This window comes from Tachyglossus aculeatus, chromosome Y4 (assembly GCF_015852505.1).
Source record: "Tachyglossus aculeatus isolate mTacAcu1 chromosome Y4, mTacAcu1.pri, whole genome shotgun sequence".
NCBI lineage: Eukaryota > Metazoa > Chordata > Mammalia > Monotremata > Tachyglossidae > Tachyglossus > Tachyglossus aculeatus.
Genome location: NC_052096.1, coordinates 12581476 through 12725654, shown reverse-complemented (window position 1 = coordinate 12725654; position 144179 = coordinate 12581476). Strand labels below are relative to the sequence as shown.

General features: G+C 50.2%; 5 protein-coding genes across 9 annotated transcripts in view; 2 read left to right on the top strand and 3 right to left on the bottom strand.

Annotated features, from left to right (window-relative positions):
* PBXIP1 (PBX homeobox interacting protein 1) overlaps window positions 1–18328 on the bottom strand; it is a 19487-nt gene extending 1159 nt beyond the window's left edge. Inside the window, exons 1-10 of the mRNA XM_038768705.1 lie at window positions 18298–18328; window positions 15865–15937; window positions 15510–15582; window positions 14803–14873; window positions 14398–14536; window positions 10873–11112; window positions 9878–9910; window positions 5218–5294; window positions 3966–4073; window positions 3362–3879 (exon numbers count right to left, since the gene is read on the bottom strand). Coding sequence (XP_038624633.1) covers window positions 3362–3879; window positions 3966–4073; window positions 5218–5294; window positions 9878–9910; window positions 10873–11112; window positions 14398–14536; window positions 14803–14873; window positions 15510–15582; window positions 15865–15915 — 1310 coding nt within the window. The 5' untranslated portion in view covers window positions 15916–15937; window positions 18298–18328. The remainder of the gene's footprint in view (window positions 1–3361; window positions 3880–3965; window positions 4074–5217; window positions 5295–9877; window positions 9911–10872; window positions 11113–14397; window positions 14537–14802; window positions 14874–15509; window positions 15583–15864; window positions 15938–18297) is intronic.
* Window positions 18329–24688: 6360 nt separating this feature from the next.
* PYGO2 (pygopus family PHD finger 2) lies at window positions 24689–49957 on the bottom strand (the record flags this gene model as incomplete). The annotated part of the gene is given in 6 exon segments (XM_038768496.1): window positions 24689–25049; window positions 25112–25277; window positions 25279–25721; window positions 25723–25953; window positions 35734–35783; window positions 49840–49957. Coding segments are annotated over 6 exon segments (1266 nt in total), but the record flags the coding sequence as incomplete, so codon positions are not given.
* A 3476-nt stretch (window positions 49958–53433) lies between these two features.
* SHC1 (SHC adaptor protein 1) lies at window positions 53434–78013 on the bottom strand. The gene is made up of 12 exons (XM_038768936.1): window positions 77364–78013; window positions 72929–72999; window positions 70215–70278; window positions 69993–70112; window positions 69820–69873; window positions 69676–69727; window positions 69440–69566; window positions 66946–67168; window positions 66801–66861; window positions 61796–61915; window positions 56362–56600; window positions 53434–53952 (listed from the first exon to the last, which is right to left on the bottom strand). Exons 1-12 carry the CDS (start codon window positions 77793–77795, stop codon window positions 53824–53826), a joined length of 1692 nt encoding a protein of 563 aa, XP_038624864.1. The 5' UTR covers window positions 77796–78013; the 3' UTR covers window positions 53434–53823.
* A 14047-nt stretch (window positions 78014–92060) lies between these two features.
* On the top strand, window positions 92061–101048 carry CKS1B (CDC28 protein kinase regulatory subunit 1B). 2 transcript variants are annotated; one of them, XM_038768898.1, is made up of 3 exons: window positions 92061–92198; window positions 100577–100704; window positions 100831–101048. In XM_038768898.1, exons 1-3 carry the CDS (start codon window positions 92077–92079, stop codon window positions 100881–100883), a joined length of 303 nt encoding a protein of 100 aa, XP_038624826.1. In that variant the 5' UTR covers window positions 92061–92076; the 3' UTR covers window positions 100884–101048. The 2 variants fall into 2 exon arrangements, with proteins under 2 accessions (XP_038624826.1, XP_038624825.1); XM_038768897.1 differs by having other exon boundaries at window positions 92071–92225.
* An 8476-nt stretch (window positions 101049–109524) lies between these two features.
* On the top strand, window positions 109525–132693 carry FLAD1 (flavin adenine dinucleotide synthetase 1). Of its 4 annotated transcripts, XM_038768699.1 has the most exons (8): window positions 109525–109624; window positions 109781–109984; window positions 112138–112849; window positions 114800–114947; window positions 115034–115132; window positions 126511–126700; window positions 132304–132377; window positions 132480–132693. In XM_038768699.1, exons 2-8 carry the CDS (start codon window positions 109913–109915, stop codon window positions 132652–132654), a joined length of 1470 nt encoding a protein of 489 aa, XP_038624627.1. In that variant the 5' UTR covers window positions 109525–109624; window positions 109781–109912; the 3' UTR covers window positions 132655–132693. The 4 variants fall into 4 exon arrangements, with proteins under 4 accessions (XP_038624627.1, XP_038624628.1, XP_038624629.1 ...); XM_038768698.1 differs by lacking the exons at window positions 109525–109624; window positions 126511–126700 and having other exon boundaries at window positions 109827–109984; XM_038768700.1 differs by lacking the exons at window positions 109525–109624; window positions 126511–126700; window positions 132304–132377; window positions 132480–132693 and adding an exon at window positions 124103–124143 and having other exon boundaries at window positions 109825–109984.
* The last annotated feature ends 11486 nt before the right edge of the window (window positions 132694–144179 follow it).

Here is a 144179-nt window from a genome sequence, read left to right as displayed (position 1 = left end):
GACGTGTGGCGGAGCCGGGATTCGAACCCACGACCTCTGACCCCAAAGCCCGGGCTCTTTCCACTGAGCCACGCTGCTGCTAGTTAAGCGCTTACTAGGTGCCGGGCACTGTTCTAAGCGGCGGGGTAGATGTAGGAAAATTGGGTTGGCTACAGTCCCCGTCCCACGTGGGGCTCACGGTCTAACTCCCCATTTTACAGATGAGGGAACTGAGGCCCGGAGAAGTGAAGTGGCGTGTCCGGGGCCTCACAGCGGACACCAAGCTAGCTCTCTTCCTCCCTTCAAGGCCCTGCTGAGAGCTCACCTCCTCCAGGAGGCCTTCCCACACTGAGCCCCTTCCTTCCTCTCCCCCTCGTCCCCCTCTCCATCCCCCCCGCCTTACCTCCTTCCCTTCCCCACAGCACCTGGATATATGTATATATGTTTGTACATATTTATTACTCTATTTATTTATTTATTTATTTATTCATTCATTCATTCATTTATTTATTTATTTTACTTGTACATATCTATTCTATTTATTTTCTATTTTATTATTTTTATTTCTATTTTTATTTTATATTCTATTCTATTTATATATGTTTTGTTTTGTTCTCTGTCTCCCCCTTCTAGACTGAGAGCCCTCTGTTGGGTAGGTATTTATTTTACTATTTATTTATTTATTTATTTTGCTTATTTATTTATTCATTTTACTTACTTATTTATTTATTTATTTTGCTTATTTATTTATTTAGCTTATTTATTTATTTATTTTACTTGTACATACCTATTCTATTTATTTTATTTTGTTAGTATGTTTGGTTTTGTTCTCCGTCTCCCCCTTTTAGACTGTGAGCCCACTGTTGGGTAGGGACTGTCTCTATATGTTGCCAATTTGTACTTCCCAAGCGCTTAGTACAGTGCTCTGCACATAGTAAGCGCTCAATAAATACGATGGATGATGGGGCAGGATGACAGACCAGGAGAAGGGAGGAAGGAGAAGGAGAACCAGGGGTGGCCATACCACCTTGAGGGTTCCAAGTCCAGTCCAGGCCAGCAGGGGTGGGTGGGATGACTTGAATAATTAATAATAATAATAATAATAATAATATTTATTAAGCGCTTACTATGTGCAAAGCACTGTTCTAAGCGCTGGGGAGGTTACAAGGTGATCAGATTGCCCCACGGGGGGCTCACAGCCTTCATCCCCATTTTCCAGATGAGGGAACTGAGGCCCAGAGAAGCGAAGTGACTTGCCCAAAGTCACCCAGCTGACAGTCGGCGTAGCCGGGATTTGAACCCGTGACCTCTGACCCCAAAGCCCGGGCTCTTTCCACTGAGCCATGCTGATAGTATTTGCGCATAGCTTAGCGAGAAGCAGTGTGGCTTAGTGGAAAGAGCCTGGGCGTCAGGAGGACCTGGGTTCAAATCCCGGCTCCACTACGTGTCTGCTGTGCGACCTTGGGTGAGTCACTTCTCTGAGCCTCGGTTACCTCGCCTGTAAAATGGGGATGGCTCAGTGGGAAGAGCCCGGGCTTTGGGGTCAGAGGTCGTGGGTTCAAATCCCGGCTCCGCCGACTGTCCGCTGTGTGACCTTGGGCAAGTCACTTAACTTGTCTGGACCTCAGTGACCTCATCTGTAAAATGGGGATTAAGAGTGTGAGCTCCCTGTGGGACAACCTGATCACCTCGTAACCTCCAATGTTTAGAACAGTGCTTTGCACATAGTAAGCGCTTAATAAATGCCATTATCATTATTATTGTTATTATTATTATGAAGATTGTGAGCCCCACGTGGGACAGGGACTGTGTCCAACCTCATCAATTCGTTCTACCCCAGAGCTTAGAACAGCGCTTGGTACATAGTAAGTACTCAGTAATAATAATAATAATGATGATGGCATTTATTAAGCGCTTACTATGTGCAAAGCACTGTTCTAAGCGCTGGGGAGGTGACAAGGTGATCAGGTTGTCCCATGCGGGGCTCACAGTCTTCGTCCCCATTTTCCAGATGCGGGAACTGAGGCCCAGAGAAGTGAAGTGACTCGCCCAAAGTCACCCAGCTGACAGCTGGCGGAGCCGGGAGCGAAGCAGTCTGGCGTAGTGGACGGACCGTGGGGCCGGGAGTCAGAAGGTCACGGGTTCTAATCCCGGTCCTGCCTCGCCCGCTGGGTGACCTCGGGCGAGTCACTTCACTTCTGCGGACCTCAGTTCCCTCATCTGGAAAATGGGGATAAGAGACTGTGGGACAGGGACAGCCTCCAGCCCGATTATCTCGTCTTAGAACAGCGCCCGGCACATAGTAAGCGCTTAGCCTATATAATAATAATTATATCTGTAATAATAATAATAATCTGTAATAACAATAATAATAATTATTCTGTAATAATAATCTGTAATAATAATAATAATAATCTGTAATAATAATAATAATGATAAGAGAAGCAGCGTGGCTCGGTGGAAAGAGCTCGGGCTTTGGAGTCAGAGGTCATGGGTTCGAATCCCGGCTCCACCATGTGTCTGCTGTGTGACCTCAGGCAAGTCACTTAACTTCTCTGAGCCTCAGTTACCTCATCTGTAAAATGGGGATGAAGACCGTGAGCCCCACGTGGGACAACCTGATCACTTTGTATCCCCCCAGCGCTTAGAACAGTGCTTTGCACATAGTAAGCGCTCAACAAATGCCAACATTATTATTATTATTATTAATAATAATAATAATGGCATTTATTAAGCGCTTACTATGTGCAAGGCACTGTTCTAAGCGCTGGGGGGGTACAATCATCATCATCATCATCGATCGTATTTATGGAGCGCTTACGGTGTGCAGAGCACTGGACTAAGCGCTTGGGAAGTCCCAATTGGCAACATACAGAGACAGTCCCTACCCAACAGTGGGCTCACAGTCGAGAAGGGGGAGACAAAACCAAGGTGACAGGTTGTCCCACGGGGTGCTCCCAGTCTGGGAGCCCATTTTCCAGATGAGGGAACTGAGGCCCAGAGAATCAATCAATCAATCAATCAATTGTATTTATTGAGCGCTTACTATGTGCAGAGCACTGTACTAAGCGCTTGGGAAGTACAAATTGGCAACACATAGAGACAGTCCCTACCCAACAGTGGGCTCACAGTCGAGAAGGGGGAGACAAAACCAAGGTGACAGGTTGTCCCACGGGGTGCTCCCAGTCTAGGAGCCCATTTTCCAGATGAGGGAACTGAGGCCCAGAGAGGTGAAGTGACTGGCTCGAAGTCCCCCAGCTGACACGTGGCAGAGGCAGGATTCGAACCCATGACCTCGGACTCCAAAGGCTGGGCTCTTTCCACCGAGCCGCGCTGCTTCTCGATAGCACGGTTCCGGTTGTTATTATCATCGCCCCCCTACCTCTTCTGGGGCCGGGCCCGGCCCAGGAGGCGCCGGAAGACGAAGGCCTCGAAGTCCCCGGCGGCGTCCTCGTCGCCCGTCCGCTCCCGGGCCAGGTCCTCGAGGGCGTCGTCCAGCCCGTCCACGAAGTCCCGGAAGCGGCGCCGGTCGTGGCGGAAGAGGCCGTCGGGCCCGAAGGGGCCGTCGGCGTCGGGCCCGGGCAGCAGGCGGGCCAGCAGGCGGGCGGGCTCTCGCACCCAGACCAGCCCGCCCAGGTGTTCGGCCAGCAGGGCCCGGAAGGCCTCGGCCCTCACGGGCTCCAGGCCTTCGCGCCGGGCGCAGTCGGAGACGCCGGAGCAGCCGTCGGGCGGGCGGGCCGGGCCCCACGGGGGCGGCGGGGCGGGGGTCTCCGGGGGTCTCCGCAGGGCCCGCACCTCGGCCTCCAGCGCCCGCAGGGCCTCCCGCAGCCCGCGGACCTCCGCCTCCTCCCCCGGGCCCGTCTTCCTCAGCATCAGCCCCCGCAGCTCCTCCTTTTGGGCCTGCGGGAGGACCGGGAGCTGAGTTCGAGGAGTCAGGCCCGGGGAGAGGCGGAGGGGTGGGGGGGGGTGGGATGGGGGGCACAGACCTGTAGCTCGGCCTGCATCAGCCGAATGTCCTGGCTCTCGCGGGCCAGGCGGTCCAGCAGGGAGTCCAACGACCGGAGCCCCTCGGGCTCGCCCGGGGGGACGCGGGCCTGCAACCGGAGCCCCTTGTCAGTCATTCGTTCTTATTGAGCACTTCCCGCGTGCAGGGCGCTGTACTGAGCGCTCGGGAGCTCCCCGTTTTACAGGTGAGGGAACCGAGGCCCCGAGAAGTGAGGTGGCGCGTCCGGGGCCTCACAGCGGACGGGTGGCGGAGCCGGGATTGGAACCCACGACCTCTGACTCCCAAACCCGGGCTCTAGCCCGGCTCTACAACAATAAGCAGACACCTTCCCTGCCCACAATGGGCTTTCAGTCTGTGCCTCAGTTCCCTCATCTGCAAAAGGGGGATTAAGACTGTGAGCCCCCCGGGGGACAACCTGATCACCTTGTAACCTCCCCAGCGCTTAGAACAAGGTGCTTTGCACATAGTAAGCGCCTAATAAGACTGGAGGCCTTCCCAGACTGATGGAGACCTTCCCCCTTGTTCCTCTCCTCTTCCTTCCCCTCCCCATCCCCCCCGCCTTACCTCCTTCCCCTCCCCACAGCACCTGTATATATGTATATATGTTTGTATGTATTTATTACTCTATTTATTATTTATTTTACTTGTACGTATTTATTCTATTTATTTTATTTGGTTAATACGTTTTGTTTTGTTGTCTGTGTCCCCCTTCTAGACTGTGAGCCCGCTGTTGGGTAGGGACCGTCTCTCGATGTTGCCAACTTGGACTTCCCAAGCGCTTAGTCCAGTGCTCTGCACACAGTGAGCGCTCAATAAATATGATTGAATAAATGAATTTGGACTTCCCAAGCGCTTAGTCCAGTGCTCTGCACACAGTGAGCGCTCAATAAATATGATTGAATAAATGACATTATTAAATTCATTCATTTATTCAATCGTATTTATTGAGCGCTTACTATGTGCAGAGCACTGGACTAAGCACTTGGGAAGTCCAAGTTGGCAACACAGAGAGACGGTCCCTACCCAACAATGGGCTCACAGTCTAATTAAATCGAATTAAAGGGAGAGAGAGTCAGGGTGATGGAGAAGAGGAGGGGAGGGCGCAGTCAGGGACGGCCTCCTGGAGGAGATGGGACTTGGATAAGGCTTTGAAGGGCGGAAGAGTGAGGGCTCGGTTGGGGCCTGTCTTCCCCCACCCACCAAGGGCAGCCCCTTCCCTCTACCCCGCTCACCCTGGCATCCTCCACGGCCTGCTGGGCGTCGGGCACGGAGTCGCTCCACGGGGGCAGGTTCTCCACCAGGCCTGGGGCTGGAGAGTGAGATGACTGTATCAGCCTCCTCTCCAATCTCCCATCCTCCCGTCTCTCCCCACTTCAGTCCGTACTTCACGCCGCCGCCCGGATCGTCTTTGTGCAGAAAGGCTCTGGGCACGTTACCCCCCTCCTCAAAAATCTCCAGTGGCTACCGATCAACCTACGCATCAGGCAAAAACTCCTCACCCTGGGCTTCCAGGCTGTCCATCCCCTCGCCCCCTCCTACCTCACCTCCCTTCTCTCCTTCTCCAGCCCAGCCCGCACCCTCCGCTCCTCCGCTGCTAATCTCCTCACCGTACCTCGTTCTCGCCTGTCCCGCCATCGACCCCCGGCCCACGTCCTCCCCGGGGCCTGGAATGCCCCCAATCCCTCTGCCCACCCGCCAAGCTCGCTCTCTTCCTCCCTTCAAGGCCCTACTGAGAGCTCACCTCCTCCAGGAGGCCTTCCCACACTGAGCCCCCTCCTTCCTCTCCCCATCCCCCCGCATTACCTCCTTCCCCTCCTCACAGCACCTGGATATATGGATATATGCTTGTACATATTTATTACTCTATTTTATTTGTACATGTTTGTACATATTTATTACTCTATTTTATTTGTACATATTTATTCTATTTATTTTATTTTGTTAATATGTTCTGTTTTGTTCTCTGCCTCCCCCTTCTAGACTGTGAGCCCGCTGTTGGGTAGGGACCGTCTCTCTATGTTGCCAACTTGGACTTCCCAAGCGCTTAGTCCGGTGCTCTGCACACAGTAAGCGCTCAGTGTGGCTCGGTGGAAAAGAGCCTGGGCTTTGGAGTCAGAGGTCATGGGTTCAAATCCCGGCTCTGCCAATTGTCAGCTGGGTGACTTTGGGCAAGTCACTTCACTTCTCTGGGCCTCAGTGACCTCATCTGGAAAATGGGGATGAAGACTGTGAGCCCCCCGTGGGACAACCTGATCACCTTGTAACCTCCCCAGCGCTTAGAACAGTGCTGTGCACCTAGTAAGCGCTTAATAAATGCCATTAAATAAATAAATAAATAAATGTGATTGAATGAATGAGGGGCGAGGGGGGCAGGGGTTTAGGGGAGGGGGAGTTCTTTAGAGCTGGACACAGACTCCATCTCCGCAGAGCGCTCCGTCTGTCTGTCTGACTGTCTGTCTGTGCCTTCAGCTCTCTGCGGGGGTCTCTCTGTTTCTGGGGATCTCTCACTGTCTCTCTGGCAATTCTTCTGTCTCTGTCTGTTTCTGGGGATCTCTCGTTGTCTGCCGCTGGGGAGCTTTTTAATGCCTCTCTGGGTCTCTGTTTCTGACAATTCTTCTGTTTCTGGGGAATCTCTCACTGTTTGCCTCTGGGGAGCTTTTTTCTGTCTCCCTGGGTCTCTCTCTATCTCTGTTTCTGGGGATCTCTCATTGTCTGCTGCTGGGGAGCTTGTTAATGTCTCTCTGGGTCTCTGTTTCTGACAGTTCTTCTGTTTCCGGGGAATCTCTCAATATTTGTCTCAGGGGAGCTTTTTTCTGTCTCTCTGGGTCTCTCTCTATCTCTGTTTCTGGGGATCTCTCGTCTGCTGCTGGGGAGCCTTCGAATGTCTCTCTGGGTCTCTGTTTCTGACAATTCTTCTGTTTCTGGGGAATCTCTCACTGTTTGTCACTGGGGAGCTTTTTTTCTGTCTCCCTGGGTCTCTCTCTATCTCTGTTTCTGGGGATCTCTCATTGTCTGCTGCTGGGGAGCTTTTTAATGCCTCTCTGGGTCTCTGTTTCTGACAATTCTTCTGTTTCTGGGGAATCTCTCACTGTTTGCCTCTGGGGAGCTTTTTTCTGTCTCTCTGGGTCTCTCTTTATCTCTGTTTCTGGTGATCTCTCGTTTTCTGCCACTGGGGAGCTTGTTAATGTCTCTCTGGGTCTCTGTTTCTGACAATTCTTCTGTTTCCGGGGAATCTCTCAATATTTGTCTCAGGGGAGCTTTTTTCTGTCTCTCTGGGTCTCTCTCTATCTCTGTTTCTGGGGATCTCTCGTCTGCTGCTGGGGAGCCTTCGAATGTCTCTCTGGGTCTCTGTTTCTGACAATTCTTCTGTTTCTGGGGAATCTCTCACTGTTTGTCACTGGGGAGCTTTTTTTCTGTCTCCCTGGGTCTCTCTCTATCTCTGTTTCTGGGGATCTCTCATTGTCTGCCGCTGGGGAGCTTTCGAATGTCTCTCTGGGTCTCTGTTTCTGACAATTCTTCTGTTTCTGGGGAATCTCTCACTGTTTGTCACTGGGGAGCTTTTTTCCTGTCTCTCTGGGTCTCTATCTCTGTTTCTGGGGATCTCTCCTTGTCTGCAGCTGGGGAGCTTTCTAATGTCTCTCTGGTTCTCTGTTCCTGACAATTCTTCTGTTTCTGGAGATCTCGTTGTCTGCCGCTGGGGAGCTTTTTAATGTCTCTCTGGGTCTCTGTTTCTGACAATTCTTCTGTTTCTGGGGAATCTCTCACTGTTTGCCTCTGGGGAGCTTTTTTCTGTCTCTCTGGGTCTCTCTCTATCTCTGTTTCTGGGGATCTCTCGTTGTCTGCCGCTGCGGAGCTTTTGAATGTCTCTCTGGGTCTCTGTTTCTGACAATTCTTCTGTTTCTGGGGAATCTCTCACTGTTTGCCTCTGGGGAGCTTTTTAATGTCTCTCTGGGTCTCTGTTTCTGACAATTCTTCTGTTTCTGGGGAATCCCTCACTGGTTGCCTCTGGGGAGCTTTTTTCTGCCCCTCTGGGTCTCTCTCTATCTCTGTTTCTGGGGATCTCTTGTTGTCTGCCGCTGGGGAGCTTTTTAACGTCTCTCTGGGTCTCTGTTTCTGACAATTCTTCTGTTTCTGGGGAATCTCTCACTGTTTGCTTCTGGGGAGCTTTTTTTCTGTCTCTCTGGGTCTCTCTCTATCTCTGTTTCTGGGGATCTCTCGTTGTCTGCCTCTGGGGAGCTTTTTAATGTCTCTCTGGGTCTCTGTTTCTGACAATTCTTCTGTTTCTGGGGAATCTCTCACTGTTTGTCTCTGGGGAGCTTTTTTTCTGTCTCTCTGGGTCTCTCTCTATCTCTGTTTCTGGGGATCTCTCGTTGTCTGCCGCTGGGGAGCTTTCTAATGTTTCTCTGGGTCTCTGTTTCTGACAATTCTTCTGTTTCTGGGGAATCTCTCACTGGTTGCCTCTGGGGAGCTTTTTCTGTCCCTCTGGGTCTCTCTCTATCTCTGTTTCTGGGGATCTCTCGTCTTCCGCTGGGGAGCTTTTTAATAATAATAATAATAATAATAATAATGGCATTTATTAAGCACTTACTATGTGCAAAGCACTGTTCTAAGCACTGGGGAGGTTACAAGGTGATCAGGTTGTCCCACGTGGGGCTCACAGTCTTCATCCCCATTTTACAGATGAGGGAACTGAGGCCCGGAGAAGTTGAGTGACTTGCCCAAAGTCACACAGCTGATAAGTGGCGGAGCCGGGATTTGAACCCATGACCTCTGACTCCAAAGCCCGGGCTCTTTCCACTGAGCCACGCTGCTTCTCAATGTCTCTCTGGGTCTCTGTTTCTGACAATTCTTCTGTTTCTGGGGAATCTCTCACTGGTTGCCTCTGGGGAGCTTTTTTCTGTCTCTTTGGGTCTCTATCTCTCTGTTCCTGGGGATCTCTCGCTAGAACCCAGGTCCCTCTGGCTTCTAGGCCCATGCTCTATCCACTAAGCCACACGCTCAATAAATAATAATCATAGTAATAATGGTATTTGTTAAGCGCTTACTATGTGCCAAGCACCGTTCTAAGTGCTGGGGGGGATACAAGGTGATCAGGTGGGGCTCCCAGTCTTAATCCCAGCGTGGCTCAGTGGAAAGAGCCCGGGCTTTGGAGTCAGAGGTCATGGGTTCAAATCCCAGCTCCGCCACCTGTCAGCTGGGTGACTTTGGGCAAGTCAGTTAACTTCTCTGTGCCTCAGTGACCTCATCTGTAAATGGGGATTAAGCCTGTGAGCCCCACGTGGGACAACCTGATTACTTTGTATCTACTCCAGCGCTTAGAGCAGTGCTTTGCACATAATAAGCGCTTAATAAATGCCATTATTATTATTATTATTATCATCCTCATTTTACAGATGAGGTCACTGAGGCACAGAGAAGTTGTGACTTGCCCAAAGTCACCCAGCTGACAAGCGGCGGAGCCGGGATTAGAGCCCGTGATCGGGCTCTTTCCACTGAGCCACGCTGCTTCTCTATACCACCGAGTGATTTATTACTCCTTCCCCTCCCCACAGCAGCTGTATATATGTTTGTACGTATTTATTACTCTATTTACTTATTTTACTTGTACATATCTATTCTATTTATTTTATTTTGTTAATATGTTTGGTTTTGTTCTCTGTCCCCCCCTTCTAGACTGTGAGCCCACTGTTGGGTAGGGACTGTCTCTAGATGTTGCCAACTTGGACTTCCCAAGCGCTTAGTCCAGTGCTCTGCACACGGTAAGCGCTCAATAAATACAATTGATTGATCGATTGATTGATTTTCCCCACTCTTCACGCCCACCCTTTCTCTCTTCCCCCACCTTCTAGCCTTGGGCTAGAAACCCACCCGCTCACCGCTCAGCCCACTCACCCTCGCCGCCATCACTGTTTTCGGACAATCCTCCTGTTGGCAAGAAGAAGAGCCCGAAGCTGGAGTGGGGAGGGGGTTGGAAAAGAGGGTCCAGTACTAATAATGATAATAATGATTGTGGTATTTGTTAAGCACTTACTATGCGCCAGGGCTGGGATAGATAATAATAATTATAATGATGATGATGGCATCATCATATAATATCATATAATATCATATAATCACATACACATCATATAATATATAATATATAATATAATATAAGAAATATAATATATAATATAATATATTATATATCATATAATATCATATAATAACGATGGCATTTATTAAGCGCTTACTACGTGCAAAGCACTGTTCTATGCGCTGGGGAGGTTACAAAGTGATCAGGTTTTTACTCTATTTATTTATTTAATTTATTTCTACATATCTGTTCTATTTTATTTTGTTAGTATGTTTGGTTTTGTTCTCTGTCTCCCCCTTTTAGACTGGGAGCCCGCTGTCGGGTAGAGACTGTCTCTCTATGTTGCCAATTTGTACTTCCCAAGTGCTTAGTACAGTGCTCTGCACATAGTAAGCGCTCAATAAATACGATTGATGATGATGATGATGATCAGGTTGTCCCACGGGGGGCTCGCGGTCTTCACCCCAATTTCCCCGATGACGGAAGTGAGGCCCAGAGAAGCGAAGTGACTCGCCCGAAGTCCCACAGCTGACGATCGGCGGAGCCAGGATTTGAACCCACGCCCTCTGACTCCAAAGCCCGGGCTCTTTCCCGCCGAGCCACGCGGCTTCTCTATAAGCAACTTGGGTTGGACACAGTCCCCGTCCCCCGTGGGGCTCCCAGTCCCGGTCCCCATTTTCCAGATGAGGGAACTGAGGCCCAGAGAAGCGAAGCGACTCGCCCAGGGTCACCCAGCAGACAGTGGCGGAACCGGGATTAGAACCCAGGGCCTGCCGAGTCCCAGGCCCCCGCTCTACCTATTAGCACTCACCGGCAAATATCAGCAGGCCGAGGCCCAGCAGGGCCGCGACCCCCAGGGTCTCGGGGGTCAGCCAGGCCCCCGGCCCCCAGCCTCCGGCCTCTTCCCCCGGGGAGTCCTCCAGAGAGCCCCGGGCCTGGGGGGTCGGGAGAACCGACGGGGCGGGCGCTCGGCCCGGGCGTCTCCTCAGCCCTTCCACGTCCTCCTCGCTGCTCGAGTGACCCGGCGGCGACTCGACCTCCTTCGGCTGGCCTGTTCAATCGTATTTATTGGGCGCTTACCGTGTGCAGAGCATTTATTGGGGGCTTACCGTGTGCAGAGCACTGCGCTGAGCGCTTGGGAAGTCCAAGTCGGCAACATCTAGAGACGGGCCCTACCCGACAGCGGGCTCACAGTCTAGAAGGGGGAGACGGGCGACCAAACCGACCACGGGGATGGGCGTCAAGTCGTCAGAACAAATTGAATGAAATTTCTATCTATTTAATTTATTCTATTTATTTTATTTTGTTAGTATGTTTGGTTTTGTTCTCCGCCTCCCCCTTTTAGACCATGAGCCCGCTGTCGGGTAGGGACTGTCTCTAGATGTTGCCAATTTGGATTTCCCAAGAGCTTAGTACAGTGCTCTGCACATATTTATTTTATTTGTACATATCTATTCTATTTATTTTATCAATCAATCAATCATCAATCAATCGTATTTATTGAGCGCTTACTATGTGCAGAGCACTGTACTAAGCGCTTGGGAAGTACAAATTGGCAACACACAGAGACAGTCCCTACCCAACAGTGGGCTCACAGTCTAAAAGGGGGAGACAGAGAACAGAACCAAACATACCAACAAAATAAAATAAATAGGATAGAAATGTACAAGTAAAATAAAGAAAGAAAGAAATAAATAGAGTAATAAATACGTATTTTGTTAGTATGTTTGGTTTTGTTCTCCGTCTCCCCCTTTTAGACTGTGAGCCCGCTGTTGGGTAGGGACTGTCTCTCTATGTTGCCAATTTGGACTTCCCAAGAGCTTAGTACAGTGCTCTGCACATATTTATTTATTTTATTTGTACATATCTATTCTATTTATTTTATTTTGTTAGTATGTTTGGTTTTGTTCTCTATCTCCCCCTTTTAGACTGTGAGCCCGCTGTTGGGTTAGGGACTGTCTCTCTATGTTGCCAATTTGGACTTCCCAAGAGCTTAGTACAGTGCTCTGCACATATTTATTTATTTTATTTGTACATGTCTATTCTATTTATTTTATTTTGTTAGTATGTTTGGTTTTGTTCTCTGTCTCCCCCTTTTAGACTGTGAGCCCACTGTTGGGTAGGGGCTGTCTCTCTGTGTTGCCAATTTGGACTTCCCAAGAGCTTAGTACAGTGCTCTGCACATATTTATTTATTTTATTTGTACATATCTATTCTATTTATTTTATTTTGTTAGTATGTTTGGTTTTGTTCTCTGTCTCCCCCTTTTAGACTGTGAGCCCGCTGTTGGGTTAGGGACTGTCTCTCTATGTTGCCAATTTGGACTTCCCAAGAGCTTAGTACAGTGCTCTGCACATATTTATTTATTTTATTTGTACATATCTATTCTATTTATTTTATTTTGTTAGTATGTTTGGTTTTGTTCTCCGCCTCCCCCTTTTAGACCGTGAGCCCGCTGTCGGGTAGGGACTGTCTCTAGATGTTGCCAATTTGGATTTCCCAAGAGCTTAGTACAGTGCTCTGCACATATTTATTTATTTTCTTTGTACATATCTATTCTATTTATTTTATCAATCAATCAATCAATCAATCGTATTTATTGAGCGCTTACTATGTGCAGAGCACTGGACTAAGCGCTTGGGAAGTACAAATTGGCAACACATAGAGACGGTCCCTACCCAACAGTGGGCTCACAGTCTAAAAGGGGGAGACAGAGAACAGAACCAAACATACCAACAAAATAAAATAAATAGGATAGAAATGTACAAGTAAAATAAATAAATAAATAAATAAAAAGAGTAATAAATACGTATTTTGTTAGTATGTTTGGTTTTGTTCTCTGTCTCCCCCTTTTAGACTGTGAGCCCACTGTTGGGTAGGGGCTGTCTCTCTGTGTTGCCAATTTGGACTTCCCAAGAGCTTAGTACAGTGCTCTGCACATATTTATTTATTTTATTTGTACATATCTATTCTATTTATTTTATTTTGTTAGTATGTTTGGTTTTGTTCTCTGTCTCCCCCTTTTAGACTGTGAGCCCGCTGTCGGGTAGGGACTGTCTCTAGATGTTGCCAATTTGGATTTCCCAAGAGCTTAGTACAGTGCTCTGCACATATTTATTTATTTGATTTGTACATATCTATTCTATTTATTTTATCAATCAATCAATCAATCAATCGTATTTATTGAGCGCTTACTATGTGCAGAGCACTGTACTAAGCACTTGGGAAGTACAAATTGGCAACACATAGAGACAGTCCCTACCCAACAGTGGGCTCACAGTCTAAAAGGGGGAGACAGAGAACAGAACCAAACATACCAACAAAATAAAATAAATAGAATAGAAATGTACAAGTAAAATAAATAAATAAATAAAGAAATAGAGTAATAAATACGTATTTTGTTAGTATGTTTGGTTTTGTTCTCCGTCTCCCCCTTTTAGACTGTGAGCCCACTGCTGGGTAGGGACTGTCTCTCTATGTTGCCAATTTGGACTTCCCAAGAGCTTAGTACAGTGCTCTGCACATATTTATTTATTTTATTTGTACATATCTATTCTATTTATTTTATTTTGTTAGTATGTTTGGTTTTGTTCTCTGTCTCCCCCTTTTAGACTGTGAGCCCGCTGTTGGGTTAGGGACTGTCTCTCTATGTTGCCAATTTGGACTTCCCAAGAGCTTAGTACAGTGCTCTGCACATATTTATTTATTTTATTTGTACATATCTATTCTATTTATTTTATTTTGTTAGTATGTTTGGTTTTGTTCTCCGTCTCCCCCTTTTAGACTGTGAGCCCGCTGTTGGGTAGGGACTGTCTCTCTATGTTGCCAATTTGGACTTCCCAAGAGCTTAGTCCGGTGCTCTGCACATAGTAAGCGCTCAATAAATACGATTGATGATGATGATGGAATAAGAATAATGGCGTTTGTTAAGCGCTTACTATGTGCAAGGCACCGTTCTAAGCGCTGAAGCTGAAAGCACAGCATTAACAAAACAGAACAGTAAATATGTGCGAGTGAAATGGGAGCGGGGTCATCGCGGCCTCTGCATCTCCCCCTTTTAGACTGCGAGCCCACTGTTGGGTAGGGGCTGTCTCTATATGTTGCCAACTTGGACTTCCCAAGCGCTTAGTACAGTGCTCTGCACATGGTAAGTGCTCAATAAATACGATTGATGATTATGATGGGGCGAGGCCGAGCCCTCTACGGGGAAGGGGAGCGCGGGGGGACCCACGCCCAACGTCCAAGGGGGGCTCGGCGTGTGTCAGTCTCGGAGGGGCTCCGGGGGGAGGAGGACGGTGGACGGATATGGGGAGACCCGACACCCCCAGGCCCCTACCAGTTTTCCCAACATCAGGGAGTCTCTGTCCTTCGTCTTCCTCTTCTTCCTCCTTCGTCTCCTCCTCCTCGGCTTCTCCCTTCAGCCACTGGCTTTCCATGGCGGGGGTCTCGCCGCCGATGCCCCCACTCTCGGCCTCCTGCCAGAAACAGGATCGGAGGGGACGAGCGAGGGCGGAGGATGTCGGGGTCCGTGCCCCCCACCTGCCCCTCAATCCATCAATCTACTGAGCGCTGACTGTGTGCAGAGCACTGGACTAAGCGCTTGGGAAGTCCAAGTTGGCAACTTATAGAGGCGGTCCCTACCCAACAGTGGGCTCACAGTCGAGAAGGGGGAACTGAGGGGGAACCCTCGCACCCACGCCCGGCCCGGTGGAGGGGACGGCCTGACTCCGGAGCTCTGTACCTTGGACGTGGCGGCCTGCGGGGCCGGGGCAGCGGGAGGGCCCGGGTCTCCCATCTCGGAGGAGGTGGGCGCTGGAAGAGGGAGGGTAGGGCGGGGTGGAACTCAAGGTTGACCGTAGATCATCATCAATCGTATTTATTGAGCGCTTACTATGTGCAGAGCACTGTACTAAGCGCTTGACCTCACTGTACCTCGTTCTCGCCTGTCCCGCCGTCATCCCCCAGGCCTGGAATGCCCCAATTCCCTCTGCCCCTCCGCCCAGCTCGCTCTCTTCCTCCCTTCAAGGCCCTGCTGAGAGCTCACCTCCTCCAGGAGGCCTTCCCACACTCAGCCCCTTCCTTCCTCTCCCCCTCGTCCCCCTCTCCATCCCCCCATCTTACCTCCTTCCCTTCCCCACAGCACCTGTATATATGGATATATGGTTGTACATATTTATTACTCTATTTATTTATTTTACTTGTACATTTCTATCCTACCTATCTTATTTTGTTGGTATGTTTGGTTCTGTTCTCTGTCTCCCCCTTTTAGACTGTGAGCCCACTGTTGGGTAGGGACCGTCTCTATGTGTTGCCAATTTGGACTTCCCAAGCGCTTAGTCCAGTGCTCTGCACATAGTAAGCGCTCAGTAAATACGACTGATTGATTGATTGATTGACCGTTGATGGGGTGCGCGTCCGTTTGGCTGCGGAGGGACGGGGGGGACTTACCGGTTCCGGCCTGTCCCGGCTTGGATGGGGTCCCTGGGGCGTCCCCCGGCCCGAGCGTCTCCACGGGCAACCCCTGATGGGGGTCGTGGGAGGTCGTGGGGAGGCCCCTCCGGCCTTCCCCTGCACCCCACGACCCCCATGGACACCTCCTCCCGTCCTCCGCGGCCTCCACGGGAAAGTCTCCCCGGGGGCGTCCTCCACCTCCACCGGCACCCCAAATTTGCCACCCCACCACCCCGCTCTCCCCCGTCGGTGCAGCCGGGCATCCGGTCCTGCCCCGGGATGGGGGAAGATTGACCCCCCATGACTCTTGGGGGGGACCCCACCCCAAAAAACCCACCCGGCCCCCCTCTACCTCTGAGCCCGCCAGGACCCAGCTATTATCGGCGTCGGGATGGGCGGCCATCTCCTTGAGGAAGGGGTGCTGCCTGAGGAGACGGGAAATAAGATCAACACGGCGTAGGGGGTGGCAAGCTCGCGAGGTCAAGTCGGTTCACCCCCTGCCTCTGAGCTGCGGGACGATCGCCATTAGAGAAGCAGCGTGACTCAGTGGAAAGAGCCCGGGCTTTGGGGTCAGAGGTCGTGGGTTCGAATCCCGGCTCCGCCAACTGGCAGCTGGGTGACTTGGGGCAGGGCACTTCACTTCTCTGGGCCTCAGTTCCCTCATCTGTAAAAATGGGGATGAAGACTGCGAGCCCCCCAGGGGACAACCTGATCACCTTGTAACCGCCCCAGCGCTTAGAACGGTGCTTGGCACATAGTAGGTGCTTAACAAATGCCATCATCATTATTATTATTCTCTGAGCCTCAGTTCCCTCATCTGTAAAAATGGGGATAAGACTGGGAGCCCCCCGTGGGCCAACTTGATCACCTTGTAACCGCCCCAGCGCTTAGAACGGTGCTTGGCACATAGTAAGCGCTTTCATTATTATTATTCTCTGGGCCTCAGTTCCCTCATCTGTAAAATGGGGATGAAGACTGCGAGCCCCCCGGGGGACAACCTGATCACCTTGTAACCTCCCCAGCGCTTAGAACGGTGCTTGGCACATAGTAAGCGCTTAACAAATGCCATCATCATTATTATTATTCTCCGAGCCTCAGTTCCCTCATCTGTAAAAATGGGGATAAGACTGCGAGCCCCCCGTGGGCCAACCTGATCACCTTGTAACCTCCCTAGCGCTTAGAACAGTGCTTGGCACATAGTAAGCGTTTAACAAAAGCCATCATCATCATTATTATTATTATTCTCTGAGCCTCAGTTCCCTCATCTGTAAAAATGGGGATAAAGACTGTGAGCCCCCCGTGGGCCAACCTGATCACCTTGTAACCGCCCCAGCGCTTAGAACGGTGCTTGGCACATAGTAAGCGCTTTCATTATTATTATTCTCTGGGCCTCAGTTCCCTCATCTGTAAAATGGGGATGAAGACTGTGAGCCCCCGAGGGACAACCTGATCACCTCGTAGCCTCCCCAGTGCTTAGATCAGTGCTTGGCACATAGTAAGTGCTTAACAAATGCCCTCATTATTATTATTATTCCCTGAGACTCAGTTCCCTCATCTGTAAAAACGGGGATAAGACTGGGAGCCCCCCGTGGGCCAACCTGATCACCTTGTAACCTCCCTAGCGCTTAGAACAGTGCTTGGCACATAGTAAGCGTTTAACAAAAGCCATCATCATCATTATTATTATTATTCTCTGAGCCTCAGTTCCCTCATCTGTAAAAATGGGGATAAAGACTGTGAGCCCCCCGTGGGCCAACCTGATCACCTTGTAACCGCCCCAGCGCTTAGAACGGTGCTTGGCACATAGTAAGCGCTTTCATTATTATTATTCTCTGGGCCTCAGTTCCCTCATCTGTAAAATGGGGATGAAGACTGTGAGCCCCCGAGGGACAACCTGATCACCTCGTAGCCTCCCCAGTGCTTAGATCAGTGCTTGGCACATAGTAAGCGCTTAACAAATGCCCTCATTATTATTATTATTCCCTGAGACTCAGTTCCCTCATCTGTAAAAATGGGGATAAGACTGGGAGCCCCCCGTGGGCTAACCTGATCACCTTGTAACCTCCCCAGCGCTTAGAACGGTGCTTGGCACATAGTAAGCACTCAATCAATCAATCAATCAATCGCATTTATTGAGCGCTTACCCTGTGCAGAGCACTGGACTAAGTGCTTGGGAAGTACAAGCTGGCAACAAATCAATTAATTAATTAATTAACCAGCTTGACCTCACGAGGTTGCTGCCCCCTACACCGTGATAATAATGATGGCATTTATTAACAAATTAACAAATGCCATCATTATTATTGTTAATTGTTAATAAATTGTTAATTTTAGACTTTCAGACTGTGAGCCCACTGTTGGGTAGGGACTGCCTCTATGTGTTGCCAATTTGGACTTCCCAAGCGCTTAGTACAGTGCTCTGCACATAGTAAGCGCTCAATAAATACGACTGATCGATTGATTAATTAACAAATTAATACAGGCCATCATTATTATCACGGTGTAGGGGGCAGCCACCTCGAGAGGTCAAGTTGGTTCACCCTCTGTCTCCGAGCCCCTCCCCCCCCTGGACCGCCCCTCAGGTCGCCATGGCAACCCCCCCCCCCCCGGTCCAGTTCTCTCGCCGTTGCCATAGAGACGGGCATCGGTATCTGGGTCAGGCCGCTCCCGTCCCCTCTGGCCGCCCTTGCCCAGCCCGTGTCTAACCCCCATCCCTCCTGCTGCAGCCCGGGAGGGGGACCCTGGGGGGGGACCCCCTTTTGGGGGGGGAAAGGGGGGCTGTTACCTGGGCCGGCCCCCTCCCCCTGTCGCCTGCCCCGTCGCCGGTCCTCCTTCGCCTCCGGCCCGAATTGGGGGCCGGATTGCCCCCTCGGGGTGGCGTCCCCCACGCTCCCCGGGGTGGGAGGGGGGGCCCACGTGACGGGCCTTCAGCCAATCACCAGGCCGCACGGCCCACAGAGGGGAAACTTTGGACCAATGGGAGCGCAGATTGGAAATTGGGGGGCGGGTGGAGATGATGGAAGGGGGCAGCTGTCACCCCCAGGGACGGTCGTCTGAGCTCACAGAGTAATAATAATAACAACCACAGCCACGACGGTGACTATTAATAGTCATATTGGCATTTATGAAGCGCTTACTACGTGCACAACACTTTTTTATGGCATTTATTAAGCGCTTACTCTGTGCCCAGCACTTTTTTTTAAATGGCATTTATTAAGCGCTTACTATCAATCAATCAATCGTATTTATCGAGCGCTTACTACGTGCCAAGCACCGTTCCAAGCGCTGGGGAAGTTAACGAGGTGATCAGGTTGGCCCCCGGGGGGATCCCAGTCGTCATCCCCATTTTCCAGATGAGGGAACTGAGGCCCAGAGAAGCGAAGCGACTTGCCCAAAGTCACACAGCTTGACAAGTGGCGGAGTCTTCCTTAGTATTATTATCTCTCCCCCTTTTGGACTATAAGCCCACTGTTGGGTAGGGACCGTCTCTATATGTTGCCAACTTGGACTTCCCAAGCGCTTAGTACAGTGCTCTGCACACAGTAAGCGCTCAATAAATACAATTATCAGTATTATTATATATAATAATATATATTATATATTATTACGCTCCTGAGAGCATTATGATGCTCCTGAGAAGCAGCGTGGCTCAGTGGAAAGAGCCCGGGCTTTGGAGTCAGAGGTCATGGGTTCGAATCCCAGCTCCGCCACATGCCTGCTCTGTGACCTTGGGCAAGTCACTTCACTTCTCTGAGCCTCAGTGACCTCACCTGTCAAATGGGGATTTAGACTGTGAGCCCCACGTGGGACAACCTGATCACCTTGTATCCTCCCCAGCGCTTAGAACAGTCCTTTGCACATAGTAAGCGCTTAACGAATGCTATCATTATTATTACATATTAACATGTATTATTATATGTTGCCAACTTGTACTTCCCAAGTGCTTAGTACAGTGCTCTGCACACAGTAAGCACTCAATAAATACGATTGATTGATTGATTGATTACCCTCCCCATCCCCTCCCACCCTCTTCATTCATCCATTCAATCGTGTTTATTGAGCGCTTACCGTGTGCAGAGCACTGGACTAAGCGCTTGGGAAGTCCAAGTTGGCAAGTTGACAAGTTGTCTTCTAGACTGTGAGCCCGCTGTTGGGTAGGGACCGTCTCTAGATGTGGCCAACTTGGACTTCCCAAGCGCTTAGTACAGTGCTCTGCACACAGTAGGCGCTCAATAAATACGATTGAATGAATGAATGAATGAAAGGGACCCGGATTCTAATCCGGGCCGTGCCACTTGTCTGCTGTGTGACCCTGGGCAAGTCACTTCACTTCTCGGGGCCTCACTGACCTCACCTGTAGAAAGTAGGGATTAAGCCCGTGAGCCCTACATAATAATAATGATGATGATGGCATTCATTAAGCGCTTACTATGTGCCAAGCACTGTTCTAAGCGCCGGGGAGCTTACAAGGTGATCAGGTTGTCCCCCGTGGGGCTCACAATCTTCATCCCCATTTTCCAGATGAGGGAACCGAGGCCCAGAGAATAATAATGATGGCATCTGCCTCGGTTCCCTCATCTGGAAAATGGGGATGAAGACTGGGAGCCCCCCGTGGGACCACCCGATCACCTTGTAACCTCCCCGGCGCTTAGAACAGTGCTTGGCACATAGTAAGCGCTTAATAAATGCCATCATTAGATTAGATGAGGTGAGAGATTAATCAGGGAAGGCGAGGAGATAAACTCAAAGAGTAATAATAATAACCAAAACCATGGCAACGATTATTATTATTGTTATTTTTAAGGGCCTTCGAGTCGTTTCCGACTCACAGCGACTCCACGGGCGTCCTTTCTCCAGAACGTCCGGCCCTTCTTCTCCTTCTTCTTAATAATGGCATTTGTTAAGCGCTTACTATGTGCCAAGCACTGTTCTAAGCGCCGGGGAAGATACAGGGTAATCAGGTTGTCCCACATGGGGCTCACAGTTTTAATCCTTCTCCCTTCTGCATCACCCTTACACCTTTCATTCATAATAATAATAATAATAATGGCATTTATTAAGCGCTTACTATGTGCAAAGCACTGTTCTAAGCGCCGCAGAGGTTACAAGGTGATCAAGCTGTCCCACAGGGGGCTCACAGTCTTTATCCCCATTTTACAGATGAGGGAACTGAGGCACAGAGAAGTGACTTGCCCAGAGTCACACAGCTGACAACTGGCAGAGCTGGGATTTGAACCCAGCCCCACGCCACTTAATAATAATGATGATGGCGTTCATTAAGCGCTTACTATGTGCCAAGCACTGTTCTAAGCGCCGCGGAGGTTACAAGGTGATCAAGTTGTCCCACAGGGGGCTCACAGTCTTTATCCCCATTTTACAGATGAGGGAACTGAGGCACAGAGAAGTGACTTGCCCAGAGTCACACAGCTGACAACTGGCAGAGCTGGGATTTGAACCCAGCCCCACGCCACTTAATAATAATGATGATGGCGTTCATTAAGCGCTTACTATGTGCCAAGCACTGTTCTAAGCGCTGCGGAGGTTACAAGGTGATCAAGTTGTCCCACAGGGGGCTCACAGTCTTTATCCCCATTTTACAGATGAGGGAACTGAGGCACAGAGAAGTGACTTGCCCAGAGTCACACAGCTGACAACTGGCAGAGCTGGGATTTGAACCCAGCCCCACGCCACTTAATAATAATGATGATGGCGTTCATTAAGCGCTTACTATGTGCCAAGCACTGTTCTAAGCGCTGCGGAGGTTACAAGGTGATCAAGTTGTCCCACAGGGGGCTCACAGTCTTTATCCCCATTTTACAGATGAGGGAACTGAGGCACAGAGAAGTGACTTGCCCAGAGTCACACAGCTGACAACCGGCAGAGCTGGGATTTGAACCCAGCCCCACGCCACTTAATAATAATAATGATGGTGTTCATTAAGCGCTTACTATGTGCCAAGCACTGTTCTAAGCGCTGCGGAGGTTACAAGGTGATCAAGTTGTCCCACAGGGGGCTCACAGTCTTTATCCCCATTTTACAGATGAGGGAACTGAGGCACAGAGAAGTGACTTGCCCAGAGTCACACAGCTGACAACTGGCAGAGCTGGGATTTGAACCCAGCCCCACGCCACTTAATAATAATAATGATGGCGTTCATTAAGCGCTTACTATGTGCCAAGCACTGTTCTGAGCGCTGGGGAGGTTACAAGGCGACCAGGTTGTCCCACGGGGGGGCTCCCAGTCTTCATCCCCATTTTCCAGATGAGGTCACCGAGGCCCGGAGAAGTGAAGCGACTTGCCCCAAGTCACCCAGCTGACAGTTGGCGGAGCCGAGATTTGAACCCGTGACCTCCGACTCCAAAGGCCGGGCTCTTTTCCACTGAGCCACGCTGCTTCTCACTTTCGTCCATTTCGGTCATTTATTGATTTCTAATCACGTCCGTCTCTAGGCCGTCAGCTCGTTGCGGGCAGGGAATGTGTCTGTTCTATTGTCCCCTCCCAAGCGCTTAGTACAGTGCTCTGCACACAGTAAGCGCTCAATAAATACGGCCAAATGAGTGACAGTGAGTAGCCCGTGAGCCCCATGAGGGACAGACGGCGACCGGGTTTAATTCCGACCGACATTTTTTCTCCCAGCGATCGATAGCGATCGATCGATCCTATTTATTGAGCGCCGAGTGCGGAACACTCTGCTAATTGCACGTGAGTGAACAATCTGAGACTGTGAGCCCACTGTTGGGTAGGGACCATCTCTCTGTGTTGCCAACTTGGACTTCCCAAGCGCTTAGTACAGTGCTCTGCACACAGTAAGCGCTCAATAAATACGATTGATTGATTGAGTCGGTTGCCACATTCCCCGCACGCAACGAGCTGACGGTCTAGAGGGGGAAAGGGACTGAAATATAAATTTATGAAGCTTAACTGAATGGTAATAATAATAATAATAATGATGGCATTTGTTAAGCGCTTACTATGTGCACAGCACTGTTCTAGTAGAATGATCTAGTAGAGCGCTCTGCACACAGCAAGCGCCCAATAAATACCAGGAAGCAGCGCGGCTCGGTTGAAAGAGCCCGGGCTTTGGAGTCGGAGGTCATGGGTTCAAATCCCGGCTCCGCCGCTTAGCTGTGTGAGTCGTCACTTCACTTCTTTGTGCCTCAGTGACCTCATCTGTAAAATGGGGATTAAGACTGTGAGCTCCACGCGGGACAACCTGATCCCCTTGTAACCTTCCTAGCGCTTAGAACAGTGCTTTGCACATAGTAAGCGCTTAATAAGTGCCACTATTATTATTATTTTTATTATTATTATTACTACTGCCAGATTGGCTTGAGAGGAACGAAGAGCGTCCAACCTGATGAGCTTGCGCCTACTTCGTTGCTTAGTACGGTGCCTGGCACGTGGTAAGCAGCGCTTAGAACAGTGCTTTGCACATAGTAAGTGCATAATAAATGCCATTAAAAAAAAAAAAAGCGCTGCACAAATACCATTTAAAAAAGAAAAAAGGAAAGTGAGGGACGAGCTGGGAGGAAGGGACTGGACTGGGGGGTGATAAAAGCGGGAGAAGCCATGGAGGACGTAGCCAGGGATGGTTGAGAGGGCCTGGGGGTGGACGCTCGTTGTGGGCAGGGAATTCGTCTGTCCTGTTGTACTTTCCCAAGCGCTTAGTACAGTGCTCTGCACACGGTAAGTGCTCAATAAATACGATCGACCGGGGGGAGACGTGTTCGGTTTTGAGCGTGCCGAGCTGGGGTATCCCCCCGACCTCCTAACAGAGCCGCTGTCGGGTAGGGACCGGCTCTATATGTTGCCAACTTGGACTTCCCAAGCGCTTAGTACAGTGCTCTGCACACGGTAAGTGCTCAATAAATACGATCGACCGGGGGGAGACGTGTTCGGTTTTGAGCGTGACGAGCTGGGGTATCCCCCCGACCTCCTAACAGAGCCCGCTGTCGGGTAGGGACCGTCTCTCTGTTGCCAACTTGGACTTCCCAAGCGCTTAGTACAGTGCCCTGCACACAGTGAGCGCTCAATAAATGTGCAAAAATGAGTGTGAGCGTCACCCCTCCGTGCCAGCCTCGCTGCCCCCCCGGGGGGGAGGGTCCGTGGCCTCTCCCCTCCGGCCAGCCCCTCACACAGCACAGGACCCGCTTCGTTTCCAAACCGTTTTATAAACCGCACGTAAAAAAAAAAAATCGCCCGGACCGAGTCGGCGCCGGGGCGGGATGGGGTCTCGGGAAGAGGAATTTACAAAACAGGGAAAGGGGCGGGAATGTCGGGAGGAAGGACACGAACACAACCCGGTGAGGACCCCCCCACCCCGGGGCCCTCCCCGCCCCCAGACCCCCCGAGCGAGTTTCCAGGGCGTTAGAGAAGCAGCGCGGCTCCGCGGAAACAGCCCGGGCTTGGGAGCCTGAGGTGGTGGGTTCGAATCCCGGCTCCGCCGCTGGTCAGCCGGGTGCATATCTATCCTACTTATTTTGCGAGTATGTTTGGTTCTGTTCTCTGTCTCCCCCGTTTAGACTGTGAGCCCGCTGTTGGGTAGGGACTGTATATGTTGCCAATTTGGACTTCCCAAGCGCTTAGTCCAGTGCTCTGCACATAGTAAGCGCTCAATAAATACGATCGATGACGACGATGATGATGCTTCGCTTCTCTGGGCCTCAGTGGCCTCATCTGGAAAACGGGGGGGGTGACGACTGTGAGTCCCACGTGGGACAACCCGATCATCCTACATCCCCCCCGGGCGCTTAGAACGGTGCTCGGCACATAGTAAGCGCTTAACAAATGCCATCGTTATTCTCAGGGCTGGGGCCGGAGGGGCCCTGTGTCCTGCAGGGAGGGGTCAGAGGTCGCGGCCCCCCGCCCCCCGCTGCCCTGAGTCCAACCGGCCGAGTCCGGCGCCCCGCCGCCACGGGACGGACGGACGGACGGGACGGGGCCGGTGGGAGAGGTCTCGCTCCGGAGGGTGACGGGCCGGGGGCTTCGGTCGGGGACGGGTCTCGGTCCGGGGAGAGTAATGGCATTTATTAAGCGCTTACTACGTGCAAAGCACCGTTCTAAGCGGTGGGGAGGTTACAAGGAGATCAGGTTGCCCCACGGGGGGCTGACGGTCTTCATCCCCATTTTCCCGATGAGGGAACTGAGGCTCAGAGAAGTGAAGTGACTTGCCCGAGGTCACACGGCAGACAGGTGGCGGAGCCGGGATTCGAACCCCCGACCGCTGACTCCAAAGCCCGGGCTCTTCTCCACCGATCGAGCGGGGGCCGGCCCGCGGCCTCAGCCGTCGCTGGCGGCCACCAGCTGGCCCAGGCCCTCGCGGACGTAGACGGACTGGATGTCCTTGGTCTTCAGGCAGAAGTCGCAGGCCCAGACGGCCGAGGCCTCGGTGGTCAGCAGCCCGTAGGCGTTCTCCGTCATGCCCGTGCACTCGCGGTGGAACCACTTCTGGCAGGAGGCCTCGCACAGGATGGCGTCCTGGTCGTCGTGCACCTCGCTGCGGCACGCCCCGCACGGGTACACCAGGCCCGCCGGAGGCTGGTGCGGGCCCGGGGCGGCCGGCGCCGCCGCCGCCGGGGGGGGCCGCCGGGGGGGGCGGCCGCGGGGGCCGGGGGTGCCCCGGCGGGCGGGTTGTTGGCGTCCGGCGTGCCCGCCGCCCCCCGGGCCGCCGAGAAGCCGGCCGGGGCCCCGTTCACGGCCGCCGCGGTGACGGGGGAGCCGCCGTGCGGCTCGGGGGACGAAGCCGGGGCCGCCGCCGCCGCCGGGCAGGGCCTTGCCGACGCCGCCGTCCTCGCCGGCCGGGGGGAAGTCGGGGCCGGGGGAAGGGTCCGGCGGCGGGTGGCGGCGGCGGGGGGGCAGGCCGGGCCGCGGCAGGGGCCCGAAGGGGTTCGGGGGCTGCTGCGCGAACCGCTGGGGCGGCGGGGCCGGGGGCGGCGGGGGCTGGCCGGCCACGGCGGGGGACATCATGGGGCCGAAGGCGCCCACCGGCCCGGGCCCCAGCTGGCCGGACGGGGGGCTGAAGTTCTGGGCCAGCGCCGGCCCGAAGGGCTGAGCGGGGAAGTTCATGGCGGCCGCCGGGCCGGGGGGTCCGCCGGGCCCGTAGGCCGGGCCCTGGGGCGGGAGGGCGAAGGCCGGGCCCAGGGCGTTGGGGGGGAAGGGAGGGGGCTGGCGGCGTAAGGCCTGGGGGGGGCGGCGGCCCCCCGCCCCCCCCGCCGCCCCCCGCGCCCCCGCCGTAGCCCGGGGGCACCTGGCCGGCCAGCGCGGCCCCCGGCTGGACGCGGAAGCCCGCGTAGGGCCCCGGCCCGCCCAGGAACGGGGGGCCGCCCCCGGCCCCCAGCTTCGGGGCCCCGAAGTCATCCTCGAAGGGGTTGGAGGCCACCAGGTGGTCCACCATGGGCGTCGGGGGCGGGGCGAACTCCGTCAGGTGGGAATAAGCCGGGCCCTGCTTCCAGAGAAAAACGATCAATCAATCAATCAATCATATACACTGAGCCCTTACGGTGTGCGGAGCACTGGACTAATCATAAAAATAATAACGACGGCATCGGTTTAGCGCTTCCTATGTGCGAACCACTCTTCTAAGCGCTGGAACGACGACGGTATTCATTCATTCGTTCATTCAATCGCATTTACTGCGTGCACAGCACTGTGGTGAGCGCTTGGGAAGTACATGTTGGCAACATGTGCCCCACAACAGGCTCACAGTCTAGAGGTGATAATGATGAGGGCATTTATTAAGGGCTCACAGTCTAGAGGTGAAAATAATAATGATGAGGGCATTTATGAAGCGCTTACTATGTGAGAAGCACTCTTCTAAGCGCTGGAACGACGATGGTATTTCATTCATTCATTCATTCAACCGTATTTACTGTGTGCAGAGCACTGCAGTGAGCGCTTGGGAAGTACAAGTTGGCAACATGTGCCCCACAACTGGCTCACAGTCTAGAGGTGATAATGATGAGGGCATTTAGTAAGCGCTTACTATGTGCCAAGCACTCTTCTAACAATAAATACGATTGATTCTAAGCGCTGGAACGATGACGGTATTTCATTCATTCATTCAATCGTATTTACTGTGTGCCGAGCACTGCGGTGAGCGCTTGGGAAGTACAAGTTGGCGACAAGTGCCCCACAACGGGCTCACAGTCTGGAGGTGATAATGATGAGGGCATTTAGTAAGCGCTTACTATGTGCGAAGCACTCTTCTAAGCGCTGGAACGACGACGGTATTCATTCATTCATTCAATCGCATTTACTGCGTGCAGAGCACTGCGGTGAGCGCTTGGGAAGTACAAGTTGGCGACATGTGCCCCACAACGGGCTCACAGTCTGGAGGTGATAATGATGAGGGCATTTAGTAAGCGCTTACTATGTGCGAAGCACTCTTCTAAGCGCTGGAACGACGACGGTATTCATTCATTCATTCAATCGCATTTACTGCGTGCAGAGCACTGCGGTGAGCGCTTGGGAAGTACAAGTTGGCGACATGTGCCCCACAACGGGCTCACAGTCTGGAGGTGATAATGATGAGGGCATTTATTAAGCGCTATGTGCGAAGCACTCTTCTAACAATAAATACAATTGATTGATTGATTGATTCTAAGCGCTGGAATGACGATGGTATTTCATTCATTCATTCAATCGCATTTACTGCGTGCCGAGCACTGTGGTGAGCGCTTGGGAAGTACAAGTTGGCGACAAGTGCCCCACAGCTGGCTCACAGTCTAGAGGTGATAATGATGAGGGCATTTAGTAAGCGCTTACTATGTGCGAAGCACTCTTCTAAGCGCTGGAACGACGAGGGTATTTCATTCATTCATTCAATCGCATTTACTGCGTGCAGAGCACTGTGGTGAGCGCTTGGGAAGTACAAGTTGGCGACATGTGCCCCACAACGGGCTCACAGTCTGGAGGTGATAATGATGAGGGCATTTATTAAGCGCTATGTGCGAAGCACTCTTCTAACAATAAATACAATTGATTGATTGATTGATTCTAAGCGCTGGAATGACGATGGTATTTCATTCATTCATTCAATCGCATTTACTGCGTGCCGAGCACTGTGGTGAGCGCTTGGGAAGTACAAGTTGGCGACAAGTGCCCCACAGCTGGCTCACAGTCTAGAGGTGATAATGATGAGGGCATTTAGTAAGCGCTTACTATGTGCGAAGCACTCTTCTAAGCGCTGGAACGACGAGGGTATTTCATTCATTCATTCAATCGCATTTACTGCGTGCAGAGCACTGTGGTGAGCGCTTGGGAAGTACAAGTTGGCGACATGTGCCCCACAACGGGCTCACAGTCTGGAGGTGATAATGGTGAGGGCATTTATTAAGCGCTATGTGCGAAGCACTCTTCTAACAATAAATACGATTGATTGATTGATTGATTCTAAGCGCTGGAATGACGATGGTATTTCATTCATTCATTCAATCGTATTTACTGCGTGCAGAGCACTGCGGTGAGCGCTTGGGAAGTACAAGTTGGCGACAAGTGCCCCACAGCGGGCTCACAGTCTAGAGGTGATAATGATGAGGGCATTTATGAAGTGCTTACTATGTGCGAAGCACTCTTCTAAGCGCTGGAACGACGACGGTATTCATTCATTCATTCAATCGCATTTACTGCGTGCAGAGCACTGCGGTGAGCGCTTGGGAAGTACAAGTTGGCGACATGTGCCCCACAACGGGCTCACAGTCTGGAGGTGATAATGGTGAGGGCATTTATTAAGCGCTATGTGCGAAGCACTCTTCTAACAATAAATACAATTGATTGATTGATTGATTCTAAGCGCTGGAATGACGATGGTATTTCATTCATTCATTCAATCGCATTTACTGCGTGCAGAGCACTGTGGTGAGCGCTTGGGAAGTACAAGTTGGCGACAAGTGCCCCACAGCTGGCTCACAGTCTAGAGGTGATAATGATGAGGGCATTTAGTAAGCGCTTACTATGTGCGAAGCACTCTTCTAAGCGCTGGAACGACGAGGGTATTTCATTCATTCATTCAATCGCATTTACTGCGTGCAGAGCACTGTGGTGAGCGCTTGGGAAGTACAAGTTGGCGACATGTGCCCCACAACGGGCTCACAGTCTGGAGGTGATAATGATGAGGGCATTTATTAAGCGCTATGTGCGAAGCACTCTTCTAACAATAAATACAATTGATTGATTGATTGATTCTAAGCGCTGGAATGACGATGGTATTTCATTCATTCATTCAATCGCATTTACTGCGTGCCGAGCACTGTGGTGAGCGCTTGGGAAGTACAAGTTGGCGACAAGTGCCCCACAGCTGGCTCACAGTCTAGAGGTGATAATGATGAGGGCATTTAGTAAGCGCTTACTATGTGCGAAGCACTCTTCTAAGCGCTGGAACGACGAGGGTATTTCATTCATTCATTCAATCGCATTTACTGCGTGCAGAGCACTGTGGTGAGCGCTTGGGAAGTACAAGTTGGCGACATGTGCCCCACAACGGGCTCACAGTCTGGAGGTGATAATGGTGAGGGCATTTATTAAGCGCTATGTGCGAAGCACTCTTCTAACAATAAATACGATTGATTGATTGATTGATTCTAAGCGCTGGAATGACGATGGTATTTCATTCATTCATTCAATCGTATTTACTGCGTGCAGAGCACTGCGGTGAGCGCTTGGGAAGTACAAGTTGGCGACAAGTGCCCCACAGCGGGCTCACAGTCTAGAGGTGATAATGATGAGGGCATTTATGAAGTGCTTACTATGTGCGAAGCACTCTTCTAAGCGCTGGAACGACGACGGTATTCATTCATTCATTCAATCGCATTTACTGCGTGCAGAGCACTGCGGTGAGCGCTTGGGAAGTACAAGTTGGCGACATGTGCCCCACAACGGGCTCACAGTCTGGAGGTGATAATGATGAGGGCATTTATTAAGCGCTATGTGCGAAGCACTCTTCTAACAATAAATACAATTGATTGATTGATTGATTCTAAGCGCTGGAATGACGATGGTATTTCATTCATTCATTCAATCGCATTTACTGCGTGCCGAGCACTGCGGTGAGCGCTTGGGAAGTACAAGTTGGCGACAAGTGCCCCACAGCTGGCTCACAGTCTAGAGGTGATAATGATGAGGGCATTTAGTAAGCGCTTACTATGTGCGAAGCACTCTTCTAAGCGCTGGAACGACGAGGGTATTTCATTCATTCATTCAATCGCATTTACTGCGTGCAGAGCACTGTGGTGAGCGCTTGGGAAGTACAAGTTGGCGACATGTGCCCCACAACGGGCTCACAGTCTGGAGGTGATAATGATGAGGGCATTTATTAAGCGCTATGTGCGAAGCACTCTTCTAACAATAAATACAATTGATTGATTGATTGATTCTAAGCGCTGGAATGACGATGGTATTTCATTCATTCATTCAATCGCATTTACTGCGTGCCGAGCACTGTGGTGAGCGCTTGGGAAGTACAAGTTGGCGACAAGTGCCCCACAGCTGGCTCACAGTCTAGAGGTGATAATGATGAGGGCATTTAGTAAGCGCTTACTATGTGCGAAGCACTCTTCTAAGCGCTGGAACGACGAGGGTATTTCATTCATTCATTCAATCGCATTTACTGCGTGCAGAGCACTGTGGTGAGCGCTTGGGAAGTACAAGTTGGCGACATGTGCCCCACAACGGGCTCACAGTCTGGAGGTGATAATGGTGAGGGCATTTATTAAGCGCTATGTGCGAAGCACTCTTCTAACAATAAATACGATTGATTGATTGATTGATTCTAAGCGCTGGAATGACGATGGTATTTCATTCATTCATTCAATCGTATTTACTGCGTGCAGAGCACTGCGGTGAGCGCTTGGGAAGTACAAGTTGGCGACAAGTGCCCCACAGCGGGCTCACAGTCTGGAGGTGATAATGATGAGGGCATTTATGAAGTGCTTACTATGTGCGAAGCACTCTTCTAAGCGCTGGAACGACGACGGTATTCATTCATTCATTCAATCGCATTTACTGCGTGCAGAGCACTGCGGTGAGCGCTTGGGAAGTACAAGTTGGCGACATGTGCCCCACAACGGGCTCACAGTCTGGAGGTGATAATGATGAGGGCATTTATTAAGCGCTATGTGCGAAGCACTCTTCTAACAATAAATACGATTGATTGATTGATTGATTCTAAGCGCTGGAATGACGATGGTATTTCATTCATTCATTCAATCGTATTTACTGCGTGCAGAGCACTGCGGTGAGCGCTTGGGAAGTACAAGTTGGCGACAAGTGCCCCACAGCGGGCTCACAGTCTAGAGGTGATAATGATGAGGGCATTTAGTAAGCGCTTACTATGTGCGAAGCACTCTTCTAAGCGCTGGAACGACGACGGTATTCATTCATTCATTCAATCGCATTTACTGCGTGCAGAGCACTGCGGTGAGCGCTCGGGAAGTACAAGTTGGCAACATGTGCCCCACAACGGGCTCACAGTCTGGAGGTGATAATGATGAGGGCATTTAGTAAGCGCTTACTATGTGCGAAGCACTCTTCTAACAATAAATACGATTGATTGATTGATTGATTCTAAGCGCTGGAATGACGATGGTATTTCATTCATTCATTCAATCGTATTTACTGCGTGCAGAGCACTGCGGTGAGCGCTTGGGAAGTACAAGTTGGCGACAAGTGCCCCACAGCGGGCTCACAGTCTAGAGGTGATAATGATGAGGGCATTTAGTAAGCGCTTACTATGTGCGAAGCACTCTTCTAAGCGCTGGAACGACGACGGTATTCATTCATTCATTCAATCGCATTTACTGCGTGCAGAGCACTGCGGTGAGCGCTCGGGAAGTACAAGTTGGCGACATGTGCCCCACAACGGGCTCACAGTCTAGAGGTGGTAATAATAATGATGATGGCATTTATTAAGCGCTTACTATGTGCGAAGCACTGTTCTAAGCGCTGGAACGCTTAGAAATGGTAATGGTATTTGGTATTAGAAATGAATTAGAATGGTATTAGAAATGAAATGGTATTTCATTCATTCATTCAGCTGTATTTACTGAGCACTTACTGTGTGCAGAGCACTGTGGTGAGCGCTTGGGAAGTACAAGTTGGCAACATGTGCCCCACAACGGGCTCACAGTCTCGAGGTGATAATAATAATGATGATGGCATTTATTAAGCGCTTACTATGCGCGAAGCACTCTTCTAAGCGCTGGAACGACGAGGGTATTTCATTCATTCATTCAATCATATTTACCGTGTGCCGAGCACTGTGGTGAGCGCTTGGGAAGTACAAGTTGGCAACATGTGCCCCACAACGGGCTCAAAGTCTAGAGGTGATAATGATGAGGGCATTTAGTAAGCACTTACTATGTGCGAAGCACTCTTCTAAGCGCTGGAACGACTACGGTATTTCATTCATTCATTCAATCGTATTTACTGTGTGCAGAGCACTGTAGTGAGCGCTTGGGAAGTACAAGTTGGCAACATGTGCCCCACAACGGGCTCAAAGTCTAGAGGTGATAATGATGAGGGCATTTATTAAGCACTTACTATGTGCGAAGCACTCTTCTAAGCGCTGGAACAAGGAGGGTATTTCATTCACTCATTCATTCAATCGTATTTACTGTGTGCAGAGCACTGTGGTGAGCGCTTGGGAAATACAAGTTGGCAACACGTGCCCCACAACGGGCTCACAGTCTAGAGGTGGTAATAATAATGATGAGGGCATTTATTAAGCGCTTACTATGCGCGAAGCACTCTTCTAAGCGCTGGAACGACGACGGTATTTCTTTCATTCATTCATTCAATCGTATTTACTGTGTGCAGAGCACTGCGGTGAGCGCTTGGGAAGTACAAGTTGGCAACATGTGCCCCACAACGGGCTCACAGTCTAGAGGTGATAATAATAACGATGGTGGCATTTATTAAGCGCTTACTATGTGCGAAGCACTCTTCTAAGCGCTGGAACGACTACGGTATTTCATTCATTCATTCAATCGTATTTACTGTGTGCAGAGCACTGTAGTGAGCGCTTGGGAAGTACAAGTTGGCAACATGTGCCCCACAACGGGCTCAAAGTCTAGAGGTGATAATGATGAGGGCATTTATTAAGCACTTACTATGTGCGAAGCACTCTTCTAAGCGCTGGAACAAGGAGGGTATTTCATTCACTCATTCATTCAATCGTATTTACTGTGTGCAGAGCACTGTGGTGAGCGCTTGGGAAATACAAGTTGGCAACACGTGCCCCACAACGGGCTCACAGTCTAGAGGTGGTAATAATAATGATGGTGGCATTTATTAAGCGCTTACTATGCGCGAAGCACTCTTCTAAGCGCTGGAATGACGACGGTATTTCATTCATTCATTCATTCAATCAATCGTATTTACTGTGTGCAGAGCACTGTGGTGAGCGCTTGGGAAGTACAAGTTGGCAACATGTGCCCCACAACGGGCTCACAGTCTACAGTTGGTAATAATAATGATGATGGCATTTATTAAGCGCTTACTATGTGTGAAGTACTCTTCTAAGCGCTGGAACGACGACGGTATTTCATTCATTCATTCATTCAATCGTATTTACTGTGTGCAGAGCACTGTGGTGAGCGCTTGGGAAGTACAAGTTGGCAACATGTGCCCCACAACGGGCTCACAGTCTAGAGGTGATAACGATGAGGGCATTTAGTAAGTGCTTACTATGTGCCAAGCACTCTTCTAAGCGCTGGAACAACGAGGGTATTTCATTCATTCATTCAATCGTATTTACCGTGTGCCAAGCACTGTGGTGAGCGCTTGGGAAGTACAAGTTGGCAACATGTGCCCCACAACGGGCTCACAGTCCCGAGGTGGTAATAATAATGATGATGGCATTTATTAAGCGCTTACTATGCGCGAAGCACTCTTCTAAGCGCTGGAACGACAATGGTATTTCATTCATTCACTCATTCAATCGTATTTATTGAGCGCTTACTGTGTGCAGAGCACTGTGGTGAGCACTTGGGAAGTACAAGTTGGCAACATGTGCCCCACAACAGGCTCACAGTCTAGAGGTGATAATAATAATGACGATGGCATTTATTAAGCGCTTACTATGTGCAAAGCACATTGGGGGAGAGAAGCAGCGTGGCTCAGCGGAAAGAGCCCGGGCTTTGGAGCCAGAGGTCACGGGTTCGAATCCCGAGTCTGCCAATTGTCAGCTGTGTGACTGGGCGGGTCACTTAACTTCTCTGTGCCTCAGTTACCTCATCTGTCAAATGGGGATGAAGACTGTGAGCCTCCTGTGGGACAAGCTGATCACCTTGTAACCTCCCCAGCGTTTAGAACAGTGCTTTGCACATAGTAAGCGCTTAACAAATATCATTATTATTATTATTATTATTATTATTAAAGCACTGTTCTAAGTGCTGGGGAGGATACAAAGTGATGAAGGTGTCCCATGTGGGGCTCACGATCTTAATCCCCATTTTGCAGATGAGGTCACTGAGGCCCAGAGAAGTGAAGCGACTTGCCCCACGTCACCCAGCTGACAGTTGGCGGAGCAGGGATTTGAACCCCCGACCTCTGACTCCAAATAATAATTTTTTGGTATTTGTTAAGCGCTTACTATGTGCAAAGCACATTGGGGGAGAGAAGCAGCGTGGCTCAGCGGAAAGAGCCCGGGCTTTGGAGCCAGAGGTCACGGGTTCGAATCCCGAGTCTGCCAATTGTCAGCTGTGTGACTGGGCGGGTCACTTAACTTCTCTGTGCCTCAGTTACCTCATCTGTCAAATGGGGATGAAGACTGTGAGCCTCCTGTGGGACAAGCTGATCACCCTGTAACCTCCCCAGCGTTTAGAACAGTGCTTTGCACATAGTAAGCGCTTAACAAATATCATTATTATTATTAAAGCACTGTTCTAAGCGCTGGGGAGGATACAAAGTGATGAAGGTGTCCCATGTGGGGCTCACGATCTTAATCCCCATTTTGCAGATGAGGTCACTGAGGCCCAGAGAAGTGAAGCGACTTGCCCCAAGTCACCCAGCTGACAGTTGGCGGAGCAGGGATTTGAACCCCCGACCTCTGACTCCAAATAATAATTTTTTGGTATTTGTTAAGCACTTACTATGTGCAAAGCACATTGGGGGAGAGAAGCAGCGTGGCTCAGCGGAAAGAGCCCGGGCTTTGGAGCCAGAGGTCACGGGTTCGAATCCCGAGTCTGCCAATTGTCAGCTGTGTGACTGGGGGGGTCACTTGACTTCTCTGTGCCTCAGTTACCTCATCTGTCAAATGGGGATGAAGACTGTGAGCCTCCTGTGGGACAACCTGATCACCTTGTAACCTCCCCAGCGCTTAGAACAGTGCTTTTGCACATAGTAAGCGCTTAACAAATATCGTTATTATTATTATTATTATTAAAGCACTGTTCTAAGCGCTGGGGAGGCTACAAAGTGATGAAGGTGTCCCACGTGGGGCTCACGATCTTAATCCCCATTTTGCAGATGAGGTCACTGAGGCCCAGAGAAGTGAAGTGACTTGTCCAAAGCCCGGGCTCTTTCCACTGAGCCACGCTGCTTCTCTATTTTCATCCGTTCCTTCAGTCGTATTTATTGAGCGCTTACTGTGTGCGGAGCACTGTACTAAGCGCTTGGGAAGTCCAAGTTGGCAACACAGAGAGACGGTCCCTACCCAACAGCGGGCTCACAGGCTATGTCGCCAATTTGTACTTCCCAAGCGCTTAGTACAGTGCTCTGCACATAGTAAGCGCTCAATAAATACGATTGATGATGATGATGATGATGATAGAAGGGGGAGACGGACGACAAAAGAAAGCATATTATTTTTCGGGCGACGTCTATTTGGTGACGGGCAGGCCCCGGCCCACCGCCCCTCTCGCCTCGGGCCCACGTGTCCGGCGGGAAACCCAAGGTCGTGGTAATAAAGTATATATGTATATATGTTTGTACACATTTATTACTCTATTTATTATTTTACTTGTACATATCTATCCTATTTATTTTCTTTTGTTAGTATGTTTGGTTTTGTTGTCCGTCTCCCCCTTCTAGACCGTGAGCCCGCTGTTGGGTAGGGACTGTCTCTATGTGCTGCCAACTGGTACTTCCCAAGCGCTTAGTCCAGTGCTCTGCACATTGTAAGCGCTCAATAAATACGATTGATGATGATAAAGACGAGGGAGACGTGGCGATCGGGGGTTCAGGGATCGGTGGTCTCCCCCAGCCCCCCGTCCGTCCGCCCCCTCACCTGAGTGTTGGATTTCCGTCGCTTCTTTTCGGGGCTCTTCATTTGCAGACCTGGGGAAGGAAGACGGGAGACCCATCACATCCCTTCCCCTTCCCAGTGCAGAGCACTGTACTAAGCGCTTGGGAAGTCCAAGTTGGCAACATCTAGAGACGGTCCCTACCCAACAGTGGGTTCACAGTCTAAAAGAGGGAGACGGAGAACAAAACCTCACCAGCGCTTAGACCAGTGCTTGGCACATTCATTCATTCATTCATTCAATCGTATTTATTGAGCGCTTACTGTGTGCAGAGCACTGTACTAAGCACTTGGGAAGTCCAAGTTGGCAACATAGAGAGACGGTCCCTACCCAACAGTGGGCTCACAGTCTAAAAGGGGGAGACGGAGAACAAAACCTCCCCAGCGCTTAGACCAGTGCTTGGAACATAGTATTAATTAATTCATTCATTCAATCGTATTTATTGAGCGCTTACTGTGTGCGGAGCACTGGACTAAGCGCTTGGGAAGTCCAAGTTGGCAACATCTAGAGACAGTCCCTACCCAACAGTGGGTTCACAGTCTAAAAGGGGGAGACGGAGAACAAAACCTCCCCAGCGCTTAGACCAGTGCTTGGCACACAGTATTAACTAATTCATTCATTCAATCGTATTTATTGAGCGCTTACTGTGTGCGGAGCACTGGACTAAGTGCTCGGGAAGTCCAAGTTGGCAACACAGAGAGACGGTCCCTACCCAACAGTGGGTTCACAGTCTAAAAGGGGGAGACGGAGAACAAAACCTCCCCAGCGCTTAGACCAGTGCTTGGCACATAGTATTCATTCATTCATTCATTCATTCAATCATATTTATTGAGCGCTTACTGTGTGCGGAGCACTGTGCTGAGCGCCTGGGAAGTCCAAGTCGGCAACATCTAGAGACGGCCCCTACCCCGCGGCGGGCTCACGGTCTAGAAGGCCGGGTGCTCGTGCCAGCGCTTTGCACGTAGTAAGCGCTTAACAAATGCCACCATTATCATTATTATTGAGGGCAGTAATAATGACGGCGTTTGTTTATAATAATAATAATAATAATGATGGCATTTATTAAGCGCTTACTATGTGCAAAGCACTGTTCTAAGCGCTGGGGAGGTTACAAGGCAATCAGGTTGTCCCACGTGGGGCTCACAGTCTTCATCCCCATTTTACAGATGAGGTAACTGAGGTACAGAGAAGTGACTTGCCCAAAGTCACCCAGCTGACAATTGGTGGAGCCGGAATTCGAACCCATGACCTCCGACTCCAAAGCCCGGGCTCTTTCCACTGAGCCATGCTGCTTCTCTGTGAAGCAGAGGGAACTGAGGGAACTGAGGAAACTGAGGCCCAGGGAAGTGACTTGCCCAAAGCCACCCAGCTGACAAGTGGCGGAGCGGGGATTTCTAGACTGTGAGCCCACTGGTGGGTAGGGACCGTCTCTATATGTTGCCAACTTGGACTCTCCAAGCACTTAGTACAGTGCTCTGCACACAGTAAGCGCTCAATAAATACGATTGATTGATTGATTGATTAGTCCAGCGTGGCTCAGTGGAAAGAGCCCGGGCTTTGGAGTCGGAGGTCGTGGGTTCGAACCCCGGCTCTGCCAACTGTCAGCTGGGTGACTTTAGGCAAGTCACTTCACTTCTCTGGGCCTCAGTTGCCTCATCTGGAAAACGGGGATGAAGACTGGGAGCCCCCCAGGGGACCACCTGATCAATCAATCGTATTTATTGAGCGCTTCCTGTGTGCAGAGCACTGTACTAAGCGCTTGGGAAGTCCAAGTTGGCAACATCATCATCATCATCATCATCAATCGTTTTTATTGAGCGCTTACTATGTGCAGAGCACTGTACTAAGCGCTTGGGAAGTACAAATTGGGAACATATAGAGACAGTCCCTACCCAACAGTGGGCTCACAGTCTAAAAGGGGGAGACAGAGAACAAAACCTCCCCAGCGCTTAGACCAGTGCTTGGCACATAGTATTAATTCATTCATTCATTCAATCGTATTTATTGAGCGCTTACTGTGTGCAGAGCACTGTACTAAGCGCTTGGGAAGTCCAAGTTGGCAACATGTAGAGACAGTCCCTACCCAACAGTGGGTTCACAGTCTAAAAGGGGGAGACAGAGAACAAAACCTCCCCAGTGCTTAGACCAGTGCTTGGCACATAGTATTAATTAATTCATTCATTCAATCGTATTTATTGAGCGCTTACTGTGTGCGGAGCACTGGACTAAGTGCTTGGGAAGTCCAAGTTGGCAACAGCGAGAGACGGTCCCTACCCAACGGCGGGCTCACGGTCTACAAGGGGGAGACAGACAACGAGACAAAACGTATAAACCAAATAAAATAAATAAATCATCATCATCATCATCAATCGTATTTATTGAGCGCATACTATGTGCAGAGCACTGTACTAAGCGCTTGGGAAGTACAAATTGGCAACATCTAGAGACAGTCCCTACCCAACAGTGGGCTCACGGTCTAAAAGGGGGAAACGCAGAACAAAACCAAACATACTAACAAAATAAAATAAATAGGATAGATATGTACAAGTAAAATAAATAAATCAATAAATAGAGTAATAAATCTGTACAACCATATATCCATATATACAGGTGCTGTGGGGAAGGGAAGGAGGTAAGATGGGGGGATGGAGAGGGGGGCGAGGGGGAGAGGAAGGAAGGGGCTCAGTCTGGGAAGGCCTCCTGGAGGAGGTGAGCTCTCAGTAGGGCCTTGAAGGGATTATTGATTAATTAATTAATTAATTGCCCCCCAGCAAGCGCTTAATAAATGCCGTTATTGACTGATTAATTAATTAGTTGCCCCCCAGCACCTAGTAAGGGCTTACTAAATAACTGCATTTATTAAGCGCTTACTATGTGCCAAGCACTGTTCTAAGCGCTGGGGTAGATACAAGGTAATCAAGTTGTCCCACGTGGGGCTCACACACTTAATCCCCATTTTCCAGATGAGGTCACTGAGGCCCAGAGAAGTGAAGTGACTGGCCCAAAGTCACCCAGCTGACAAGTGGCGGAGCCGGCATTCGAACCCCTGACCTCTGACTCCGAAGCCCGGGCTCTTTCCACTGAGCCACGCCGCTTCTCCCAATAATAAATGTCATTATTGATTAATTAATTGCCCCCCCAGCACCTATTAAGTGCTAAGTGCCATTACTGATTAATTAGTGAATCAATTCCTCCCCAGCACCTATTAAGTGCTTACTAAGTGCCATTACTGATTAATTAGTGAATCAATTCCTCCCCAGCACCTATTAAGTGCTTACTAAGTGCCATTACTGATTAATTAGTGAATCAATTCCTCCCCAGCACCTATTCAGTGCTAAATAAATGCCGTTATTGATTAATTAATGAATTAATTGACCCCCCAGCACCTAGAAAGCGCCTAATAAATGCCATTATTGGCATTGGATTAATTAAGATTGTGAGCCCACTGTTGGGTAGGGACCATCTCTATATGTTGCCAATTTGTACTTCCCAAGCGCTTAGTCCAGTGCTCTGCACACAGTAAGTGCTCAATAAAGACGATTGAATGAATGAATGAATGAATAAATGCCATTACTGATTAATGAATTCCCCCCAGCACCTAGTAAGCACTTAATAAATGCCGTTATTGATTAATTAATGAATTAATTGCCCCCCCCCCAGAACCTAGTGAGCACCTAATAAACGCCATTATTGATTAATTAACACTGTGTACTGTGAGCCCACTGATGGTTAGGGATCATCTCTCTATGTTGCCAACTTGGACTTCCCAAGCGCTTAGTCCAGCGCTCTGCACACAGTAAGCGCTCACTAAATAAGATTGATTGAATGAATGAATGTTGGGTAGGGACCGTCTCTAGATGTTGCCGACTTGGGCTTCCCAAGCGCTTCGCCCAGTGCTCCGCGCACAGTAAGCGCTCAATAAATACGACTGAATGAATGAATGAATGAATGTTGGGTAGGGCCCGTCTCTAGATGTTGCCAACTTGGGCTTCCCAAGCGCTTAGTCCAGTGCTCCGCACATAGTAAGCGCCCAATAAATACAATTGAATGAATGAATGAATGTTGGGTAGGGACTATCTATGTTGCCGACTTGTCCTTCCCAAGCGCTTAGCCCAGTGCTCTGCACACAGTACGCGCTCAAAAAATAAGATTGATTGAATGAATGAATCTTGGGTAGAGACCGTCTCTCTATGTTGCCGACTTGGGCTTCCCAAGCGCTTAGCCCAGTGCTCCGCGCACAGTAAGCGCTCAATAAATACGACTGAATGAATGAATGAATGAATGTTGGGTAGGGCCCGTCTCTAGATGTTGCCAACTTGGGCTTCCCAAGCGCTTAGTCCAGTGCTCCGCACATAGTAAGCGCCCAATAAATACAATTGAATGAATGAATGAATGTTGGGTAGGGACTATCTATGTTGCCGACTTGTCCTTCCCGAGCGCTTAGCCCAGTGCTCTGCACACAGTACGCGCTCAATAAATAAGATTGATTGAATGAATGAATCTTGGGTAGAGACCGTCTCTCTATGTTGCCGACTTGGGCTTCCCAAGCGCTTAGCCCAGTGCTCCGTGCACAGTAAGCGCTCAATAAATACGACTGAATGAATGAATGAATGAATGTTGGGTAGGGCCCGTCTCTAGATGTTGCCAACTTGGGCTTCCCAAGCGCTTAGTCCAGTGCTCCGCACATAGTAAGCGCCCAATAAATACAATTGAATGAATGAATGAATGTTGGGTAGGGACTATCTATGTTGCCGACTTGTCCTTCCCGAGCGCTTAGCCCAGTGCTCTGCACACAGTACGCGCTCAATAAATAAGATTGATTGAATGAATGAATCTTGGGTAGAGACCGTCTCTCTATGTTGCCGACTTGGGCTTCCCAAGCGCTTCGCCCAGTGCTCCGCACACAGTAAGCGCTCAATAAATACGACTGAATGAATGAATGAATGAATGTTGGGTAGGGCCCGTCTCTAGATGTTGCAAACTTGGGCTTCCCAAGCGCTTAGTCCAGTGCTCCGCACACAGTAAGCGCTCAATAAATACGATTGATGATGATAGTAAGCGCTCAATCCAGACGATGGAATGAATGAATGAATAATGGTGTGCGTGCCAACTTGGACTTCCCAAGCGCTTAGCCCAGCGCTCCGCACACAGTAAGCGCTCAATCCACACAATGGAATGAATGAATGAATAACAGTGTGCGTGCCAACTTGTCCTTCCCAAGCGCTTGGTCCAGTGCTCTGCACACAGTAAGCGCTCAATAAATACGACTGATTGACTGATTAGTCCAGTGCTCTGCACACAGTAAGCTCTCAATAAATACGACTGATTGAAAGAATGAATGAATGAATGTTGGGTAGGGACCGTCTCTCTATGTTGCCAACTTGTCCTTCCCAAGCACTTAGCACAGTGCTCTGCACACAGTACGCGCTCAATAAATACGACTGAATGAATGAATGAGTGCCAGTACTGATTAATGAATTCCCCCAGCACCTAATAAGCGCTTAATAAACGCCGTTATTGATTAATTAATGAATCAATTGCCCCCCCAGCACCTAGTAAGCGCCTAATAAACGCCATTATTGATTAATCAATTAATAGTGAGCCCACTGTTGGGTAGGGACCGTCTATGTTGCCAACTTGTCCTTCCCAAGCGTTTAGTCCAGCGCTCTGTACACAGTAAGCGCTCCATAAATACGATTAAATGAATGAATGAATGTTGGGTAGGGACCGTCTATGTTGCCGACTTTTCCTTCCCAAGCGCTCAGCCCAGTGCTCTGCACACAGTAAGCGCTCAATACGACTGAATGAATGAATGTTGGGTAGGGCCCGTCTCTCTAAGTTGCCCACTTGTCCTTCCCAAGCGCTTAGTACAGTGCTCTGCACACAGTAAGCGCTCAATAAAGACGATTGAAGGAATGAATGAATAGGGACCATCTCTCTATGTTGCCAACTTGTCCTTCTCAAGCGCTTAGTCCAGCGCTCTGCACACAGTAAGCGCTCAATAAATACGACTGAATGAATGAATGTTGGGTAGGGCCCGTCTCTAGATGTTGCCAACCTGGGCTTCCCAAGCGCTTAGTCCAGTGCTCTGCACACAGTAAGCGCTCAATAAGTACGATTGATGATGATAGTAAGCGCTCAATCCAGACGATGGAATGAATGAATGAATAACAGTGTGAGTGCCACCTTGGACTTCCCAAGCGCTTTGCCCAGCGCTCCGCACACAGTAAGCGCTCAATAAATACGACTGAATGAATGAATGAATGTTGGGTAGGGCCCGTCTCTCGATGTGGCCCACTTGTCCTTCCCAAGCGCTTCGCCCAGTGCTCCGCACACAGTAAGCGCTCCATCCAGACGATGGAATGAATGAATGAATAACAGTGTGCATGCCAACTTGTCCTCCCCAAGCGCTTAGCCCAGTGCTCCGCACACAGTAAGCCCTCAATAAAGACGATTGATTGATTAGTCCAGTGCTCCGCACACAGTAAGCGCTCAATAAATACGACTGAATGAATGAATGAATGTTGGGTAGGGACCGTATCTCTATGTTGCCCACTTGTCCTTCCCAAGCGCTTCGCCCAATGCTCCGCACACAGTAAGCGCTCAATCCAGACGATGGAATGAATGAATGAATAACAGTGTGCGTGCCAACTTGTCCTCCCCAAGCGCTTCGCCCAGTGCTCCGCACACAGTAAGCGCTCAATCCACACGATGGAATGAATGAATGAATAACAGTGTGCCTGCCAACTTGTCCTTCCCAAGCGCTTCGCCCAGTGCTCCACACACAGTAAGCGCTCAATAAATACGACTGAATGAATGAATGAGTGAATGAATGTTGGGTAGGGCCTGTCTCTCGATGTGGCCCACTTGTCCTCCCCAAGCGCTTCGCCCAGTGCTCCGCACACAGTAAGCGCTCCATCCACACGATGGAATGAATGAATGAACAACAGTGTGCGTGCCCACTTGTCCTCCCCAAGCGCTTCGCCCAGTGCTCCGCACACAGTAAGCGCTCAATCCACGCGATGGAATGAATGAATGAATAACAGTGTGAGTGCCACCTTGGACTTCCCAAGTGCTTCGCCCAGTGCTCCGCACACAGTAAGCGCTCAATCCAGACGATGGAATGAATGAATGAATAACAGTGTGAGTGCCACCTTGTCCTTCCCAAGCGCTTCGCCCAGTGCTCCGCACACGGTAAGCGCTCAATAAATATGACTGATTGAATGAATGAATGAATGAATGTTGGGTAGGGCCCGTCTCTCGATGTGGCCCACTTGTCCTTCCCAAGCACTTCGCCCAGTGCTCCGCACACAGTAAGCGCTCAATAAACACGACTGAATGAATGAATGAATGAATGTTGGGTAGGGCCCGTCTCTAGATGTTGCCAACTTGGGCTTCCCAAGCGCTTAGTCCAGTGCTCCGCACACAGTAAGCGCTCAATAAATACGATTGATGATGATAGTAAGCGCTCAATCCACACGATGGAATTAATGAATGAATGACAGTGTGCGTGCCAACTTGTCCTCCCCAAGCGCTTCGCCCAGTGCTCCGCACACAGTAAGCGCTCAATAAATACGACTGATTGAATGAATGAATGAATGAATGAATGTTGGGTAGGGCCCGTCTCTCTACGTGGCCCACTTGTCCTTCCCAAGCGCTTCGCCCAGCGCTCCGCACACGGTAAGCGCTCAATAAATATGACTGATTGAATGAATGAATGAATGAATGTTGGGTAGGGCCCGTCTCTCGATGTGGCCCACTTGTCCTTCCCAAGCACTTCGCCCAGTGCTCCGCACACAGTAAGCGCTCAATAAACACGACTGAATGAATGAATGAATGAATGTTGGGTGTGGACCGTCTCTATCTGTTGCCAACTTGTACTTCCCAAGCGCTTAGTCCAGTGCTCCGCACACAGTAAGCGCTCAATAAACACGACTGAATGAATGAATGAATGAATGCTGGGTAGGGCCCGTCTCTAGATGTTGCCAACTTGGGCTTCCCAAGCGCTTAGTCCAGTGCTCCGCACACAGTAAGCGCTCAATAAATACGATTGATGATGATAGTAAGCGCTCAATCCACATGATGGAATGAATGAATGAATAACAGTGTGAGTGCCACCTTGGACTTCCCAAGCGCTTCGCCCAGCGCTCAGCACACAGTAAGCGCTCAATAAATACGACTGACTGAATGAATGAATGTTGGGTAGGGCCCGTCTCTCGATGTGGCCCACTTGTCCTTCCCAAGCGCTTCGCCCAGCGCTCCGCACACAGTAAGCGCTCAATCCACACGATGGAATGAATGAATGAATAACAGTGTGCATGCCAACTTGTCCTTCCCAAGCACTTCGCCCAGTGCTCCGCACACAGTAAGCGCTCAATAAACACGACTGAATGAATGAATGAATGAATGTTGGGTAGGGCCCGTCTCTAGATGTTGCCAACTTGGGCTTCCCAAGCGCTTAGTCCAGTGCTCTGCACACAGTAAGCGCTCAATAAATACGATTGATGATGATAGTAAGCGCTCAATCCACACGATGGAATGAATGAATGAATGACAGTGTGTGTGCCAACTTGTCCTCCCCAAGCGCTTCGCCCAGTGCTCCACACACAGTAAGCGCTCAATAAATACGACTGAATGAATGAACGAGTGAATGAATGTTGGGTAGGGCCCGTCTCTCGATGTGGCCCACTTGTCCTTCCCAAGCGCTTCGCCCAGCGCTCCGCAAACAGTAAGCGCTCAATCCACACGATGGAATGAATGAATGAATGACAGTGTGCGTGCCCACTTGTCCTCCCCAAGCGCTTTGCCCAGTGCTCCGCACACAGTAAGCGCTCAATCCACACGATGGAATGAATGAATAACAGTGTGCCTGCCAACTTGTCCTCCCCAAGCGCTTCGCCCAGTGCTCCGCAAACAGTAAGCGCTCAATCCACACGATGGAATGAATGAATGAATAACAGTGTGCGTGCCAACTTGTCCTCCCCAAGCGCTTCGCCCAGTGCTCCGCACACAGTAAGCGCTCAATAAATACGACTGATTGAGTGAATGAATGAATGAATGTTGGGTAGGGCCTGTCTCTCGATGTGGCCCACTTGTCCTCCCCAAGCGCTTCGCCCAGTGCTCCGCACACAATAAGCGCTCCATCCACACGATGGAATGAATGAATGAATAACAGTGTGCGTGCCAACTTGTCCTTCCCAAGCGCTTCGCCCAGTGCTCCGCACACAGTAAGCGCTCAATAAATACGATTGAATGAATGAATGAATGTTGGGTAGGGCCCGTCTCTCTATGTGGCCCACTTGTCCTTCCCAAGCGCTTAGCCCAGTGCTCCACACACAGTAAGCGCTCAATAAACACGACTGAATGAATGAATGAATGAATGTTGGGTAGGGACCGTCTCTATCTGTTGCCAACTTGTACTTCCCAAGCGCTTAGTCCAGTGCTCCGCACACAGTCAGCCCTCAATAAAGACGATTGATGATGATAGTAAGCGCTCAATCCAGACGATAGAATGAATGAATGAATAACGGTGTGCGTGCCAACTTGGACTTCCCAAGCGCTTCGCCCAGTGCTCCGCACACAGTAAGCGCTCAATAAATACGACTGAATGAATGAATGAATGAATGTTGGGTAGGGCCCGTCTATGTGGCCCACTTGTCCTTCGCAAGCGCTTCGCCCAGCGCTCCGCACACAGTAAGCGCTCAATAAACACGACTGAATGAATGAATGAATGAATGAATGTTGGGTAGGGCCCGTCTCTCTATGTGGCCCACTTGTCCTTCCCAAGCGCTTCGCCCAGTGCTCCGCACACAGTCAGCGCTCAATCCAGACGATGGAATGAATGAATGAATAACAGTGTGCGTGCCAACTTGTCCTTCCCAAGCGCTTCGCCCAGTGCTCCGCACACAGTAAGCGCTCAATCCACACGATGGAATGAATGAATGAATAACAGTGTGCGTGCCAACTTGTCCTTCCCAAGCGCTTCGCCCAGCGCTCCGCACACAGTAAGCGCTCAATCCAGACGATGGAATGAATGAATGAATAACAGTGTGCCTGCCCACTTGTCCTTCCCAAGCGCTTCGCCCAGCGCTCCGCACACAGTAAGCGCTCAATAAACACGACTGAATGAATGAATGAATGAATGAATGTTGGGTAGGGCCCGTCTCTCTATGTGGCCCACTTGTCCTTCCCAAGCGCTTCGCCCAGTGCTCCGCACACAGTCAGCGCTCAATCCAGACGATGGAATGAATGAATGAATAACAGTGTGCGTGCCAACTTGTCCTTCCCAAGCGCTTCGCCCAGTGCTCCGCACACAGTAAGTGCTCAATCCACACGATGGAATGAATGAATGAATAACAGTGTGCGTGCCAACTTGTCCTTCCCAAGCGCTTCGCCCAGCGCTCCGCACACAGTAAGCGCTCAATCCACACGATGGAATGAATGAATGACTAACAGTGTGCCTGCCCACTTGTCCTTCCCAAGCGCTTCGCCCAGTGCTCCGCACACAGGAAACGCTCAATAAACACGACTGAATGAATGAATGAATGAATGAATGAATGAATGTTGGGTAGGGCCCGTCTCTCGATGCGGCCCACTTGTCCTTCCCAAGCGCTTAGCCCAGTGCTCCGCACACAGTAAGCGCTCCATCCACACGATGGAATGAATGAATGAACAACAGTGTGCGTGCCCACTTGTCCTCCCCAAGCGCTTCGCCCAGTGCTCCCCACACAGTAAGCGCTCAATCCACGCGATGGAATGAATGAATGAATGTTGGGTATGGACCGTCTCTATCTGTTGCCAACTTGTACTTCCCAAGCGCTTCGCCCAGCGCTCCACACACAGTAAGCGCTCAATAAATACGACTGAATGAATGAATGAATGAATGTTGGGTAGGGCCCGTCTCTAGATGTTGCCAACTTGGGCTTCCCAAGCGCTTAGTCCAGTGCTCCGCACATAGTAAGCGCCCAATAAATACAATTGAATGAATGAATGTTGGGTAGGGACTATCTATGTTGCCGCCTTGTCCTTCCCGAGCGCTTAGCCCAGTGCTCTGCACACAGTACGCGCTCAATAAATAAGACTGATTGAATGAATGAATCTTGGGTAGAGACCGTCTCTCTATGTTGCCGACTTGGGCTTCCCAAGCGCTTAGCCCAGTGCTCCGCACACAGTAAGCGCTCAATAAATACGACTGAATTAATGAATGAATGAATGTTGGGTAGGGCCCGTCTCTAGATGTTGCCAACTTGGGCTTCCCAAGCGCTTAGTCCAGTGCTCCGCACATAGTAAGCGCCCAATAAATACAATTGAATGAATGAATGAATGTTGGGTAGGGACTATCTATGTTGCCGCCTTGTCCTTCCCGAGCGCTTAGCCCAGTGCTCTGCACACAGTACGCGCTCAATAAAGACGATTGAATAAATGAATGAATGTTGGGTAGGGCCTGTCTCTAGATGTTGCCAACTTGGGCTTCCCAGGCGCTTAGCCCAGTGCTCCGCACACAGTAAGCGCTCAATAAATACGACTGAATGAATGAATGAATGAATGAATGTTGGGTAGGGCCCGTCTCTCGATGTGGCCCACTTGTCCTTCCCAAGCGCTTCGCCCAGCGCTCCGCACACAGTAAGCGCTCCATCCACACGATGGAATGAATGAATGAACAACAGTGTGCGTGCCCACTTGTCCTCCCCAAGCGCTTCGCCCAGTGCTCCGCACACAGTAAGCGCTCAATCCACGCGATGGAATGAATGAATGAATGTTGGGTATGGACCGTCTCTATCTGTTGCCAACTTGTACTTCCCAAGCGCTTCGCCCAGTGCTCCGCACACAGGAAGCGCTCAATAAATGCAATTGAATGAATGAATGAATGTTGGGTAGGGACTATCTATGTTGCCGCCTTGTCCTTCCCGAGCGCTTAGCCCAGTGCTCTGCACACAGTACGCGCTCAATAAATAAGACTGAATGAATGAATCTTGGGTAGAGACCCTCTCTCTATGTTGCCGACTTGGGCTTCCCAAGCGCTTAGCCCAGTGCTCCGCACACAGTAAGCGCTCAATAAATACGACTGAATGAATGAATGAATGAATGAATCTTGGGTAGGGCCCGTCTCTCTATGTGGCCCACTTGTCCTTCCCAAGCGCTTCGCCCAGTGCTCCGCACACAGTCAGCGCTCAATCCAGACGATGGAATGAATGAATGAATAACAGTGTGCGTGCCAACTTGTCCTTCCCAAGCGCTTCGCCCAGTGCTCCGCACACAGTAAGCGCTCAATCCACACGATGGAATGAATGAATGAATAACAGTGTGCGTGCCAACTTGTCCTTCCCAAGCGCTTCGCCCAGCGCTCCGCACACAGTAAGCGCTCAATCCAGACGATGGAATGAATGAATGAATAACAGTGTGCCTGCCCACTTGTCCTTCCCAAGCGCTTCGCCCAGCGCTCCGCACACAGTAAGCGCTCAATAAACACGACTGAATGAATGAATGAATGAATGAATGTTGGGTAGGGCCCGTCTCTCTATGTGGCCCACTTGTCCTTCCCAAGCGCTTCGCCCAGTGCTCCGCACACAGTCAGCGCTCAATCCAGACGATGGAATGAATGAATGAATAACAGTGTGCGTGCCAACTTGTCCTTCCCAAGCGCTTCGCCCAGTGCTCCGCACACAGTAAGTGCTCAATCCACACGATGGAATGAATGAATGAATAACAGTGTGCGTGCCAACTTGTCCTTCCCAAGCGCTTCGCCCAGCGCTCCGCACACAGTAAGCGCTCAATCCACACGATGGAATGAATGAATGACTAACAGTGTGCCTGCCCACTTGTCCTTCCCAAGCGCTTCGCCCAGTGCTCCGCACACAGGAAACGCTCAATAAACACGACTGAATGAATGAATGAATGAATGAATGTTGGGTAGGGCCCGTCTCTCGATGCGGCCCACTTGTCCTTCCCAAGCGCTTAGCCCAGTGCTCCGCACACAGTAAGCGCTCCATCCACACGATGGAATGAATGAATGAACAACAGTGTGCGTGCCCACTTGTCCTCCCCAAGCGCTTCGCCCAGTGCTCCCCACACAGTAAGCGCTCAATCCACGCGATGGAATGAATGAATGAATGTTGGGTATGGACCGTCTCTATCTGTTGCCAACTTGTACTTCCCAAGCGCTTCGCCCAGCGCTCCACACACAGTAAGCGCTCAATAAATACGACTGAATGAATGAATGAATGAATGTTGGGTAGGGCCCGTCTCTAGATGTTGCCAACTTGGGCTTCCCAAGCGCTTAGTCCAGTGCTCCGCACATAGTAAGCGCCCAATAAATACAATTGAATGAATGAATGAATGTTGGGTAGGGACTATCTATGTTGCCGCCTTGTCCTTCCCGAGCGCTTAGCCCAGTGCTCTGCACACAGTACGCGCTCAATAAATAAGATTGAATAAATGAATGAATGTTGGGTAGGGCCTGTCTCTAGATGTTGCCAACTTGTCCTTCCCAAGCGCTTAGCCCAGTGCTCCGCACACAGTAAGCGCTCAATAAATACGACTGATTGAATGAATGAATGAATGTTGGGTAGGGCCCGTCTCTAGACGTTGCCAACTTGGGCTTCCCAAGCGCTTAGTCCAGTGCTCCGCACATAGTAAGCGCCCAATAAATACAATTGAATGAATGAATGTTGGGTAGGGACTATCTATGTTGCCGCCTTGTCCTTCCCGAGCGCTTAGCCCAGTGCTCTGCACACAGTACGCGCTCAATAAATAAGACTGATTGAATGAATGAATGTTGGGTAGGGCCTGTCTCTAGATGTTGCCAACTTGGGCTTCCCAGGCGCTTAGCCCAGTGCTCCGCACACAGTAAGCGCTCAATAAATACGACTGAATGAATGAATGAATGAATGTTGGGTAGGGACCGTCTCTAGATGTTGCCAACTTGGGCTTCCCAAGCGCTTCGCCCAGTGCTCCGCACACAGTAAGCGCTCCATCCACACGATGGAATGAATGAATGAGCGAATGAATGAATGAATAACAGCGCGCGCGCGCTTGTCGGCGCTCGCTGAGGAGAGCCGCGGTGCATGTCGGGAGTGCGCGCTGTGGCTCACCGGCTTTGGCCTGCTGCTTCCGGCCGGGTCCGGCCTGCGCGGGCGGGGGCCCGGGGCCCGACACCTCCAGCTTGTCCGGGGCCGCCGGGGCCGCGCCGGAGGCGGAGGAGGAGGAGGAGGCGGAGGAGGAGGAGGCGGCGGCGGCGGCGGCCATCGGGGGGCGGGGGTCACCGCGGGGTCACCGCCCCCCGGCCGGCACCATCGCCTCAGCCCGCGCGGGGGGGGCCCGTCGCGCGCCCGCCGAAACCGGAAGTCACCCGGGCCCAACCACTCCGCGCCGCGGGGGTGGGGAAGAGCGCTTGCGACACTCCCCTGGCGGGGCGAGCCACTCTGCGCGCGTCACGGGGGAGTCCCCCGCGGGCTGTACCATCTCCCGCGACGGGGGGGCGGGAGGAGAATCGATTCCCCCCCACACACACACACACACAACGGCCCCCGGAGGAGCGAACCATTCAGCGAGCGTCACGGGGGGGAAGCGAGGGCTGTACCATCTTCCGCTACGGGGGGGGCGGGAGGAAAATCGATCCCCACAACGGCCCCGGGAGGGGCGAACCATTCCGCGCGCGTCACGGGGGGGGAGCGCGGGCTGTGCCATCTCCCGCGACGGGGGGGCGGGAGGAGAATCGACCCCCCCACACACACAACGGCCCCGGGAGGGGCGAACCATTTCGCTCATATCACGGGAAAGGGGGGGGGGGAGCGCGGGCTGTACCACCTCCCACGACGGGGGGGGGCGGGAGGAGAATCGATTCCCCCCCCACACACACAACGGCCCCCGGAGGAGCGAACCATTCAGCGAGCGTCACGGGGGGGAAGCGAGGGCTGTACCATCTTCCGCTACGGGGGGGCGGGAGGAAAATCGATCCCCACAACGGCCCCGGGAGGGGCGAACCATTCTGCGCTTGTCACGGGAAAGGGGGGGGGGAGCGCGGGCTGTACCATCTCCCGCGACGGGGGGGCGGGAGGAGAATCGACCCCCCACACACACACAACGGCCCCGGGAGGGGCGAACCATTTCGCTCATATCACGGGAAAGGGGGGGGGGGAGCGCGGGCTGTACCACCTCCCACGACGGGGGGGGCGGGAGGAGAATCGATTCCCCCCCCCACACACACACACAACGGCCCCCGGAGGAGCGAACCATTCAGCGCGCGTCACGGGGGGGAAGCGAGGGCTGTACCATCTTCCATTACGGGGGGGCGGGAGGAAAATCCATCCCCACAACGGCCCCGGGAGGGGCGAACCATTCCGCGCGTGTCACTGGGGGGGGGGAGCGGGCTGTACCATCTCCCGCGACGGGGGGGCGGGAGGAGAATCGACCCCCCACACACACACAACGGCCCCGGGAGGGGCGAACCATTTCGCTCATATCACGGGAAAGGGGGGGGGGGGAGCGCGGGCTGTACCACCTCCCACGACGGGGGGGGCGGGAGGAGAATCGATTCCCCCCCCCCACACACACACACACAACGGCCCCCGGAGGAGCGAACCATTCAGCGCGCGTCACGGGGGGGAAGCGAGGGCTGTACCATCTTCCATTACGGGGGGGCGGGAGGAAAATCCATCCCCACAACGGCCCCGGGAGGGGCGAACCATTCCGCGCGTGTCACTGGGGGGGGGGAGCGCGGGCTGTACCATCTCCTACGACGGGGGGGCGGGAGGAGAACGAAACCCCCCACAACACGCCCCGGGAGGGGCGAACCATTTCGCTCATATCACGGGAAAGGGGGGGGGGGGAGCGCGGGCTGTACCATCTCCCACGACGGGGGGGAGGGAGGAGAATAGACCCCACCGCCACAACGGCCCCGGGAGGGGCGAACCATTTCGCTCATATCACGGGAAAGTGGGGTAGCGCGGGCTGTACCATCTCCCGCGATGGGGGGGCGGGAGGAGAATCGATCCCCCACAACGGCCCCCGGAGGAGCGAACCATTCAGCGCACGTCACGGGGAAGGGCGGGGGAGCGCGGGCTGTACCATCTCCCGCGACAGGGGGGCGGGAGGAGAATCGACCCCCCCACACACAACTCGCCCCGGAAGGAGCGAACCATTCCGCGCGCGTCACGGGGGGGGGAGCGAGGACTGTACCATCTTCCATTACGGGGGGGGCGAGAGGAAAATCGATCCCCACAACGGCCCCGGGAGGGGCGAACCATTCCGCACGTGTCACTGGGTGGGGGGGGGGGGAGCGCGGGCTGTACCATCTCCCACGACGGGGTGGACCGGGGAGGAGGGCAACAGACACCCCCCCCACAACAATGAGGGTCGAACCATTCCGCGCATGTTCTGGGGGGCCCCCGCGGGCTATACTATCTCCCACGACGGGGGGGCGGGGAGGAAAATCGACCCCCCACACACACACAACACGCCCCGGGAGGGGCGAACCATTCCGCGCGCTTTAGGGGCAGGCCCCCGCGGGCTGTACCATCTCCCACAACGGGGGGGGGGAGGAGGAGAATCGATTCCCCACAACGGCCCCGGGAGGGGCGAACCATTCCGCGAGCATCAGGGGGAGGCCCATGTGGGCTGTACCATCTCCCACAACGGGGGGGGCGGGAGGAGAATGGACCCCCACAACACTGCCCGGGAGGGGCGAACCATTCCGCGCGCGTCACGGGGGGGGGGAGCGAGGGCTGTACCATCTCCCACGACGGGGGGGGGCAGTTCCCCCTCATCTGATCCGCGTTATTCATTCATTCAGTCGTGTTTATTCATTCTTTCATTCAATCGTATTTATTGAGCGCTTACTGTGTGCAGAGCACTGTACTAAGCGCTTGGGAAGCACAAGTCGGCAACATCTAGAGACGGTCCCTACCCAACAGCGGCCTATTGCCAACTTGGACTTCCCAAGCGCTTAGTCCAGTGCTCTGCACACAGTAAGCGCTCAATAAATACGATTGATTGATTAATAATAATAATGATGGCATTTGTTAAGCGCTTACTGTGTGCAAAGCACTGTTCTAAGCGCTGGGGAGGTTACAAGGTGATCAGGTTGTCCCACGGTGGGCACAGATGAGGGAACTGAGGCCCAGAGAAGGCCCAGAGAAGTGAAGGGACTTGCCCAAAGTCACCCAGCTGACAACTGGCCGAGCCGGGATTTGAACTCATGACCTCGGACTCCCAAGCCCGGGCTCTTTCCATTGAGCCACACTGTACTAAGCGCTTGGGAAGTCCAAGTTGGCAACATGGAGAGACGGTCCCTACCCGACAGCGGGCTCACCGTCTAGAAGGCACGCAGACCCCCACACACAAACGCACCGTGTCTCACAGGGTCCGCATCAGGCCATTCATTCATTCATTCATTCATTCACTCGTATTTATTGAGCGCTTACTGTACCAAGCGCTCGGGAAGTCCAAGTTGGCAACATCGAGAGACGGCCCCTACCCGACAGCGGGCTCACAGACTGTGAGCCCGCTGTCGGGTAGGGACCGTCTCTACGTGTTGCCGACGTCCTTCCCAAGCGCTCAGTCCAGTGCTCTGCACACAGTAAGCGCTCAATAAATACGATTGATTGATTGATAGAAGGCACGCAGACACACACAATCACACACACCGTCTCTCTGTCTCTCTCACAGGGTCCGCATCAGGCCGGGGCTTCGTAGAAGAAATACATTTAATGAGTTCCATTCCCTTTGGTATAAGTGAGACCCGTGACTCGGTGGCGGGGTTTTTCGGGGGGGACGCGAGGGCAGGGGGGGATCCCCGAAGCCCACGGGGCTGGGGGAGACGACGGAGACGGAGGGAAACACTTTGGTTTCGGTTATAACGCGCATGCAACGGGCCAACGGGCCGGAGGGGAGGATGGGGGGGACCCGCGTGTGGAGGGGAAACTCTTTGCATCAAATCCGGTTGAAGGCACGAGGTTGCAACAGCGAAGGAGGGGCGGCGGCGGGGGGCGAGGGGAGATGTCTGTACACTGATGCCAACAACAGTCCCCGGGACCCCCGACCTTCTCCCGCTCCCCCGGCCCGGGGGGCTCGGCGGGTCAGTGCCTCCGCTCCACGGCCTGCTGCAGGCACAGCTCGCTGCCGGCCGAGATGATGGGCAGCCGATTGTCCATGTGGTAGCTGATGAGGTGGCCCACGCTCTCGAAGCGGTGGTCCTTCGTCCGCACCTGGGGGAGGGCCACACCGTTCGCTCGGTTCGGTCGAGAAATACGACGGAGGGATTGACGTTCATTCATTCATTCCATCGTCGGTTCAGTCAGGAAATACGACGGAGGGATTGACATTCATTCATTCAGTCCATCGTCGGTTCAGTCAAGAAATACGACGGAGGGATTGACATTCATTCATTCATTCCATCGTCGGTTCAGTCAAGAAATACGACGGAGGGATTGACATTCATTCATTCAGTCCATCGTCGGTTCAGTCAAGAAATACGATGGAGGGATTGACGTTCATTCATTCAGTCCATCGTCGGTTCAGTCAAGAAATACGACGGAGGGATTGACATTCATTCATTCCTTCCATCGTCGGTTCAGTCCAGAAATACGATGGAGGGATTGACATTCATTCATTCATTCCATTGTCGGTTCAGTCAAGAAATACGACGGAGGGATTGACATTCATTCATTCATTCCATCGTCGGTTCAGTCAAGAAATACGATGGAGGGATTGACGTTCATTCATTCAGTCCATCGTCGGTTCAGTCAAGAAATACGACGGAGGGATTGACATTCATTCATTCCTTCCATCGTCGGTTCAGTCAAGAAATACGACGGAGGGATTGACGTTCATTCATTCCTTCCATCGTCGGTTCAGTCAGGAAATACGACGGAGGGATTGACATTCATTCATTCATTCCATCGTCGGTTCAGTCAAGAAATACGACGGAGGGATTGACATTCATTCATTCATTCCATCGTCGGTTCAGTCCAGAAATACGATGGAGGGATTGACATTCATTCATTCCTTCCATCGTCGGTTCAGTCCAGAAATACGATGGAGGGATTGACATTCATTCATTCCATCGTCGGTTCAGTCAAGAAATACGATGGAGGGATTGACATTCATTCATTCCTTCCATCGTCGGTTCAGTCAAGAAATACGATGGAGGGATTGACATTCATTCATTCATTCCATCGTCGGTTCAGTCAAGAAATACGACGGAGGGATTGACATTCATTCATTCATTCCACCGTCGGTTCAGTCAAGAAATACGACGGAGGGATTGACATTCATTCATTCATTCCATCGTCGGTTCAGTCAAGAAATACGACGGAGGGATTGACATTCATTCATTCATTCCATCGTCGGTTCAGTCAAGAAATACGACGGAGGGATTGACATTCATTCATTCCTTCCATCGTCGGTTCAGTCAAGAAATACGATGGAGGGATTGACATTCATTCATTCATTCCTTCCATCGTCGGTTCAGTCAAGAAATACGATGGAGGGATTGACATTCATTCATTCCTTCCATCGTCGGTTCAGTCAAGAAATACGACGGAGGGATTGACATTCATTCATTCATTCCATCGTCGGTTCAGTCAAGAAATACGACGGAGGGATTGACATTCATTCATTCATCCCATCGTCGGTTCAGTCAAGAAATACGATGTAGGGATTCACATTCATTCATTCATTCCATCATCGGTTCAGTCAAGAAATACGATGGACGGATTGACATTCATTCATTCATTCCATCGTTGGTTCAGTCAAGAAATACGATGGACGGATTGACATTCATTCATTCATTCCATCGTCGGTTCAGTCAAGAAATACGATGGATGGATTGACATTCATTCATTCAGTCCATCGTCGGTTCAGTCAAGAAATACGATGTAGGGATTCACATTCATTCATTCATTCCATCATCGGTTCAGTCAAGAAATACGATGGAGGGATTGACATTCATTCATTCATTCCATCGTCGGTTCAGTCAAGAAATACGATGGACGGATTGACATTCATTCATTCATTCCATCGTCGGTTCAGTCAAGAAATACGATGGATGGATTGACATTCATTCATTCAGTCCATCGTCTTTATCCCCTTCCTTCCTCTCCTCCTCGTCCATCCCCCCTTCTTACCTCCTTCCCTTCCCCACAGCACCTGTATATATGTTTCTACAGATTTATTACTCTTTATTTATTTTACTTGTACATATCTATTCTATTTCTTTTATTTTGTTAATACGTGTGGTTTTGTTCTCCGTCTCCCCCTTTTAGACTGTGAGCCCGCCGTCGGGTAGGGACTGTCTCTATATAATAATGATAATAAAAATGATGGCATTCATTAAGCGCTTACTATGTGCCAAGCCCTGTTCTAAGCACCGGGGAGGCTACAAGGTGATCAGGTTGTCCCACGGGGGGCTCCCGGTCTTCATCCCCATTTTACAGAGGAGGTCACTGAGGCCCAGGGAAGTACTAAGTACTAAGCGCTTAGTCCAGTGCTCTGCACACAGTAAGCGCTCAATAAAGACGACTGATTGATTGATTGATGATAATGATGATAATATAGTGATGATGAGGGCCTCCGCGTGCGGTCCGGTCCCCCCCGCCCGCCGGTCCCGCACTCACCACCCCCTCGGGGTCGATGAGGAGCAGGTGTCGGGGCTGTCCACCCTGCAGGCCGGTGAGCACGTACTGGCCGGCGGTGGTGATGCTCTCGCGCACCAGGAAGTCCCCGTTGAGGCGCAGCTGCTGCTCGGCGTCGCGGCGGCTCATCTTGCCGTGGAACCAGGCCTCCTGGCGCAGCTGCTCCTCCATGGACGCCCCCGGCCCGGGCGCCGGGGTCCGCAGGGCGTCCTCGAAGGGCTCTGGGGAGAGGGGCGACGCCGTCGTATTACGCCATCGTATTATGATTATCCCCTGGGCCTCAGTTCCCTCATATTATTTAATATAGAATCCCTAGATCAGTTCACTCGTATTATTTAATATATAATATGTTATATATAATTATAATGACATAATAATATCACTTCTCTAATAAATGCCATCGTATTATGATTATTCTCTGCGCCTCAGTTCCCTCCTATTATTCAATATACTATATACAATTATAGTGATACAATAATATCACTTCTGTAATAAATGCCATCGTATTATGATTATCCCCTGGGCCTCAGTTCCCTCACATTATTTAATATAGAATTAATACATCAGTTCACTCATATTATTTAATATCTAATATGTTCTATATAATTATACTGATATAATAATATCACTTCTCTAATAAATGCCATCGTATTATGATTAGTCTCTGGGTTCCAATCCCGGCCCTGCCCCTTGCCTGCTGGGTGACCCCGGGCAAGTCACTTCGCTTCTCTAATAAATGAAATCATTAATATACTCTATATCATTATAGTGATTGATATAATAGGGCCTCAGTTCCATCATATTATTTAATATATAATTAATATATCAGTTCCCTCGTATTATTTAATATATAATATGTTCTATATAATTATAATGATAAAATAATATCACTTCTCTAATAAATGCAATCGTATTATGATTATTCTCTGGGATCCAATCCCGGCCCTGCCCCTTGCCTGCTGGGTGACCCTGGGCAAGTCACTTTGCTTCTCTAATAAATATCATTAATATATTCTATGTCATTATAGTGATTGATATAATAGGGCCTCAGTTCCCTCATATTATTTAATATATAATTCATATATCTGTTCCTTCGTATTATTTAATATATAATATAGTCTATATAATTATACTGATATAATAATATCACTTCTCTAATAAATGCCATCGTATTATGATTATTCTCTGGGTTCCAATCCCGGCCCTGCCCCTTGCCTGCTGGGTGACCCCGGGCAAGTCACTTCGCTTCTCTAATAAATGATATCATTAATGTATTCTATATCCTTATAGTGATTGATATAATAATATCACTTCTCTAATAAATGCCATCGTATTATGATTATCCCCTGGGCCTCAGCTCCCTCACATTATTTAATATATAATTAATATATCAGTTCCCTCATATTATTTAATATATAATATGTTCTATATAATTATAATGATAAAATCATATCACTTCTCTAATAAATGCAATCGTATTATGATTATTCTCTGGGATCCAATCCCGGCCCTGCCCCTTGCCTGCTGGGTGACCCTGGGCAAGTCACTTTGCTTCTCTAATAAATATCATTAATATATTCTATGTCATTATAGTGATTGATATAATAGGGCCTCAGTTCCCTCATATTATTTAATATATAATTCATATATCTGTTCCTTCGTATTATTTAATATATAATATAGTCTATATAATTATACTGATATAATAATATCACTTCTCTAATAAATGCCATCGTATTATGATTATTCTCTGGGTTCCAATCCCGGCCCTGCCCCTTGCCTGCTGGGTGACCCCGGGCAAGTCACTTCGCTTCTCTAATAAATGATATCATTAATGTATTCTATATCCTTATAGTGATTGATATAATAATATCACTTCTGTAATAAATGCCATCGTATTATGATTATCCCCTGGGCCTCAGTTCCCTCACATTATTTAATATAGAATTAATACATCAGTTCACTCATATTATTTAATATCTAATATGTTCTATATAATTATACTGATATAATAATATCACTTCTCTAATAAATGCCATCGTATTATGATTAGTCTCTGGGTTCCAATCCCGGCCCTGCCCCTTGCCTGCTGGGTGACCCCGGGCAAGTCACTTCGCTTCTCTAATAAATATCATTAATATATTCTATGTCATTATAGTGATTGATATAATAGGGCCTCAGTTCCCTCATATTATTTAATATATAATTCATATATCTGTTCCTTCGTATTATTTAATATATAATATAGTCTATATAATTATACTGATATAATAATATCACTTCTCTAATAAATGCCATCATATTATGATTATTCTCTGGGTTCCAATCCCGGTCCTGCCCCTTGCCTGCTGGGTGACCCCGGGCAAGTCACTTCGCTTCTCTAATAAATGATATCATTAATGTATTCTATATCCTTATAGTGATTGATATAATAATATCACTTCTGTAATAAATGCCATCGTATTATGATTATCCCCTGGGCCTCAGTTCCCTCACATTATTTAATATATAATTAATATATCAGTCCCCTCATATTATTTAATATATAATATGTTCTATATAAGTATAATGATATAATAATATCACTTCTCTAATAAATGCCATCGTATTATGATTATTCTCTGGGTTCCAATCCCGGTCCTGCCCCTTGCCTGCTGGGTGACCCCGGGCACTTCGCTTCTCTAATAAATGAAATCATTAATATACTCTATATCATTATAGTGATTGATAAAATAGGGCCTCAGTTCCATCATATTATTTAATATATAATTCATATATCAGTTCCCTCATATTGTTTAATATATAATATATTCTATATAATTATAGTGATATAATAATATCACTTCTCTGATAAATGCCATCGTATTATGATTATTCTCTGGGTTCCAATCCCGGCCCTGCTCCTTGCCTGCTGGGTGACCCTGGTCAAGTCACTTTGCTTCTCTAATGAATGAAATCATTAATATACTCTATATCATTATAGTGATTGATAATAATAATATCACTTCACTAATAAATGCCACCATATTCTGATTATCCTCTGGGCCTCAGTTCCCTCCTATTATTCAATATATTATATACAATTATAGTGATATAATAATATCACTTCTCTAATAAATGCCATTGTATTATGATTATCCCCTGGGCCTCAGCTCCCTCACATTATTTAATATATAATTAATATATCAGTTCCCTCGTATTATTTAATATATAATATGTTCTATATAATTATAATGATATAATAATATCACTTCTCTAATAAATGCAATCGTATTATGATTATTCTCTGGGTTCCAATCCCGGTCCTGCCCCTTGCCTGCTGGGTGACCCTGGGCAAGTCACTTTGCTTCTCTAATAAATATCATTAATATATTCTATGTCATTATAGTGATTGATATAATAGGGCCTCAGTTCCCTCATATTATTTAATATATAATTCATATATCTGTTCCTTCGTATTATTTAATATATAATATATTCTATATAATTATACTGATATAATAATATCACTTCTCTAATAAATGCCATCGTATTATGATTATTCTCTGGGTTCCAATCCCGGCCCTGCCCCTTGCCTGCTGGGTGACCCTGGTCAAATCACTTTGCTTCTCTAATGAATGAAATCATTAATATACTCTATATCATTATAGTGATTGATATAATAATATCACTTCACTAATAAATGCCACATATTATGATTATCCTCTGGGCCTCAGTTCCCTCCTATTATTCAATATATTATATACAATTATAGTGATATAAATATCACTTCTCTAATAAATGCCATCATATTATGATTATCGCCTGGGCCTCAGTTCCCTCATATTATTTAATATATAATTCATATATCTGTTCCCTCGTATTATTTAATATATAATATATTCTATATAATTATACTGATATAATAATATCACTTCTCTAATAAATGCCATCGTATAATGATTATCCCCTGGGCCTCAGTTCCCTCACATTATTTAATATATAATTCATATATCCGTTCCCTCGTATTATTTAATATATAATATATTCTATATAATTATACTGATATAATAATATCACTTCTCTAATAAATACCATCGTATAATGATTATTCTCTGGGTCCTAATCCCAGCCCTGCCCCTTGTCTGCTGGGTGACCCTGGGCAAGTCACTTCGCTTTTCTAATAAATGATATCATTAATATACTCTACATCATTATAGTGATTGATATAATAATATCACTTCTCTAATAAATGCCATCGTGCTATGATTCTTCTCCGGGCCTCAGTTCCCTCCTATTATTCAATATATTATATATTATATACAATTATGGTGATATAATAATATCACTTCTCTAATAAATCATTAGCATCATCATCAATCGTATTTATTGAGCGCTTACTGTGTGCGGAGCACTGTACTAAGCGCTTGGGAAGTCCAAGTTGGCAACATCTAGAGACAGTCCCTACCCAACAGTGGGCTCACAGTCTAAAAGGGGGTGACGGAGAACAAAACCAAACATACTGACAAAATAAAAGAAATAGAATAGATATGTACAAGTAAAATAGAGTAATAAACATGTCCAAACAGTCGCTTCGCCTTAGTCCAGTGCTCTGCACACAGTAAGCGCTCAATAAATACGATTGATGATGATTGATTGGTTGATCATCATCATCAATCGTATTTATTGAGCGCTTACATAAATATGTACAGTTGCTTTGCCTTAGTCCAGTGCTCTGCACACAGTAAGCGCTCAATAAATACGATTGATGATGATGATGATGATTGATTGATTGATCATCATCAATCGTATTTATTGAGCGCTTACTGTGTGCGGAGCACTGGACTAAGCGCTTGGGAAGTACAAATCGGCAACATCTAGAGACAGGCCCTACCCAACAGTGGGCTCCCAGTCTAAAAGGGGGAGACGGAGAACAAAACCAAACATACTGACAAAATAAAAGAAATAGAATAGATATGTACAAGTAAAATAGAGTAATAAACATGTCCAAACAGTCGCTTCGCCTTAGTCCAGTGCTCTGCACACAGTAAGCACTCAATAAATACGATTGATGATGATGATTGACTGATTGATCATCATCATCATCAATCGTATTTATTGAGCGCTTACATAAATATGTACAAAGAGTCGCTTTGCCTTAGTCCAGTGCTCTGCACACAGTAAGCGCTCAATAAATACGATTGATGATGATGATTGATTGACTGATCATCCTCATCAATCGTATTTATTGAGCGCTCACTATGTGCAGAGCACTGTACTAAGCGCTTGGGAAGTACAAATCGGCAACATCTAGAGACAGGCCCTACCCAACAGTGGGCTCCCAGTCTGAAAGGGGGATCCGCCTCTCCGAGCCTCGGAAAACTGGGAGGGGAAATCCCGGGTGGGATGGGGGACGGGATTCGGGGGGGATCCTCACTCATGTCGAAGAGGTCCCGCGTGGCACCGCCGTCGGTGGGGGTGGGAGGGCCGCCCCCCGGCCGCGCTTTGTCCAGGTGCTGGACGTTGACGTAAGACGGGTCGTCGAACACGTCCCGGCCTAGTCGGGGAAGAGGGGACGGGGCAGAAAACCAAATCAACCCGCTGGGTGACCTTGGGCCAGTCGCTTCACTTCTCTGAGCCTCGGTTTACCCCTCTGCAAAATGGGGTTAAGACTGTGAGCCCCACGTGGCGCAGCCTGATTACTCCGTATTCCCCCCTCCCGCCCCCTGCATCATCATCATCACCATCAATCGTATTTATCGAGCGCTTACTGTGTGCAGAGCGCCGGACTAAGCGCTTGGGAAGTCCAAGTTGGCAACAAGCGCTTACCATGTGCCACTAAGTGCTTGGGGAGATACAACAGAGAAGCAGCGGGGCTCAGTGAAAGGAGCCCAGGCTTTGGAGTCAGAGGTCAAGGGTTCAAATCCTGGCGCTGCCAATTGTCAGCTGGGTGACTTTGGGCAAGTCGCTTCACTTCTCTGTGTCTCAGTTCCCTCATCTGGAAAATGGGGATGAAGACTGGGAGCCCCCCGGGGGACAACCTGATCACCTTGTATCCTCCCCAGCGCTTTGCACATAGTAAACGCTTAATAAATGCCATTATTATTATTATTATTATCTAGAGACGGTCCCTACCCAACAGTGGGCTCACAGTCTAAAAGGGGGAGACGGAGAACAAGACCAAACATACTCACAAAATAAAATGAATGGAATAGCGCTTAGAACAGTGCTTTGCACATAGTGAGCGCTTAACAAATGCCAGGGAACAAACGAACCCGCCGGGTTCGGCTGTCGGGGCTGTTCTGTTTGTTTGGACGGCTTGACACCCGTCCGCCTGGTTCGTCTCGTCATCATCATATCTATTCTATTCTATTCTATTATTATCTATTCTATTATCTATTGATGATGATGATGATGATCATCATCATCAATCGTATTTATTGAGCGCTTACTGTGTGCACAGCACTGTACTAAGCGCTTGGGAAGTCCAAGTTGGCAACATAGAGAGACAGTCCCTGCCCAACGGTGGGCTCACAGTCTAAAAGGGGGATTTGAACCCATTGAACCTATTGATTTTATTTGTACATATTTAGTCTATTGATTTTATTGTGTTAATAGCTTTTGTTTCGTCGTCCGTCTCTCCCTTCTAGACTGCGAGCCCGCCGGTGGGTAGGGACCGTCTCTCTATGTTGCCGACTTGTCTTTCCCAAGCGCTCAGTACAGCGCTCTGCACACAGCAAGTGCTCGATAAATATGACTGAATTCATTCATTCATTCCGTCGTATTTATCGAGCGCTTACTGTGTGCAGAGCGCTGGACTAAGCGCCGGGGAAGTCCACGTTGGCAACACGGAGGTCATGGGTTCAAGTCCCGGCTCCGCCACTTGTCAGCTGGGTGACTCTGGGCAAGTCACTTCACTTTACATATTTATTACTCTATTTATTTATTTATTTATTTATGTATTTATTCTACTTGTACATTTCTATCCTATTTATTTTATTTTGTTGGTATGTTTGGTTCTGTTCTCTGTCTCCCCCTTTTAGACTGTGAGCCCACTGTTGGGTAGGGACTGTCTCTATGTGTTGCCAATTTGTACTTCCCAAGCGCTTAGTACAGTGCTCTGCACATAGTAAGCGCTCAATAAATACGATTGATTGGAGAAGCAGCGTGGCTCAGTGGGAAAGAGCCCGGGTTTTGGAGTCAGAAGCCATGGGTTCAAATCCCGGCTCTGCCGACTGCCAGTTGTGCGACTTTGGGCCAGTCACTTCACTTCTCTGGGCCTCAGTTACCTCGTCTGTAAAATGGGGATGAAGACTGTGAGCCCCCCCGTGGGACAACCTGATCACGTTGTAACCTCCCCCAGCGCTTAGAACAGTGCTTTGCACGTAGTAAGCGCTTAATAAATGCCATTATTATCATTATTATTATTCTCTGGGCCTCAGTGACCTCATCTGTCAAATGGGGATGAAGACTGGGAGCCCCACGGGGGACAGCCTGATCACCTTGTCACCTCCCCGGCGCTTAGAACAGTGCTTGGCACGTAGTAGGCGCTTAACAAACACCATCATTATTGTAGAGAGACGGTCCCTACCCGACAGCGGGCTCACAGTCTAGAAGGGGGAGACGGGCAACAAAACAGAACGTACTAACACAATAAAATCAATAGAATAAATATGTACAAATAAAATAGAGTAATAAATACATATATACATATATATACACACATATATACATATATATGCATGTATATATATATGTATATATATGTATATATGTATACATATATATACATGCATATATATGTATATATGTGTGTATATATATGTGTATATATATGTATATATGTATATATATATGTGTATATATATATATATATATGTATATATATATATATATATATATATATATATATATATATATACAGGTGCTGTGGGGAGGGGAAGGAGGGGTCTGGGTTTGTTTGGACGACTTGACCCCCGTCCACATGTCTCGTTCCGTCGTCCGTCTCCCCCTTATGTTGCCGGCTCTTCCTTCCCGAGCGCTTAGTAATACGGCGGCGTTTATTAAGCCGTCAAAGCACTGTACTAAGCGCACACAGCAAGCGCCCGATAAATACGACTGAGCGAACGGCGGGTTGCGGGGGCGTTTGGGCTTGACCGCCCCCTTCCCCCTTCTAATCAATCAATCAGTCGTATTTATTGAGCGCTTACTGTGCGCACAGCACTGTACTAAGCGCTTGGGAAGTACAAGTTAGCAACATATAGACATGTTGGACACTCATTCATTCATTCAATCGTATTTATTGAGCGCTTACTGTGTGCAGAGCACTGGACTAAGCGCTTAGGAAGTACAAGCTGGCAACATATAAAGACGGTCCCTGACATAAGCAGATACAGACTATGTTCAGGGCGGGCACTGTACTAAGCGCTTGGGAGAGGACTTCTGGACGGGTGAGCCCGCTGTTGGGTAGGGACCGTCTCTCTATGTTGCCAACTTGGACTTCCCGAGCGCTTAGTCCAGTGCCCTGCACACAGTAAGCGCTCGATAAATAGCAGCGTGGCTCAGTGGATGAGTCAGAGGTCACGGGTTCAAATCCCGGCTCTGCCACTTGTCACCTGTGTGACTTTGGGCAATAAACTTCACTTCTCTGGGCCTCGGTGACCTCATCTGGAAAATGGGGATGAAGACTGGGAGCCCCACGTGGGACAACCCGATCACCTTGTATCCATCCCAGTGCTTAGAACAGTGCTTTGCACATAGTAAGCGCTTAATAAATGCCATTATTATTATTATTATTGTTACATTCAATCAATCAATCATATTTATTGAGCACTTACTGTGTGCACAGCACTGTACTAAGCGCTCGGGAAGTCCAAGTTGGCAACATATAGAGACGGTCCCTACCCAACAGTGGGCTCACAGTCTAAAAGGGGGAGACCTGCCACCTGTGTGACTTTGGGTAAGACACTTCACTTCTCTGGGCCTCAGTTCCCTCATCTGGAAAACGGGGATGAAGACTGGGAGCCCCACGTGGGACAACCTGATCACCCTGTACCTATCCCAGTGCTTACAACAGTGCTTGGCACATAGTAAGCGCTTCCTAAATGCCATTATTATATTAAATCAATCAATCAATCGTATTTATTGAGCGCTTACAGTGCGCGGAGCACTGGACTAAGCGCTTGGGAAGGACAAGTTGGCGACAGATAGAGACGGTCCCTACCCAACAGTGGGCTCCCAGTCTAAAAGGGGGAGACCTGCCACCTGTGTGACTTTGGGCAAGTCACTTCACTTCTCTGGGCCTTTTAGACTGTGAGCCCCCTTTTAGACTGTGAGCCCACTGTTGGGCAGGGACTGTCTCTCTATGTTGCCAATTTGTACTTCCCAAGCGCTTAGTACAGTGCTCTGCACACAGTAAGCGCTCAATAAATACGATTGATGATGATGATGGGCCTCAGTTCCCTCAACTGGAAAATGGGGATGACGACTGGGAGCCCCACGTGGGACAACCTGATCACCTTGTACCTATCCCAGTGCTTACAACAGTGCTTGGCACATAGTAAGCGCTTCCTAAATGCCATTATTATATTAAATCAATCAATCAATCGTATTTATTGAGCGCTTACAGTGCGCGGAGCACTGGACTAAGCGCTTGGGAAGTCCAAGTTGGCAACATATAGAGACATTCCCTACCCAACAGTGGGCTCCCAGTCTAAAAGGGGGAGACCTGCCACCTGTGTGACTTTGGGCAAGTCACTTCACTTCTCTGGGCCTCAGTTCCCTCATCTGGAAAACGGGGATGAGGACTGTGAGCCCCACCTGGGACAACCTGATCACCCTGTACCTATCCCAGTGCTTAGAACAGTGCTTGGCACATAGTAAGCGCTTACTAAATGCCATTATTATTATTATCATTATTACATTAAATCAATCAATCAATCGTATTTATTGAGTGCTTACTGTGTGCGGAGCACTGGACTAAGCGCTTGGGAAGGACAAGTTGGCAACATCTAGAGACGGTCCCTACCCAACAGTGGGCTCACGGTCTAGAAGGGGGAGACCTGTCAGCTGTGTGACTTTGGGCAAGTCACTTCACTTCTCTGGGCCTCAGTTCCCTCATCTGGCAAACGGCTGGGAGCCCCACGTGGGACAACCTGATCACCCTGTACCTATCCCAGTGCTTAGAACAGTGCTTGGCACATAGCAAGCGCTTCCTAAATGCCATTATTATATTAAATCAATCAATCAATCGTATTTATTGAGCGCTTACAGTGCGCAGAGCACTGGACTAAGCGCTTGGGAAGGACAAGTTGGCGACATCTAGAGACGGGCCCTACCCAGCAGTGGGCTCACGGTCTAAAAATTAAATACGATCGATCGATCGATGGATTGATCGATGGACGGCGCCGTCTTAGCCGACTCCCGAGCGGACGAGCCGTCACCTTGGCCGGGGGCCGGCTGTCTCCTCGGGTCGCCGTCCGCCCCGCTCGGCTGTCCGACGGGCTGTGGGGGAGACTCCGGTCAGTCGGGCCTTCCCCCCCGGGGCCGGTCCCCGCCGGCCGCCCTCCGCGCCCCCCGCCGCCGTACCAGGGTGGCCCCCGGGAGGTTGGGGCCGCCGGGGGGGGGTTGGCGCGGGGGTCCCGCGGCCCCGTCCCGCAGCCTCATGTCCACGACGCCGCCCAAGGGGGGCTCCTTCCCGGGGAAGTCGTTGTAATACTGGTGGCCCTGGGGTTCCTCCTCGTCTTCTTCCTCCTCTTCCTCCTCCTCCTCCTCTTCCTCATCCCAGGCGGAGCCCTCGAACCCGGCCATCCTGACGGGGCGGAGGTGGGGAGCTGGATTCCCTCGCTCTTCCTTCCCTTTCCCCGCCTTTCCCTCTTTTCCCTTCCTCTACCTCTCCCGCCCCCGGGCTCGGGAGTCAGAGGTCGTGGGTTCTAGTCCCGCCGCGGCCCCTTGGCGGGCTGGGTGACTTTGGACAAGTCACTGCGCTTCTCCGGGCCTCAGTTCCCCCATCTGGGAAATGGGGATTAAGAACCTTCTTGTATCTTGTATCCATTCGTTCATTCATTCATTCAATCGTATTTATTGAGCGCTTACTGTGTGCAGAGCACTGGACTAAGCGCTTGGGAAGTCCAAGTTGGCAACATCTAGAGACGGGCCCTATTCATTCAATCGTATCTACTGAGCGCTTACTGTGTGCAGAGCACTGGACTAAGCGCTTGGGAAGTCCAAGTTGGTAACATAGAGAGACGGTCCCTATTCATTCAATCGTATTTATTGAGGGCTTACTGTGTGCAGAGCACTGGACTAAGCGCTTGGGAAGGACAAGTTGGCAACATCTAGAGACGGTCCCTATTCATTCAATTGTATTTATTGAGCGCTTACTGAGTGCAGAGCACTGGACTAAGCGCTTGGGAAGGACAAGTTGGCAACATCGAGAGACGGTCCCTATTCATTCAATTGTATTTATTGAGCGCTTACTGTGTGCAGAGCACTGGACTAAGCGCTTGGGAAGGACAAGTTGGCAACATGTAGAGACAGTCCCTATTCATTCAATCGTATTTATTGAGCGCTTACTGTGTGCAGAGCACTGGACCAAGCGCTTGGGAAGGACAAGTTGGAAACATAGAGAGACGGTCCCTACCCAACAGTGGGTTCACGGTCTAATCAATCAATCAATCAATCGTATTTATTGAGCGCTTACTGTGTGCAGAGCACTGTACTAAGCTGTGAGCCCTCTGTTGGGTAGGGACCATCTCTATATGTTGCCAACTTGTCCTTCCCAAGCGTTTAGTCCAGTGCTCTGCACACAGTAAGTGCTCAACAAATACGATTGAATGAATGAATGAATAGGGACCGTCTCTATATGTTGCCAACTTGTCCTTCCCATGTGCTTAGTCCAGTGCTCTGCACACAGTAAGCGCTCAACAAATACGACTGAATGGACGAATGAATGAATAGGGACCTTCTCTATGTGTTGCCAACTTGTCCTTCCCAAGCGCTTAGTCCAGTGCTCTGCACACAGTAAGTGCTCAACAAATACGACTGAATGGACGAATGAATGAATAGGGACCATCTCTATGTGTTGCCAACTTGTCCTTCCCAAGCGCTTAGTCCATTGCTCTGCACACAGTAAGCGCTCAATAAATACGATTGACTGAACGAATGAATGAACAGGGACCGTCTCTATATGTTGCCAACTTGGACTTCCCAAGCGCTTAGTCCAGTGCTCGTGCTCTGCACACAGTAAGCGCTCAATAAATACGATTGAATGAATGAATAGGGACCATCTCTATATGTTGCCAACTTGTACTTTCCAAGCGCTTAGTCCAGTGCTCTGCACACAGTAAGCGCTCAACAAATACGATTGAATGAATGAATGAATAGGGACCGTCTCTAGATGTTGCCAACTTGGACTTCCCAAGCGCTTAGTCCAGTGCTCTGCACACAGTAAGCGCTCAATACGACTGAATGGACGAATGAATGAATAGGGACCGTCTCTATGTGTTGCCAACTAGTCCTTCCCAAGCGCTTAGTCCAGTGCTGTGCACACAGTAAGCGCTCAACAAATACGATTGAATGAATGAGTGAATAGGGACCGTCTCTAGATGTTGCCAACTTGTCCTTCCCAAGCACTTAGTCCAGTGCTCTGCACACAGTAAGCGCTCAATACGACTGAATGGACGAATGAATGAATAGGGACCGTCTCTATGTGTTGCCAACTAGTCCTTCCCAAGCGCTTAGTCCAGTGCTGTGCACACAGTAAGCGCTCAACAGATACGATTGAATGAATGAGTGAATAGGGACCGTCTCTAGATGTTGCCAACTTGTCCTTCCCAAGCACTTAGTCCAGTGCTCTGCACACAGTAAGTGCTCAATAAATATGATTGAATGAATGAATGGATGGGGATGCCAACACACGCAGGGAGCCCCCTTTTCCGGCCGCCCTCCTCCCCGTGGAGGGTCTCCTTCCCCCAGCTCTGTGGCGGAGGGGCGCCTCCTCCTCCTCCTCCTCCTCCTCCTCCTCCTCTTCCTCAGCCCGCGGCCCCCCCCCAGTCCCCAGCCCCCCGGGGCCGGTCCCCACCTGTCGTGGGGGGTGACGAGGGTGGGCGGGTGCCTCAGGTACTGCTTGAAGCGCAGCTCGAAGGCCTGGCCGATGGAGCTGATGACATCCTGCGCCAGGCCCTCCGGGCACTCCAGGATGTGGCAGGCTGCGGGCGAGGGGGCAGGTGGGACCCCCGGGGCGGCCCCCCGCCCCGCCGCCTCCCCCCCTCAGCCCCCCGCTCCGGGCGGCCCCCCGCCCCAACACCTCTCCCCTACCTCTCTGATTGACGGGATCTTTGGCAACGTAAGCCACGTACTCGGCCGTGTCCTGGGGTGACGGAACAGGCGGGGGGGGCGGCTCGGCGCGCGTGCGGTTCCCCAGCGCCGTCCCGCCCGCGGCCCCCCCGAAATCCCACTTACCGGGTCCCCACCGGAGGCAAAGGAGATGGACTGCATGTGGTGGTTGGCGATGATCTGGAGGCGGCGGGGGGGCGAGGCTGGGTCAGGAGAGGCTGCGGGCCTGCTCCCCCCCCTCCCACTTCGTGCCCGGACCCCCTGGCACCCCAATGGCCCCGCCGCCCGCCCGGGCTGACCTGCTTGCAGTCGGAGGCCATGAGGTTGAGGCTGTTGGTGGACACGGTCAGGGTGACGAGCATCCCCGCGAATCGGAGGTTGTTCCTCCCCAGGATGGTGGTCAGCGGGCGGCCGCAGGGCTGGGCGGGGTGGGGGGCTGCTCACCGTCCGCCCCGCACCGGGATTCACCCCGTCCGCCTCCCCCAGCCCCCCCGGGGTGGGGGGGGCCCTCGCCCCGGTACCTTTCTCCTGCGAACCGCCGCCTTGGCACCGGGTACGGCCTCGCACACCAGGGCTATGGCCTCTCTGCGGGGGAGAGGGGAGGACCGGGACCCCCGGACGTGAGGGACCGTCGTGGGTGGGAGCTCACAGACGCACCCACACGCCCCCGCCCCGTCCCCGCACCGGTCGGAGACGGGACCGCTTCACCATCGCTCTCCTCAGAGGGGGCTGAGGGGAAGGAGGAGGGTCTCGGCCGCCTCTGCCATCCCCCCTTCCCGGAGGCCATGGGTCCCTTGCCCCCCAGGATGGACGGATGGATGGACGGACAGATGGATGGATGGATGGACGGACACACACTCCCCCCACCCCGTCCCCTCACCGGTCGGAGACGGGACCGCTTCACCATCGCTCTCCTCAGAGGGGGCTGAGGGGAAGGAGGAGGGTCTCGGCCACCTCCGCCACGCCCCTCTCCCGGGGCCCTGGGGCCCTTGCCCCCCAGGATGGACGGATGGATGGACGGACAGACGGATGGATGGATGGACGGACACACACTCCCCCCACCCCGTCCCCTCACCGGTCGGAGATGGGACCGCTTCACCATCGCTCCCCTCAGAGAGGGCTGAGGGGAAGGAGGAGGGTCTTGGCCGCCTCCGCCATCCCCCTCCCCCCAGGCCCTGGGTCCCTTGTCCCCCAGGACGGATGGATGGATGGACGGATGGATGGATGGATGGACGGATGGATGGGCGGACACTCACCCCCCTCACCCCGTCCCCTCACCGGTCAGAGATGGGACCGCTTCACCATCACTCTCCTCAGAGGGGGCTGAGGGGAAGGAGGAGGGTCTCGGCCGCCTCTGCCATCCACCCTTCCCGGAGGCCATGGGTCCCTTGCCCCCCAGGACGGACGGATGGATGGATGGACGGATGGATGGATGGATGGACGGACACACCCCCCGCCCCATCCCCTCACCGGACAGAGATGGGACCGCTTCACCATCGCTCTCCTCAGAGGGGGCTGAGGGGACGGAAGAGGGTCTCGGCCGCCTCTGCCATCCCCCCTCCCCGGAGGCCATGGGTCTCTTGTCCCCCAGGACAGACAGATGGATGGATGGACAGACAGACGGATGGATGGGCAGATGGACGGACATACACTCCCCCCACCCCGTCCCCTCACTGGTCGGAGACGGGACCGCTTCACCATCACTCTCCTCAGAGGGGGCTGAGGGGAAGGAGGAGGGTCTCGGCTGCCTCCGCCGTCCCCCTTCCTCCGGGGCCCTGGGTCCCCCGCCCCCCAGGATGGACGGATGGATAGACGGACGGATGGATGGACAGACAGATGGACGGATGGACGGACACACACTCCCCCCGCCCCGTCCCCTCACCGGTCGGAGACAGGACCGCTTCACCATCGCTCTCCTCAGAGGGGGCTGAGGGGAAGGAGGAGGGTCTCCGCCTCCTCTGCCATCCCCCCTCCCCCTGGGCCCTGGGTCCCTTGTCCCCCAGGACGGACGGATGGATGGACAGATGGATGGACAGACGGATGGACGGATGGATGGACGGACACACACTCCCCCCGCCCCATCCCCTCACCGGTCGGAGATGGGACCGCTTCACCATCGCTCTCCTCAGAGGGGGCTGAGGGGAAGGAGGAGGGTCTCGGCCGCCTCCGCCATCCCCCCTCCTCCGGGGCCCTGGGTCCCTTGCCCCCCAGGACGGACGGGTGGATGGATGGATGGATGGATGGACAGACGGATGGATGGACAGACACACACTCCCCCCGCCCCATCCCCTCACTAGTCGGAGACAGGACCGCTTCACCATCACTCTCCTCAGAGGGGGCTGAGGGGAAGGAGGAGGGTCTCGGCCGCCTCCGCCGTCCCCCCTCCCCCGGGGCCCCGGGTCCCTTGCCCCCCAGGACTGACGGACTAGACGGATGGACGGACAGATGGATGGACACACACTCTCCCCGCCCCATCCCTTCACCAGTCGGAGACGGGACCGCTTCACCATCGCTCCCCTCAGAGGGGGCTGAGGGGAAGGAGGAGGGTCTCGGCCGCCTCCGCCGTCCCCCCTCCTCTGGGTCCCTGGGTCCCTTGCCCCCCAGGATGGATGGACGGACGGATGGACGGACAGATGGACAGACACACACTCCCCCCGCCCCGTCCCCTCACCGGTCGGAGACGGGACCGCTTCACCATCACTCTCCTCAGAGGGGGCTGAGGGGAAGGAGGAGGGTCTCGGCCGCCTCCGCCGTCCCACCACCCCCGGGCCCTGGGTCCCTTGTTCCCCAGGACAGATGGATGGATGGACAGATGGATGGACGGACGGATGGACGGACACACACTCCCCCCGCCCCGTCCCCTCACCGGTCGGAGACGGGACCGCTTCACCATCGCTCTCCTCAGAGGGGGCTGAGGGGAAGGAGGAGGGTCTCCGCCGCCTCTGCCATCCCCCCTCCCCCTGGGCCCTGGGTCCCTTGCCCCCCAGGACGGATGGATGGATGGATGGACGGACAGATGGATGGACGGACGGATGGACGGACACGCACAACCCTGCCCTGTCCCCTCACCGGTCAGAGATGGGACCGCTTCACCGTCGCTCCCCTCAGAGGGGGCTGAGGGGAAGGAGGAGGGTCTCGGCCGCCTCCGCCGTCCCCCCTCCCCCGGGGCCCTGGGTCCTTTGCCCCCCAGGACGGACGGCCGGCCGGACGGCCGGCCGGACACACAAACACACACCTGGTAACCTGGGTCCGAGTGTTGAAGTCCAGGGCCCTCATGGACTGTAGCACTTCCACGCAGCCCATGTACTGGAGACAAGGCAGGGGGCTGCTGAGACCCAACCCGGCGAGGGACCCCCCGCCCCCCCGGCCCCCCAAACCAGGGCCGAACGGCTTCCCCTCCCTCCCCACCACCGCCCCATCCGTTGCTTCATTCCGTCCTATTTATTGAGCGCTTCCTGTGTGCGGAGCACTGGACTAAGCGCTTGGGAAGCACAAGTCGGCAACAGATAGAGACGGTCCCTACCCAACGAGAGCGGGTTTTGGGGGGGGGGGGGGTCCCTCATCTTGCAGGGGTGGGGGGTCCACTGCGACCCCATTACCACTCCTTCCTTCAGTCGTCAGTGCTTTGCACGTAGTAAACGCTTACTAAATGCCATTATTATTATTATTACTAGGGGCTCCCCATCCCCCCCGCCTTACCTCCTTCCCCTCCCCACAGCACCTGTATATATGTATATATGTTTGTACGGATTTATTACCCTATTTATTGATTTATTTTATCTGTACATATTTATTTTATTTTGTTAATATGCTTTGTTTTGTTGTCTGTCTCCCCCTTCTAGACTGTGAGCTCGCTGTTGGGTAGGGACCGTCTCTACGATTGAATGAATGAATGAATATATGTTGCCAACTTGTACTTCCCAAGCGCTTAGTCCAGTGCTCTGCACACAGTAAGCGCCCAATAAATATGATTGATTGAATGAATGAATATGTTGCCAACTTGTACTTCCCAAGTGCTTAGTACAGTGCTCTGCACACAGTAGGTGCTCAATAAATACGATTGGATGAATGAATGAATATGTTGCCAACTTGTACTTCCCAAGTGCTTAGTCCAGTGCTCTGCACACAGTAAGCACTCAATAAATACGATTGGATGAATGAATGAATGAATATATGTTGCCAACTTGTACTTCCCAAGCGCTTAGTCCAGTGCTCTGCATACAGTAAGTGCTCAATAAATACAATTGAATGAATGAATGAATGAATATATGTTGCCAACTTGTCCTTCCCAAGCGCTTAGTCCAGTGCTCTGCACATAGTAAGCGCTCAATAAATATGATTGATTGAATGAATGAATGAATATGTTGCCAACTTGTACTTCCCAAGTGCTTAGTACAGTGCTCTGCACACAGTAGGTGCTCAATAAATACAACTGGATGAATGAATGAATATGTTGCCAACTTGTACTTCCCAAGTGCTTAGTACAGTGCTCTGCACACAGTAGGTGCTCAATAAATACAACTGGATGAATGAATGAATATGTTGCCAACTTGTACTTCCCAAGCGCTTAGTCCAGTGCTCTGCACACAGTAAGCGCTCAATAAATACGATTGGATGAATGAATGAATGAATATATGTTGCCAACTTGTACTTCCCAAGCGCTTAGTCTGGTGCTTTGCATACAGTAAGCGCTCAATAAATACAATTGAATGAATGAATGAATGAATATATGTTGCCAACTTGTCCTTCCCAAGCGCTTAGTCCAGTGCTCTGCACATAGTAAGCGCTCAATAAATATGATTGATTGAATGAATGAATGAATATGTTGCCAACTTGTACTTCCCAAGTGCTTAGTACAGTGCTCTGCACACAGTAGGTGCTCAATAAATACAACTGGATGAATGAATGAATATGTTGCTAACTTGTACTTCCCAAGTGCTTAGTACAGTGCTCTGCACACAGTAGGTGCTCAATAAATACAACTGGATGAATGAATGAATATGTTGCCAACTTGTACTTCCCAAGCGCTTAGTCCAGTGCTCTGCACACAGTAAGCGCTCAATAAATACGATTGGATGAATGAATGAATGAATATATGTTGCCAACTTGTACTTCCCAAGCGCTTAGTCTGGTGCTTTGCATACAGTAAGCGCTCAATAAATACAATTGAATGAATGAATGAATGAATATATGTTGCCAACTTGTCCTTCCCAAGCGCTTAGTCCAGTGCTCTGCACATAGTAAGCGCTCAATAAATATGATTGATTGAATGAATGAATGAATATGTTGCCAACTTGTACTTCCCAAGTGCTTAGTCCAGTGCTCTGCACACAGTAGGTGCTCAATAAATACAACTGGATGAATGAATGAATATGTTGCCAACTTGTACTTCCCAAGTGCTTAGTACAGTGCTCTGCACACAGTAGGTGCTCAATAAATACAACTGGATGAATGAATGAATATGTTGCCAACTTGTACTTCCCAAGCGCTTAGTCCAGTGCTCTGCACACAGTAAGCGCTCAATAAATACGATTGGATGAATGAATGAATGAATATATGTTGCCAACTTGTACTTCCCAAGCGCTTAGTCTGGTGCTTTGCATACAGTAAGCGCTCAATAAATACTATTGAATGAATGAATGAATGAATATATGTTGCCAACTTGTCCTTCCCAAGCGCTTAGTCCAGTGCTCTGCACACAGTAAGTGCTCAATAAATACGATTGGATGAATGAATGAATGAATATATGTTGCCAACTTGTACTTCCCAAGCGCTTAGTCCAGTGCTCTGCACACAGTAAGCACTCAATGAATACGACTGAATGAATGAATAGGGGTGGCAGGGTTTGGGGGAGGGTGGGTTTGGGGGTCATTCATTCATTCATTCATTCAATTGTATTTATTGAGCGCTTGCTATGTGCAGAGCACTGTACTGGCCCGTCTCTATCTGTTGCCGATTCGGACTTCCCAAGCGCTCAGTCCAGTGCTCTGCACACAGTCAGCGCTCCTTAAATACGACCGACTGACGGACGGACGGGCGGCTGGGCAGACCCACCCTCACCCCGTAGGTGACTCCGGGCCCCGTCTCTATCTGTTGCCCATTCGGACTTCCCAAGCGCTCAGTCCAGTGCTCTGCACACAGTCAGCGCTCCTTAAATACGACCGACTGACGGACGGACGGATGGGCAGACCCACCCTCATCACGTAGGTGATTCCGGGCCCCGTCTCTATCTGTTGCCCATTCGGACTTCCCAAGTGCTCAGTCCAGTGCTCTGCACACAGTCAGCGCTCAATAAATACGACTGAATGATGGACAGACGGTCAGCGCTCTGTAAATACGACCGACTGACGGACGGACGGATGGCTGGGCAGACCCACCCTCACCCCGTAGGTGACTCCGGGCCCCGTCTCTATCTGTTGCCCCTTCGGACTTCCCAAGCGCTCAGTCCAGTGCTCCGCACACAGTCACCGCTCCTTAAATACGACTGACTGACGGCTGGGCAGACCCACCCTCACCCCGTAGGTGACTCCGGGCCCCGTCTCTATCTGTTGCCCATTCGGACTTCCCAAGCGCTCAGTCCAGTGCTCTGCACACAGTCAGCGCTCCTTAAATACGACCGACTGACGGACGGATGGGCAGACCCACCCTCATCACGTAGGTGATTCCGGGCCCCGTCTCTATCTGTTGCCCATTTGGACTTCCCAAGTGCTCAGTCCAGTGCTCTGCACACAGTCAGCGCTCAATAAATACGACTGAATGATGGACAGACGGTCAGCGCTCTGTAAATACGACCGACTGACGGACGGACGGACGGCTGGGCAGACCCACCCTCACCCCGTAGGTGACTCCGGGCCCCGTCTCTGTCTGTTGCCCCTTCGGACTTCCCAAGCGCTCAGTCCAGTGCTCCGCACACAGTCACCGCTCCTTAAATACGACTGACTGACGGATGGGCAGACCCACCCTCACCACGTAGGTGACTCCGGGCCCCGTCTCTATCTGTTGCCCATTCGGACTTCCCAAGCGCTCAGTCCAGTGCTCCGCACACAGTCAGTGCTCAAATACGACTAAAAGACGGACAGATGGATGGCTGGGCAGACCCACCCTCACCACGCAGGTGATTCCGGGCCCCGTCTCTATCTGTTGCCGATTCTGACTTCCCAAGCGCTCAGTCCAGTGCTCTGCACACAGTCAGCGCTCCTTAAATATGACCGACTGACGGACGGACGGATGGATGGGCAGATCCACCCTCACCACGCAGGTGACTCCGGGCCCCGTCTCTATCTGTTGCCCATTCAGACTTCCCAAGCGCTCAGTCCAGTGCTCCGCACACAGTCAGTGCTCAAATACGACCGATTGACGGACGGACAGATGGATGGGCAGACCCACCCTCACCACGTAGGTGACTCCGGGCCTCATCTCTATCTGTTGCCCATTCGGACTTCCTAAGCTCTCAGTCCAGTGCTCTGCACACAGTCAGGGCTCCTTAAATACGACCGACTGACGGACGGACGGGCGGATGGGCAGACCCACCCTCACCCCGCAGGTGATTCCGGGCCCCGTCTCTATCTGTTGCCCATTCGGACTTCCCAAGCGCTCAGTCCAGCGCTCCGCACACCGTGAGCGCTCCGTAAATACGACCGACTGATGGATGGATGGCTGGGCAGACTCACCCTCACCACGTAGGTGACCCCGGGCCCCAGGACTTTGCTGTCGGGATGCAGCCAGCCCCGGCTGGGCTTGTTGACGAAGCTGCCGTGCCGCGTCCACTCGTCGCCGCCGAGCTGGCCTCCTTCCACCCGGTTCCGGCGGCCCCCTCCTCCTCCTCCTCCTCCTCCTCCTCCTCCTCCTCCTCCTCCTCCTCCTCCTCCTCCGCTGCCCAGGCGACTCATTTCCTGGGGGAGATGTCCGGCGGGCGGGCGGGGGGTCCGGCCTGAGTCCTCGGCCCTGGCCCCCCCCGGCCGCGGGCCGCCCCCGAGGGAGAAGAAGGAGCAGAGCGTGGTGGGGCTGGGGCTGGGGTCCCCCGGCGAGGACCCCTCGTCCAGCGAGGACAGCGACTCGTTCCTCAGGGGGCTGTACCGGGGCTTGGGGGGCAGCAGATCCATGGCGGGGACCCCGGCCCGCCCGGGGGAGGGGGGGGAGAGCAGGGGGCCGCGGCCTGGTCCCCCTGCCCTCGCCCCCTCCCCCTGCCTGGTGGACCCTCCTTCTCCGCTGTCCAGGGAGGAAGGGGGACGGGAGCGGACGGGATGGGGAGGGGGTCTCGGGGTTCAGGAGGATCCGGGCCCTTGGGTAACGGTGGTGGCGGCGGATGGGATGGGGATGGGGTCGGGGGGCTATGGGTGGTCTGGGCCGTGCCCACCGCTGCCAACGAGGGCCGGGCCCCTCCCCGGGGGTGGGGAGTTGGGGGGGGACGCGGGGGGGGGGGACGGATTGGGGAGGGGGGTGCTGACTCACAGCCACACAGGGAGGAGGGGGCAGGAAGCCGGAATAGGGGAGGGGGCGGAGGAGGAAACGCTGACCGTCTCCCATCCAGTCATCCGGTCATTCGGTCAACCGTACCAATTGAGCGCTGACTCTGTGCTGAGCAGGCTGGGGGATGGGGGCGGGGGGAGACCGGATTTGGGGGGGGGGGGGGGTCCACCGCAACCCCATTACCACTCGTTCTTTCGATAGTGTCAGTGCTTTGCACGGAGTAAGCGCTTAATAAATGCCATTATTATTATCATTATTACTAGGGGTGGCAGGAGTGGGGGAGAGCGGGTTGGGGGGGGTCATTCATTCATTCAATCGTTTTTACTGAGCGCTTGTATATTGTTTTTATTGAGCACTTAATAAATGCCATTATTATTATTATCATTATTACTAGGGGCGGCAGGGGTGGGACAGAGCGGGTTGGGGGGTCATTCATTCATTCAATCGTTTTTACTGAGAGCTTGTATATTGTTTTTATTGAGCACTTAATAATTGCCATTATTATTATTATTATTATTATTATTATTATTATTATTACTAGGGGCGGCAGGGGTGGGGGAGAGCGGGTTGGGGGGGTCATTCATTCATTCAATCATTTTTATTGAGCGCTTGTATATTGTTTTTATTGAGCACTTAATAAATGCCATTATTATTATTATCATTATTACTGGGGCAGCAGGGGTGGGGGAGAGCGGGTTGGGGGGGGTCATTCATTCATTCAATCGTTTTTACTGAGCGCTTGTATATTGTTTTTATTGAGCACTTAATAAATGCCATTATTATTATTATCATTATTACTGGGGCAGCAGGGGTGGGGGAGAGCGGGTTGGGGGGGTCATTCATGCATTCAATCGCTTTTATTGAGCGCTTGTATATTGTTTTTATTGAGCACTTAATAAATGCCATTATTATTATTATCATTATTACTGGGGCAGCAGGGGTGGGGGAGAGCGGGTTGGGGGGGTCATTCATTCATTCAATCGTTTTTATTGAGCGCTTGTATATTGTTTTTATTGAGCACTTAATAAATGCCATTATTATTATTATCATTATTACTGGGGCAGCAGGGGTGGGGGAGAGCGGGTTGGGGGGGTCATTCATGCATTCAATCGCTTTTATTGAGCGCTTGTATATTGTTTTTATTGAGCACTTAATAATTGCCATTATTATTATTATTATTATTATTACTAGGGGCGGCAGGGGTGGGGGAGAGCGGGTTGGGGGGGGTCATTCATTCATTCAATCATTTTTATTGAGCGCTTGTATATTGTTTTTATTGAGCACTTAATAAATGCCATTATTATTATTATCATTATTACTGGGGCAGCAGGGGTGGGGGAGAGCGGGTTGGGGGGGTCATTCATTCATTCAATCGTTTTTACTGAGCGCTTGTATATTGTTTTTATTGAGCACTTAATAAATGCCATTATTATTATTATCATTATTACTAGGGGCGGCAGGGGTGGGAGAGAGCGGGTTGGGGGGTCATTCATTCATTCAATCGTTTTTACTGAGCGCTTGTATATTGTTTTTATTGAGCACTTAATAAATGCCATTATTATTATTATCATTATTACTAGGGGCGGCAGGGGTGGGAGAGAGCGGTTTGGGGGGTCATTCATTCATTCAATCGTTTTTATTGAGTGCTTGTATATTGTTTTTACTGAGCACTTAATAATTGCCATTATTATTATTATTACTAGGGGCGGCAGGGGTGGGGGAGAGCGGGTTGGGGGGTCATTCATTCATTCAATCGTTTTTACTGAGCGCTTGTATATTGTTTTTATTGAGCACTTAATAATTGCCATTATTATTATTATTACTAGGGGCGGCAGGGGTGGGGGAGAGCGGGTTGGGGGGTCATTCATTCATTCAATCGTTTTTATTGAGCGCTTGTATATTGTTTTTATTGAGCACTTAATAATTGCCATTATTATTATTATTATTATTATTATTATTATTATTATTACTAGGGGCGGCAGGGGTGGGGGAGAGCGGGTTGGGGGGGTCATTCATTCATTCAATCGTTTTTATTGAGCGCTTGTATATTGTTTTTATTGAGCACTTAATAAATGCCATTATTATTATTATCATTATTACTGGGGCAGCAGGGGTGGGGGAGAGCGGGTTGGGGGGTCATTCATTCATTCAATCATTTTTATTGAGCGCTTGTATATTGTTTTTATTGAGCACTTAATAATTGCCATTATTATTATTATTATTATTATTATTATTATTACTAGGGGCGGCAGGGGTGGGGGGAGAGCGGGTTGGGGGGTCATTCATTCATTCAATCGTTTTTACTGAGCGCTTGTATATTGTTTTTATTGAGCACTGAATAAATGCCATTATTATTATTATTAGTATTACTAGGGGCAGCAGGGGTGGGAGAGAGCGGGTTGGGGGGCCATTCATTCATTCAATCGTTTTTATTGAGCGCTTGTATATTGTTTTTATTGAGCACTTAATAATTGCCATTATTATTATTATTATTTTTATTATTATTACTAGGGGCGGCAGGGTGGGGGAGAGTGGGTTGGGGGTCATTCATTCATTCAATCATTTTTTTTGAGCGCTTGTATATTGTTTTTATTGAGCACTTAATAATTGCCATTATTATTATTATTACTATTATTATTACTAGGGGCGGCAGGGGTGGGGGAGAGCGGGTTGGGGGGGTCATTCATTCATTCAATCGTTTTTATTGAGCGCTTGTATATTGTCTTTATTGAGCACTTAATAATTGCCATTATTATTATTATTATTATTATTATTATTATTATTACTAGGGGCAGCAGGGGTGGGGGAGAGTGGGTTGGGGGGTCATTCATTCATTCAATCGTTTTTATTGAACACTTGTATATTGTTTTTATTGAGCACTTAATAATTGCCATTATTATTATTATTATTACTAGGGGCGGCAGGGGTGGGAGAGAGCGGGTTGGGGGGGTCATTCATTCATTCAATCGTTTTTATTGGTAAAATAAATCAATAAATAGATTAATAAATCCGTACAAACATATATCCAGGGGCTGTGGGGAGGGGAAGGAGGTAAGGGGGGGGGATGGAGAGGGGGAGGAGGGGCACTGTTGTAAGCGCTCGGGGTGGGATAATAATGATAACAATGGCACTTGTTAAGCGCTTACTATGTGCAAAGCACTGTTCTAAGCATCTTGGGGGGGGGGGTCCACTGTTACCCCATTGCCACTCCTTCCTTCGAGTGTGTCATTCATTCATTCATTCAATCGTATTTATTGAGCGTTTACTGTGTGCAGAGCACTGGACTAAGCGCTTGGGAAGGAAAAGTTGGCAACATCTAGAGACGGTCCCTACCCAACATTCATTCATTCAATGGTATTTATTGAGCGCTTACTGTGTGCGGAGCACTGGACTAAGCGCTTGGGAAGTCCAAGTTGGCAACATAGAGAGACGGGCCCTACCCAACAGCGGGCTCACAGTCTAGAAGGGGGAGATGGACAACAAAACAGAACGTATTAACAAAATAAAATAAATAGAATATGTACAAATAAAAAAATAGAGTAATAAATACATACAAACATATATCCATCTATACAGGTGCTGTGGGGAGGGGAAGGAGGTAAGGCGGGGGGGGATGGAGAGGGGGAGGAGGGGCACTGTTGTAAGCGCTCGGGGTGGGATAATAATAATAATAATAATAATAATAATAATAATAATGATGGCACTTGTTAAGCGCTTACTATGTGCAAAGCACTGTTCTAAGCATCCTGGGGGTGGGGGGGTGTCCACTGTTACCCCATTACCACTCGTTCCTTCGACTGTGTCATTCATTCATTCAATCGTATTTATTGAGCGTTTACTGTGTGCAGAGCACTGGACTAAGCGCTTGGGAAGGACAAGTTGGCAACATCTAGAGACGGTCCCTACCCAACATTCATTCATTCATTCAAACGTATTTACTGAGCGCTTACTGTGTGCAGAGCACTGTGCTAAGCGCTTGGGAAGTCCAAGTTGGCAATATCTAGAGATGGTCCCTACCCAACAGCGGGTTCACAGTCTAGAAGCGGGGGATAGATAACAAAAGAAAACATATTAACCAAATAAAATAAACAGAATAAATATGTACAAATAAAATAGAGTAATAAATACATACAAACATATATCCATATATCCAGGTGCTGTGGGGAGGGAAAGGAGGTAAGGTGGGGGGATGGAGAGGGGGAGGAGGGGCACTGTTGTAAGCGCTCGGGGTGGGATAATAATGATAATAATAATAATAATAAAGGCACTTGTTAAGCGCTTACTATGTGCAAAGCACTGTTCTAAGCATCTTGGGGGTGGGGGGGTGTCCACTGTTACCCCATTACCACTCGTTCCTTCGATTGTGTCATTCATTCATTCATTCAATCGTATTTATTGAGCGTTTACTGTGTGCCGAGCACTGGATTAAGCGCTTGGGAAGTCCAAGTTGGCAACATCTAGAGACGGTCCCTACCCAACAGTGGGCTCACAGTCTAGAAGGGGGAGATGGACAACAAAACAGAACGTATTAACAAAATAAAATAAATAGAATATGTACAAATAAAAAAATAGAGTAATAAATACATACAAATATATATCCATCTATACAGGTGCTGTGGGGAGGGGAAGGAGGTAAGGCGGGGGGGGGGGATGGGGAGGGGGAGGAGGGGCACTGTTGTAAGCGCTCGGGGTGGGATAATAATAATAATAATAATAATAATAATGGCACTTGTTAAGCGCTTACTATGTGCAAAGCACTGTTCTAAGCATCTTGGGGGTGGGGGGGTGTCCACTGTTACCCCATTACCACTCGTTCCTTCGATTGTGTCATTCATTCATTCATTCATTCAATCGTATTTATTGAGCGTTTACTGTGTGCAGAGCACTGGACTAAGCGCTTGGGAAGTCCAAGTTGGCAACATCTAGAGACGGTCCCTACCCAACATTCATTCATTTATTCAATCGTCTTTATTGAGCGCTTACTGTGGGCAGAGCACTGGACTAAGCGCTTGGGAAGTCCAAGTTGGCAACATAGAGAGACGGTCCCTACCCAACAACAGGCTCACAGTCTAGAAGCGGGGGATAGATAACAAAAGAAAACATATTAACCAAATAAAATAAACAGAATAAATATGTACAAATAAAATAGAGTAATAAATACATACAAACATATATCCATATATCCAGGTGCTGTGGGGAGGGGAAGGAGGTAAGGCGGGGGTGATGGAGAGGGGGAGGAGGGGCACTGTTGTAAGCGCTGGGGGGGGATAATAATAGTAATAATGGCACTTATTAAGCCCTTACTATGTGCAAAGCACTGTTCTAAGCATCTTGGGGGGGGCACTGTTACCCCATTACCACTCGTTCCTTCGATTGTGTCATTCATTCATTCATTCAATCCTATTTATTGAGCGCTTACTGTGTGCAGAGCACTGGACTAAGCGCTTGGGAAGCCCAAGTTGGCAACATAGAGAGACGGTCCCTACCCAACATTCATTCATTCAATCGTATTTATTGAGCGCTTACTGTGTGCGGAGCACTGGACTAAGCGCTTGGGAAGTCCAAGTTGGCAGCACAGAGAGACGGTCCCTACCCAACAGCGGGCTCACAGTCTAGAAGGGGGAGACAGAGAACAAAACAAAACATATGAACCAAATAAAATAAATAGAATTAATATGTACAAATAAAATAGAGTAATAAATACATACAAACATCTATCCATATATCCAGGTGCTGTGGGGAGGGGAAGGAGGTAAGGCGGGGGGGGATGGAGAGGGGAAGAAGGGGCACTGTTGTAAGCGCTCAGGGTGGGGATAGACTGTGAGCCCACTGTTGGGCAGGGACTGTCTCTATATGTTGCCAATTTGTACTTCCCAAGCGCTTAGTCCAGTGCTCTGCACATAGTAAGCGCTCAATAAATACGATTGATGATGATGATAATAATAATAAAGGCACTTGTTAAGCGCTTACTATGTGCAAAGCACTGTTCTAAGCATCTTGGGGGTGGGGGGTTGTCCACTGTTACCCCATTACCACTCGTTCCTTCGATCGTGTCATTCATTCATTCATTCAATCGTATTTATTGAGCGCCTACTGTGTGCAGAGCACTGGACTAAGCGCTTGGGAAGTCCAAGTCGGCAACACGTAGAGACGGTCCCTACCCAACAGCGGGCTCACAGTCTAGAAGGGGGAGACAGAGAACAAGACAAAACATATTCACAAAATAAAATCAATAGAATAAATATGTACAAATAAAATGAATAGATAAATAGAGTAATAAATACGTACAAACATCTATGCATATATATCCAGGTGCTGGGGGGAGGGGAAGGGGGTAAGGTGGGGGGATGGAGAGGGGGAGGAGGGGCACTGTTGTAAGCGCTGGGGGGGGGAATAATAATAATAATAATAATAATAATAATAATGGCACTTGTTAAGCGCTTACTATGTGCAAAGCACTGTTCTAAGCATCTTGGGGGGGTGGGTCCATTGCTACCCCATTACCACTCGTTCCTTCGAGCGTGTCATTCATTCATTCATTCATTCAATCGTATTTATTGAGCGCTTACTGTGTGCAGAGCACTGGACTAAGCGCTTGGGAAGTCCAAGTTGGCAACATCTAGAGACGGGCCCTTCCCAACTCCAACATTCATTCATTCAATGGTATTTATTGAGCGCTTACTGTGTGCAGAGCACTGGACTAAGCGCTTGGGAAGTACAAGTTGGCAACATCTAGAGACGGGCCCTACCCAACTCCAACATCCATTCATTCAGTGGTATTTATTGAGCGCTTACTGCGTGCAGAGCACTGGACTAAGCGCTCGGGAAGTCCAAGTTGGCAACATCTAGAGACGGTCCCTACCCAGCAGCGGGCTCACTTCACTTCTCTGGGCCTCAGTTCCCTCATCTGGAAAATGGGGATGAAGACTGGGAGCCCCAAGTGGGACAAGAGGAAGAGGAAGCCCCTTCCTTCCTCTCCCCCTCGTCCCCCTCTCCATCCCCCCATCTTACCTCCTTCCCTTCCCCACAGCACCTGTATATATGGATATATGTTTGTACAGATTTATTACTCTATTTATTTATTTTACTCGTACATACCTATTCTATTTATTTTATTAGTATGTTTGGTTTTGTTCTCTGTCTCCCCCTTTTAGACTGTGAGCCCACTGTTGGGTAGGGACCGTCTCTAGATGTTGCCATTTTGTGCTTCCCAAGCGCTTAGTCCAGTGCTCTGCACACAGTAAGCGCTCAATAAATACGATTGATGATGATGATGACAACCTGATCACCTTGTAACCTCCCCAGCGCTTAGAACAGTGCTTGGCACATGGTAAGCGCTTAACAAATGCCGTCGCTGTCATCACAAGAGAAGCAGCGTGGCTCAGGGGAAGGGGCCCGGGCTTTGGAGCCAGAGGTCATGGGTTCGAATCCCGGCTCTGCCAATTGTCAGCTGGGTGACTTTGGGCGAGTCACTTCACTTCTCTGGGCCTCAGTTCCCTCATCTGGAAAATGGGGATGAAGACTGTGAGCCCCCCGTGGGACGCCCTGATCACCTTGTAACCTCTCCAGCGCTTAGAGCAGTGCTTGGCACGTAGTAAGCGCTTAATAAATGCCATTATTATTATTATTAGCATCATCATTATTAATAATAGTACTTTAGCGGTTCCTACGTGCCAAGCACTGTACTGAGCGCCGAGGAAGCTACGAGATCAGCGGGTTCCCCAGAAGGGGCTCACAGCCCAAGTAGGAGGGAGAAAAGATATCGCATTCCCATTTAGCCCGAGAGGGAATAATGATAATAAGGGTGGTATTTTTTATAATAATAATAATAATAATGGCATTTATTATGCACTTAATATGTGCCAAGCACTGTTCTAAGCGCTGGGGGAGGTTACAAGGTGATCAGGTTGTCCCTCATGGGGCTCCCAGTCTTCATCCCCATTTGACAGATGAGGGAACTGAGGCCCAGAGGAGGGAAGTGGCTTGCCCCAGGTCACCCAGCCGACAAGCGGCGGAGGCGGGATTAGAACCCAGGACCTGAGACTCGCGCGGCTCCCAAAGAGGGACCCCCACCCAGCCCGCTTTCCACCTCCTCTAGTCGCCCCTTACTCGGAGGGCGGTGGGAGGCAGCGGGAAATGGCCAGAATTGCATTCAATTCGTATTTATTGAGCGCTTACTGTGTGCAGAGTGCTGTACTGAGCGCTGGGGAGAGTCCAACAGAAGAATCAACAGACCCATTCCTGCCCACAGCGAGCGCACAGTCTGGTTAATAACAATAATGGCATTTATTAAGCGCCTACTATGTGCAAAGCGCTGTTCTAAGCGCTGGGGAGGTTACAAGGTGATCAGGTTGTCCCCCATGGGGCTCCCAGTCTTCATCCCCATTTGACAGATGAGGGAACTGAGGCCCAGAGGAGGGAAGTGGCTTGCCCCAGGTCACCCAGCCGACAAGCGGCGGAGGCGGGATTAGAACCCAGGACCTGAGACTCGTGCGGCTCCCAAAGAGGGACCCCCCACCCACCCCGCTTTCCACCTCCTCTAGTCTCCCCTTACTCGGAGGGCGGTGGGAGGCAGCGGGAAATGGCCAGAATTGCATTCATTTGTATTTATTGAGCGCTTACCGCGTGCAGAGCCCGGGCTTGGGAGTCAGAGGTCATGGGTTCTAATCCCGACTCCGCCACTTGTCAGCTGTGTGACTTTGGGCAAGTCACTTAACTTCTCTGGACCTCAGTCCCCTCATCTGTAAAATGGGGATGAAGACTGGGAGCCCCACGTGGGCCAACCTGATCACCTTGGATCCTCCCCAGTGCTTAGAACAGTGCTTTGCACATAGTAAGCGCTTAACAAATGCCATTATTATTATTATTATTATTATTATTATTATTACTGAGCACTGGGGAGAGTCCAACAGAAGAATCAACAGACCCATTCCTGTCCACAGCGAGCGCACAGTCTGGTTAATAATAATAATGGCATTTATTAAGCGCCTACTATGTGCCAAGCACTGTTCTAAGCGCTGGGGAGGTTACAAGGTGATCAGGTTGTCCCATGGGGGGGTTCACAGTCTTCATCCCCATTTTACAGATGAGGTCACTGAGGCCCAGAGAAGTGAAGTGACTTGCCCAAGGTCACACAGCTGACAATTGACAATTTGTAGACTGTGAGCCCACTGTTGGGTAGGGACTGTATCTATATGCTGCCGATTTGTACTTCCCAAGCGCTTAGTACAGCGCTCTGCACATAGTAAGCGCTCAATAAATACGATTGATGATGATGAATTGGCAGAGGCGGGATTTGAACCCATGACCTCGGACGCCGTTTCCACGGATCCCCCAGGCTGGATCTGCCCCCTTCCTTCTCTGGGCCCTGAGACCTCCTGTGTCCCTCGATCCATCAATCAATCAATCAATCAATCGTATTTATTGAGCGCTTCCTGTGTGCAGAGCACTGTACTAAGCGCTTGGGAAGCCCAAGTTGGCAACATCTAGAGACGGGCCCTACCCAACAGCGGGCTCACTATGCGTTGCCAACTTGGACTTCCCAAGCGCTTAGTACAGTGCTCTGCACACAGGAAGCGCTCAATAAATACGACTGATGATTGAAGAAGGGGGAGACAGAGGACCAAACCAAACATATTAACGAAATAAAACGAGCTCGGACAATTAATCATTCCATCGTACTTATTGAGCGCTTACCGTGTGCGCAGCACTGGACTAAGCGCTTGGGAGAGGACGGGTAGAGCAACCAACAGACACATCTCTTGCCCAAAACGACGCTACCCCCACTTCCAAGCCTTATTAATTCATAATAATAATAATAATAATGGCATTTATTAAGCGCTTACTATGTGCCAAGCACTGTTCTAAGCGCTGGGGAGGTTACAAGGTGATCAGGTTGTCCCACGGGGGGCTCACAGTCTTCATCCCCATTTGACAGATGAGGGAACTGAGGCCCAGAGACGTGACGTGACTTGCCCAAAGTCACCCAGCTGACAAGCGGCGGAGCTGGGATTTGAACCCAAGACCTCTGACTCTGAAGCCCGGGCTCTTTCCACTGAGCCACGCTACATCACCATCAACATAATCAATCAATCGTATTTATTGAGCGCTTACTGTGTGCAGAGCCCTGTACTAAAATGATGGTACTTGTTAAGCGCTCACTATGTGCGAAGCACTGTTCTGAGCGCCGGCTGCGAAGCAGCGTGGCTCAGTGGAAAGAGCCCGGGCTTTGGAGTCAGAGGTCGTGGGTTCAAATCCCGGCTCCTCCAATTGTCAGCTGGGTGACTTTGGGCGAGTCGCTTCACGTCTCTGGGCCTCAGTCACCTCATCTGCAAAATGGGGATGAAGACTGGGAGCCCCACAGTTTTTTATTTTGTTAATATGTTTTGTCAATCAATCAATCAATCAATCGTATTTATTGAGCGCTTACCGTGTGCAGAGCACTGTACTAAGCGCTTTGTTGTCTGTCCCCCCCTTCTAGACTGTGAGCCCGCTGTTGGGTAGGGACCGTCTCTAGATGTTGCCAACTTGGGACTTCCCAAGCGCTTAGTACAGTGCTCTGCACACAGTAAGCGCTCAATAAATACGATTGAATGAATGAACTTAACTTCTCCGTGCCTCAGTGACCTCATCTGGAAAATGGGGATGAAGACTGGGAGCCCCAAGGGGGACAACCTGAAGACCTTGTATCTCCTCCAGCGCTTAGAACAGTGCTTGGCACGTACTAAGCACTTAATAAAAATGCCACTATTATTATTAGTAGTATAACAAATACCATCATTATTATTATTACTAAGCATTTGGGGGAGGACACTACGACATAAGCAGATACAAAATATGTGCAGAGCACTGTACTAAGCGCTTGGGAGAGGACACTACCACATAAGCAGATATAGACTATGTGCAGAGCAATGTACATAAGCAGATACATAGTATGTGCAGAGCACTGTACTAAGCGCTTGGGAGAGGACACTACGACATAAGCAGATATAGACTATGTGCAGAGCAATGTACTAAGCGCTTAAGAGAGAACACTACGACGTAAGCAGATACATAGTATGTGCAGAGCACTGTACTAAGCGCTTGGGAGAGGACACTACGACGTAAGCAGGTACAGACTATGTTCAGGGCACTGTACTAAGCACTTAGGAGAGGACACTACGACGTAAGCAGATACACAGTATGTGCAGAGCACTGTACTAAGCGCTTGGGAGAGGACACTACGACATAAGCAGATACACAGTATGTGCAGAGCACTGTACTAAGCGCTTGGGAGAGGACACTACGACATAAGCAGATATATAGTATGCGCAGAGCACTGTACTAAGCGCTTGGGAGAGGACACTACAATGTAAGTAGATATACAGTATGTGCAGAGCACTGTACTAAGCGCTTGGGAGAGGACACTATGACATAGGCAGATACAGACTATGTGCAGAGCACTGTACTAAGCGCTTGGGAGAGGTCACTACGACATAAGCAGATACAGACTATGTTCAGGGCACTGTACTAAGCGCTTGGGAGAGGACATTACGACATTAGCAGATACAGACTATGTGCAGGGTACTGTACTAAGCGCTTGGGAGAGGACACTACGATGTAAGCAGATACAGACTATGTGCAGAGCACTGTACCAAGCGCTTAGGAAAGGAGATACAGACTATGTGCAGGGTACTGTACTAAGCGCTTGGGAGAGGACACTACAATGTAAGCAGATACACAGTATGTGCAGAGCACTGTACTAAGCGCTTGGGAGAGGACACTACGACGTAAGCAGATACACAGTATCTGCAGAGCACTGTACTAAGCGCTTGGGAGAGGACACTATGACATAAGCAGATATATAGTATGTGCAGAGCACTGTACTAAGCGCTTGGGAGAGGACACTACGACGTAAGCAGGTACAGACTATGTGCAGGGCACTGTACTAAGCGCCTGGGAGAGGACACTATGACATAGGCAGGTACAGACTATGTGCAGGGCACTGTACTAAACGCTTAGGCAAGGACACAAGCAGATACAGACTATGTGCAGGACACTGTACTAAGCGCTAGGGAGAGGCTCTGGGGCAGAATCTGGGGGGGGGGGGCCGATTTGAGGGCATCCCATCCCTGGAGGGGTCAGGGGTCAACCGGAAAGGAGGAGTCCAGTGCTCTGCACGCAGAAAGCGCTCAGTATATGCCGAACGAATGAATGAATGAATGTATGTATGAATGAATGAATGAGGAAGAGGCGTTCGTTGAGGGGGGGAGGGGGCGCTCTGGGCGGACCGGAAGTGGGGGTCCCAGGGGACCCGGGGGGGGACACGTCCAGACTCCCTGGTGGGGTCCAACAAGTACCATCATTATGATTATTACTAAGCGCTTGGGAGAGGACACTGTAACATAGGCAGATACAGACTATGTTCAGGGCACTGTACTAAGCGCTTGGGAGAGGACACTGTGACAACAAATAGGCATTCGGTGTGCTGAGCACTGTACTGAGCGCTTGGGAGAGGACACTACGACGTAAGCAGATACACAGTATGTGCGGAGCACTGTACTAAGCGCTTGGGAGAGGACACTATGACGTAAGCAGATACACAGTATGTGCAGAGCACTGTACCAAGCGCTTAGGACAGGACACTGTGACATAAGCAGATACAGACTATGTGCAGAGCACTGTGCTAAGCGCTTGGGAGGGGACACTACGACGTAAGCAGATACAGACTATGTTCAGGGCACTGTACTAAGCGCTTGGGAGAGGACATTACGACATAGGCAGGTACAGACTATGTGCAGGGCACTGTACTAAGCGCTTGGGAGAGGACACTACGACATAGGCAGATATAGACTATGTGCAGAGCACTGTACTAAGCGCTTGGGAGAGGACACTGTGACAAGCAGATACAGACTATGTGCAGGGTACTGTACTAAGCGCTTGGGAGAGGACACTACGACATAAGCAGATACAGCCTATGTTCAGGGCACTGTACTAAGTGCTTGGGAGAGGACATTACGACAAGCAGATACAGACTATGTGCAGGGCACTGTACTAAGCGCTTGGGAGAGGACACTACGACATAGGCAGATACAGACTATGTGCAGAGCACTGTACTAAGCGCTAGGGAGAGGACACTACGACATAGGCAGGTACAGACTATGTGCAGGGCACTGTACTAAGCGCTTGGGAGAGGACACTACGACAAGCAGATACAGACTATGTGCAGAGCACTGTACTAAACGCTTAGGCAAGGACACAAGCAGATACAGACTATGTGCAGGACACTGTACTAAGCGCTAGGGAGAGGCTCTGGGGCAGAATCCAGGGGGGCGGATTTGAGGGCATCCCATCCCTGGAGGGGTCAGGGGTCAACCGGAAAGGAGGAGTCCAGTACTCTGCACGCAGAAAGCGCTCAGTATATGCCGAACGAATGAATGAATGAATGAATGAATGAATGAGGAGGAGGCGTTCGTTGGGGGGGGCGCGAGGAGACCCGGGGGGGCGGGACTTCCGGTGTCCGGGGGCGGCCGGGAGGGGGCGCTCTGGGCGGACCGGAAGTGGGGGTCCCAGGGGAGCCCAGGGGGCCGGGGGGGGGAGGGGGGACACGTCCAGACTCACGGGGGCCTCATGAGGGTCCCGCTCCGCTCCTTCCCGCCAACGCCGCCGCCGGTCCGGCCTCCTCCACAACTTTCCCCCCCGGCCCAACTTTTCCGGCCCTCGCTTCCGGCCTCTCTGACCTCTGACCCCGCTGACGTCAGGAAGGACACCGCCCCCCTCCCGCCCCTCCGGCCAATGGGAGCCCGCGGCGGGGCGCGCGCCGACCCCCCGCCGCGCCGACCAATGGGAAAGGAGAAGAGGCGGGAGGGGGAGCGGGGAGATCCCCCCCTCTCAGCCAATCGCGGGGCTCGGGGGGGGGGGCACGTGACACGGCCAATGAGCGGCGGGAGCGGCGAGTTTGAAAGCCAGGCCGCGGGCGGGCGGCGGTTGATTGACGGTTGGGGGGGGGCGGCGTCATGCGCGGCCATGTCGCACAAGCAGATTTACTATTCTGACAAGTACGACGACGAGGAGTTCGAGTATCGGTCAGTGGGCGCCGAGGCGGGGGAGGGGGCGGCGGGGAAAGGGGCGGGAGGGTGAGGGGGAAGGAGGCCCTCCCTGCCCCCCCCCCCACGAGGTTGGCCACACTGGAGCCCGCGCGTGCGGGCCTGAGGCGAGGCGCATGCGCGGCGGGCCTGAGGGGGGGGGGAGGCGCATGCGCGGCGGGCCTGAGTGGGGAGGCGAGGCCAATGCGCGGCGGGCCTGAGGGGGAGGTGGGGTGCGTGCGCGGCGGGCCTGAAAGTGGGGGCGAGGCGCATGCGCGGCGGGCCTGAAAAGGTGTGGGGGGAGGCGCATGCGCGGTGTGCCTGAGGGGCAGGTGAGGCGAAAGCGCGCCGGGGATGAGGGGAGGCGCATGCGCGGCGGACCTGAAAAAGGGGGCAAGGCGCATGCGCGGCGGGCCGTGGGGGGGGGGGTGATGCGCATGCGCGGCGGGCCTGAAAAGGGAGGGGCGCGGCGCATGCGCGACGGGCCTGAGGTGAGGCGCGGCGCATGCGCGGTGGGACTGGGCAGCCCACCCCTCCTCTGACACCTCACCCTGCGTCGTCGTCGTCATCATCATCATCATAATAATGCTGGCATTTATTAAGCGCTTACTATGTGCCAAGCACTGTGCTAAGCGCTCGGGAGGTTACAGGGTGATCAGGTTGTCCCACGGGGGGCTCACAGTCTTCATCCCCATTTTACAGATGAGGGAACTGAGGCCCAGAGAATAATAATGATGGTATTTGTTTACTCTGTGCCAGGCACTGTTCTAAGCGCTGGGGAGGTTCCAAGGTGATCAGGTTGTCCCACGGGGGGCTCACGGTCTTCATCCCCATTTGACAGATGAGGGAACTGAGGCCCAGAGAATAATAATAATAATACTAATGGTATTTGTTAAGCGCTTACTATGTGCAAAGCACTGCTGTAAGCGCTGGGGAGGTTCCAAGGTGATCAGGTTGTCCCATGGGGGGCTCCCGGTCTTCATCCCCATTTTACAGATGAGGGAACTGAGGCCCAGAGAATAATAATAATAATGGTATTTGTTAAGCACTTACTATGTGCCAAGCACTGTTCTAAGCGCTGGGGAGGTTCCAGGGTGATCAGGTTGTCCCCCGGGGGGCTCCCAGTCTTCATCCCCATTTTGCAGATGAGGGAACTGAGGACCAGAGAATAATAATAATAATAATGGTATTAAGCGCTTACTATGTGCAAAGCACTGCTGTAAGCGCTGGGGAGGTTCCAAGGTGATCAGGTTGTCCCTCAGGGGGCTCACAGTCTTCATCCCCATTTGACAGATGAGGGAACAGAGGCCCAGAGAATAATAATAATGGTATTTCTTGAGCGCTTACTATGTGCAAAGCACTGTTCTAAGCGCTGGGGAGGTTACAAGGTGATCAGGTTGTCCCACGGGGGGCTCACGGTCTTCATCCCCATTTTACAGATGAGGGAACTGAGGCCCAGAGAATAATAATAATAATGGTATTTGTTAAGCGCTTACTATGTGCCAAGCACTGTTCTAAGCGCTGGGGAGGTTCCAGGGTGATCAGGTTGTCCCCCGGGGGGCTCCCAGTCTTCATCCCCATTTTACAGATGAGGGAACTGAGGACCAGAGAATAATAATAATAATAATGGTATTAAGCGCTTACTATGTGCAAAGCACTGCTGTAAGCGCTGGGGAGGTTCCAAGGTGATCAGGTTGTCCCTCAGGGGGCTCACAGTCTTCATCCCCATTTGACAGATGAGGGAACAGAGGCCCAGAGAATAATAATAATGGTATTTGTTGAGCGCTTACTATGTGCAAAGCACTGTTCTAAGCGCTGGGGAGGTTACAAGGTGATGAGGTTGTCCCACGGGGGGCTCACAGTCTTCATCCCCATTTTACAGATGAGGGAACTGAGGCACAGAGAAGTTAATAATAATGATGATATTTGTTAAGCACTTTCTATGTGCAAAGCACTGTTCTAAGCGCTGGGGAGGTTACAAGGTGATCAGGTTGTCTCACCGGGGGCTCACAGTTTTAATCCCCATTTTACAGATGAGGTCACTGAGGCCCAGAGGAGCGAAGTGACTTGCCCAAAGTCACCCAGCTGACAAGCGGCGGAGTCGGGATTCAAACCCATGACCTCTGACTCCAAAGCCCGGGCTCTTTCCACTGAGCCACGCTACATCACCATCAACATAATGATGATATTTGTTAAGCGCTCACTATGTGCGAAGCACGAGCGCCGGCTGCGAAGCAGCGTGGCTCAGTGGAAAGAGCCCGGGCTTTGGAGTCCGAGGTCGTGGGTTCAAATCCCGGCTCCTCCAATTGTCAGCTGGGTGACTTTGGGCGAGTCGCTTCACTTCTCTGGGCCTCAGTTCCCTCATCTGTCAAATGGGGATGAAGAGTGGGAGCCCCCCGGGGGACGACCTGATCACCTTGTAACCTCCCCAGCGCTTAGACCGGTGCTTTGCACATAGTAAGCGCTTAATAAATGCCATCGTTTTTATTATCTTATCGTCAGGATACAGGCCTTTCCGGGAGGCAGCCCTATCTGCCTCAGTGGGAGAGAAGGATGCCGGGGAGGGCGGGAGGGGGCTGGGCCTTCATTCCTTCATTCATTCAATCGTATTTATTGAGCGCTTACTGTGTGCACATAGTAAGCGCTCAATAAATACAATTGATTGATTGATTGATTATGCAGAGCACTGTACTAAGCGCTGCTTCTGGTGTCTCAAGGGTGGGGCATCCTACTTTCGTGGGGACTTCCTGGGGCCACCCACCCGAGCCCCCCCAGATCTCCAGCTCTTCGAGGATTGAGGAGGCGTCCAGCCAATCCATCGGTGGTACTTACTGAGCGCTCAGCAGCAGCCCGGCCTCGCGGAAAAAACCCCCGGCCCTGGATTCAGAAGAACCTGGGTTCCAATCCCGCGTCTGCCGTGCGGTCTTGGGCCAGTCGCTTAACGGTTCCGTGCCTCAGTTGCCTCACCTGTAGGGACCGTCTCTCTATGTTGCCAACTTGGACTTCCCAAGCGCTTAGTACAGTGCTGTGCACACAGTAAGCGCTCAATAGATACGATTGAATGAATGAATGAATCCGTAACCCGGGGATTAAGCCCGGGAGCCCCGTGTGGGACGTGGACTGTGTCCGACCGGATTCATTCATTCGATCGTATTTATTGAGCGCTTACTGTGTGCAGAGCACTGTACTAAGCGCTTAGGAAGCCCAAGTTGGCAACACAGAGAGACGGTCCCTACCCAACAATGGGCTCACAGTCTAGAAGGGGGGAGACGGACGACAAAACAAAACATGTGGACGGGTGTCAAGTCGTCAGAACAAAGAGAAATAAAGCTAGGTGCACGTCATTAACAAAATAAATCGAATAATAATATGGACAAGTAAAATAAATAGAGTAATAAATCTGTACAAACATATATACAGGGGCTATGGGGAGGGGAAGGAGGTAGGACGGGGTGGGGGATGACATCCGTCGCCTTCCGTCGTTTCTCCCCAATATTTACTATTCTCTTTATTTTGTTAATGATGTGCATCTAGCTTTAATTCTATTCATTCGTTCATTCATTCGTGTTTATTGAGCGCTTACTGTGTGCTGAGCACTGGACTAAGCGCTTGGGAAGTCCAGTTTGGCAACATCTAGAGCCGGTCCCTCCCCAACAGCGGGCTCCCAGTCTAGAAGGGGGAGACAGACAACGAAACATATTGACAAAATAAAATAAATAGAATAGATGTGTACAAATAAATAAATGGAGTAATAAATAAGTACAAACACATATACAGGGGCTGTGGGGAGGGGAAGGAGGTAGGACGGGGTGGGGGATGACATCCGTTGCCTTCTGTCGTTTCTCCCCAATATTTACTATTCTCTTTATTTTGTTAATGATGTGCATCTAGCTTTAATTCTATTTATTCGTTCATTCATTCGTGTTTATTGAGCGCTTACTGTGTGCTGAGCACTATACTAAGCGCTTGGGAAGTCCAAGTTGGCAACATCTAGAGCCGGTCCCTACCCAACGGCGGGCTCCCAGTCTAGAAGGGGGAGACAGACAACGAAACATATTAACAAAATAAAATAAATAGAATAAATGTGTACAAATAAATAAATGGAGTAATAAATAAGTACAAACACATATACAGGGGCTGTGGGGAGGGGAAGGAGGTAGGACGGGGTGGGGGATGACATCCGTCGCCTTCTGTCGTTTCTCCCCAATATTTACTATTCTCTTTATTTTGTTAATGATGTGCATCTAGCTTTAATTCTATTTATTCATTCATTCATTCGTGTTTGTTGAGCGCTTACTGTGTGCTGAGCACTATACTAAACGCTTGGGAAGCCCAAGTTGGCAACATCTAGAGCCGGTCCCTACCCAACAGTGGGCTCACAGTCTAGAAGGGGGAGACAGACAACGAAACATATTAACAAAATAAAATAAATAGAATAGATGTGTACAAATAAATAAATGGAGTAATAAATAAGTACAAACACATATACAGGTGCTGTGGGGAGGGGAAGGAGGTAGGACGGGGTGGGGGATGACATCCGTCGCCTTCTGTCGTTTCTCCCCAATATTTACTATTCTCTTTATTTTGTTAATGATGTGCATCTAGCTTTAATTCTATTTATTCGTTCATTCATTCGTGTTTATTGAGCGCTTACTGTGTGCTGAGCACTATACTAAGCGCTTGGGAAGTCCAATTTGGCAACATCTAGAGCCGGTCCCTACCCAACAGCGGGCTCCCAGTCTAGAAGGGGGAGACAGACAACGAAACATATTAACAAAATAAAATAAATAGAATAGATGTGTACAAATAAATAAATGGAGTAATAAATAAGTACAAACACATATACAGGGGCTGTGGGGAGGGGAAGGAGGTAGGACGGGGTGGGGGATGACATCCGTCGCCTTCTGTCGTTTCTCCCCAATATTTACTATTCTCTTTATTTTGTTAATGATGTGCATCTAGCTTTAATTCTATTTATTCGTTCATTCATTCGTGTTTATTGAGCGCTTACTGTGTGCTGAGCACTATACTAAGCGCTTGGGAAGTCCAATTTGGCAACATCTAGAGCCGGTCCCTACCCAACAGCGGGCTCCCAGTCTAGAAGGGGGAGACAGACAACGAAACATATTAACAAAATAAAATAAATAGAATAAATGTGTACAAATAAATAAATAGAGTAATAAATAAGTACAAACACATATACAGGTGCTGTGGGGAGGGGAAGGAGGTAGGACGGGGTGGGGGATGACATCCGTCGCCTTCCGTCGTTTCTCCCCAATATTTACTATTCTCTTTATTTTGTTAATGATGTGCATCTAGCTTTAATTCTATTTATTCGTTCATTCATTCGTGTTTATTGAGCGCTTACTGTGTGCTGAGCACTATACTAAGCGCTTGGGAAGTCCAATTTGGCAACATCTAGAGCCGGTCCCTACCCAACAGCGGGCTCCCAGTCTAGAAGGGGGAGACAGACAACGAAACATATTAACAAAATAAAATAAATAGAATAAATGTGTACAAATAAATAAATAGAGTAATAAATAAGTACAAACACGTATACAGGTGCTGTGGGGAGGGGAAGGAGGTGGGGAGGGGGAGGAGGGGGCTCAGTCTGGGAAGGCCTCCTGGAGGAGGCGAGCTCTCAGTAGGGCTTTGAAGGGAATAATTAATGCCATTATTATTGCGTCGTCTGGGTGACCCGGTCGTCTGAACCCGTCGGTCCGTTCCCCTGCTTGAGGCCTAGTTGGGCCTCAAAAAATGATGGCGTTTAAGCGCTTACTATGCGCAAAGCACCGTTCTAAGCGTTGGGGGGATACAAGGTGATCAGGTTGTCCCACGGGGGGCTCACAGTCTTTTTCATTCATTCATTCAATCGTCTTTATCGAGCGCTTACTGTGTGCAGAGCACTGGACTAAGCGCTTGGGAAGTCCAGGTCGGCAACATCGAAAGACGGTCCCTACCCAACGGCGGGCTCACAGTCTAGAAGGGGGGTTCATTCATTCAGTCGTATTTATTGAGCGCTTACTGTGTGCAGAGCACTGGACTAAGCGCTTGGGAAGTCCAAGTTGGCAACATCGAGAGACGGTCCCTACCCAACGGCGGGCTCACCGTCTGTGTTGCCAACTTGGACTTCCCAAGCGCTTAGTACAGTGCTCTGCACACAGTAAGCGCTCAATAAATACAATTTATTGATTGATTAGAAGGGGGAGACAGACAACAAAACATATTAACAACATAAAATAAATAGAATAAATATGTACAAGTAAAATAAATAGAGTAATAAATATGTGCAAACGTATGGGGATGAAGACTGTGAGCCCCCGGTGGGGCAACCTGATTACCTTGTAACCTCCCCAGCGCTTAGAACAGTGCTTTGTACATAGTAAGCGCTTAATAAATGCCATCATTATTATATATTCATTCATTCAATCGTATTTATTGAGCGCCTACTGTGTGCAGAGCACTGTACTAAGCGCTTGGGAAGTCCAAGTTGGCAACATATAGAGACGGTCCCTACCCAACAGTGGGCTCACAGTCTAGAAGACTGTGTGTATATATATATATATATACATATATATATATATATATATATACACATATATGTATATGTATATATATATACACACACACACACGCACATATATATATACATATATTATACAGGTGCTGTGGGGAGGGGAAGGAGGTAAGGTGGGCGGGAGATGGGGAGGGGGAGCGCTTACTATGTGCCAAGCACTGTTCTAAGCGCTGGGGGGGTTACAAGGTGATCAGGTTGTCCCACGTGGGGCTCCCAGTCTTCATCCCCATCTTCCAGATGAGGTCACTGAGGCTCAGAGAAGTGAAGTGACTTGCCCAAGGTCACCCAGCAGACATGGGGCGGAGCCGGGATTCGAACCCATGACCTCCGACTCCAAAGCCCGGGCTCTTTCCACTGAGCCACGCTGCTCCTCTAACGATTTTGACACCCGTCTCCATGTTTGGTTTTGTCGTCCGTCTCCCCCTTCTAGACTGTGAGCCCGTTGTTGGGTAGGGACCGTCTCTGTTGCCAACTTGAATTCCCAAGCGCTTAGTATACTTACCTGTATATATGTATATATATTTGTACGTATTTATTGCTCTATTTATTTCTTTATTTTACTTGTACAGATCTATTCTATTTATTTTATTTTGTTAATATGTTTGGTTTTGTTCTTTGTCTCCCCCTTCTAGACTGTGAGCCCGTTGTTGGGTAGGGACTGTCTCTGTTGCCAACTTGGATTCCCAAGCGCTTAGTATACTTACCCAAGTATCTACTTACCTGTGTATATGTTTGTACGTATTTATTACTCTATTTATTTCTTTATTTTACTTGTACAGATCTATTCTATTTATTTCATTTTGTTAATATGTTTGGTTTTGTTGTCTGTCTCCCCCTTCTAGACTGTGAGCCCGTTGTTGGGTAGGGACCGTCTCTGTTGCCAACTTGGATTCCCAAGCGCTTAGTATACTTATCCAAATATATACTTACCTGTATATATGTATGTACGTATTTATTACTCTATTTCTTTATTTTACTTGTACAGATCTATTCTATTTATTTTATTTTGTTAGTATGTTTGGTTTTGTTCTCTGTCTCCCCCTTCTAGACTGTGAGCCTGTTGGTGGGTAGGGACTGTCTCTGTTGCCAACTTGGATTCCCAAGCGCTTAGTATACTTACCTAAGTATATACTTACCTGTATATATGTATGTACGTATTTATTACTCTATTTCTTTATTTTACTTGTACAGATCTATTCTATTTATTTTACGTTGTTAATATGTTTGGTTTTGTTGTCCGTCTCCCCCTTCTAGACTGTGGGCCCACTGTCGGGTAGGGACCGTCTCTCGCTGTTGCCAACTTGGACTTCCCAAGCGCTTAGTCCAGTGCTCTGCACGCAGTAAGCGCTCAATAAATACGATTGATTAGTATGGTGTTCTGCGCACAGTAAGCGCTCAATAAATACGATCGAATGAATGAATGACTGAGGGCGGGTCCGTCTCCGTCCCGACGGGTCACTTGGGTCCCCGGCGCCAATGAAACCTTATCATTCGGCGCTCTGCACATAGTAAGCGCTTAACGAATGCCATCGTCATTATTATTAACGGGAACGGTAATAGACTGTGAGCCCACCGTCGGGTAGGGACTGTCTCTCTATGTTGCCAACTTGTCCTTCCCAAGCGCTTAGTCCAGTGCTCTGCACGCAGTAAGCGCTCAATAAATACGATTGATGATGATGACGATGAACGGCCGCCGCCGAGGGAAGGCCCCTCGGGGCCCGCGGACGGCCCCGAACCCGTGACCCGACCGCCCTCCCCTCCGCGCTCGCCCCAGGCACGTGATGCTGCCCAAGGACATCGCCAAGCTCGTGCCCAAGACCCACCTGATGTCCGAGACCGAGTGGCGCAACCTGGGCGTCCAGCAGAGCCAGGGCTGGGTCCACTACATGATCCACGAGCCAGGTGAGCGGGGGGCCGGCGGAGGGGACGGGGGGCGGGGGGGGAGCCCGCGGTAAGCGCCCAATAAATACGATCGATGGACTGACTGGCCGCCCGGGCAACGCTGCCTTCCCGCCGTCCCTCGTCCAGAACCGCACATCCTGCTGTTCCGCCGGCCGCTGCCCCCGAAGCCCAAGAAGTGAGCGCCCGGGCCCGCCGGGGCCCCGATGCCCCCACGGCCCCCCGTCGCCCGGTGGAAGGTGTGCCCCCCGAGCGCCCGCCACGGCCCGGGCCGCTGACGACGGATGCCCGCCTCGGCCCGCCCGCCCTGTGATCCCAACCCTCCAATAAAGACAAACGTTTTCCTAGCCGGGGGCTTCTCTGCCGTCGTCTGTCCTCCTCTCCGACCCCGGCCGGGGGTCCCGCTCATGCCCAACCGGCCGGGAACCAGGACGCCCCCGGAGAACCGGCCACCGGGCCGGCCCCGGGCTTTCATCCCGGCTCCGCCGGCCTCGGTGTAACCCGGGCCTCGGTTATCTCACCCGTCAAATCATAATAATAATAATAATAATGACGCTGGCGTTGGTTCAGTATTTTTAAGCGCTTACTATGCGCCATTCGAAGCGCTGGGGTAGATACAGGGTGATCAAGTTGCCCCACGGGGGGCTCACGGACTTAACCCCCATTTTACAGAGGGGGGAACCGAGGCCCAGAGAAGTGAAGTGACTCGCCCAAGGTCACCCAGCTGACGAGTGGCGGAGCTGGGATTTGAACCCATGACCTCTGACTCCAAAGCCCGGGCTCTTTCCACTGAGCCACGCTGCTTCTCTCTAAGCGCTTACTATGTGCAAAGCCCTGTTCTAAGCGCTGGGGTAGATACAAGGTGATCAAGTTGCCCCACGGGGGGCTCACGGACTTAACCCCCATTTTACAGAGGGGGGAACCGAGGCCCAGAGAAGTGAAGTGACTCGCCCAAAGTCACCCAGCTGATGAGTGGTGGAGCCGGGATTTGAACCCATGACCTCTGACTCCAAAGCCCGGGCTCTTTCCACTGAGCCACGCTGCTTCTCTAAGCGCTTACTATGCGCAAAGCACTGTTCTAAGCGCTGGGGAAGTTACAAAGTGATCAGGTTGTCCCACGGGGGGCTCACGGACTTAATCCCCATTTTACAGAGGGGGGAACCGAGGCCCAGAGAAGTGAAGTGAGTCGCCCAAAGTCACCCAGCTGATGAGTGGTGGAGCCGGGATTTGAACCCATGACCTCTGACTCCAAAGCCCGGGCTCTTTCCACTGAGCCACGCTGCTCCTCTAAGCGCTTACTATGCGCAAAGCAGTGTTCTAAGCGCTGGGGAGGTTACAAGGTGATCAGGTTGTCCCCTGGGGGGCTCCCAGTCTTCATTCCCATTTTCCAGATGAGAGAACTGAGGCCCAGAGAAGTGAAGTGACTCGCCCAAAGTCACCCAGCTGACGAGTGGCGGAGCTGGGATTTGAACCCATGACCTCTGACTCCAAAGCCCGGGCTCTTTCCACTGAGCCACGCTGCTTCTCTAAGCACTTACTATGTGCAAAGCACTGTTCTAAGCGCTGGGGTAGATACAAGGTGATTAAGTTGTCCCACGGGGGGCTCACGGACTTAATCCCCATTTTACAGAGGGGGGAACCGAGGCCCAGAGAGGTGAAGTGACTTCTCCAAGGTCACCCAGCTGACAAGTGGCGGAGCTGGGATTTGAACCCGTGACCTCGGACTTCAAAGCCCGGGCTCTTTCCACTGAGCCACGCTGCTTCTCTAAGCGCTTACTCTGCACAAAGCACTGTTCTAAGCGCTGGGGAGGTTACAAGGTGATCAGGTTGTCCCCTGGGGGGCTCCCAGTCTTCATTCCCATTTTCCAGATGAGAGAACTGAGGCCCAGAGAAGTGAAGTAGCTCGCCCAAAGTCACCCAGCTGACGAGTGGCAGAGCTGGGATTTGAACCCATGACCTCTGACTCCAAAGCCAGGGCTCTTTCCACTGAGCCACGCTGCTTCTCTAAGCGCTTACTATGCGCAAAGCACTGTTCTAAGCGCTGGGGTAGACAAGGCGATCAAGTTGTCCCACAGGGGCTTACGGACTTAATCCCCATTTTACAGAGGGGGAACCGAGGCCCAGAGAAGTGAAGTGACTCACCCAAGGTCACCCAGCTGACGAGTGGTGGAGCCGGGATTTGAACCCATAACCTCTGACTCCAAAGCCCGGGCTCTTTCCACTGAGCCACGCTGCTTCTCTAAGCGCTTACTATGCGCAAAGCACTGTTCTAAGCGCTGGGGTAGACACAATGTGATCAAGTTGTCCCACGGGGGGCTCACGGACTTAACCCCCATTTTACAGAGGAGGGAACCGAGGCCCAGAGAGGTGAAGTGACTGATCCAAGGTCACCCAGCTGACGAGTGGCGGAGCTGGGATTTGAACCCATGACCTCTGACCCAAAGCCCGGGCTCTTTCCACTGAGCCACGTCAAATGGGGGTGAAGAGCGTGAGCCCCGTGTGGGACGGGGATGGTGTCCATCTCGATTAACTTGTATGTACCCCAGCGCTTAGGAGAGCGCTCAGCTCATAGTAAGCACTTAAGAATCAATCAATTGTATTTATTGAGCACTTACTGTGTGCAGAGCACTGTACTAAGTGCTTGGGAAGTACAAGTTGGCAACATATAGAGATAGTCCCTACCCAACAGCGGGCTCACAGTCTAGAAGGGGGAGACAGACAACAAAACCAAACATATGAACCAAATAAAATCAATAGAATAAACACGTACAAATCAAATAAATCAATAAATAGAGTAATAAATCCGTCCAAACATATATACAGGGGCTGTGGGGAGGGGAAGGAGGTAAGATGGGGGTTGGGGAGGGATTCATTCATTCAATCAATCGTATTTATTGAGCGCTTACTGTGTGCAGTGCACTGTACTAAGCGCTTGGGAAGTACAAGTTGGCAACATATAGAGACAGTCCCTACCCAACAGCGGGCTCACCATCTAGAAGGGGGAGACGGAGAACAAAACTAAACATATTAACAAAATAAAATAATTAGAATAAACATGTACAAGTAAAATAAATCAATAAATATTCATTCATTCAATCGTATTTATTGAGCGCTTACTGTGTGCAGAGCACTGGACTAAGCGCTTGGGAAGTCCAAGTTGGCAACATGTAGAGACGGTCCCTACCCAACAGTGGGCTCACAGTCTAGAAGGGGGAGACGGAGAATCAATCAATCAATCAATCATATTTATTGAGCGCTTACTGTGTGCAGAGCACTGGACTAAGCGCTTGGGAAGTCCAAGTTGGCAACATCTAGAGACAGTCCTTACCCAACAGTGGGCTCACAGTCTAGAAGGGGGAGACAGAGAACAAAACCAAACATACTAACAAAATAAAATAGAATAGATATGTACAAGTGAAATAAATAGAGTAATAAATATGTATGAAACAACATATGAACAAAACAAAACATATTAACAAAATAAAATAATTAGAATAAATATGTACAAATAAAATAAATCAACAAATATTCATTCATTCAATCGTATTTATTGAGCGCTCGTGTGCACAGCACTGGACTAAGCGCTTGGGAGGTGCAAGTTGGCAACATCTAGAGCTGGCCCCTACCCAACAGCGAGCTCACAGGCTAGAAGGGGGAGACGGACGACAAAACCAAACATATTAACCAAATAAAATAATTAGAATAAATATGTACAAATAAAATAAATTAATAAATATTCATTTATTCACTCGATCGTATTTATTGAGAGCTCACGGTGTGCAGAGCACTGGACTAAGCGCTTGGGAAGTCCAAATTGGCAACATCTAGAGACGGCCCCTACCCAACAGCAGGCTCACAGTCTAGAAGGGGGAGACAGACAACAAAACAAGACATATTAACAAAATAAAATCAATTGAATAAATATGTACAAGTAAAATAAATCAATAAATATTCATTCATTCAATCGTATTTATTGAGTGCTTACTGTGTGCAGAGCACTGGACTAAGCGCTTGGGAAGTCCAAGTTGGCAACATCTAGAGAGGGTCCCTACCCAACAGTGGGTTCACAGTCTAGAAGGGGGAGACAGACAACAAACCAAAACAAGGATGGGGAGGGGGAGGATCTCCCCCAATCAATCAATCAATCGTATTTATTGAGCGCTTACTGTGTGCACAGTGCTGTACTAAGCGCTTGGGAAGTCCAAGTTGGCAACATCTAGAGACGGTCCCTACCCAACAGTGGGCTCACAGTCAATCAATCAATCAATCAATGGTATTTATTGAGTGTTTACTATGTGCAGAGCACTGTACTAAGCGCTTGGGGAGTCCAAGTTGGCAACATCTAGAGACGGTCCCTACCCAACAGTGGGCTCACAGTCAATCAATCAATCAATCGTATTTACTGAGCGCTTACTGTGTGCAGAGCACTGTAGTAAGCGCTTGGGAAGTCCAAGTTGGCAACATCTAGAGACGGTCCCTACCCAACAGTGGGCTCACAGTCATCATCATCATCATCATCATCATCATCATCAATCGTATTTATTGAGCGCTTACTATGTGCTAAGCACTGGACTAAGCGCTTGGGAAGTCCAAGTTGGCAACATCTAGAGCCCACTGTTGAGTAGGGACTGTCTCTAGATGTTGCCAATTTGTACTTCCCAAGCGCTTAACACAGTGCTCTGCACATAGTAAGCGCTCAATAAATACGATTGATGATGATGATGATGATCTAGAGACGGTCCCTACCCAACAGCGGGCTCACAGTCTAAAAGGGGGAGACGGAGAACAAAACCAAACCTACTAACAAAATAAAATAAATAGAATAGATATGTAAAAGTAAAATAAATAAATAAATAGAGTAATAAATCTGTACAAACATCTATACACAGTCTAGAAGGGGGAGACAGAGAACAAAGCAAAAAACATAGAGAACGGTGCTGGGCACATAGTAAGCGCTTAGCAAATCCCAGCATGATTCCCGGTATTATTACTAAATCCCACTGTATATATGTATATATGGTTGTACATATTTATTACTCTATTTATTCATTTATTTATTTATTTTGCTTGTACATTTCTATCCTACTTATTTTATTTTGTTCGTATGTTTGGTTCTGTTCTCTGTCTCCCCCTTTTAGACTGTGAGCCCACTGTTGGGTAGGGACTGTCTCTAGATGTTGCCAACTTGGACTTCCCAAGCGCTTAGTACAGTGCTCTGCACATAGTAAGCGCTCAATAAATACGACTGATTGATTGATTGATTGATCCCAGAATTATTATTCCTGTGAGGGAAGGGGGGGAGGGGCGGTGGGCCTTCTCCACAGGGCCACTTCCGGTGGCGGGAGCACGCGCTCGGCGCTCGCGCCAACGACCCCCCCCCCTCCCGCCGTCCACCAATGAGGAGCCAGGGATCCGCCCCCCCGGGCCGAGGCGACCAATGGGAGGCCGGGACGGCGGCTGAGGGGGCGGGGCTTACGCCGGAAGTCGGGCCGGGCCGGTTGGACAGCGGGTGAGCCTGGGCCTACCCCCTTAATGGGGCTGGGGAGGGTGGGGGGCGTCTAGTACATGGCCGGTGGGATGAAAGGAGCTTTTGGAGCGCCGGGGTCAGGGGTGGGGGGCCATTTTGGAGCGTTTGGGGGGGGGCCACCCCTCCCATCTTACCTCCTTCCCTTCCCCACAGCACCTGTATAGATGTATATATGTTTGTACAGATTTATTACTCTATTTATTTTACTTGTACATATCTATTCTATTTATTTTATTTTGTTAGTATGTTTGGTTTCTGGGAAGGAGGCCTTCCCAGACTGAGCCCCTTCCTTCCTCTCCCCCTCGTCTCCCTCTCCATCCCCCCCATTTTACCTCCTTCCCTTCCCCACAGCACCTGTATATATGTATATATGTTTGTACAGATTTATTACTCTATTTATTTTACTTGTACATATCTATTCTATTTCTTTTATTTTGTTAGTATGTTTGGTTTCTGGGAAGGAGGCCTTCCCAGACTGAGCCCCTTCCTTCCTCTCCCCCTCGTCCCCCTCTCCATCCCCCCCATTTTACCTCCTTCCCTTCCCCACAGCACCTGTATAGATGTATATATGTTTGTACAGATTTATTACTCTATTTATTTTACTTGTACATATCTATTGTATTTATTTTATTTTGTTAGTATGTTTGGTTTCTGGGAAGGAGGCCTTCCCAGACTGAGCCCCTTCCTTCCTCTCCCCCTCGTCCCCCTCTCCATCCCCTCCATCTTACCTCCTTCCCTTCCCCACAGCACCTGTATATATGTATATATGTTTGTACAGATTTATTACTCTATTTATTTTACTTGTACATATCTATTGTATTTCTTTTATTTTGTTAGTATGTTTGGTTTCTGGGAAGGAGGCCTTCCCAGACTGAGCCCCTTCCTTCCTCTCCCCCTCGTCCCCCTCTCCATCCCCTCCATCTTACCTCCTTCCCTTCCCCACAGCACCTGTATATATGTATATATGTTTGTACAGATTTATTACTCTATTTATTTTACTTGTACATATCTATTGTATTTCTTTTATTTTGTTAGTATGTTTGGTTTCTGGGAAGGAGGCCTTCCCAGACTGAGCCCCTTCCTTCCTCTCCCCCTCGTCCCCCTCTCCATCCCCCCCATTTTACCTCCTTCCCTTCCCCACAGCACCTGTATAGATGTATATATGTTTGTACAGATTTATTACTCTATTTATTTTACTTGTACATATCTATTGTATTTATTTTATTTTGTTAGTATGTTTGGTTTCTGGGAAGGAGGCCTTCCCAGACTGAGCCCCTTCCTTCCTCTCCCCCTCGTCCCCCTCTCCATCCCCCCCATTTTACCTCTTTCCCTTCCCCACAGCACCTGTATAGATGGATATATGTTTGTACAGATTTATTGCTCTATTTATTTTACTTGTACATATCTATCCTATTTATTTTATTTTGTTAGTATGTTTGGTTTTGTTCTCTGCCTCCCCCTTTTAGACTGTGAGCCCACTGTTGGGTAGGGACTGTCTCTATATGTTGCCAACTTGTCCTTCCCAAGCGCTTAGTCCAGTGCTCTGCACTCAGTAAGCGCTCAATAAGTACAGTTGATTGATTGATTGAGATGTCAGGCCTGGGGTGTCAAGGAATTGCTTTTGGGGGGGAGGCTAGAGTTGGGGTGTTAAGGAATTGCTTTGGGGGGGATACTAAGAGTTGGGGCGTTTAACGAAATCATCCAGCGCCTAGAACAGTGCTTGGCACATAGTAAGCGCTTAATAAATGCCATTGTTATTATTCATGAAGCGCTTACTATGTGCCAGGCACTGTTCTAAGCGCTGGGGGGGGATACAAGGTCGTCTGGTGGTCCCCCGGGGGGCTCACAGTCTTCATCCCCATTTTTATAATAATAATGATGGTATTTGTTAAGCGCTTACTATGTGCCAAGCACTGTTCTAAGCGCTGGGGGGTATACAAGGTCATCAGGTTGCCCCCCATGGGGCTCACAGTCTTCATCCCCATTTTAATGATAATAATAATGATGGAGTTTATTAAGCACTTACCATGTGCAAAGCACTGTTCTAAGCGCTGGGGGGGATACGAGGTCATCAGGTTGTCCCCCGTGGGGCTCACAGACTTCATCCCCATTTTTATAATAATAATAATGATGGTACTTGTTAAGCACTTACTATGTGCCAAGCACTGTTCTAAGTGTTGGGGATACAAGGTGATCAGGTTGTCCCGTGTGGGGCTCATCATCATCATCATTTTAATAATAATGATGGCATTTATTAAGCACTTACTATGTGCCAAGCACTGTTCTAAGCGCCGGGGGGGATACAAGGTGATCAGGTTGTCCCCCGTGGGGCTCACAGTCTTCATCCCCATTTTTGTAATAATAATAATGATGGTATTTAAGCGCTTACTGTGTGCCAAGCACTGTTCTAAACGCTGGGGGGGTTACGAGGTCGTCAGGTTGTCCCCCGTGGGGCTCACAGTCTTCATCCCCATTTTAATAATAATAATAATAATAATAATAATAATAATAATAATAATAATAATGATGGCATTTATTAAGCACCTGCTATGTGCCAAGCACTTTTCTAAGCGCTGGGGGGATACAAGGTGATCAGGTTGTCCCCCGTGGGGCTCACAGTCTTCATCCCCATTTTTATAATAATAATAATAATGATGGTATTTAAGTGCTTACTGTGTGCCAAGCACTGTTCTAAACACTGGAGGGGATACGAGGTCATCAGGTTGTCCTCCATGGGGCTCACAGACTTCATCCCCATTTTAATAATAATAATAATAATGGCATTTATTAAGCACCTGCTATGTGCCAAGCACTTTTCTAAGCACTGGGGGGATACAAGGTGATCAGGTTGTCCCCCATGGGGCTCACAGTCTTCATCCCTATTTTAATAATAATAATAATGACGGCATTTATTAAGCGCTTACTATGAGCCCAGAGAATAATAATAATAATGGCATTTGTTAAGCATTTACTATGTGCAAAGCGCTGTTCTAAGCGCTGGGGGGGGAATACGAGGTGATCAGGTTGCCCCCGTGGGGCTCACAGTCTTCATCCCTATTTTAATAATAATAATAATAATAATGATGGTATTTATTAAGCGTTTACCATGTGCCCAGAGAATAATAATAATAATAATGGCATTTGTTAAGCATTTACTCTGTGCAAAGCACTGTTCTAAGCGCTGGTGGGGGGGAAAATACGAGGTGATCAGGTGGTCCCCCGTGGGGCTCACAGTCTTCATTCATCCCCATTTTCCAGATGAGGCCACTGAGGCCCGGAGAAGCCAAGTGACTCGCCCAAGGCCAACGCAGCAGGCGGGCGGCGGAGCCGGGATTAGAACCCAAGCCCGGGGGCCGGGGGTCGCCAGGGAGCCGCGCTGCCGCTCGGAAAGGAGAGGTCGGAGGCCTCAGACGCGCTGCCCAGCGCCAGAGTTCCCACTCCGTCGTTCGTCCGTATCCGTTGAGCGCCTACCGCGTGCGGAGCACTGTACTAAGCGCTAGGGCGGGCGTTCCGCAAGGATTGGACCCGCTGATTCTCCTCTCCTCCCCGCAGGGAGACTCCCCCGCCCCCCCAGGAGCCCTGGCCCCCCGCCACCCCCTCCTGCCCCCTCTGCTCCGGGGCCTGGGGCTCCGCCGCCGCTGGAAGGGGCCGTGGGCGGCCCGGGAGACCCCCCGCTCCGGCGCCATGGCGACGGGGAGCCCCCCGAGCGATCCCCCCACCGCCGCCATCGTCATCGTGGGCGATGAGATCCTGGAGGTGAGCCCCGCCGGGCTGGGCGGGCGGCCCTGAAGACGCAGTAGGCGCTCAATAAATACGGTTGAATGAACGAATGTCGTTCATTGAGCGCTTACTGTGTGCAGAGCGCTGGACTAAGCGCTTGGGAAGTCCAAGTGGGCGACATCTAGAGACGGGCCCTACCCAACGTTCATTCATTCGTTCAACCGTATTTATTGAGCGCTTACTGCGGGCAGAGTGCTGGACTAAGCGCTTGGGAAGTCCAAGCGGGCGACATCTAGAGACGGTCCCTACCCAACATTCATTCATTCGTTCAATCGTATTTATTGAGCGCTTACTGCGTGCAGAGCGCTGGACTAAGCGCTTGGGAAGTCCAAGTGGGCGACATCTAGGGCCGGTCCCGACCCGACAGCGGGCGCTCAGTCTAGAAGGGGGAGACGGACCACAAAACAGAATGTATTCATTCATTCATTCAATTGAATTTATTGAGTGCTTACTGTGTGCAGAGCACTGGACTAAGCGCTTGGGAAGTCCAAGTCGGCAACATCGAGAGACGTCCCTACCCAACAGTGGGTTCACAGGCTAGAAGGGGGAGACAGACAACAAAACCAAACATATTAATAAAATAAATAGAATATGTACAAGTAAAATAGAGTAATATTCAATCGTATTTATTGAGCGCTTACTGCGTGCAGAGCGCTGGACTAAGCGCTTGGGAAGTTCAAGTGGGCAACATAGAGAGACGGTCCCTACCCGACTGCGGGCTCACAGTCTTGGAGGGGGAGACAGAGAACAAAACAGAACGTATTCATTCATTCAGTCGTATTTATTGAGTGCTTACTGCGTGCAGAGCGCTGGACTAAGCGCTTGGGAAGGAAAAGTGGGCAACATAGAGAGACGGTCCCTACCCGACTGCGGGCTCACAGTCTAGAAGGGGGAGACAGACAACAAAACAGAATGTATTCATTCATTCAGTCATATTTATTGAGCACTTACTGCGTGCAGAGCGCTGGACTAAGCGCTTGGGAAGTCCAAGTGGGCGACATCTAGAGACGGTCCCTACCCAACATTCATTCATTCGTATTTATTGAGCGCTTACTGTGTGCAGAGCGCTGTACTAAGCGCTTGGGAAGTCCAAGTTGGCAACCTAGAGAGACAGTCCCTACCCGACAGCGGGCTCACAGTCTAGAAGGGGGAGACAGACGACAAAACAGAACGTATTTATTCATTCAGTCGTATTTATTGAGCGCTTACTGCGTGCACAGCGCTGGACTAAGCGCTTGGGAAGTCCAAGTGGGCAACATAGAGAGACGGCCCCTACCCGACAGCGGGCTTACGGTCTAGAAGGGGGAGACGGACAACAAAACAGGACGTATTCATTCATTCAGTCGTATTTATTGAGCGCTTACTGCGTGCAGAGCGCTGGACTAAGCGCTTGGGAAGTCCAACTGAGCCCACTGTTGGGTAGGGACTGTCTCTATATGTTGCCAACTTGTACTTCCCAAGCGCTTAGTCCAGCGCTCTGCACACAGTAAGCGCTCAATAAATACGATTGATTGATAGAAGGGGGGAGACAGACAGGAAAACAGAATGTATTCATTCATTCAGTCGTATCGACCCCCGGCCCACGTCATCCCCCGGGCCTGGAATGCCCTCCCTCTGCCCACCCGCCAAGCTCGCTCTCTTCCTCCCTTCAAGGCCCTGCTGAGAGCTCACCTCCTCCAGGAGGCCTTCCCAGACTGAGCCCCTTCTTTCCTCTCCCCCTCGTCCCCCTCTCCATCCCCCCGTCTTACCTCCTTCCCCTCCCCACAGCACCTGTATATATGTATATATGGTTGTACATATTTATTACTCTATTTATTTCTTTATTTATTTATTTTACTTGTACATTTCTATCCTACTTATTTTATTTTGTTGGTATGTTTGGTTCTGTTCTCTGTCTCCCCCTTTTAGACTGTGAGCCCACTGTTGGGTAGGGACTGTCTCTATGTGATGCCAATTTGTACTTCCCAAGCGCTTAGTACAGTGCTCTGCACATAGTAAGCGCTCAATAAATACGATTGATTGATTGATTGATTTACTGAGCGCTCAGTCCGGTGCTCCGCACGCGGTCGGCGCTCAGTAAATACGATCGATCGATGAGTGGTTGATTCTGAACCCCCCCGCCCCCGCAGGGCCTGACGCAGGACACCAACAGCTTCTTCATGTGCCGGACGCTGCGGGGCCTGGGGGTCCGCGTGGGCCGGGTCTCGGTGGTCCCCGACGACGTGGCGGCGGTGGCGGCCGAGGTGGCGGCCCTGGCCCCGCGCTTCACCCACGTGCTGACGGCCGGCGGGGCCGGCCCCGGGCGGGACGACGTGACCCGCGAGGCGGTGGCCCGGGCCTTCGGGGACCCGCTGGTGGCCCACCCGGGCCTGGCAGCCGCCGCGGGGCCGCCGGGCCTCGCACCCGCCTCCGCCCGCCTCCACCCCGGCCCGGCCGGCCGGCCCTTCCGCTTGCCGCTGGTCAGCGTGCGCAACGTCTACCTCTTCCCCGGCCCGCCCCGGCTGCTGCGGCGGGCGCTGGAGGGGCTGGCACCCCTGTTCCGCCCCGCGGGCCCCCCCCGCCACCTGCGCCAGCTCTACGTGGCGGCCGACGAGGCCCAGGTCGCGCCCGCCGTGGCGGCCGCCCGGCGCGGCCTGGCCCCCGGCGTGGCCCTCGCCGCCTACCCGGACCGGAGCAGCAACTACTACCGGGTGCTCCTGGCCCTGGACGGCGAGTCGGAGGCCGCGCTGGAGGAGGCGGACGGGCGCCTGCGGGCCCTGCTGCCCCCGGGCGCCGTGGTGCCCTACGAGCCCGACGCCGTGGAGCGGGCCGGAGAGGCCGTCTACCGCCTGGCGGAGTCCGGTACGGTTGGCGGGGCCGGGGCAGGGGGGGCGAGGATCAATCAATCAACCAATCAGTCGTATTTATCGAGCGCTTACTGTGTGCAGAGCACTGGGCTAAGCGCTTGGGAAGTCCAAGTTGGCAGCATATAGAGACGGTCCCTACCCAACAGCGGGCTCGCAGTCTTAAAGGGGGAGACGGAGAACAAAACCGAACATACTAACAAAAGAAAATAGATAGAATAGATATGGACAAGTAAAATAAATAGAGTAATAAATATCATCATCATCATCATCAATCGTATTTATCGAGCGCTTACTATGTGCAGAGCACTGGACTAAGCGCTTGGGAAGTCCAAGTTGGCAACATATAGAGACAGTCCCTACCCAACAGTGGGCTCACAGTCTAACAGGGGGAGACGGAGAATAAAACCAAACATACTAACAAAAGAAAATAAATAGAATAGATATGGACAAGTAAAAGAAATAAATAAATAGAGTAATAAATATCATCATCATCAACCGTATTTATTGAGCGCTTACTATGTGCAGAGCACTGGACTAAGCACTTGGGAAGTACAAATTGGCAACATCTAGAGACAGTCCCTACCCAACAGCGGGCTCGCAGTCTAAAAGGGGGAGACAGAGAACAAAACCAAACATACAAAAGAAAATAAATAGAATAGATATGGACAAGTAAAAGAAGTCAATAAATAAATAGAGTAATAAATATCATCATCATCATCTTCATCAATCGTATTTATCGAGCGCTTACTATGTGCAGAGCACTGGACTAAGCGCTTGGGAAGTACAAATTGGCAGCATCTAGAGACAGTCCCTACCCAACAGCGGGCTCGCAGTCTAAAAGGGGGAGACAGAGAACAAAACCAAACATACTGACAAAAGAAAATAAATAGAATAGATATGGACAAGTAAAAGAAATCAATAAATAAATAGAGTAATAAATATCATCATCATCATCATCAATCGTATTTATTGAGCGCTTACTATGTGCAGAGCACTGTCCTAAGCGCTTGGGAAGTACAAATTGGCAGCATCTAGAGACAGTCCCTACCCAACAGCGGGCTCGCAGTCTAAAAGGGGGAGACGGAGAACAAAACCGAACATACTGACAAAAGAAAATAAATAGAATAGATATGGACAAGTAAAATAAATAAATAAGTAAATAGAGTAATAAATATCATCATCATCATCATCATCAATCGTATTTATTGAGCGCTTACTATGTGCAGAGCACTGGACTAAGCACTTGGGAAGTACAAATTGGCAGCATCTAGAGACAGTCCCTACCCAACAGTGGGCTCGCAGTCTAAAAGGGGGAGACAGAGAACAAAACCAAACATTCTAACAAAAGAAAATAAATAGAATAGATATGGACAAGTAAAATAAATCAATAAATAAATAGAGTAATAAATATCATCATCATCATCAATCGTATTTATTGAGCGCTTACTGTGTGCAGAGCACTGGACTAAGCACTTGGGAAGCCCAGGTTGGCAACATCTAGAGACGGGCCCTACCCAACAGCGGGCTCGCAGTCTAAAAGGGGGAGACAGAGAACAAAACCAAACATACTAACCAAATAAAATAAATAGGTATGTACAAGTAAGATAAATAGAGTAATAAATCAATCAATCAATCAATCAATCGTATTTATTGAGCGCTTACTATGTGCAGAGCACTGGACTAAGCACTTGGGAGGTACAAATTGGCAACACGTAGAGACAGTCCCTACCCAACAGTGGGCTCACAGTCTAAAAAATCTGTACAAACATCTATCCAGGTGCTGTGGGGAAGGGAAGGAGGTAAGACGGGGGGGATGGAGAGGGGGACGAGGGGGAGAGGAAGGAAGGGGCTGAGTGTGGGAAGGCCTCCTGGAGGAGGTGAGCTCTCAGCAGGGCCTTGAAGGGAGGAAGAGAGCGAGCTGGGCTGATGGCCGCGTGCCCCGCAGGGAGCCCGCTGGGGACGAAGGTGGCCGCGTCCCTGCGCATCGTGGAGGAGGCCTTGGCCCGCCACAGCCCGGCCCAGCTCTGCGTGGGCTTCAACGGCGGCAAGGACTGCACCGCCCTGCTCCACCTGGTCCACGCCGCCTTCCAGAGGTGACGGGCGCGGGCGGGCCGCGGGCGGGGGGCGGCGGGGCGGGAGGACCCCCGGGGCCCTGACCCCCGCCGCCCCGGCCCCCCAGGAAGCAGCCCGGAGCCTCCGAGCCCCTGCAGGTCCTCTACATCCGCCTCGTCTCGCCGTTCCCGGAGCTCGAGCAGTTCCTGGAGGACACGGCTCGCAGGTAGGGCGCGGGTGGGCCCGACGGCGGGCAGCCGGCCTGCGCGGAAGTGAGAATAATAATAATAAGAATAATGTTGGTAGTAAGCGCTTGCTATGTGCCGAGCACCGTTGGGGTAGATACAAGGTGATCAGGCTGTCCCCCATGGGGCTCCCGGTCTTCACCCCCGTTTGACAGGTGGGGTAACTGAGGCCCATTGGTGTTTATTATGCGTTGACTATGTGCCAAGCACCATTGGGGTAGATACGGGGTGATCAGGTTGTCCCCCAAGGGGCTCCCGGTCTTCACCCCCATTTGACAGGTGGGGTAACTGAGGCCCATTGGTGTTTGTTAAGCGTTGACTATGTGCCCAGCACCGTTGGGGTAGATACGGGGTGATCAGGTTGTCCCCCGTGGGGCTCCCGGTCTTCACCCCCATTTGACAGGTGGGGTAACTGAGGCCCATTGGTGTTTGTTAAGCGTTGACTATGTGCCCGGCACCATTGGGGTAGATACAGGGCTCCCAGTCCTCACCCCCATTTGACAGGTGGGGTAACTGAGGCCCTTTGGTGTTTGTTAAGCGTTGACTATGTGCCAAGCACCGTTGGGGTAGATCGGGGGTGATCAGGTTGTCCCCCGAGGGGCTCCCGGTCTTCACCCCCATTGGACAGGTGGGGAAACAGAGGCCCATTGGTGTTTGTTAAGCATTGACTATGTGCCCGGCACCGTTGGGGAAGATACAGGGCTCCCAATCCTCACCCCCATTTGACAGGTGGGGTAACTGAGGCCCTTTGGTGTTTGTTAAGCATTGACTATGTGCCCGGCACCATTGGGGTAGATACAGGGCTCCCAGTCTTCACCCCCATTTGACAGGTGGGGTAACTGAGGCCCATTGGTGTTTGTTAAGCATTGACTATGTGCCTGGCACCGTTGGGGTACATACAGGGCTCCCAGTCTTCACCCCCATTTGACAGGTGGGGTAACTGAGGCCCATTGGTGTTTGCTAAGCGTTGACTATGTGCCCAGCACCGTTGGGGTAGATACAGGGTGACCAGTCCTCACCCCCATTTGACAGGTGGGGTAACTGAGGCCCTTTGGTGTTTGTTAAGCGTTGACTATGTGCCATGCACCGTTGGGGTAGATATGGGGTGATCAGGTTGTCCCCCATGGGGCTCCCGGTCTTCACCCCCATTGGACAGGTGGGGAAACTGAGGCCGTTTGGTGTTTGTTAAGCGTTGACTATGTGCCAAGCACCGTTGGGGAAGATACAGGGCTCCCAATCCTCACCCCCATTTGACAGGTGGGGTAACTGAGGCCCTTTGGTGTTTGTTAAGCATTGACTATGTGCCCAGCACCGTTGGGGTAGATACAGGGTGACCAGTCTTCACCCCCATTTGACAGGTGGGGTAACTGAGGCCCATTGGTGTTTGTTAAGCGTCGACTATGTGCCCGGCACTGTTGGGGTAGATACAGGGCTCCCAGTCCTCACCCCCATTTGACAGGTGGGGAAACTGAGGCCCATTGGTGTTTGTTAAGCGTTGACTATGTGCCAAGCACCGTTGGGGTAGATCCGGGGTGATCAGGTTGTCCCCCGTGGGGCTCCCGGTCTTCACCCCCATTTGACAGGTGGGGAAACAGAGGCCCATTGGTGTTTGTTAAGCATTGACTATGTGCCCGGCACCGTTGGGGAAGATACAGGGCTCCCAATCCTCACCCCCATTTGACAGGTGGGGTAACTGAGGCCCTTTGGTGTTTGTTAAGCATTGACTATGTGCCCAGCACCGTTGGGGTAGATACAGGGTGACCAGTCTTCACCCCCATTTGACAGGTGGGGTAACTGAGGCCCATTGGTGTTTGTTAAGCATTGACTATGTGCCTGGCACCGTTGGGGTACATACAGGGCTCCCAGTCTTCACCCCCATTTGACAGGTGGGGTAACTGAGGCCCATTGGTGTTTGCTAAGCGTTGACTATGTGCCCAGCACCGTTGGGGTAGATACAGGGCTCCCAGTCCTCACCCCCATTTGACAGGTGGGGTAACTGAGGCCCTTTGGTGTTTGTTAAGCATTGACTATGTGCCAAGCACCGTTGGGGTAGATACGGGGTGATCAGGTTGTCCCCCGTGGGGCTCCCGGTCTTCACCCCCATTGGACAGGTGGGGAAACTGAGGCCGTTTGGTGTTTGTTAAGCGTTGACTATGTGCCAAGCACCGTTGGGGAAGATACAGGGCTCCCAATCCTCACCCCCATTTGACAGGTGGGGTAACTGAGGCCCTTTGGTGTTTGTTAAGCATTGACTATGTGCCCAGCACCGTTGGGGTAGATACAGGGTGACCAGTCTTCACCCCCATTTGACAGGTGGGGTAACTGAGGCCCATTGGTGTTTGCTAAGCGTTGACTATGTGCCCGGCACCGTTGGGGTACATACAGGGCTCCCAGTCTTCACCCCCATTTGACAGGTGGGGTAACTGAGACCCATTGGTGTTTGTTAAGCGTTGACTACGTGCCCAGCACTGTTGGGGTACATACAGGGCTCCCAGTCCTCACCCCCATTTGACAGGTGGGGTAACTGAGGCCCATTGGTGTTTGTTAAGCGTTGACTATGTGCCCGGCACTGTTGGGGTAGATACAGGGCTCCCAGTCCTCACCCCCATTTGACAGGTGGGGAAACTGAGGCCCATTGGTGTTTGTTAAGCATTGACTATGTGCCAAGCACCGTTGGGGTAGATCCGGGGTGATCAGGTTGTCCCCCGAGGGGCTCCCGGTCTTCACCCCCATTTGACAGGTGGGGTAACTGAGGCCCTTTGGTGTTTGTTAAGCGTTGACTGAGTGCCCGGCACCGTTGGGGTAGATACAGGGCTCCCAGTCTTCACCCCCATTTGACAGGTGGGGTAACTGAGGCCCTTTGGTGTTTGTTAAGCGTCGACTATGTGCCCGGCACCGTTGGGGTAGATACAGGGCTCCCAGTCCTCACCCCCATTTGACAGGTGGGGTAACTGAGGCCCGTTGGTGTTTATTAAGCATTGACTATGTGCCAAGCACCATTGGGGTAGATACAGGGTGATCAGGTTGTCCCCCGTGGGGCTTCCGGTCTTCACCCCTATTTGACAGGTGGGGAAACTGAGGCCCATAGGCATTTGTTAAGCGTTTACCATGTGGCAAGCACCGCTGGGGTAGATACAAGGTGATCAGGTTGTCCCCCGTGGGGCTCCCGGTCTTCACCCCCATTTGACAGGTGGGGAAACTGAGGCCCATCGGTGTTTGTTAAGCGTTGACTATGTGCCTAGCACCATTGGGGTAGATACAGGGTGACCAGGTTGTCCCCCGTGGGGCTCCCGGTCTTCACCCCCATTGGACAGGTGGGGAAACTGAGGCCCATCGGTGTTTGTTAAGCGTTGACTATGTGCCCAGCACCGTTGGGGTAGATACAGGGCTCCCAGCCTTCACCCCCATTTGACAGGTGGAGAAACTGAGGCCCATCAGCGTTTGTTAAGCGTCTACCGTGTGCCAAGCACTGTTGGGGTAGATACGAGGTGATCAGGTTGTCCCCCGTGGGGCTCCCAGCCTTCACCCCCATTTGACAGGTGGAGAAACTGAGGCCCATCAGCGTTTGTTAAGCGTCTACCGTGTGCCAAGCACTGTTGGGGTAGATACGAGGTGATCAGGTTGTCCCCCGTGGGGCTCCCAGCCTTCACCCCCATTTGACAGGTGGAGAAACTGAGGCCCATCAGCGTTTGTTAAGCGTCTACCGTGTGCCAAGCACTGTTGGGGTAGATACAGGGTGATCAGGTTGTCCCCCGTGGGGCTCCCGGTCTTCACCCCCATTTGACAGGTGGAGAAACTGAGGCCCATCGGCGATTGTTAAGCCTTTACCATGTGCCAAGCACCGTTGGGGTAGATACAGGGTGACCAGGTTGTCCCCCGTGGGGCTCCCGGTCTTCACCCCCATTGGGCAGGTGGGGAAACTGAGGCCCATTGGTGTTTGTTAAGTGTTGACTATGTGCCAAGCACCATTGGGGTAGATACGGGGTGATCAGGTTGTCCCCCGTGGGGCTCCCGGTCTTCATACAACACAAAATATTCCAGTTCCTTTTTATTGTGTTTATTATTATTATTTACATTATTATATTTATATTTGTTATATTTATTATATATTCCAGGTCCTTATTATAGTGTTAAGATGGCGGGGGGCGGGGGGTGTGTGTCCCCCGGCCCGGCGTCACTTGGAACAGTGCTCGGCACATAGTAAACGCTGAATAGATGCCATCGTTATTATTATTACGTGGCGGAGCGGGGATTCGAACCCACAACCTCTGACTCTCGAGCCCGCGCTCTTTCCACTGAGGCACGCCGCTTCCCTTATTATAGCGCTAAGATGGGGAGGGGGCGGTCCCCCGGCCCGGCGTCGCTTAGAACAGTGCTCGGCACATAGTAAGCGCTGAATAGATGCCATCATTATTATTATTATTAAGTGGCGGAGCGGGGATTCGAACCCACAACCTCTGACTCTTGAGCCCATGCTCTTTCCACTGGGGCACGCCGCTTCCCTTATTATAGTGTTAAGATGGGGAGGGGGCGGTCCCCTGGCCCGGTGTCGCTTAGTACAGTGCTCTGCACATAGTAAGCACTCAATAAATATGATTGATTGATAGATCCCATCATTATTATTATTATTAAGTGGCAGAGCGGGGATTCGAACCCACGACCTCTGACTCTCAAGCCCGCGCTCTTTCCACTGAGGCAGGCCGCTTCTGTTATTATAGCGTTAAGATGGGGAGGGGGCGGTCCCCCGGCCTGGCGTCGCTTAGAACAGTGCTCGGCACATAGTAAGCGCTGCATAGATGCCATCATTATTATTATTATTAGGTGGCGGAGCGGGGATTCGAACCCACAACCTCTGACTCTCGAGCCCGTGCTCTTTCCACTGAGGCACGCCGCTTCCCTTATTATAGCGTTAAGATGGGGAGGGGGCGGTCCCCTGGCCCGGTGTCGCTTAGTACAGTGCTCTGCACATAGTAAGCACTCAATAAATATGATTGATTGATAGATCCCATCATTATTATTATTATTAAGTGGCGGAGCGGGGATTCGAACCCACGACCTCTGACTCTCAAGCCCGCGCTCTTTCCACTGAGGCAGGCCGCTTCTGTTATTATAGCGTTAAGATGGGGAGGGGGCGGTCCCCCGGCTCGGTGTCGCTTAGAACAGTGCTCGGCACATAGTAGGCGCTTAATAGATGCCATCATTATTATTATTATTGACGGAGCGGGGATTCGAACCCACAACCTCTGACTCTCGAGCCCGTGCTCTTTCCACTGAGGCACGCCGCTTCCCTTATTATAGCGTTAAGATGGGGAGGGGGCGGTCCCCCGGCTCGGTGTCGCTTAGAACAGTGCTCGGCACATAGTAGGCGCTGAATAGATGCCATCATTATTATTATTATTATTAAGTGACGGAGTGGGGATTCGAACCCACAACCTCTGACTCTCGAGCCCGTGCTCTTTCCACTGAGGCACGCCGCTTCCCTTATTATAGCGTTAAGATGGGGAGGGGGCGGTCCCCCGGCTCGGTGTCGCTTAGAACAGTGCTCGGCACATAGTAGGCGCTGAATAGATGCCATCATTATTATTATTAAGTGGCGGAGCGGGGATTCGAACCCACAACCTCTGACTCTTGAGCCCATGCTCTTTCCACTGGGGCACGCCGCTTCCCTTATTATAGCGTTAAGATGGGGAGGGGGCGGTCCCCTGGCCCGGTGTCGCTTAGTACAGTGCTCTGCACATAGTAAGCACTCAATAAATATGATTGATTGATAGATCCCATCATTATTATTATTATTAAGTGGCGGAGCGGGGATTCGAACCCACGACCTCTGACTCTCAAGCCCGCGCTCTTTCCACTGAGGCAGGCCGCTTCTGTTATTATAGCGTTAAGATGGGGAGGGGGCGGTCCCCCGGCCTGGCGTCGCTTAGAACAGTGCTCGGCACATAGTAAGCGCTGCATAGATGCCATCATTATTATTATTATTAGGTGGCGGAGCGGGGATTCGAACCCACAACCTCTGACTCTCGAGCCCGTGCTCTTTCCACTGAGGCACGCCGCTTCCCTTATTATAGCGTTAAGATGGGGAGGGGGCGGTCCCCCGGCTCGGTGTCGCTTAGAACAGTGCTCGGCACATAGTAGGCGCTTAATAGATGCCATTATTATTATTATTATTATTATTAAGTGGCGGAGTGGGGATTCGAACCCACAACCTCTGACTCTCGAGCCCGTGCTCTTTCCACTGATTGACTGATTGATTATCAGGTCCAGCGCTCTGCACACCGTAAGCGCTCAGTAAATACAATTGACTGATTGATTATCAGGTCCAGCGCTCTGCACACTGTAAGCGCTCAGTAAATACAATTGACTGATTGATTATCAGGTCCAGTGCTCTGCACACTGTAAGCGCTCAGTAAATACAACTGACTGATGGATTGATTGATTATCAGTTCCAGCGCTCTGCACACCGTAAGCGCTCAGTAAATACGATTGACTGATGGATTGATTATCAGGTCCAGTGCTCTGCACACCGTAAGCGCTCAGTAAATATGACTGACTGATGGATTGATTGATTATCAGGTCCAGTGCTCTGCACACCGTAAGCGCTCAGTAAATACGACGGACTGATGGACTGATTGATTATCAGGTCCAGCGCTCTGCACACCATAAGCGCTCAGTAAATATGACTGACTGATGGATTGATTGTTTATCAGGTCCAGTGCTCTGCACACCATAAGCGCTCAGTAAATACAACTGACTGATAGATTGATTATCAGGTCCAGTGCTCTGCACACCATAAGCGCTCAGTAAATACGACTGACTGATGGATTGATTGTTTATCAGGTCCAGTGCTCTGCACACCATAAGCGCTCAGTAAATACGACTGACTGATGGATTGATTGATTATCAGGTCCAGCACTCTGCACACCGTAAGCGCTCAGTAAATACGACTGATTGATTGATTATCAGGTCCAGCGCTCTGCACACTGTAAGCGCTCAGTAAATATGACTGATTGATTGATTCTCAGGTCCAGCGCTCTGCACACCGTAAGCGCTCAGTAAATATGATTGACTGATTGATTGATTATCAGGTCCAGTGCTCTGCACACCGTAAGTGCTCAGTAAATATGATTGATTGATTATCAGGTCCAGTGCTCTGCACACCGTAAGCGCTCAGTAAATATGACTGGCTGATGGATTGATTGATTATCAGGTCCAGCGCTCTGCACACCGTAAGCGCTCAGTAAATACGACTGACTGATGGATTGATTATCAGGTCCAGCGCTCTGCACACCGTAAGCGCTCAGTAAATACGACTGACTGATGGATTGATTATCAGGTCCAGCGCTCTGCACACCGTAAGCGCTCAGTAAATACGATTGACTGATGGATTGATTGATTGATTATCATGATTGCTATTCAGGTCCAGCGCTCTGTACACCGTAAGCGCCCAGTAAATACGATCGACTGATTGATTGATTACCCGGTCCAGCGCTCTGCACACCGTAAGCGCTCAGTAAATACGATTGACTGATTGATTATCAGGTCCAGCGCTCTGCACACCGTAAGCGCTCAGTAAATATGGTTGACTGATTGATTATCAGGTCCAGTGCTCTGCACACAGTAAGTGCTCAGTAAATACGACTGACTGATTGATTGATTATCAGGTCCGGCGCTCTGCACACCGTAAGCGCTCAGTAAATACGATTGACTGATGGATTGATTGATTGATTATCATGACTGATTATCAGGTCCAGTGCTCTGCACACCGTAAGCGCCCAGTAAATCCAATTGATTGATTGATTGATTATCCGGTCCAGCGCTCTGCACACCGTAAGCGCTCAGTAAATACGATTGACTGATTGATTATCAGGTCCAGCGCTCTGCACACTGTAAGCGCTCAGTAAATGCGATTGACTGATTGATTATCAGGTCCAGCGCTCTGTACACCGTAAGCGCTCAGTAAATACGATTGACTGATTGATTATCAGGTCCAGTGCTCAGCACACCATAAGCACTCAGTAAATACGATTGACTGATGGATTGATTGATTGATTATCATGACTGATTATCAGGTCCAGTGCTCTGTACACCGTAAGCGCCCAGTAAATACAATTGATTGATTGATTGGTTATCAGGCCCAGTGCTCTGCACACCGTAAGCGCTCAGTAAATACGATTGACTGATGGATTGATTGATTGATTATCATGATTGATTATCAGGTCCAGCGCTCTGCACACCATAAGCGCCCAGTAAATACGATTGACTGATGGATTGATTATCAGGTCCAGCGCTCTGCACACCATAAGTGCTCAGTAAATACAACTGACTGATGGATTGATTATCAGGTCCAGCGCTCTGCACACCGTAAGCGCTCAGTAAATACGACTGACTGATGGATTGATTATCAGGTCCAGCGCTCTGCACACCGTAAGCGCTCAGTAAATACAACTGATTGATTGATTATCAGGTCCAGCGCTCTGCACACCGTAAGCGCTCAGTAAACACGATTGACTGATGGATTGATTGATTATCATGATTGCTTATCAGGTCCAGCGCTCTGTACACCGTAAGCGCCCAGTAAATACAATTGATTGATTATCAGGTCCAGCTCTATGCACACCGTAAGCGCTCAGTAAATATGACTGACTGATTGATTGATTATCAGGTCCTGTGCTCTGCACACCATAAGCGCTCAGTAAATATGATTGACTGATTGATTATCAGGTCCAGTGTTCTGCACACCGTAAGCGCTCAGTAAATACGATTGACTGATGGATTGATTGATTATCATGATTGCTTATCAGGTCCAGCGCTCTGTACACCGTAAGCGCCCAGTAAATACGATTGATTGATTGATTGATTGTCTGGTCCAGTGCTTGGCACACTGTAAGCGCTCAGTAAACACGATTGACTGATGGATTGATTGATTGATTATCATGATTGCTTATCAGGTCCAGCGCTCTGCACACCGTAAGCGCCCAGTAAATACGATCGACTGATTGATTGATTATCCGGTCCAGCGCTCGGCACACCGTAAGCGCTCAGTAAATACGATTGACTGATTGATTATCAGGTCCAGCGCTCTGCACACCATAAGCGCTCAGTAAATACAATTGACTGATTGATTATCCGGTCCAGCGCTCTGCACACCATAAGCGCTCAGTAAATACGATTGACTGATGGATTGATTGATTGAGTGTCATGATTGCTTATCAGGTCCAGGGCTCTGTACACCGTAAGCGCCCAGTAAATACGATTGATTGATTGTCTGGTCCAGTGCTTGGCACACTGTAAGCGCTCAGTAAATACGATTGACTGATTGCTTATCAGGTCCAGCGCTCTGCACACCGTAAGCGCTCAGTAAATACAATTGACTGATTGATTATCCGGTCCAGCGCTCTGCACACCGTAAGTGCTCAGTAAATACGATTGACTGATGGATTGATTGATTGAGTGTCATGATTGCTTATCAGGTCCAGGGCTCTGTACACCGTAAGCGCCCAGTAAATACGATTGATTGATTGATTGATTGTCTGGTCCAGTGCTTGGCACACTGTAAGCGCTCAGTAAATACGATTGACTGATTGCTTATCAGGTCCAGCGCTCTGCACACCGTAAGCGCTCAGTAAATATGGTTGACTGATTGATTATCAGGTCCAGTGCTCTGCACACAGTAAGTGCTCAGTAAATACGACTGACTGATTGATTGATTATCAGGTCCGGCGCTCTGCACACCATAAGCGCTCAGTAAATACGATTGACTGATGGATTGATTGATTGATTATCATGACTGATTATCAGGTCCAGTGCTCTGCACACCGTAAGCGCCCAGTAAATCCGATTGATTGATTGATTGATTATCCGGTCCAGCGCTCTGCACACCGTAAGCGCTCAGTAAATACGATTGACTGATGGATTGATTGATTGATTATCATGATTGCTTATCAGGTCCAGTGCTCTGCACACCGTAAGCACCCAGTAAATCCGATTGATTGATTGATTGATTATCTGGTCCAGCGCTCTGCACACCGTAAGCGCTCAGTAAACACGATTGACTGATGGATTGATTGATTGATTATCATGATTGCTTATCAGGTCCAGCGCTCTGTACACTGTAAGCGCCCAGTAAATACAATTGATTGATTATCAGGTCCAGCTCTATGCACACCGTAAGTGCTCAGTAAATATGACTGACTGATTGATTGATTATCAGGTCCTGTGCTCTGCACACCATAAGCGCTCAGTAAATATGATTGACTGATTGATTATCAGGTCCAGTGTTCTGCACACCGTAAGCGCTCAGTAAATACGATTGACTGATGGATTGATTGATTATCATGATTGCTTATCAGGTCCAGCGCTCTGTACACCGTAAGCGCCCAGTAAATACGATTGATTGATTGATTGATTGTCTGGTCCAGTGCTTGGCACACTGTAAGCGCTCAGTAAATACGATTGACTGATGGATTGATTGATTGATTATCATGATTGCTTATCAGGTCCAGCGCTCTGCACACCGTAAGCGCCCAGTAAATACGATTGATTGATGGATTGATTGTCCGGTCCAGCGCTTGGCACACTGTAAGCGCTCAGTAAATACGATTGACTGATGATTGATTATCAGGTCCAGCGCTCTGCACACCGTAAGCGCTCAGTAAATACGACTGATTGATTGATTATCAGGTCCAGTGCTCAGCACACTGTAAGCGCTCAGTAAATATGACTGATTGATTATCAGGTCCAGTGCTCTGCACACCGTAAGTGCTCAGTAAATACGACTGACTGATGGATTGATTGATTATCAGGTCCAGCGCTCTGCACACTGTAAGCGCTCAGTAAACGCGATTGACTGATGGATTGATTGGTTGATTATCATGATTGCTTATCAGGTCCAGCGCTCTGTACACCGTAAGCGCCCAGTAAATACGATCGACTGATTGATTGATTATCCGGTCCAGCGCTCGGCACACCGTAAGCGCTCAGTAAATACGATTGACTGATTGATTATCAGGTCCTGTGCTCTGCACACCATAAGCGCTCAGTAAATATGATTGACTGATTGATTATCAGGTCCAGTGTTCTGCACACAGTAAGTGCTCAGTAAATACGACTGACTGATTGATTGATTATCAGGTCCGGCGCTCTGCACACCGTAAGCGCTCAGTAAATACGATTGACTGATGGATTGATTGATTGAGTATCATGATTGCTTATCAGGTCCAGCGCTCTGCACACCGTAAGCGCCCAGTAAATACGATCGACTGATGGATTGATTGTCTGGTCCAGCGCTCGGCACACCGTAAGCGCCCAGTAAACGCGATCGACTGATTGATTGATGGATTGATTGATTGATTATCAGGTACGGGCTGCGCACGCTGACGGGCTGGGGCCCCATGAAGGAGGCGCTGGAGGCGGTGAAGCGGCAGCACCCGGGCCTGGAGGCCGTCTTCATGGGCACCCGGCGGACGGACCCCTCCTCCCGCTCCCTGGCCCCCGTCTGTCCCACCGACCCCGGCTGGCCCCGCTTCACCCGCGTCAACCCCTTGCTGGTGAGCCCCGCGGCCCCCCGAACCCCCTCGGTGCAAACGGCCCGGGCTTCCGGGTCACGGGTCACGGGTTCGAATCCCGGCTCCGCCAGCTGGGGGACTGTGGGCGAGTCGCTTCACCTCTCTGGGCCTCGTCTGGAAAAGGGGGATGAAGACTGGTCACCTGGTACCCCCCCCCCCCCCGCCCCCAGCGCTTAGAGCGGTGCTGGGCACGTAGTAAGCGTTTAACAAATGCCACTGTTAATCAGTCAATCAATCAACCGTATTTATTGAGCGCTTACTATGTGCAGAGCACTGTACTAAGCCCTTGGGAAGGACAAATTGGCAACACATAGAGACAGTCCCTACCCAACAGTGGGCTCACAGTCTAAAAGTTGTTATTCTCCGAGCCTCAGTTCCCTCATCTGGAAAATGGGGATGAAGACTGGTCACCTTGGATCCCCCCCAGCGCTTAGAACGGTGCTCGGCACGTAGTAAGCGTTTAACAAATGCCACTGTTATTATTCTCCGAGCCTCAGTTCCCTCATCTGGAAAATGGGGATGAAGACTGGTCACCTTGTACCCCCCCCCCCCCCCGCAGCGCTTAGAGCGGTGCTGGGCACGTAGTAAGCGTTTAACAAATGCCACTGTTATTATTCTCCGAGCCTCAGTTCCCTCATCTGGAAAATGGGGATGAAGACTGGGAGCGCCAAGTGGGACCACCTGATCACCTTGTATCCCCCCCAGCGCTTAGAACCATGTCTGGCACATAGTAAGCATTTAACAAATGCCACTATTATTATTCTCTGTGCCTCAGTTACCTCATCTGGAAAATGGGGATGAAGACTGGTCACCTTGTACCCCCCCACCCCCCCACCCCCCAGCGCTTAGAACGGTGCTGGGCACGTAGTAAGCGTTTAACAAATGCCACTATTATTATTCTCTGTGCCTCAGTTACCTCATCTGGAAAATGGGGATGAAGACTGGTCACCTTGTACCCCCCCACCCCCCACCCCCCAGCGCTTAGAACGGTGCTGGGCACGTAGTAAGCGTTTAACAAATGCCACTGTTATTATTCTCCGAGCCTCAGTTCCCTCATCTGGAAAATGGGGATGAAGACTGGTCACCTTGTACCCCCCCCCCGCAGCGCTTAGAGCGGTGCTGGCCACGTAGTAAGCGTTTAACAAATGCCACTGTTATTATTCTCCGAGCCTCAGTTCCCTCATCTGGAAAATGGGGGTGAAGACTGGTCACCTTGGATCCCCCCCAGCGCTTAGAGCGGTGCTGGGCACGTAGTAAGCGTTTAACAAATGCCACTGTTAATCAATCAATCAATCAACCGTATTTATTGAGCGCTTACTATGTGCAGAGCACTGTACTAAGCCCTTGGGAAGGACAAATTGGCAACACATAGAGACAGTCCCTACCCAACAGTGGGCTCACAGTCTAAAAGTTGTTATTCTCCGAGCCTCAGTTCCCTCATCTGGAAAATGGGGATGAAGACTGGTCACCTTGGATCCCCCCCAGCGCTTAGAACGGTGCTGGGCACGTAGTAAGCGTTTAACAAATGCCACTGTTATTATTCTCCGAGCCTCAGTTCCCTCATCTGGAAAATGGGGATGAAGACTGGTCACCTTGTACCCCCCCCCCCCCCCCCCCCGCAGCGCTTAGAGCGGTGCTGGGCACGTAGTAAGCGTTTAACAAATGCCACTGTTATTATTCTCCGAGCCTCAGTTCCCTCATCTGGAAAATGGGGATGAAGACTGGGAGCGCCAAGTGGGACCACCTGATCACCTTGTATCCCCCCCAGCGCTTAGAACCATGTCTGGCACATAGTAAGCATTTAACAAATGCCACTATTATTATTCTCTGTGCCTCAGTTACCTCATCTGGAAAATGGGGATGAAGACTGGTCACCTTGTACCCCCCCACCCCCCACCCCCCAGCGCTTAGAACGGTGCTGGGCACGTAGTAAGCGTTTAACAAATGCCACTATTATTATTCTCTGTGCCTCAGTTCCCTCATCTGGAAAATGGGGATGAAGACTGGGAGCTCCAAGTGGGACAGCTTGATCACCTCGTATCCCCCCCAGCGCTTAGAACGGTGCTGGGCACGTAGTAAGCGTTTAACAAGTGCCACTGTTATTATTCTCCGAGCCTCAGTTCCCTCATCTGGAAAATGGGGGTGAAGACTGGTCACCTTGTACCCCCCCCCCGCAGCGCTTAGAGCGGTGCTGGGCACGTAGTAAGCGTTTAACAAATGCCACTGTTAATCAGTCAATCAATCAATCGTATTTATTGAGCGCTTACTATGTGCAGAGCACTGTACTAAGCCCTTGGGAAGGACAAATTGGCAACACATAGAGACAGTCCCTACCCAACAGTGGGCTCACAGTCTAAAAGTTGTTATTCTCCGAGCCTCAGTTCCCTCATCTGGAAAATGGGGATGAAGACTGGTCACCTTGGATCCCCCCCAGCGCTTAGAACGGTGCTCGGCATGTAGTAAGCGTTTAACAAATGCCACTGTTATTATTCTCCGAGCCTCAGTTCCCTCATCTGGAAAATGGGGATGAAGACTGGTCACCTTGTACCCCCCCCCCCCCCCCCGCAGCGCTTAGAGCGGTGCTGGGCACGTAGTAAGCGTTTAACAAATGCCACTGTTATTATTCTCCGAGCCTCAGTTCCCTCATCTGGAAAATGGGGATGAAGACTGGGAGCTCCAAGTGGGACCACCTGATCACCTTGTATCCCCCCCAGCGCTTAGAACAGTGCTTGGCACATAGTAAGCGTTTAACAAATGCCACTATTATTATTCTCTGTGCCTCAGTTACCTCATCTGGAAAATGGGGATGAAGACTGGTCACCTTGTACCCCCCCCACCCCCCACCCCCCAGCGCTTAGAACGGTGCTGGGCACGTAGTAAGCGTTTAACAAATGCCACTGTTATTATTCTCCGAGCCTCAGTTCCCTCATCTGGAAAATGGGGATGAAGACTGGTCACCTGGTACCCCCCCCCCCCCCCCCCCCGCCCCCAGCGCTTAGAGCGGTGCTGGGCACGTAGTAAGCGTTTAACAAATGCCACTGTTAATCAATCAATCAATCAATCGTATTTATTGAGCGCTTACTATGTGCAGAGCACTGTACTAAGCCCTTGGGAAGGACAAATTGGCAACACATAGAGACAGTCCCTACCCAACAGTGGGCTCACAGTCTAAAAGTTGTTATTCTCCGAGCCTCAGTTCCCTCATCTGGAAAATGGGGATGAAGACTGGTCACCTTGGATCCCCCCCAGCGCTTAGAACGGTGCTCGGCACGTAGTAAGCGTTTAACAAATGCCACTGTTATTATTCTCCGAGCCTCAGTTCCCTCATCTGGAAAATGGGGATGAAGACTGGTCACCTTGTACCCCCCCCCCCCGCGCAGCGCTTAGAGCGGTGCTGGGCACGTAGTAAGCGTTTAACAAATGCCACTGTTATTATTCTCCGAGCCTCAGTTCCCTCATCTGGAAAATGGGGATGAAGACTGGGAGCTCCAAGTGGGACAACTTGATCACCTTGTATCCCCCCCAGCGCTTAGAACGGTGCTCGGCACGTAGTAAGCATTTAACAAATGCCACTATTATTATTCTCCAAGCCTCAGTTCCCTCATCTGGAAAATGGGGATGAAGACTGGGAGCTCCAAGTGGGACCACCTGATCACCTTGTATCCCCCCCAGCGCTTAGAACCATGTCTGGCACATAGTAAGCATTTAACAAATGCCACTGTTATTATTCTCCGAGCCTCAGTTCCCTCATCTGGAAAATGGGGATGAAGACTGGTCACCTTGTATCCCCCCCAGCGCTTAGAACAGTGCTCGGCACGTAGTAAGCGTTTAACAAATGCCACTGTTATTATTCTCCGAGCCTCAGTTCCCTCATCTGGAAAATGGGGATGAAGACTGGTCACCTTGTATCCCCCCCCAGCGCTTAGAACGGTGCTCGGCACGTAGTAAGCGTTTAACAAATGCCAATATTATTATTCGCTGTGCCTCAGTTACCTCATCTGGAAAATGGGGATGAAGACTAGTGGGACAACCTGATCACCTTGTATCCCCCCCAGTGCTTAGAACAGTGCTTGGCACATGGTAAGCGCTTAAATGCCATTATTATTATTCTCTGTGCCTCAGTTCCCTCATCTGGAAAATGGGGATGAAGACTGGGAGCTCCAAGTGGGACAGCTTGATCACCTCGTATCCCCCCCAGCACTTAGAACAGTGCTCGGCACATAGTAGGCATTTAACAAATGCCATTATTATTATTTTCCATGCCTCAGTTCCCTCATCTGGAAAATGGGGATGAAGACTGGTCACCTTGTATCCCCCCCAGCGCTTAGAACGGTGCTCGGCACATAGTAAGCATTTAACAAATGCCATTATTATTATCCTCTGTGCCTCAGTTACCTCATCTGGAAAATGGGGATGAAGACTGGGAGCTCCAAGTGGGACAGCTTGATCACCTCGTATCCCCCAGTGCTTAGAACAGTGCTCGGCACATAGTAGGCATTTAACAAATGCCATTATTATTATTTTCCATGCCTCAGTTCCCTCATCTGGAAAATGGGGATGAAGACTGGTCACCTTGTATCCCCCCCAGCGCTTAGAACGGTGCTCGGCACGTAGTAACCATTTAACAAATGCCACTATTATTATTCTCTGTGCCTCAGTTCCCTCATCTGGAAAATGGGGATGAAGACTGGGAGGTCCAAGTGGGACAACTTGATCACCTTATATCCCCCCCAGCGCTTAGAACAGTGCTTGGCACATAGTAAGCGCTTAACAAATGCCATTATCATTATTCGCTGTGCCTCAGTTCCCTCATCTGGAAAATGGGGGTGAAGACTGGGAGCTCCAAGTGGGACAACTTGATCACCTTGTATCCCCCCCCCCCCCCAGCACTTGGAACAGTGCTTGGCACATAGTAAGCGCTTAAATGCCATTATTATTATTCTCTGTGCCTCAGTTCCCTCATCTGGAAAATGGGGGTGAAGACTGGGAGCTCCAAGTGGGACAAGCTGATCACCTTGTATCCCCCCACCCAGCGCTTAGAACAGTGCTCGGCACATAAGTAAGCGCTTAACAAATGCCATCATCATTCATTCATTCATTCAATCGCATTTATTGAGCGCTTCCTGTGTGCAGAGCGCTGTACTAAGCGCTTGGGAAGTCCAAGTTGGCGACGTATAATAATAACGATGGCATTTATTAAGCGCTTACTACGTGCAAAGCACCGTTCTAAGCGCCGGGGAAGCGACCAGGGGATGAGGCCGCCCCCGGGGGGGCTCCCAGCCTTCATCCCCATTTTCCAGCCGAGGGAACCGAGGCCCAGCGCAGTGAAGCGACTCGCCCAAAGCCACCCAGCTGCCAAGCGGCGGAGGCGGAATTTGAACCCACGACCCCGCACTCCCAAGCCCGGGCTCTTTCCGCCGGGCCCCGCTGCTTGACGGTCCCTACCCAAGCGTGGGCACCGTCGTCGTCGTCGTCATCATCCTCCTCCTCAACATCAGTCGTATTTGTTGAGCGCTTACTATGTGCAGAGCACTGTACTAAGCGCTTGGGAAGCACAGATTGGCAACAGATTGGCCCCTCCCCAGGACTGGACGTACCGGGAGATCTGGGACTTCCTGCGCCAGCTGTTCGTGCCCTACTGCGTCCTCTACGACAAGGGGTAAGGGCGGGGAAGGGGCGCGCGGCAGAGGCGCTCAGCACAGCGCCGGGCCCGGCGGGGGGGGGGTCGGGCGGTGCCGCGAATCGCCCCGTGTGCCCGCAGCTACACGTCCCTGGGCAGCATGGAGGACACGGAGAGGAATCCCGCGCTGAGGTGCCCGGGCCCCGGGCCCACCCCCACCTACCGGCCCGCCTACCTACTAGACAACGAAGAGGAGGAGCGCAACTCCCGCACCAAGGCGTCCACCCCACTCCCGGCGGGCACGTCCGCCCAATAAAGAGCCGTCGCCTTCCTCGCCTCGTTCATTCCCTCCTAATCAATCAGTCGGATTTATTGAGCGCTTACCGTGTGCAGGGCACTGTACTGAGCGCTTGGGAAGTCCAAGGTGGCAACGTTTAGAGACGGTCCCGACCCAACAGCGGGCTCACAGTCTAGGTGGGGGAGACGGACGACAAAACCGAACATATTAAAATAAAATAGAATAGATATGTACAAGTAAAAATCTAGACTGTAAGCCCGCTGTCGGGTGGGGACCGTCTCTCGGTGTTGCCGACTTGTCCTTCCCAAGCGCTCAGTACAGTGCTCTGCACACAGTAAGCGCTCAATAAATACGATTGATTGATTCCCGCCCTCCGCCGGACACATGGCGTGGCTCAGTGGAAAATAATAATAATAATGTTGGTATTTGTTAAGCGCTTACTATGTGCCAAGCACTGTTCTAAGCGCTGGGGGGGACACAAGGCGATGAGGTTGTCCCCCGTGGGGCTCCCAGTCTTCATCCCCATTTTACAGATGAGGGAACTGAGGCCCGGAGAAGTGAAGGGACTTGCCCACGGTCACACAGCAGGCATGTGGGGGAGGCGGGATTCGGACCCATGACCTCTGACTCCCAAGCTCGCGCTCTTTCCACCGAGCCAGGCTGCGGGCTTTGGAGTCGGAGGCCCTGGGTTCAAATCCCGGCTCCGCCTGTTGTCAGCTGGGCGACTTTGGGCGAACCACTTCACTTCTCTGGGCCTCAGTTCCCCCACCTGTCAAATGGGGATGAAGACTGGGAGCCCCCCGGGGGACAACCTCATCACCTTGGAACCTCCCCAGCGCTTAGAATAATAATAATAATCAACCAATCAATCAATCATATTTATTGAGCGCTTACTATGTGCAGAGCACTGTACTAAGCGCTTGGGAAGTACAAGTTGGCAACATATAGAGACAGTCCCTACCCAACAAATAATAATAATGATGGCATTTATTAAGCGCTTACGGTGTGCAAAGCACCGTTCTAAGCGCTGGGGAGGTTACAAGGTGATCAGGTTGTCCCCCGGGGGGCTCACAGTCTTCATCCCCATTTTCCAGATGAGGGAACTGAGGCCCAGAGAAGAATAATAGTAATGGTATTTGTTAAGCGCCTACTATGTGCAAAGCACTGCTCTAAGCGCTGGGGAGGTTACAAGGTGATCAGGTTGTCCCACGGGGGGCTCACGGTCTTCATCCCCATTTGACAGATGAGGGAACTGAGGCCCAGAGAAGAAGAATAATAATGGTATTTGTTAAGCGCCTACTATGTGCAAAGCACTGCTCTAAGCGCTGGGGAGGTTACAAGGTGATCAGGTTGTCCCACGGGGGGCTCACAGTCTTCATCCCCATTTTCCAGATGCGGGAACTGAGGCCCAGAGAAGAATAATAATAATGGTATTTGTTAAGCGCCTACTATGTGCAAAGCACTGCTCTAAGCGCTGGGGAGGTTACAAGGTGATCAGGTTGTCCCACGGGGGGCTCACGGTCTTCATCCCCATTTGACAGATGAGGGAACTGAGGCCCAGAGAAGAATAATAATAATGGTATTTGTTAAGCGCCTACTATGTGCAGAGCACTGCTCTAAGCGCTGGGGAGGTTACAAGGTGATCAGGTTGTCCCCCGGGGGCTCCCAGTCTTCATCCCCATTTTCCAGATGAGGGAACTGAGGCCCAGAGAAGAATAATAATAATGGTATTTGTTAAGCGCCTACTATGTGCAAAGCACTGCTCTAAGCGCTGGGGAGGTTACAAGGTGATCAGGTTGTCCCACGGGGGGCTCACGGTCTTCATCCCCATTTGACAGATGAGGGAACTGAGGCCCAGAGAAGTGAAGTCACACAGCTGGCAATTGGCGGAGCCGGGATTTGAACCCCTGACCTCGGACTCCAGAGCCCGGGCTCTTTCCACTGAGCCACGCTGCTTCTCTGGCTTCTCTTAACTTCTCTGGGCCTCAGTTCCCTCATCTGGAAAATGGGGCTGAAGACTGGGAGCCCCCCGGGGGACAACCTGATCACCTTGTAACCTTCCCAGCGCTTGGAACAGGGCTTGGCACATAGTAAGCGCTTAACAAATGCCATCATCATCATCATCAAGTGGCGGAGTCGGGATTAGAACCCACGACCTCTGACTCCCAAGGCCGGGCTCTAACTAGTACACTCTGCTGGCCCCACTCCCACCATTCATTCATTCATTCATTGTGGCTCAGCGGAAAGAGCCCGGGCTTTGGAGTCAGAGGTCATGGGTTCGAATCCCAGCTCGGCCAACTGTCAGCTGTGTGACTTTGGGCAAGCCACTTCTCTGGGCCTCAGTTACCTCATCTGGAAAATGGGGATTAAAAATGTGAGCACCCTGTGGGACAACCCGATCACCTTGTAACCTCCCCAGCGCTTAGAACAGTGCTTTGCATGTAGTAAGCGCTTAACAAACGCCATTCATTCAATCCTGTTGCCTGGCCCATAGAAACCGCTTAACAAATTCCATTATTATTAATTATTGAACGCTGTGTGCAGAGCACTGGGCTAAGCGCTTAACAAGTCCCATTATTATTTATTGAGCGCTGCGGGCAGAGCGCTGTAGTAAGCGCTCGTGGCTCAGTGGGAAGAGCCCGGGCTTGGGAGTCAGAGGTCGTGGGTTCTAATCCCGGCTCCGCCAACTTAGCTGGGTGACTTTGGGCAAGTCGCTTCCCTTCTCTGGGCCTCAGTGACCTCATCTGTCAAATGGGGATGAAGAGTGGGAGCCCCATGGGGGACAACCTGATCACCTTAATAAATGCCATCATTATGTGGCCAATTTGTACTTTCTACCAAGCGCTTAGTCCAGTGCTCTGCACACAGTAAGCGCTCAATCAATACGATTGAATGAATGAATAAATACGATTGAATGAATGAGTCCAGCGCCCTGCACAGAGTAGGCGCTCCATAAATTACGACTGACTGAATGAATAAATACGATTGAATGAATGAATGAGTTCAGCGCTCCGCACACAGTAGGCGCTCAATACGACTGACTGAATGAATAAATAATAATAATAATAATGGTATTAAGTGCTTACTATGTGCAAAGCACTGTGCTAAGCGCTGGGGAGGTTACAAGGTGATCATGAGTCCAGCGCTCCTCACACAGTAAGCGTTCAATAAATAGGACTGAATGAATGAATGAGTCCAGCGTTCCGCACCCAGTAGATGCTCAATAAATACGACTGACTGAATGAATAAATACGATTGAATGAATGAATGAGTCCAGCGCTCCGCACACAGTAGGCGCTCAATACGACTGACTGACTGAATAAATAATAATAATAATAATGGTTTTAAGTGCTTACTATGTGCAAAGCACTGTGCTAAGCGCTGGGGAGGTTACAAGGTGATCGTGAGTCCAGCGCTCCTCACACAGGAAGCGCTCAATAAATAGGACTGAATGAATGAATGAGTCCAGCGTTCCGCACCCAGTAGATGCTCAATAAATACGACTGACTGAATGAATAAATACAAATGAATGAATGAGTCCAGCGCTCCGCACACAGTAGGCGCTCAATACGACTGACTGAATGAATAAATAATAATAATAATGGCATTAAGTGCTTACTATGTGCAAAGCACTGTGCTAAGCGCTGGGGAGGTTACAAGGTGATCATGAGTCCAGCGCTCCTCACACAGGAAGCGCTCAATAAATAGGACTGAATGAATGAATGAGTCCAGCGTTCCGCACCCAGTAGACGCTCAATAAATACGACTGACTGAATGAATAAATACAAATGAATGAATGAATGAGTCCAGCGCTCCACACACAGTAGGCGCTCAATACGACTGACTGAATAAATAATAATAATAATAATGGTATTAAGTGCTTACTATGTGCAAAGCACCGTGCTAAGCGCTGGGGAGGTTACAAGGTGGTCATGAGTCCAGCGCTCCTCACACAGGAAGCGCTCAATAAATAGGACTGAATGAATGAATGAGTCCAGCGTTCCGCACCCAGTAGATGCTCAATAAATACGACTGACTGAATGAATAAATACAAATGAATGAATGAGTCCAGCGCTCCGCACACAGTAGGCACTCAATACGACTGACTGAATGAATAAATAATAATAATAATGGCATTAAGTGCTTACTATGTGCAAAGCACTGTGCTAAGCGCTGGGGAGGTTACAAGGTGATCATGAGTCCAGCGCTCCTCACACAGGAAGCGCTCAATAAATAGGACTGAATGAATGAATGAGTCCAGCGTTCCGCACCCAGTAGACGCTCAATAAATATGACTGACTGAATGAATAAATACAAATGAATGAATGAACGAGTCCAGCACTCTGCACACAGTCAGTGCTCAAGCAATACGATTGAATGAATGAATCCAGCGTTCCGCACACTGTAGGCGCTCACGCAATACGGCGGGCTGACTGAATGAATAAGTACGATTGGATGAGTGAATGAATGAATGAATGTGTGTTCTAGACTGTGAGCCTGCTGTTGGGTAGGGACCGTCTCTATATGTTGCCAACTTGTACTTCCCAAGTGCTTAGTCCAGTGCTCTGCACACAGTAAGTGCTCAATAAATACGATTGAATGAGTGAATGAAGGAATCCGGCGTTCTTCACACAGTCAGCGCTCCCTCAATAGGACGGACGGACTGAGTGAATAAATACAATTGAATGAATGAATGAATGTGTGTTCTGGACTGTGAGCCTGCTGTTGGGTAAGGACCGTCTCTCTATGTTGCCTACTTGTCCTTCCCAAGTGCTTAGTACAGTGCTCTGCCCACAGTAAGTGCTCAATAATTACGATTGAATGAATGAATGAATGAATGAATCCGGCGCTCCTCACGCAGTCAGTGCTCCCTCAATAGGACAGAGGGACTGAGTGAATAAATACAATTGAATGACTGAATGACTGACTTAAGCATGAATGAATGAATGTGTGTTCTAGACAGCCCGCTGTTGGGTAGGGACCGTCTCTAGATGTTGCCGACTTGTCCTTCCCAAATGCTTAGTCCAGTGCTCTGCACACAGTAAGCGCTCAATAAATACGATTGAATGAATGAATGAGTGAATGAATCCGGCGCTCCTCACGCAGTCAGCGCTCCCTCAATAGGACGGAGGGACTGAGTGAATAAATACAATTGAATGACTCACTGAATGACTGACTGAAGAATGAATGAATGAATGAATGTGTGTTCTAGACTGTGAGCCCGCTGTTGAGTAGGGGCCATCTCTCTATGTTGCCAACTTGTCCTTCCCAAGCGCTTAGTACGGTGCTCTGCACACAGTAAGCGCTCAATAAACACGAATGAATGAAGGAAGGAAGGGATCCAGCGCTCCTCACGCAGTCAGTGCTCCCTCAATAGGATGGACTGACTGAATGAATAAATACAATTGAATGAATGAATGAATGACTGAATGAATGAATATGTGTTCTAGACAGTGAGCCCACTGTTGGGTAGGGACCGTCTCTAGATGTTGCCGCCTTGTCCTTCCCAAGCGCTTAGTACAGTGTTCTGCACACAGTAAGTGCTCAATAAATACGATTGAAGGAAGGAAGGAATCCGGCGCTCTTCACGCAGTCAGCGCTCCCTCAATAGGACGGACTGACTGAATAAATACGATTGAATGAATGAATGAGTGAATGAATGAAGAATGAATGAATGAAGAATGAATGAATGAATGAATAATGAATGAATGAGTGTTCCAGACAGTGAGCCCGCTGTTGGGTTGGGACCATCTCTAGATGTTGCCAACTTGTCCTTCCCAGGCGCTTAGTCCAGTGCTCTGCACACAGTAAGTGCTCAATAGATACGACTGAATGAAGGAAGGAAGGAAGGAATCCGGTGCTCCTCACGCAGTCAGGCTCCCTCAATAGGACGGACTGACTGAATAAATACGATTGAATGAATGAATGAATGACTAAATGAATGAATGACTAATGAATGAATGAATGTGTGTTCTAGACAGTGAGCCCACTGTTGGGTAGGGACCGTCTCTACATTTTGCCGACTTGTCCTTCCCAAGCGCTTAGTACAGTGCTCTGCACACAGTACGTGCTCAATAAATACGACTGAATGAATGAAGGAAGGAAGGAATCCGGCGCTCCTCACGCAGTCAGGCTCCCTCAATAGGACGGACTGACTGAATAAATACGATTGAATCAATGAGTGACTGAATGACTAAATGACTGACTGACTGAAGAATGAATGAATGAATGAATGAATGAATGAATGTGTGTTCCAAACAGTGAGCCCGCTGTTGGGTAGGGACCGTCTGTATATTTGCCGACTTGTCCTTCCCAAGCGCTTAGTACAGTGCTCTGCCCACAGTAAGCGCTCAATCAATACGACTGAGTGAATGAATGAATGGATGAATGAGTGAATGAATCCGGCGCTCCTCATGCAGTCAGCGCTCCCTCAATAGGCCGGAGGGACTGACTGAATAAGTACAATTGAATGAATGAATGAACGAATGAATGAATGAATGAATGTGTGTTCTAGACAGTGAGCCCGCTGTTGGGTAGGGACCGTCTCTACATGTTGCCGACTTGTCCTTCCCAAGCGCTTAGTACAGTGCTCTGCCCACAGGAAGCGCTCAATCAATACGATTGAATGGATGAATGAATGCATGCTCTGCCCACAGTAAGCGCTCAATAAATACGATTGATTGAATGAATGAATGAATGAGTGAGTGAATGAATCCGGCGCACCTCACACAGTCAGTGCTCCCTCAATAGGACGGAGGGACTGACTGAATAAATACGATTGAATGAGTGAATGAATGAATGACTAAATGAATGACTGAAGAATGAATGTATGAATGAATGAATGAATGAATATGTGTTTTAGACTGTGAGCCCGCTGTTGGGTAGGGACCGTCTCTAGATGTTGCCGACTTGTCCTTCCCAAGAGCTTAGTACAGTGCTCTCTGCACATAGTAAGTGCTCAGTAAATACGATTGAATGAATGAATGAAGGAATCAATCCAGCGCTCCTCAAGCAGTCAGCGCTCCCTCAATAGCACGGACTGACTGAGTGAATACGATTGAATGAATGAATGATTAAATGACTGACTGAATAATGAATGAATGAATGAATGTGTGTTCTAGACAGTGAGCCCGCTGTTGGGTAGGGACCGTCTCTAGATGTTGCCGACTTGTCCTTCCCTGGCGCTTAGTACAGTGCTCTGCCCACAGGAAGCGCTCAATAAATACGATTGAAGGAAGGAAGGAAGGAAGGAAGGAAGGAATCCGCCACTCCTCATGCAGTCAGCGTTCCCTTAATAGGACGGAGGGACTGAATAAATACGATTGAATGAATGAATGAATGAATGAATGAAGAATGAATGAATGAATAATGAATGAATGAATGAATAATGAATGAATGAATGAATGTGTGTTCCAAACAGTGAGCCCGCTGTTGGGTAGGGACCGTCTCTAGATGTTGCCGACTTGTCCTTCCCAACCGCTTAGTACAGTGCTCTGCCCACAGTAAGCGCTCAATAAATAGCATTGAATGAAGGAAGGAAGGAATCCGGCGCTCCTCACGCAGTCAGCGCTCCCTCAATAGGACGGACTGACTGAATAAATACGATTGAATGAATGAATGAATGAATGAATGAATGAATAACTAAATGAATGAATGAATGAATAATGAATGAATGAATGTGTGTTCCAAGCAGTGAGCCCACTGTTGGGTAGGGACCGTCTGTATATTTGCCGACTTGTCCTTCCCAAGCGCTTAGTACAGTGCTCTGCCCACAGTAAGCGCTCAAAAAATACGATTGAATGAATGAATGGATGAATGAGTGAATGAATCCGGCGCTCCTCACGCAGTCAGCGCTCCCTCAACAGGCCGGAGGGACTGATTGAATAAGTACAATTGAATGAATGAATGAACGAATGAATGAATGAATGTGTGTTCTGGACAGTGAGCCCGCTGCTGGGTAGGGACCGTCTCTAGATGTTGCCGACTTGTCCTTCCCAAGCGCTTAGTACAGTGCTCTGTACACAGTAAGCGCTCAATAAATACGATTGAATGGATGAATGAATGAATGAGTGAATGAATGAATGAATGTGTGTTCTGGACAGTGAGCCCGCTGTTGGGTAGGGACCGTCTCTAGATGTTGCCGACTTGTCCTTCCCAAGCGCTTAGTACAGTGCTCTGCCCACGGTAAGCGCTCAATAAATATCATTGAATGGATGAATGAATGAATGAGTGAATGAATGAATGTGTGTTCTGGACAGTGAGCCCGCTGTTGGGTAGGGACCGTCTCTAGATGTTGCCGACTTGTCCTTCCCAAGCGCTTAGTACAGTGCTCTGCCCACGGTAAGCGCTCAATAAATACGATTGAATGGATGAATGAATGAATGAGTGAATGAATGAATGTGTGTTCTGGACAGTGAGCCCGTCGTTGGGTAGGGACCGTCTCTAGATGTTGCCGGCTTGTCTTTCCCAAGCGCTTAGTACAGTGCTCTGCCCACGGTAAGCGCTCAATAAATACGATTGAATGGATGAATGAATGAATGAGTGAATGAATGAATGTGTGTTCTGGACTGTGATCCCGCTGTTGGGTAGGGACCGTCTCTAGATGTTGCCGACTTGTCCTTCCCAAGCGCTTAGTACAGTGCTCTGCCCACAGTAAGTGCTCAATAAATATGATTGAATGGATGAATGAATGAATGAGTGAATGAATGAATGTGTGTTCTGGACAGTGAGCCCGCTGTTGGGTAGGGACCGTCTCTAGATGTTGCCGACTTGTCCTTCCCAAGCGCTTAGTACAGTGCTCTGCCCACAGTAAGCGCTCAATAAATATGATTGAATGAATGAATGAGTGAATGAATGAATGTGTGTTCTGGACAGTGAGCCCGCTGTTGGGTAGGGACCGTCTCTAGATGTTGCCGGCTTGTCCTTCCCAAGCGCTTAGTACAGTGCTCTGCCCACAGTGAGCGCTCAATAAATACGATTGAATGAGTGAATGAATGAATGAGTGAATGAATGAATGTGTGTTCTGGACAGTGAGCCCGCTGTCGGGTAGGGACCCTCTCTAGATGTTGCCGGCTTGTCCTTCCCAAGCGCTTAGTACAGTGCTCTGCCCACAGTAAGTGCTCAATAAATATGATTGAATGGATGAATGAATGAATGAGTGAATGAATCCAGCGCTCCCTCAATAGGCCGGGCGGACTGACTGAGTGAGCTAAATGTACTAAGCGCTTAGTACAGTGCCCTGCACATAGTAAGCGCTCAATAAACACGATTGATGATGAATGAATTTCTGGGTGGTTTGGTCCCCGCGGGGAGGGGCCCAACACCCGGCGCGGATCCGGAGCGGAGCGGAGCGGACTTTGGCGCGCCGCTCCCAGCCGGACTCTGGCCCCAACGGCCCGAGGGAAAACCCGGCCCGGACTCCCGCCCCACCCCACCCTCCGCCCCCGGACCGGACTCCTCCGCAACCCCCGGACCGGACTGGCGGCGCCTGCGCGTCCCAACGGCGGCTCGAGGGAAAACCCGGCCCGGATCGACGCGCGGGAGGGGGGAAAACCCGGCCCGGATCCCGCCTCCCCCGCCGAAAGCCGGGCCCTGACACCGGACCGGACTTTGTCCTTGGATTATAGTCATCATCATCATAATAACGATAGCATTTATTAAGCTTTACTTCTATTTATTCTGATGACTTGACACTTGTCCACATGTTTGGTTTTGTTGCCTGTCTCCCCCTTCTAATAATAATAATGATGGCATTTATTAAGCCCTTACTATGTGCAAAGCACTCTTCTAAGCGCTGGGGAAGTTACAAGGTGATTGTTAATGCTGTGCATCTAGCTTTACTTCTATTTATTCTGATAACTCGACACCTGTCCACATGTTTTGTTTTGTTGCCTGTGTCCCCCTTCTAATAATAATAATAATAATAATAATGTCATTTATTAAGCGCTTACTATGTGCAAAGGACTGTTCTAAGCCCTGGGGAAGTTACAAGGTGATTGTTAATGATGTGCATCTAGCTTTACTTCTATTTATTCTGATGACTCGACACCTGTCCACATGTTTGGTTTTGTTGCCTGTCTCCTCCTTCTAGTAATAATAATGATAATGAGCACTTACTATGTGCAAAGCACTCTTCTAAGCGCTGGGGAAGTTACAAGGTGATTGTTAATGATGTGCATCTAGCTTTACTTCTATTTATTCTGATAACTTGACACCTGTCCACATATTCTGTCTTGTTGTCAATAATTATATAATATATAATAATGTCTGTCTTGTCTATCTCCCCCTTCTAATAATAATGATGGCATTTATTAAGCGCTTACTATGTGCAAAGCACTGTTCTAAGCCCTGGGGAAGTTACAAGGTGATTGTTAATGATGTGCATCTAGCTTTACTTCTATTTATTCTGATGACTCGACACCTGTCCACATGTTTGGTTTTGTTGCCTGTCTCCTCCTTCTAGTAATAATAATGATAATGAGCACTTACTATGTGCAAAGCACTCTTCTAAGCGCTGGGGAAGTTACAAGGTGATTGTTAATGATGTGCATCTAGCTTTACTTCTATTTATTCTGATAACTTGACACCTGTCCACATATTCTGTCTTGTTGTCAATAATTATATAATATATAATAATGTCTGTCTTGTCTATCTCCCCCTTCTAATAATAATGATGGCATTTATTAAGCGCTTACTATGTGCAAAGCACTGTTCTAAGCCCTGGGGAAGTTACAAGGTGATTGTTAATGATGTGCATCTAGCTTTACTTCTATTTATTCTGATGACTCGACACCTGTCCACATGTTTGGTTTTGTTGCCTGTCTCCTCCTTCTAATAATAATAATGATAATGAGCACTTACTATGTGCAAAGCACTCTTCTAAGCGCTGGGGAAGTTACAAGGTGATTGTTAATGATGTGCATCTAGCTTTATGTCTATTTGTTCTGATGACTTGACACCTGTGCACACGTTCTGTCTTGTTGTCTGTCTCCCCCTTCTAATAATAATAATGGCATTTATTAAGCGCTTACTATGTGCAAAGCACTGTTCTAAGCGCTGGGGAGGTTACAAGGTGATTGTTAATGATGTGCATCTAGCTTTACTTCTGTTTATTCTGATGACTCAACACCTGTCCACATGTTTGGTTTTGTTGCCTGTTTCCCCCTTCTAATACTAATAATAATGATGTCTCCCCCTTCTAATAATAATAATGATAATGATGGCATTTATTAAGTGCTTACTATGTGCAAAACACTGTTCTAAGCACTGGGGAAATTACAAGGTGATTGTTAATGATGTGCATCTAGCTTTACTTCTATTTATTCTGATGACTTGACACCTGTCCACATGTTTTGTTTTGTTGCCTGTCTCCCCCTTCTAATAATAATAATGATAATGATGGCATTTATTAAGCACTTACTACGTGCAAAGCACTGTTCTAAGCGCTGGTGAGGTTACAAGGTGATCAGGCTGTCCCACGGGGGGCTTACAGTCTTCATCCCTATTTTACAGATGAGATAACTGAGGCCCCCCACCTTACCTCC

Bases quoted from the DNA above. Each gene is read 5' to 3' on its own strand.
- SHC1 (XM_038768936.1), bottom strand. From the start codon at position 77,795: ATGGATCTGCTGCCCCCCAAGCCCCGGTACAGCCCCCTGAGGAACGAG. The intron at 67,169-69,439 runs GTGGGGACCGGC...CCGCCCCGTCAG, and splicing joins CTCGTCACCCCCCACGACAG to GATGGCCGGGTTCGAGGGCT. The intron at 61,916-66,800 runs GTGACGGCTCGT...TTCCCCGACTAG, and splicing joins ACAGCCGGCCCCCGGCCAAG to GCCGGGACGTGTTCGACGAC.
- CKS1B (XM_038768897.1), top strand. From the start codon at position 92,077: ATGAGCGGCGGGAGCGGCGAGTTTGAAAGCCAGGCCGCGGGCGGGCGG. The intron at 92,226-100,576 runs GTCAGTGGGCGC...CGCTCGCCCCAG, and splicing joins GACGAGGAGTTCGAGTATCG to GCACGTGATGCTGCCCAAGG. The intron at 100,705-100,830 runs GTGAGCGGGGGG...TCCCTCGTCCAG, and splicing joins CTACATGATCCACGAGCCAG to AACCGCACATCCTGCTGTTC.
- FLAD1 (XM_038768699.1), top strand. From the start codon at position 109,913: ATGGCGACGGGGAGCCCCCCGAGCGATCCCCCCACCGCCGCCATCGTC. The intron at 109,985-112,137 runs GTGAGCCCCGCC...CCGCCCCCGCAG, and splicing joins TGGGCGATGAGATCCTGGAG to GGCCTGACGCAGGACACCAA. The intron at 126,701-132,303 runs GTGAGCCCCGCG...GCCCCTCCCCAG, and splicing joins CCCGCGTCAACCCCTTGCTG to GACTGGACGTACCGGGAGAT.